The sequence below is a fragment of the Crassostrea angulata genome, chromosome 2, assembly GCF_025612915.1.
Source record: "Crassostrea angulata isolate pt1a10 chromosome 2, ASM2561291v2, whole genome shotgun sequence".
Lineage (NCBI taxonomy): Eukaryota > Metazoa > Mollusca > Bivalvia > Ostreida > Ostreidae > Magallana > Magallana angulata.
The window spans coordinates 58,404,512-58,529,612 of NC_069112.1; the positions used below are offsets into that span (position 1 = coordinate 58,404,512).

Below are 125,101 nucleotides of genomic sequence, written 5' to 3' on the forward strand. Positions count from 1 at the left end.
TATCCACTCTGTTCCACAAATGTTCATAAGCCCTTGACATTGATAGTAATAATCGTGATTCTCCTTTAAGGATAATTTTCCATTTCTATACTGCAAACAAAATGACCTTATTTTGTCTGCAGCTTCAAAAAGATTTAAAGGCTTATTATGAACGAGGTTCTTTATCTCTATAAGGCCCTTCTTTCCATCAGAGGTATACACAAAACCATCAGGACTTGCTGCTAGGAAGTTGTTGTTATGATCAATTACCAATCCTGAGTCCTTCACTATCACATTCTCATTCTCTTCAGCTTTTCTGAGTTTGTATTCCTCTATAGTAGATCTTTCCTGTAGAAGTCCATTTCTAGTATGTCTATTTCCTTTAAAATTAGAATACAGAAGAGATTTCACCAAGTTTTTAACTGGGATAGATGGTCTACGCCGATAAACTTTTCCAAAATTAGAGGCAGTTAATCGTATTCTTCTCTCAGAATGCCACAGACCTGATGAAGATTGTTTGGAAGTGGAACTCTGGATCTTTGCTATCTGGGTTGAAGAGACGCATACATGTTTGTTAAGGAATTCTTGCTTTTTTGCTTCTAAGTCTGATGCCGATATATCTTCAGTAACCTCAGTGGCATCCTCTCCATATGCTCTTTTAGCTTTTGTGGTTGTACTTTGCTTTAGATTCCTTAATTTCTTCATAAATCTGTTTTTCTTTGTTTGCGGCTTCATTTGATGTTTCTTGCTTTGGGCCAGCTTCACTTCCTGTCTTGGGAAAACTTTAGTAAAAAAAGATCCTGCATGTGTAGCTGTGGATTCTTTCCAAACATTTGGAGACCACTGTGGTCCATAGTTCATACGCAAAGCACCACCATAACACCGAGCATGCCACGACCCTCTGTTGCATAGATTGTGAATCTTTCCACCATCAAACTTGCACCTTATGTGCATCCAAGACTCTGCAATGTTTGTTGTGGTGTTGCCAATCAGACGTTCAGCCTTCTCTGCTATTTTCATTAAAAGAATGGAAACATCCTGAATGATAAATTTTTCTACATCATGAAAGTCAAAGCTACAATAACGAGAATTCTCTAACTCTTCTGCACTTGCACCTTCTTCCCAGAATGTAATCTGCTCTTCAAAGATATTCTCAAAGTTTGCGCCATCATCAGCAATACCTTCATTTTGTTCGATTTGAATTTGTAAATTATCAGCAGTTGAGGTTGAAGTTGACACCTTACAAAAGTCTGAACAATTTGAATGGTTACCAAAAACATGATGTACAGAATTCAGAATATCATGTTTAAGGTGAGCAACTGCAGCTGATGTGGTAAGTTCTTTGTTCTCCCTCTGTTTTGCTCTGACACGTACTGCACATCTTACTGCAGAAACTAGCTGTACTCTAACTTTTTTTGTAAGATTATGCCTTCCTTTGTAAAGGGGGTTATTCATTACGAGCTTCTCAAGGTTGGATCTGTAACACTTACAAACATGATTTGCACACTCTTCTTTCTGAACATCCCTGCCCCACTCGGGTACTTCCTCTCTAATTTTGGCATATACAGACGAGTCCCCATCACCAACTATACGCATGTACCGTAAACCATGTTTAGTCTCTGCTTCTTTAAACCCTTCCACAATAATGTCACTTTCCATGGATTGACTATCTGAATCCCAGTTCTTGAAACAATCGTGTTCTTGTGGTTCCACCATCTTATTCTTGGCTGTTTGGCACACATAACAGTATTTATTTAGAACCCCTATATGCAGCAGTTTTCCTGTCTCTTTACCAATGACAATGGCTACACCTCCAAGAGCATTATAGCTGTGTTTGTGTGTGCGTTTTGACCATCCACCATCTGTAATAACAGTTATTGCAGGAACCTCATGATGGTAATCACCCCTTTCTACTGCCAAAGCTCTCTCTTCTGCCCCTGCTTCCAATATGTTACTCTCAAGAGCAGAAAGCCACCATTCTCCAACCTCCTTCTCTATAGCTGTAAACGATGTAGAAGACAGGCCTGGGGAGTTCATAGTACCAAGAATTTCATTTAGGTGGGATGGCCCATTTCCCGTTGTCATGCTTCCCCACACTGCACGTACATTTATGTCAAATCTAAAATCATAATTTATAGGAGTTTGCAAGGCACAAGAAGAGAATAATTAAATAAAACAAATGGCCTACGGGCCACATCGCTTACTAAACAACAGTGTTTTGTATCTTTAAAACATTTTCCCTATTTATTTTTTTGTTAAACTTTAAAGCCCTCTTGCGGCCAAAGTATTAATTCGGGATCACATTTTTAACACAAGATGTAACAAGATGTAAATATAATCGGGGCGATTATAGAGTCTTCCAAAGGAACGAGGCCATCATTGGGAGTAAGGATGACCCACATGGGTCAAACTTTACAGACAAAAAGATATAGAACTTGATTACTTTTATTTCCGAAGTTACATGATGTTCCCCAGGGGTCCTTTACTATACATTAGGTGAACCAACAAGACCCATGGAACAAGAATAATTATGGTTAAGGGGTTTGGATCTTAACCGTTTTCAAGATATTCGGGCACTTCCTGTTTGAGGGGGGTCAGGACCACCCCCAGGGCCCATGACCTATATACCATTTGATGCCCCTAACACATGGAACAAGAATATATATATGGTTTAGGGATCAGGATACTAACAGTTTCTGAGATATATGGTCATTTCCAATATCCTGGGGGTTGGGATGACCCCAGGGGTCAGATCTAATAAACCCTATATATTGCCTGTAACAGTCAATATATGATTATGAAAACCGTATATAATCATCTTTGTCCATTTTCAAGTTATTACCATTTACAATAGAGTCTACGATTTTCCCCATAAGGTTCAGTGTTACACCCCACACCCTTTTGACCCCCCATAAAAGTGGTTGGCCAACCCAAAATGAGAAAAATCAAACCAGGGTGCACAACTAGATACAGTCATTTCATGCATATCTTTTACAATTTTATGCTATGCTATGGTATGCGATTTTAATGATATGCTATGAGATTTGTATGCTATGCTATGAGAAATTGAAATAAAGGGGTTAGTGATATGGTATGCTATGCTATTGTATGCTATGAGATTTAAATAAAAACGCCTCCATACACAGAAGAGTTCCACACATTTCAAAGTAAAATAATAAGAAGCCAAAGTTTACCACAAATCTATTATGTAAACATTTATTTTTTCAAATTAAAACAATTAAAACCGAGTTAAAGGAATGTTAATTGTATGCTATGCTATGGTATGATATGACGAATGCGATTCTATGAGATTGTATGCTTTGGTATGAGATTCCAATGCTATGCTATGAGATTTCAATGCTATGCTATGGGATTTCAATGCTATGCTATGCTATCGTGTATGTTGTAAAAGATATGCTTGAACCGACTGTATGCAGACCTAACGTATCCTAGAGTTTTGTATAATTCTGTTCAGACATCTCTGAGAAATGCAACAGATAAATTCAGAGCAGCAAAGAAGAAGAAGAATAAGAGGAAGAACCGTACAAAAACTATAAGTCTCCAAACTTCGTTTGGTAGACTTAATTAAATAGAGAATCCTTAGTGCTGTGTCTACTCCTTGGTTTAATGTTTATGAACCAAACAATATTATTTTTTTTTTATAATCAACACTTGGTTTTCAAAAACTCTAATCATAAACATGCTCCTTAATACTGTGATAATTTATCTCTAAAAAATTAAAATATTAGTTTATAAGCATTTGTAACAATATCATATATGGAAATATTTTTGAAGTTTATGACTAAATGACCTTTGACAACAACAGTTGATCTTATATAAAATCAGAGGGAATTAATATCACATAACATTTTATTGCAAATGCACATAGACTTTTAGAAATGCTATTTGTAAATTATTGTTTAGCTTTTCTAAATCACCCCTTTTAATAGGAATAGATTCATGTTTATAAAGTACATGTCTTTTGACATACACTATCAAGAACATTTTAAGGCAACCTCTAGCAATTCAAAATCATCTATATATCTCTTTGAAAGAAATATTGTCCTCCATTTGAACAAATCTTATCCCCTTTTCTACAGTACCAATGTAAAACAATAAATAACAACATGGAGAGGTGATATAGCAAAAACTGTGCTGTGTTACAGCAGACCTAAATTATATATCATTTTTATTGAGCGTAAGCAATATCTATTATCATTATTGGTACATGTATGGGACATTAATACAATAAAGGATGGGTGTATATCTTCTTTTTTTAGATTATTCATAAGATATTCATAACTTCCTAGAAAGTAAATTTAACAAACAATATTAATTCAAATTTCAACATGATCAAATACATTATCATATAATTCACTAAACCTGACTATGTTTTCAAATAGTGATTGAAATTCAGTTTATTTGAAATACTACTGTAATCAAAATCTAATGAAAAAAACCTCATTGAAAATTCAGTCATATATACTTTGTGATTTGTACCTCTTTCTTTCACTTTTTCAATATTCTGAGCTTACACTATCATGTTTTGTGAAAAGTTTACAATTTCAACAAAATCGGACAGCAGAGATAGCAGGTGCATGATGTTAAAAGAAATACTTATTTTACCTAATGCAATTAAATCATTAAAAGTTATTGTTGATAAAGACAACCCCTAACAATTATGAGTTGCCTAATAGAAATCTGATATTGGATTGTTTTAATGAAAATGAATTTTTTTTTACACACTTAGAAACTTGTATATTTTAAAATCACGATTACTTAGAACAGTTGATCATTTTCAAATGTAGATTATAATAGTAAAGAATAAAATTGAACATGTTCAAAGTTTTAGAGTCAAATGCATTTCTAAATTGGCCGTCCGAAACTCAAAAAACAAAAATAAAATTAATGTGCTATATATATATATATATATATATATATATATATATATATATATATATATGACACATTGATCATGTTTCAAAACATTTTGTTCTGCTAAAGAGTAGATAATCATTCCTTTTACAAATTCACAGAGACAGCATCCTATGAGTGGTAGCTTATTGCCATTCTCATTGAGCATGAATATTTTAATGAGCATTTATGTTGATGTGAAACATGGTAAAGAACTTATTCTGCGTGATATGAGACCAATTGATTTTGGACCTTGTTTAATTAAACATTTTCTTATAAAAGACCCTTTATAAATACTGGTAGCTAATGAATGCATGTCATTGAGCATCTATTGTTTCTCAGGGCCTAAACTCATGTTTTGATTTTCATTTTTACACAATCCAAAAATAAATAATCATAATAATGAGAGATAATTACAAATTTATAAATAAAATTGTAAAATAAATCTTTTTTGAATATAATCAAAGCCAGTGTATATACCTCCGTGATCCTGGAATGCGAGGACTTGTTTCAAATTTAAAATGTTTTTTACACCCATTGCACTGAACAGCAAATACACTGGCTAAACCAAGGTTTCTTGTCTCTGTCAATGCAGTTATCGGTGGTTTTCCAGTGGATGCAAGGGCAATGGCATCAACACATTGGCATGCATGCAAAGTCATTTCATTTACATGGCTTTGTAAAGTAGTAAGATTAATTATTCTGTATCCTTCTGGACACACCTGTTTCACTTTCTTAATGGAAAGTCTAATAGAGTGATTGTCATTTAATATAGTAGAAATATATGACACTTTTCTACCAGTACCAATAGAATGTTTTTTCCACAGCTTCTTGATTTTGATTTTAATATGTTTGCCACTTGGTCGGCTTCTTTTTAAGATGCAATGTGGTCTTCCATGGTGTTTCTCTTTTCTACGCTTTTGGTGTACACCTTTTCCTTTACCAAACACACGCGAGGTTTTCTATTTGCTACCCATGCTTATACATGTAACAAGTGTACAGTAGACTACACTTTTCCCTTCCGGTATTCCATATATTTACTTTTGTAATTTTGATAATTAAATAAATTTCATTTTACATGACAGTTGTATGTGCACACATTTCATACCCATACATATAGCTAACTGTTAAAAAAAATAAACTTTACTAGCTTTAATGAGCCAAATGTTGTGGCCCAAAACACGGTCCTTAGCCAAGAGAGAGCATGTGGGGATCAGATGAAATGTGTACGATTCTTGGTATTAATTTATTTCTGATTTCTGAAAAAAACGTACTAAAAGTTCCATTTTCAAAATATGCAACAATGAAAAAAAGCAAATACCTTTTGCAGTCGCTCTAAGTCTCGAAATGTGCAAAGTTTACATCCATGTGATGAAAGATCAACCACTTTTTCTTTAACCGGAAGTCTTTTCTCTAGAAAAAGTTATTTTCGTATTTTTTCGTACAGCAAAATTAATTCTTAAAACAGACTGTACATGGTTTAAATAAGAATGTTAAATTTATAATATGCATTTTAAACGAAAATAACATGTGTGTACGCACAGCAGGCTTTGATTTTATCAGCGGATGAATTTCATCTACTTTCACTTTTGAAAAACATGCGAGACGAGAAGAACACGTTGTAAGTTTGAAGTGAAAATTTCAGCTATGTAAAGCTTACATTACATGATCATTATTACATGCACGTTTTAAAAGCCTTAGAGAACCTCGATATGGGCAATTTTACAATCAGCATTTTGTTGATCATCCATAAAGTTAGTCATAGCCGAAGTTTATTTTTGGTTAAAAATGGCGGTTAATTCTGAAGGGTTGGTGGTTTATTTTTTTACTATATCTTTCCCATGAGACCGTTTGCACTAAAAAGAAACCCTACTTGCTCTCATATAAGATCTACCGTAAATAATGACAGATACACAAATATATATTTAACGACAAGAAAACTTCTTTATTTTTTCTAAATTTCTTGTTTAAATTCTTCACAAATGTGTTTTTTATCTGTATCTAACGACAAGTCATGCATTAGTAACAACACACGTAGCAAAATGAGGGTTTATTCAAATGATATTAATAGTTTTACATTCCAGTGCAGGGTCTTTCAGTTATAAAACCTCAACATCTCATTTACATGATTTTCATGTTTGACAAAACCTTATAATCCCCTTACGGCATCACAACCGCCAGTTTCAACATAGATTTTATAGTGAACTTTTCTACAACTACAAATGACACCAGTACAATATAGTCAGGAAGTGATATACCTGTAATCTCTATCTCTCTCCCTCTCAGTATACAAAAACATTGTGTAGAGTAGGGCATTTTATATCTTATTTCTAAAGCATTTAAAAGTAAATCATATTTTAAGAAAACTGTACAGCTACGCATATTACAACATGTTACAACCTTCCTTGATTTCAATCCTTCCTTTTATTTCTTGCTGAAATTAATGATACTGTTAATTACTGCTTAATATATCACTGATTATGTTTAAAATTTATAATGTATTTTGCAGTTGGTGTTATTTTGTAAAATTAAAACCCGACATTTGCAATGTATTTTTAAATGTTTTAATCAAAAGAAATCAATTAACAAATGAGCTAGAAACTCGCACGCTATCTTCAAAATGTACCTGTGTAGTCAAGCGGGCAGTCATGATAAATGGACATGTGTACACAGAACACAAGCAAATATATATTTTGTGAATTCTGTTCATGTGTTTAATTGACTGTGTTTAGTGCCTGAAACACAGCTCGTAAGACACAGAGAATTAACAATCCGATCATTTGTCATATATCATAAATAAGAAATGATTAATTTGTAACCTTGCTGGTTGGGGGGGGGGGGGGGTTAATTTTCCAATGACTGGCAGAATAAACATAATGGCATGCACTTTTTAAATAATCAGATTCAACATGCAAAATTCAAAACTTTCACCTTGTAGCAAAAATTTATCATAATTTTGTAATCGTAACATTCAATAACACATTAAGACATTAATAAATAAGGCCACACCAATTTGATTTCTTGGTCTTCGGATTTTAGTCAAAAAAATATTGGGGCGAGCGAGCGATTTAATAATTTTAAAATTAAAATACTGAAATTTGAAAATTTAGGAGCGACATAAAAAAAATAGAGGCGAGCGATTACATTTTATTTTAAAATATCATTATTTTCTTAGAAATACATGTAAAAATCATTATTTCACTGTACTAAAACCACTGTGCAATGTCTTAGATTATGACTATGTCTCAGATTATACTTTCACACCCTATTAGTCAGAACTGGAATTATATAACAATAATGGTGCAAATTATGTATTTTGGGCACATGTATACAATATGAACAGCTTTTACCTTCGGACAAAATAATGAAACCAATTGTTAGCAAAGAATGCACACTGTTCTATTTGTTACAATTTCACTTCATCATGAACAACATTCAACAGTTTATCTTCTGCACCTCTTGGGCAGAAATTTTTCCCCCATGTTCTTGCATCTTTGCCATTATTTTTACAAATCTGGCATATGGGTCTAACAATATAATATTGCTCAAATAAGCCAGAAATGTAAGGGTCTGTATCATCTAAAAGACTGTCAACACTTCCGCAGTGAACAAAAACTGGAGGTAAGTAGTGGTTTAAGGAGGTTTAAGGTGATGCAGTGATAAAAAGCTTACCCGTGAACAAGTAAATTATTACACTATATATTTATATAAAACTAAAAACCACGAGAACGCCTTAATATCGTCATTCACGAGATTTTAACCAGACCAGTTCGAGACTCTTGCAAATCGAGAGAGGAGTTTAGATCGGAAAAGTAATTAAAAGTTTATGTTTATTCAAGCGGCAAGCTTTTAATATTATTCAAGTTGCAGAACAATTGTTTATTAATGTGAAATCGAAGTTTGGGGTGATTAGCATTATCTCCTTAAACATTGTTCAGCATGAAACCGCATGAACAGCAGTTTTCGATTTTGTCAACAATCTGAAACGTGATAGGGGGTAGTCATGTATCGGTAAGAACATACTCACAATGTTAAACTAGGTAAATACCTTTTTAAAAACCTGCAGTGCAATATTACATGTAACTCCACTGCATGTGTTACCAAAATGTAAATAAATAATGGTTGTTGTGAAATGTGTCTTGAAAGACATGTTTTAATAATCTTTAATATCAACTTAAATTTAGCGTACTACAGTTAAAAACTGCAGGTACTGAAGGCCTCTTAAGCTTGCTAAACGAGACAGTGAAGCCACCAATAACATACAATACTAATAACTTACTTGTTCACGGGTAAGCTTTTTATCACTGTAGACACATCTTGGTTTTGAGCACTCTCCACATACAATAAATTTATAACATCACGAACCTTTTGGGTCTTAAATGTATCTCGGTTACGACTGTGGTTGGCAGTGGCAGGATCATCCTGTACTTGAGCACTCGGCCTGTATGTATCGCCTGTTACTTGTCCATACACCTAATAAATTTGATAGTTTTAGAATCATATATTATAACCCATAAACAAAGTACATGAAATTAATTCAATGCCTTATTAACATGAACGATTTTAATGTTCTTTGTCATTTTATCAGATCTTGATATGTTTCGGAATCCTTTGAATGCAAAATTATGCCAACCTCGTCAAAGGCTTGATAATGGCCATCTCCTTCAGGAACAGGGTCCGGCAGAAAATGCAAACTCTGGAATTCAGCAACAGGAAGCCTTGGGGGTTAATAACTGTGCAATAGGCACAGTTATTGCACTTTTTAAACTGGAACATGTAGTGACTACTCTTTCCATGGTCTGCCAAGAAGGTCTGAAATTATAATGCAGGTGTTACTGGTATATAATAATTTATCTCTATAAAAACTGTGTTGCAAAAAATATGATGATATTAGTGTTAAACTTCTCCGTGGATTTTTTCTCTACTCATTGATAGCTATTTTTCAAATATCAAAGTACTATAAAGAATTCCATGGTAATGGTTTTGAAATTGTTCTTAATATATTACTAAATGGCGAAAATTGAAATTGTTCTTAATATATTACTAAGATGGCGAAAAACCATCTTTAAGCAAGTCCTTAAAGGTGGCTTAAAGGTGACTTAAAGGAGCTTAAAGGCTATACAACCTTTAAGCCGCCTTTAAGTCACCTTTAAGCAAGTGCTTATAGGTCCTTAATGTCCAAACTTCTTTAAGCCACCTTTAAGCCATCTTTAAGTGGCATTTACGCTCTCTTTACACTGCCTTTACACTGTCTTTAAGTGGCCTTTAAGTCAATATTGATCAAGCTGAACAATAAAAACATATATTAAATGCAAAAGCTCTTTTATAGAGATGGGAGGGGGTCATCCGAGTGATAATATAATTTCCAAGGAAGGGGGGGGGGGGGTGTTCCAGGCGGTTTTAATCGTCGCTCCATTAAACACAGATCGCTATCATCAGCACCGCTCCGATGGACACAGATTGCCGTTATAAAATTCTTTATAATTTTTTGGGGGTTTCAAAATTATTGTAGGGATGAGCGCAGTCTCTGTATCTTAATATGTGCATAAAACTAATTAAAGTATGTTTGTTTCCTATTATAAATTAATTGGTGAAAAAAATTTCTCTCTCTCTCTCTCTCTCTCTCTCTCTCTCTCTCTGTTCCTCCGGTTATTAAACAAAATAAAGATAATGAACCAAAAATGCATGATTTAATTTGATAATCGGTTTAAGGTTTGTATTTTTTTTTTTCAATTTTCATTATTTCTAACTCTAGATCTGCTAGATACATGTTAAAGATGAAAAGACTCTCAACTGCCTTTGTTATATCGGGCAGGATATTACTGCTTTGTTTGTCTAGACATAGTTTTGTTCGTTTGTGTATATCTAATAAGAGTCTATTGTTTGTCCAACTTAAGAAAACCCCTGGAACTAACACAGAATATACAAGATATACACAACAGTTGTGTCGTGTGCCCAGGTGCATGTTTGTGTATATCTAATTAAAGTCTATTGTTTGCACAGAATATACAAGATATACACAACAGGTGTGTCGTGTGCCCAGGTGCACGTCAGGGTTTCTAAAGGCGTTGAATCTTAGTATGTACGAATATAAAGTCTAGTGAATAAAAATTAATTTACATTTGTAATTCATTTTCAAAGTATTATTTCCGAGCTCTGGGTTTAAAAGATGTTACGTCTACAAATTAACGATCCATGTATGTAAGAGTAAAATCTTGAGGCTAATTAATTAATGTACCGGTGATCATAAATAGGTGTTGATTTTTTAAATATATGTATAAGGGTAAATATGTCAAATATACCCGGCCTGGCACATCATACAATTGTATATACAAGTCATTTGCAATTGCCACATGCAGTAAATACGTCACCGGTAATTGGTAATTTTGTTTGTTATAGAATTGATAGTTTAAAAATCATGTACATACAATTACATGTAAATATTTAAACATATTGGAACGGCGCCGCGATCATGAAAACCGGGAGATTGCGGGAAATTGAACAAATACCCTAATAGTATCAATGCATTTCATAAAAGAAATGATTTCATTTTCTTTCTTACATTTTTATAGCTATAAATTAGATGAACGTATATCTACTCGGTTTAAATTTATTAACTAAGAAAGCCTACTATAGTGAACCTAACGGTTTCCATTTAGGTATAATATATTTTTGTTCACTGAAGACCAAGTTCCGTATTTCATTCTAAATACACGCATGCATGTAATTTATAAATTAGATATAATTGATTGTTACAAACTGAATGGTTTGTCAAAATCTTTTCAAGTAAACACATTCAATACAGTGATTCAATATCCACTGATATATAGGATATGAAAACGCTCATAAATATGTAAGTTGCCGTGGCGCAGAGGAAGATTGGTGATGCTAGTAAACTAAGGGTCCCGGGTTCAAATCTTGCCGTGGCCGGTTTTTTTTTGTGTTTTTTTTTTCATTTTTCTTTCTATAACAAAAACCGTTTTTTCATAAAGTTAATACATTTTGTTGGAAATTAAGCACAATATTGAAATAAAATTTTTTAAATGGCTTAAAGGTGGCTTAAAGGTGGCTTAAAGAAGTTTGGACATTAAGGACCTATAAGTTGTCCTTAAAGGTGGCTTAAAGGTGGCTAAAAGATAGTCTTTAAGCTGCCTTTAAGCCATCTTTACGCTTTCTTTAAGCCATCTTTAAGCAACACATATAGCTTAAAGGTAGCTTAAAGGTGGCTTAAAGATCGTCTTTAAGCTACCTTTAAGCATCTTTAAGCTATCTTTAAGGAGAACTTAAAGATGGTCATTCATCCTGTGAATGACCCCCAGGTGTTGTCTTTAACCCCCCCCCCCCCCCCCCCCCCGCTTTTATAAAATAGGAAATGATATGATACACTGTATATTTTGTTAACTTCTGAGATCTGAGATCTTCATACCTAAACCATATAATTATTTTTGCTCTTTAATTGTGTCATTGCGCGTAAAATTGTATATAGATTATGCCCTCTTTGAGACACCCTGACATTTTAGAACTAGAAATAATAATGTATTTTATCTTATTCATATGTTATACAGTAGTGTTTGATCCATGTGGGTAATTCCTAGCCTAATGATGTCACTGCTTTGTTTAGGAGACTTTACAATTGCGAATACACATGACAGTGATGCATATAACATTTTGTTTACAAATCTTAAAAATTGAATTAAGCAATTTCCAAAATGTTAATGTGAATCACGAGAGAAAAAGCAATCAAGAAATGATTTGAAATTTGCTACTCATCTGTACACATGTAAGAATGTATTAAGAAGACTGAATCTTTATAACAAGGTTAGATGGGGGGGGGGGGTGAATGTGGAGTATAAACATTTATAATTTGAATCATTTATTGTTATTAATTTTAACTTGTCAATGAATACTACTTATTGATCCCAAGGTAGAAATATGACATCTGATCATATCTCAATAGATCATTTGTCAATTATGCAAGGTGTACATGTAATGTAATTTTTTTCAAGAATAACATTTTTTACCAGTTTATAAAAGTTTTTAGACACCCACATTATATTTTGATTTTAATAGATCATTCGACAAGGGAGGGGGGGGGCTGTTTATATTTGAGTTTATTTGGGAGTGGGGGTTCCAAGTCATATATTTGACAATTTTTTTATGTAATTTAAATTAAGACTAAGTCATACTACAGCCATGAACATGAATAGTATAGAACAAAACACAAACTGATACATGTACATGTATATATACATAGGAAGTATTACAAAACAGATGATTGATCTATATCTGGGTTCTTAAATTGAATCATATATCATGTACATATTATATTATTGTTTCTTTGTTCAAGGCATTTAAGATGGTATGTAGGTCATGATCCCAAGTGCTCTTCCTGAAATTATCAAATATCATACAAATCATTGAGATCCTCACCTTCATCCAAAGATATTATTCCTCCTTAGGACATGCAGGCGCATCAGATCATTATAACATGTAAGTCATGACCCTAAGGGGTCATCCTGACCCCATTAGAATCAGAAATTGTCAATTATCTTTAAATTATTGATGTTTGATCATCCTATCTCTATTTAATCTTTATTATTAAGTCTCCCGAATGCAATTTGAAGACTTATTGTTTTTGTACGGTTCTTAATACATGTATATATTCTTCATCTTCTCTTTCTTCTTTCCCGCTCTGAACTTGTTTCTCAGAGATGGCTGAACATAATTGTACAAAACTCTAGGATATGATAGGCCTGCAAATCTAGTTGTGCACCCTGGTTTTATTTTTCTAATTTTGGGTTAGACAACCAATTTATGGGGGGGGGGGGTGTCAAAAGGATTGAACCTTGTAGGAAGAATCATAGACTCTATTGTAAATGGTAACTTGAAAACGGACAAAGATAATAATATAGGGTTTTCATAATCATTTATTGGCTGTTACTGGCAATATATAGGGTTTATTAGATTTGACCCCTGGGGTCATCCCCACCCCCCAGGAATTTGAAATTACCATATATCTCAGAAACTGTTATAATCATGACCCCTAAACCATATATATTCATGTTTCTGATGTCAAGGAGCATCAAATGTTATGTAGGTCATGGGCCCTGTGGGTGATCCTGACCCCCTCAAACAGCAAGTCCCTTAATATCTTCAAAAAAGATGAGATCCCCACCCTTAAACCATATATATTCGTGTTCCTTGTGTCAAGGGACATCAAACGGTATGTAGGTCATGGGCCCCGGGGGTGGTCATAACCCCTTTTGAACAGGAAGTGCACGAATATCTCGAAAACGGTTGAGATCCCCACCCTTTAACCATATATATTCTTGATCCTTAAAGGGCATCAAAAGGTATGTACCGGTAGGTAATGGGCCCCAGGGTTAAATTTTATTTTTCAAAACCATAATGCACAACTATGGAACAGTTCCTATCATATCCCAAGATATGATGTGTCTATCCATTAAATCATAAAAGGAGTTCTAGGATCTATGATTTTTTGAAGTGATAAACGTCAATTTTCTGCTACTTTTTGACTCCCTGGATGAAATTTAAATTTTTAAAACCTTATTGCACATCTTTAGGACAGCCCCAATTATATCCCAAGAGATGACGTAGCTACTCTAAAAGTTGTAAGAGGAGTTCTGGGAACCATACTTTTTTTGCAAAAAAAACGTCATTTTTTGTTGCCCACTGATCACCTTAATAAAAAAAAACTCTGGAACCTGATCACACCTCAATATGCCACCCCAAATCATATTCTAGAAGAGCATTTGGCTACTGCGTCATTTTTCAGCCATTAAATGACCCCCAGGACAAAATCAAAAATTCCGAAACCTTATTGCGCATCTATAGGATACCCTAAAATATATTCCAAAAGATGATTTGTCTACCGTTGAAAATGTAGGAGGAGTTCGAGGAAGAAGTTTTTTGTGAAAAAACGTCATTTTTTACCAATTATTTGACCCCCAGGACTATCAGAGAGTTTTTGAAACCTTTTTACAAAACAACATGATACCCCAAATCAAACTCCAAGAGTTCAGTTTGCTGGTTTATAAGATGTAAGAGCAGTTTGAGAAAGTAAAACGTGACAGACGGACGGACGGACGGACAGACGGAACAGAGTAACAACAAAATACCCGAACTTTCTTTAGAAAGTGCGGGTATAATGAAGATAATGTATAAACTACAGGACATTATTTACATACGAGTTGAATGTTTATGTAATCCAATTCCCTTATGTACGATTTGATTTTGCGGGATTGAGGTAATTTTGATACCTTGTTACATAGAATTTCGATTTTACAAATCCAATATTTTCATTATTTACATTAAATAATTGATTAATTTCTATTTATTCTAAATTTTAAAGCGTTTAAATAAATTGTATTTCAAAATGTTTACACAATGCACCAGATAGGAATGCGAATCGTATTTTCGTTGTAAAGGAAAACGTTGGGAATAATCGTTTAGTTTAAAACGGGAAATGGGTAAGCTTGACCGCTTTCATTTAACGTGTCGCTCTTGCTAATATGATAAAAATTATTTGTCAAGACACAGTGGATGCTTGATATAGGCTGATTATAAAATTATGCAAAACTAACTCGACCAAATAAAGGATTGAATGAGCTGTGGAAATACTTAATAAATGTATCTAACGACGAAAGATAGAATGAATGTTAAGATCCGTCAACGTTCCTCTATAAAGAAAGTTTAAAATTCACATTGTTTCACAAAAATTACTTGTCCTTGTTTTAAAAATAAATCCTAACATTCCGTAAAAAAAAGTTGCATAACGAAAAAACCGCACGATCACGCACCAACACGCACGTTAAAAAACGCAAATTTATTTTCCTGATACACGCACGATCCCGCACGTTACACGAAGATTACCAACGTTACACGAACTATTTAACACGATTGGCTTGTCAACAATAACGTTGTTACCACTGTAGTAAAATTAATGGAACTAGATACGATCTCGTTACGAGTAACGAGTAGGTCTTCCGTTCCACTTTTTTTAAACGATACGATTAAAATATCAATAAAATTTCAGAATTCCCCACAACCACTCCCTTTCAGATAATGTTTACGATTGTCAATATCCTTTCAAATGCTAAACAAAGTGATTTGCTTTTTTTATTACGTAATTAGGGATTTTTAGGGGCCATGGTACTTAAACTTTGACGCAATATATTTAGAGAAGGAGACATATTTTGTTAGACGTTATAGAAGAGAAAATGTTTGCATTATTGATTTAAATCGATTCCATTAATCAAAACACCAATGTCTGTTCCCATTAGGGATCTAGAGGGCTGGCACCTAAAATGTTCAATCATTTGTATCATAAAAATGAACAATAATTTTAGATTGGTGTAGGAACTAAAATGTTAGTATTATTCAGACATTTTCAAAGAAATCAAGAAAAGGTTGCTGGCCCCTTTATTCAGGGACCAAGTCACTCGTACACAAATAACTTAAAAACGATACAGTTTTTGGAATGCATGACAGAAGCAAACTTATTGATCGTAACAAAATCAGTTTGTAAAATCATTGCCATGCCCATTTATTACGTACTTCGGCATTTTTAGGGGCCAAGGTACTTAAAATTTGACGCACTATACATATATCTAGAAAAGAAGACATATTTTGTTCGGCAATTTAGAAGAGGAAATGTTTGCACTGATGATTCCAATCGATTCAATAAATCAAAGCACCAATGTCTGTGCCCATTAAGGCTCTAGAGGGCTGGCCCCTAAAATATTTAATCATTTGTATCTGAAAAAAGAACACCAGTTTAGATGGTTGTAAGAACAAAAATGTTAGATTTCGTAAGCTTTTTGAATTAACTCAAGAAAAAAGGGCTGACCCCTTAAATTAGGGGCCAAGACACAAGTTACGTTTCTTACACATACCTTAAAAACGATAAAGATTTTGTAATGCATTATTGAAGAAAAGTTGTTGATCGTAACAATATCAGTTTGTCAAACTCATTGCCACACCCATCGATGACGTAATTAGAAATTTGAGGGGACTAGAATCTTAAACCTTTTAATGTGCTGTATGTGAAAATGCAAAACATTTTCTAAAGCATTTGAAAGAATATTGACAATCGTATACATTATCTGATAGGGAGGGGTTGAGTGGAAATTCTGAAATTTCATTCATATTTTAATGGTATCGTTTTTAATAATTGAACGGAAGACCTACTCGTAACGAGATCGTACCTTATTGTTTTCGTACTGTTTCTTCTTATATTTTTACACAAATTCTGTGTACCCGATTTCTCAGAAACTATCAGCCAATTTGAGCATTTTTCAACAGATGATTGCCAGAGGTCATATTTCTAGACTTTTTTTTAAATTTTAAAATCGTCACTTCCGGTACCGAGTTACGGCCTATTTTGTGCAGAGCTTGTCTCAGAAACTATTAAAGGTATGAATACGAACTGTTCAGGATAGGTAGTCTATAGTTCGAAGTTGTGCACTTTTATGTTGATTAACGCCAGAGGCGCCATTTCTTGAAGATAGCATAGGCACTAAAATTGGTTACGAATTTTGCATCAAAATATTCATACGTTTTGATCTGTATTTTCTTATCAGTTGTTATTTTGTTACAACATATCTAACAAAAGTGGTAGAGACGTAAATGTTCTTTCCAATAAAATCAAGAAAAGGGTCTGGACCCCTATTGCGGGACCAAGACACTCGTAAACTCTATTACGAATAACTTGAACAAGATAAAGATTTTGTAATGCATTATAGAAGTAAAGTTGTTGATGCTTACAATATCTATCAGCAAAAATCATTACCACGCCCATTTATTACGTAATTAGGGATTTTTAAGGGCCAAAGTATTTAAATTTGACGCAATATATCCAACGAAGGAGACATTTTTTGTTAGGCAATTTAGAAAAGAAAATGTTTGCATTGATGATTCTGATCGCTTTCACTAATCAAAACACCAATGTCTGTCCCCATGGAGGATCTATAGGGCTGGCCTCTAAATATTCAATCCTTTTATCTAAAAAAATGAACAACAATTTTAAAAAGGTGTAAGAACAAAAAAATGTTAGTATTCCCAAGAGCTTATCAGTGAAATCAAGAAAAAAAGGAGGGCCCCTTTTATTTAGACTCGTAAACTCCATTAGAAATAACTTGAAAATGATAGAGATTTTGTTATTCATTATAGAAGTTGTTAATCCTAACAATATCTATGAAGTAAAATCATTGCAAAGGCATTTTTTTTTTACGTTATTAGGGATTTTAGGGGCTAAAGTACCTTAACTTTGACGCAATATATCTAGAGAAGGAGACATATCTTGTTAAACTTTATAGAAGATAATGTCTGTATTGATGATTTTAATCGATTCCACTAATCCAAATAATAGCACTGGATGAAAAATCAAGTTTCAGCAAAACTGAAACTATATGGAAACCTTGCTGAAACTTGAAGTTGAAGTTTCATGTATAGTTTCCGCAATGCGGAAACCATTATATCGATTCAGCAAGTATCCGTTAGGTTTCAGTCAGCAGAAACTTTAGTCTAAGATTCCTGATGGTTTCCGCAATGCGGAAACTAAATTTGAATCGTGTGAATAGTTGTGTAAATTATTATGGAAATATCAATCAGTTTCAGAACATTTCCGCTAGGTTTCAGTATGCTGAAACTTTAAGTTAAGATTCCTGATGGTTTCCGCAATGCGGAAACTAAATTTGAATCATGTGAAAAGTTGTGTAAATTATTATGGAAATATCAATCAGTTTCAGAACATTTCCGCTAGGTTTCAGTATGCTGAAACTTTAAGTTAAGATTCCAAATGGTTTACGCATTGCTGAAACTATTACTAAAACTGATTTGAGTTTAATAGTGATATCATTTATTTTTAACAGGTTTAAGTTTAATTCTAGCCTAATGATAATGAATCCGTACATACTAAAATGTATAGTAAGGTTTCAGCGTGACTGAAACTATATGTATACATGTAACTATCTTCAAATGTGGCAAATAAGGCGATTAAGAACCTTACTAAGTAATTAATTGAATTTGAAAAGAAAAACTGATGTCTGATCTTATTTAATGCATATGATGAAATCATTAATCTTAGGTACTCGGGCACGTGCATACATGTGTATACATTCTTTGGCCAGGTGACCTTCTCTGTGATTTTCCTATATATTCTGTGTGGATTGCAGGGTTTTTTCTGTCAGGAGTGAACAAAAGACTGTTACATAACATATACACAGTACGAAGCGTGAGTTTATAACTGGAGCCCGGCGGGAATTTTTTTTCTATTTGTGTGTACCTGAGTTAGTAAAACTGATAAGTAAATTATAATTATTTAGTAAAATAAATTAATATACCTGTTTTGTAAGACTCCCTCTTAAATCATTTAGTTATCATTTGAATGAACCTTGAGGTACAGCAACAAATTAAGCAAACAAATTACGGTAAATTCGTTGTAAATTTTTACAAATCGTACCAAATATTCGTACAACCTGAAGTTTAGAGCTAATTCATTTCTTTTTTAATACCACGCCAACACATGTACACAGGAATTTTTTTTTTAATTCTACAGTTGATAAAGACAAGTAAAACCCACTTGGAGTTTGAGTCTAATATAATAATTGTTTAATTATTTACATGCATTTCATACTTTACTGCATGTATGACTGTATCATGATTCACTGGCGTCGGAAGCAAATTGAAAGTGGGGGGGGGGGGGGGGGCTAGACTAATCCTCAGAAATATTGAGGAAAAACCCTAAAAAACCCTAATTCCCAAAATCATGAAAATCCTAATCCGTGGGGGGGGGGGGGGGGGGGGGGGGAGGGGGGGTATACCTTTACTATATACTTCCGAAAATAAATTTCCCTAATTTTTTTCCCCAAAATCATGAAATTCCTAATCCGTGTCGGGGGGGGGGGGGGGGCGCTAGGGGGGCTAGTATGCCTATTACTCCAACTTCTCAATCTTTCAAGGTAAATTTAGGAACAATTACATTTCCGGCGAGAAAAAGTGTTGGGGGGGGGGGGGGGGCTATATGCCTATTGGTTAAGTCTAACTTTGCACTAAGCCCCCCCCCCCCCCCCCCCCCCCCCCCCCCCCCCCCCCCCCCCGGTTCGACGCCTATGTGATTCGTGCATTTCTATACTTTGTATTTACTTTCTGTACTGTAAACACAGATATTGATACATGTTTATGAAACATGCACATGTTTCTGTTATAAGATATAATAAGCATAATTTATAATTTTACTGAAGTTATACGTTTTTTTACAAAATCAGTTTAAAATCCAGCACTAACCATGTGGTGCACGTGATTTTAATCCCATTTTTAAAATTTGATTACACATTCGTATACATTTGATGCTGAAAGTATACCAAATAATTAAAATTTTATTTTGTTTATATATCAGTCCGACGTGTACGTATTACTTCCTGGCTTGTTTAACGCGTTTGTATTTTAATCTCATACAAGTAAGTATTCTTAACGTACTGTTCATCGCATGACCAATCAGTGCACATGTGTAACTGTAAAATAGTTGCCATCAATTCATCGTAGTTGTAAATTCACCGTACGGGTGAACGCTGTTAACCGGACCCCGTTAATTAATCGGCATCTAATTATATTTGTGATTTCTGTGTGTTCATGCAGAACCTGCTCTGTGATGAACATAATATTTTCACACCTCTATATTTTGAATAAGAATATGACCGTGCTTAGGATCGCGGTGAAAATTGGACAAGTCAAGACTAGCTTGTCAGTAAACTATATATGGCTCTATAATATTTAGTTTGGCAAAATCATCAGTACATGTAAATAAAATATAGTTAAAGACAAAATCTGATACATATGTCTCATTAAAACTTGTTTAATTTCATTAGACATTTGTAAACAAACGGTCGGCCATTTTTTTTTGGTTAATCACGTGTTACAAATACAATTGTAACAAACACACGCCAATATACTTTGTCGTATTTAAACAGGAAATACTGACTCCGACAGTTCTTATTTAAGATAAATATACATGTAAAAAGTATACTATTCGGTAAAAAATGATAATTTTGATTAAACATTATTCATTTTAAACTATCCCAAGATGCACTTTTCAAAGATTTAGCGGGTTCTGATTGGTCGGTATTGGCGCACTTTATGATTCCGAGCGAAGGTTAAAATGGACAAGAAGGTGCTGTTGTAAAATGGAGAATTGAGAAGCATTAATAGCCTCTACAACAAGGAGATTATGCAGGAACGAAGAACTCATGTCAAGGTAACTTAATTCACAATATAGATACTCCCAATAACATTTTCAAGGCTCTAATTTATCTCTCAATTGTAAACGAGATCTCGCGCCATCAAATCAAGATGGCGTCATTTTTTCAAACTTGGTTCGGCGTTTTAATTTTTATTACCGTATCTCTTTTAAATATACGTTTTGACCAAGTAAACCAACTTTATATGCATGATAATCAAGATTATCCAGGGTATACACATATATAATTATATAAACGTCCCTAATATATGAATGCTTGGTTGGTAAACAAGACGAACAATGAACCTTTCGCACATTATACAATTTACAAACTCTAAATGTAACGAAAATAATTTATTAATTAAATCCGGAAAATGAAATCTTTCACGTTTTTCTTTTTCAGCATTGACTGCATACAAAGTAAATGTTTCCGGTGATTAGTTGCATCCTCTGTTCGGTGATTCGGGTGAATGTTTTGACCAGCTGGACGATGTGAACGCAAGGTATTGCTTTGAAATTGATTATTTTCACCATTAACTTATACATGTGTTGGATGTTTATAATTTACTGTAGTAATTTTTGGGAAATCCAGGTCTAAGTTCTTGAAAAGGAGGTTGATGGGGGGGGGGGGGGGGGTGAAACACACTTATTGTTGATAAGTTTTTCCATTGTTCAACAAACAATAATTGAATCAAAATGAAAATAACATAGCTTCAAACATAAAATGAAACATTTTAGACCAGATACTACTGTAGTCATTATATGACATAGTTTAAACAGCAACTGGCAACTGCATAGTAGCTTCTGTATTCAGAATTTTATTCAGAATGCTTTTATTACATGTTAGGCTGAATGACTTATGTTTATTGTTTAAAAAACTAAATGAAACTTTTTTATTCATGTTGAAGATAAATAGAACAGACATAAAGTACAGCCCAGTGAAAGTAACAAGTTCATCGCAAGAAGAAGAATTTTAATGCTACCACTGTCCAGAACTACTAAGTCTGCTGTAGCCATGATGTGATCATATGAGTGCTTCACCGGTCTGGACAATCCTAGAAAGTTCCCCAAAAAGGCCTATTTCCATAAACTACGACTCGGGTTACATCAACAACAGCCAAGGACACTCCTTATTGATTCGAATGGACACATCTCTACGACCCGACTAAACCTCTGCAGAACAAGACTTTTTAACTGTAAAGTATTCTCATTTAAAAAAACCTATAAACTATAAAAGTACTTTTTTTATATGATCAAATACCAGTATATTACAGTGTCTGTCTGTAGTAATTTGTTATATTTGCAAATATTGCATAAAATATTAGACTCCATGTAACATATATCCTCACACCTCCAAGTTGATAAGTGTTTACTACTTTTTTTTTCCATTTTCTTTGTTTAAACATTTATTGATAACTTAGTTTTTATTTGCAGCAATATATGAAAAATTAAGAAACCAATCTTAAATGTAAAAACACTGCATTAGGAGATGAATGCATGGGTCATAGAAATGATAAAATACACCAAACAATACTCAATTATGTCGTATATGAAAATATATAAAGACAACATATACCCCATGTATTACAATTTTTAAATAACAAAATTACTTGGATGGAAAGTTGTTTCCATGTGGATTTTATTTTAATCTGTGTTATGTAACTAATATAGAATTGGAATTAGCTTTTATATCATAAGTAAAATGCTGGTATTGATGAGAATTGTAAGGTGAATGATCTGTGTGATACTTTGTATTTTATACATTCATGCTACAAAAAGCAAGTACATGTACATGTAGTAATACTTGTCATATATAAACAATGTATATTTTACTTCATGTCTTGGATTTAAAAATATTATTGTAGGTAAAGTAGTGAAATGTAGGAAGGTAAACCGTGTGTAAAGAAGAATATTCATCAGGAATGAAGTGTGTTGCAATCAGCAAAATTAATTAAATGTGTACATCATATTTTTGCACTTGATTTGACAGACTGCTCCATTGTTAGCTTTTTATTGGTCAAAAAGCTTTTCATATCTCCCTCTGGGTCATGTATTAAATACTGACAGGCTTTAATATTTAAAATCTGATCAGTTGGTACATCATGGGTGGAAATGAAAATGTCACTTTGGACTTAATGGATTATCAAAAAAATGATATTAAATCCTGTTCTATTGTAAAACATTAGATTATATTACTAACAAAGAAAGGTTTATCCCAACTTGTAAGTGGGTCACTTTGACCTCATTTTGGAATTTATTGACATATTCAAATCAAATCTGGGTCATACCTCTATAGTCAACTACTATCTTGTAGTGTATTTTTTTTTTTAAAGATGGATACTTAAGACTTTTCAAAAATATTTGATGGTGTACATATTCATTGTAGTTCAAAACAAATTGAGACATTGTTAAGTGTATCATGTTCATGTAACAGTGAAGTTTTTTTGTTTATTCATGTACGTGCAGTTATTTTGTAAATTGCATTCATATTTTAATAAACGTAAGATCTTTGTTGCATTTTTAAAGGGAGATTTGATAGGCATTTAATCGAGATAAAAAAAAATACAAATGTAAAGATTTCTATGGGAGTTTTTTTCTTGTGCAATTTTATCATTTTTTAAATAAAAGTCCTTAATAAGGGAATTGCCATATGGATGTTTCTCCATTATTGTATCTTGGCTGTATTTTATTTATTATTGGAAACAATTTCAGATTTTTGAACAAAATAAATTTGGAACTGTTTGAAATTGTTTTGTTTTTACATAAAGTAGAAACCTTGCTCAGCTTTTGTGAAAGCAAAAATATAAAAAGTTTCAGTAAGTTTCAGTTGCGGAAACCCTATGTTTCCCAATTGTATATGGAGGTTGAAACTATGCAGAAACTTCAAGTTTCAGTAAGTTTCCGTCGCGGAAACCATTTGTAAACAATATGTATCCCAAACGTATATGGAGATTGAAACTATGCAGAAACTTCAGGTTTCAGTAAGTTTCCGTTGCGGAAACCATTTGGATTCATGGACAGCCTAAGTTTCAGCACTGCGGAAACTTAATGAAACTTGAAGTTTCCATGCTGAAACCTGTCGGAAACTTAAAGTAACCTTAAGTTCCGCAGAGTTTCCAAAGGGTTTCCGCAGCGCTGAAACCAAATATTTCATCCAGTGTAGTGTTTATCCCATGGAGGATCTAGAGGACTGCCCCTAAAATATTCAATCATTTGTATCTAAAAAAATAAACAACAATTTTAGATACGTGTAAGAATAAAAAATGTTAGTATTCGTGAGACCTTTAGAATGAACTCAAGAAAAAGGGACTGACCCCTTAAGTAAGGGGCCAAGATACTCGTTAAGTCTTTTACACATACCTAAAAAACGATCAAGATTTTGTAATGCATTATAGAAACAAAGTGGTTGATCGTAACAAAATGAGTTTGTTAAACTCATTGCAACACCCATTGATGACGTAATTATGGATTTTAGGAAACTATAATTTTGAATCTTTAATATGCTGTATGTGAAAAAGCAAAACACTATGTTAAGCATTTTAAGGGATATTGACAATCGTATACCTGAAATTGAAATTGAGGAAATGTGTAATTTGGTGTCATATTTGAGTTGATTATGGACATGCACTTATTATCATTTTGTTTTATTGTAGCTTTTTACCGAATTCAGGAATAAGTCATTGATGAGCTATCTGTCTTCTTGAGGCAGAATAGTGACATCGTGCAATACAAATAAGTTATTATTTCGGAGTTAATCTAACTGTTTTTATGTAAAAATTTCACTGAAATAAACTATAAAATATTTTTTTTATCCATCATTAATTTTTCTTAGAGCTTAATTACTTCATTTAATGGAAATACTGATCAGAATACTTGCACAATTAAGTTGTTGACATACACGAAATTGCGAATGCTAGGTAGTTTGAATTGACTCGAACGAGAAATAATTGAGAAATAATTGCTGAGTGTTAACTCAACACAAGTTAATTTTTCCATTTTTAGCATTTTAGAGTTACAATTTTTATTTCAAAATCATTTAAATTTTACTTATTTTAAATGCTTTGTTTTTTTTTTCTCACTGTTAAAAGTTAAACTTTATTTCTTAATCGAGGAAATTTATTGGTAGCGTTTTACTTTTTAATTGTATAACCATGGCATCTAAACAATTTGACACTTTTCTGGAAATTATTTAGTTACGACAGATTGTCGGACAATAAGTTAATTTGTTAAATAAACTGACAAATTCCTCGTTCAGGCAAACCTTTGAAGATAAATTCTTTGTGTTATCAGAGCGACACTTTAGCGACTCCCGAAGATTATTCTATTTTCATTACGTCAGAAAACTTATTTACTCGTTTCGGCTTTACTTAATCTTCTCTTTGTTAACATACGTACATCGAAATTCATCTAATTGACTTTATCACCTTTTTGGCCTTTAGTAATCAGTGTCAGCTCGTAGAAGAAATTCTGTGAAATTAGCCCGCTAGCGTTTAAATCAAGTATCCTGATTGGTCAATGAGAGCAATTCCAAATTGAGCCTGATGGTTAGTGAATTTACTTAATTCACTTTCCATCCGACGTTTAAGGAATAAAGAACTTGTTTTAATTTTACGGAATTGTTTCTCTTTTCCATTAGGTAAGCTTGAATGAAATGTTATCTATTTTCAGTAATTTAGGTTTACATTACAGTATTTTATTATATTTTTTCTGTTGCTAATTGAGATAAATTTTGGTTTGTTTTGTTTAAAATACTTAAGAACAATGATTAACTATATATTTCTTATCATTCGGCGGTACTATGAATTTGTCATTTCAGAATTTTAGTTTTCATTTCTATAAAAGATATTTCGCGTCATTGTTTATTATGCCATGATTAATAATTTTGCTTCATTTCGTTTAAATGTGATTTTTATTATTGAATTGCTATGTTGTTAAATGCTGTTTTTTTATAAAGTTTGAATTCGCCGCGTAATTATTGTAAACCTGTAGTGAACTCTTCAGTGCGAGAAGGTGAATTTAAGAATCGGTAGAAATTCGTCAGCTAAGTAATATTTGTAAGTTATTTCCTCTTTAATTATTTAACGACAACAGTTTATATTTTGTTTTCTAGTTTTCTTGCATTTTATAAGCGTTATGCATTTTCATACTTATGCGGAATTATCGATCCTTAGATTATAAGCGTAAAAACGATCTCGCATTGCTGTGTTTTACTACCGGGTGTTTCGAAATATGTTTTTGTATTAATTTACTTTTCATCCGACGTTTAAAGAATAAAGAACTTATTTTAATTTTACGGAATTGTTTCTCTTTTCCATTAGCAACCAGTAGAAAGCCGAATGGCATCCTACCAAGCTATTCTCCCAACTTAATTTTATTCACAAACAGAGAAAGTCTCTGTGTGAAATATTTATGTTGAAAGTACTAGCAAATCTTCGAAAATAGGTCACTGAAGCGTTGATGGGAGGGGCTGTGTCTAGCTGCAGGTCTGAAGCTTCCGGTCTGAAAAAAAATCGGATGGACAACCTGGGGACTACAGTGCCACTGACTGAAAAACTGTATACTTAATGCGAACGTAAACGTGCGCTAGTATTGGAACACAATTAGTACCATTAAATTCGCCATGCAATTTTCTACTGATATCGTCTCTTTTAAAGCATCATTACCAGCCCCGTAAAGAGAAGTGGTGCAGTTTGTTTACATGTAACAATGGTGACTCTCGATCTCGCTGAAAATTTAACATTCTTAATTTTCCGAAGTCGGTATAGCGTTCTCCGAAGAAAGTCTGAGGCAATTAAGGAGACGATATCAGTAATAAATTGCATGCACAATTAAATGATATTAGTTGTTTTCACAGAAGTTGCGTATTAATAAGAGCGCAGGACAGTTAAGGCAACAATTTGCTTTCAAACAGCAGTAAAAGGAGGTCGTTTATTTAAGCTTTATTTTTTCTGCATGATATATTTTTTTAAACTATTTTTTGACTGATTTTGCAAAGAGATGGGTCACTTTAACTTGACCATGTCTAAATTTTACTGTCACGTGACTTTTCAGTGTCACGTGGGCATCTTTTAGACAAGAAACGTCAATGCTAATTTGTGACAAAAAAGACAAGGGCAAGACAAACAAAGTTTGGAGTAAGTAATACGCCTACTTATTCAAAATTATATATACATCATAGAAATCAATGCTCATTCAGTTGTAAAATTCGTTTATTATGCAAATTCCTAGGAAATCTGGTTACTTGTTGCAAAAATAGCGCGTTTTTGTCTCTCGAATCAATATACATTTCAAACGCACAAATGATCCCAAAAGGGGAGATAACTCTTCTAATAAGAAACCATTTGCCTACAAAAAACTGTAATTCTAGTGAAAGCAACCTCTGATAATGTAGATTAAAATTTTGTTTATTTTTTTAAGTATCAAATATTTGAAACTAAGTTTATATATATTAAAATACAGTGTTGTAATTAACAGTATCTGTGGCTAAATCGGTAGTCTGTCGGACTGACAATCTCGGGGTCATGAGTTCGATCCCCATGGTGGGTGTGCACTATTTTGGCAAAAAATGCTTATGCTATATAAATCCTTGTTTTCCTTATGAAATGAATCTGTGCACTATTTTGGCATAGTATGCTTATGCTATATAAATCCTTTGAACACTATGCAAAAATAGTTGGGTATTGATTATAAAGACAAACTGACAGGAAGCATAATAATATGTTGTAGATGAATATTCAGACTATGACTCGGATCCATTTGATGTTGAAAGTGCAGATAAGGTATGTTTCTTTATATTTGATGGGCTTGTAATCAGATTAGATTTATTTAATGTATTGGAATGATGTGTAAGAATTCCTTTCATCCCTGCTGATTGAGAATTTTCTTCATTCCAGGACAGTGATCTTCATGTTGACAATAATGCGGAGAAAAGTGATCCACAAACTGAATTACCGTTAAAGAAGACTGCCCATAAAGTATGTAACTTGATATTTTTTGTTCTTGTTATCAGGTTACAGATTTAATGTGTTAGAATGCTGATTAAGAGTTGTTTTTGTTCAATATTTGATATCGAACATTAAGTATAAATAAAGAGATATATTTGTGTTTTTATTATGCACAGGTGAATCAAATACCAAAAGAAGAAAGAGTGTACCAAGGTAAGAGCATGAAATGATATGTGCCAAAAGAAAATAGATCGCTGTACGAGTTATCAAATTCTTTACTTCCTGTGATAAATCGAAAGTAGAGAACATGGCGACAGCGTGTTGTGAGTACTAAGCTGCAATGATTACTGATGTCTTGCACCAGTAATTTTACCGGAAAACGTTAAAAGTAAAGATATAATCTTAAAAAGGATAAATGTTTCTTTTTTGGTTTTATTTTTTTTAATTCTTTAGAATTAGTTATGCTGAAACAATGCCAATAAAGAAAGGCAATGTTTCATTTTGATGCTTTTTCCCAAGTTGAATGATCACTGCTGCCAGACTCATGGGTAAAAAAAAATACACAGACTCAAAAAAGTAGGAATTTTTTAATGAGGTTACATACATGTATATCTAATTTTTTTCTCAAAAATAAAGTATACTATAACTTTTCTTAGGGTCATTGTTTTTATGCTTTCACGTTTTTAATATATAAAACAAGCAATCTTCATAGTAAAGTATTATAAGGTTCATATACTAACTGTTATTTAAATGTAAAATTGACCAGATTCGGAAGTTCAAAATGAAAAACAAGTATCCAGTGGGGTTATATGTGATGTATTTAATAATGTATTCTGAATTAGACACGTACTAAGAATACTGTTCATTGAGTTTTATCTAGTGGGTTATATTTTGCTTAATCAGTGGTAAGAAAAAATTTGTTAACTTCTGTTCTCATGATCTTGAACTTAATTACTATTAGAACATTGACAAGGTGCAATAAATATTGAATGGCTGTAACAATAAGCAGAAGCATGACACAGAGTCCAAATATCAAACAATGAATTCAAATCCAACAAATATTTAGGATAAAAAAGTTACACTAAAACTTAAATATACTTATTTTGACAATGTGCCTTTGGAAAAAGATTTTAATCGATTTCCTTGAATTTCAGGTGATTCTGTAGCTGTTCTCCTGGATGGGGGTGTTTGGTGGATTGCTTGTTCCTTGACGGAAAAAAAAGTCAAGTTTTGGTCGGATGAAAAAGTGTATGTAATAGTATTTGTGCTTTTTTTCTTTCTTAGAAACATCTTAATGCATGTTATCTTCTGGTGAAAAGCATATAATTTTGCTGTCTAAATTTGGGAGAAATGGATTCCTGTATTAAATTTCTGAATATTTCAGTGTGAATGCATACAAAGGAAAAATTTTGCCATTGCATGTGGCAGAATCTAAAGGGCTAATTAAACGGAGTGAAGGTGTTTTTAAAATTTGACATTCTGTTACAAACGTTGAATTAGAGTTGACGGTAGAAAAGGTGAGATGATCTACTCTGAAAAATCTGACTACACATTTTCATATCTGTTAAACCCATTAAGTGTTATTTTAATTGGATTGGGGTGACTTAGACACATTGGGTTGTGCTCATGTGCATGAATAACATTTTGTATCCAAGAGGTGTTAGACAGATGTCTTGGGACATATTGGGTTGTTGTTAACGTTTCATTGTAAATCCATGTAGACTTGGAAAAGTGTTCTAAACATGTTAGGCCCTTTTTAAACTTGTGTTTTATAAATCTAAGATATGTTGGAAAGGAAACATAAACATATTGGGTTTTATAAGATGTACGAGGAATGTACAAAAAGTTCCTGAACACATGTAATTTTATTCAATATAACGGCACCATGATAAAGAAAGTATTATGATATTTTAATATAGAGTACAATAATGTATATAGATAAAAATCAGAGCAATGTACATTCTTGTGTTGGAGTTATCATTGTTAATACAATGCCTATTCAGGCCACACGGCCCATTCTGACGCCGAGTTATTACGACGTTTCTATAACATGGTAGTCCTGAGTTTACCTTATAGTAATATGCCGCATTCACCGTTTGGTCAGAGGATAAAATCGCATACCCCATCAAATTATCGCCAGTGCCACTTATGGATAAGTAAACTCGAACTGTTGTGATGTTTTTCCTCATCTATCGTTTGTTTTGTTCCTATCGGTGTTTTACCTCAGTCTACATAATTTTTTATGATGGCGCGTTTATCTGTGCGGTTAGCTGAGGTTGTTTTTCAGGCGTTTTTATAGACATGTTTTTGTCGTAATATCTTTTAGAAAGTTAGAAAATAGCTTCAAATGACATATGAAAATGCCGTACACTAAACAGACTACCCGGTACATCATTATAGAAGATTATGAAGTTTTCAAATGTTTTGTAAAAACTAAATAATCATATCAAAAAACTCAGTTGCAAAGTTTGGACAATTTTTACGCTGGACCGTGTGTACTTTCCGCGACCCTTTCATACATTAAAATTTTATTAAAGTGCATTGAGTGAAGTACCTTACTAAACCAATTTTAGAAATAATTTGTTAAATATGCTTTAGCTAGTGTGTGTTAAGGTATGAGAATATTGCAATGATCATCGATATGTTTTTAAAAGATATATTCCATAATTGAAGTTGTTTTTGGTTTTATCAAATACTATAATCAAACACGGAGGAAAGTTTTGAAATTGTTTACCTATGAGTCTAAGGAGAGAAGACTGCAGTATTAATAAATTTGTTGATTGTAGTTGATTGACATGTTATTTTTTTAAAATACAATTTGCATTAAAAAAATGTGCACCTAAACATTAAGTATCAACATTGAACTTGCGTGTTTAAGGAGTCTACACATGCAATCACAAAGTGATACAAGCTATCAAACGTGCATCATACTTAGTAGATGACGTCTACTAATATTCAAATACAAACAGAATAGCAGTAGCGAATATTGGAATATAGATTGTATTTATTCGTTTCAGCTCTACTTTAATCAAATTTGAATTTTGATATCGGGTATTGTTAACAACATAATTTAGTTTTAAGCCCCCATTTGAAGAAGGGAGGGCAAATTGCTTTGCTACTGTCCTTCTGTCTCTCTGTGTAAGTCAGTCCACTAACAGTTTCCGTTCATTTTCTTCGCAGAGGTTGCATTTACTGAAATGAAGTTTGGTATTCAGATTTATTTTCAACCATATCACCTTTTCTGCCAAAGCACTCTATTTTTGTAATTTCTGATTGTATTCTATTTAGTACTTTATGATCATTTTGTATGGTCTATGGGTTTCTGGAGTTAATTACTTACATTTTCTGAATGTTTTTATATTGAGTAATACATGTACTAACAACGTATCAGTGTAAGATAATTCATATTATGCTGCACAGTTATGATTATTTGAAGTAAGATATAGTGCAGTTGTTTGGGAAGGGGGGGGGGGGGCTTAGGATGAAGAAAAGGGGGATATAGTTATTACCATGGTTTGTACGTTATTCTGCCTCCTCTTTGTTTTCCAGAATAAGAAATGCACCAGTTTTATCATTAATATTTTTTTGCCTTCAATCAAGACCACAATTAAAAAAAAATATTCTAGTCAAAGAACATTTTTTTGGGTGTTCAAACAAAACCATTTGGGGGTACAATTCAGCTTTCAAACATTTAACAGAAACATTGTTGTCTTGTTTGTATCAATCATGATTTTTTTTTTTTAAAGAATGCAATTAAGAAAACAAAAATATTGCAAATAGGATAATGTTAATGTATCACCTAATCAAGTACACTAAATATTTAACTGATCAGAAAAACATTTTTTACATATTATTTATCTAAAAATTAGAAATTTTATTATTAGTTTACATTATGTCCATCAAAAGGATCAAGGCATGCCATAAAGTGTTTGGTTTGTATGAGATTGTATTCTTTTTCGCAGTCATAAAAGAATTTTAAGCTGTCTGCTAGTGCCATTTAATAGGAAAAAACAGACGATAAGTCCAAGAATTAAATTTAACCACATATATCTGTTTGCTTTCAGTAAAAGTGGCCAAAAAATTTCCAACATTGATCCATGATTATAGACACGATCTTGCGGAAGCAAGAAAAAAGCTCAACAAACTCAGCCCACCTGCTCCTAGTGAGAAGGAACACGGCACACCTGCTCCTAGTGTGAAGGAACACGGCACACCTGCTCCTAGTGTGAAGGAACACATCACACCTGTTCCTAGTGTGAAGGAACACGGCACACCTGCTCCTAGTGTGAAGGAACACGGCACACCTGCTCCTAGTGTGAAGGAACACGGCCCACCTGCCCCTAGTGTGAAGGAACGCGGAGCACCTACCCCTAGTGTGAAGGAACGCGGCACACCTGCTCCTAGTGTGAAGGAACGTGACTCACCTGTTCCTAGTGTGAAGGAACACATCACACCTGCTCCTAGTGTGAAGGAACACGGCACACCTGCTCCTAGTGTGAAGGAACACGGCCCACCTGCTCCTAGTGTGAAGGAACACGGCACATCTGCTCCTAGTGTGAAGGAACACGGCACACCTGCTCCTAGTGTGAAGGAACATGGCACACCTGCCCCTAGTGTGAAGGAACGCGGCACACCTGCTCCTAGTGTGAAGGAACACGGCACACCTGCCCCTAGTGTGAAGGAACGCATCACACCTGGTCATAGTGTGAAGGAACACGGCACACCTGCTCCTAGTGTGAAGGAAAACGGCACACCTGCTCCTAGTGTGAAGGAACACGGCACACCTGCTCCTAGTGTGAAGGAACACGGCACACCTGCTCCTAGTGTGAAGGAACACATCACATCTGTTCCTAGTGTGAAGGAACACGGCACACCTGCTCCTAGTGTGAAGAAACACGGCACACCTGCTCCTAGTGTGAAGGAACACGGCCCACCTGCCCCTAGTGTGAAGGAACGCGGCACACCTACCCCTAGTGTGAAGGAACGCGGCACACCTGCTCCTAGTGTGAAGGAACGTGACTCACCTGTTCCTAGTGTGAAGAAACGCGACACACCTGCTCCTAGTGTGAAGGAACGTGACTCACCTGCTCCTAGTGTGAAGGAACACGGCACACCTGCTCCTAGTGTTAAGGAACATGGCACACCTGCTCCTAGTGTGAAGGAACACGGCACACCTGCTCCTAGTGTGAAGGAACACGGCACACCTGCTCCTAGTGTGAAGGAACATGGCACATCTGCTCCTAGTGTGAAGGAACACGGCACACCTGCTCCTAGTGTGAAGGAACGTGGCACACCTGCCCCCAATGTGAAGGAACGCGGCACACCTGATCCTAGTGTGAAGGAACGCAACACACCTGCTCCTAGTGTGAAGGAACACGGCACATCTGCTCCTAGTGTGAAGGAACATGGCACACCTGCCCCTAGTGTGAAGGAACACGGCACACCTGCTCCTAGTGTGAAGGAACACGGCACACCTGCTCCTAGTGTGAAGGAACACGTCATACCTGCCCCTAGTGTGAAGGAACACGGCACACCTGCTCCTAGTGTGAAGGAACACGGCACACCTGCTCCTAGTGTGAAGGACACGGCACACCTGCCCCTACTGTGAAGGAACACATCACACCTGCCCCTAGTGTGAAGGAACACATCACACCTGCTCCTAGTGTGAAGGAACACGGCACACCTGCTCCTAGTGTGAAGGAACACAGCCCACCTGCTCCTAGTGTGAAGGAACACGGCACACCTGCTTTCATTGATAATGAAGATGGAATATCTGCTTTTAAAACACATACTCTTAGTGTCAAGGAATGTTGTACTCCTGCTTTTAGTGAAAAGGAACTCAGCACACTTGCTGCCAGTGAAAAGGAACTCAGCACACCTGCTCCTAGTGAAAAGGAACTTAGCACACCTGCTCTCTGCAACAAGAAATTGTGCACATCTGCTTCCAATGGCAAGAAACATAGCCAATGTGCTTCTTGTGACGAGGATGAGGGTGGTGGTGACTTAGAACTTGGCCAACATACTTCAGACCAAAAAGATCTAAATGATGAAGTTCATCAGAATCATCCTTTGCTTAATGAGCAGAATGGTAGTGCTCTCGAACAGGAAGTCAGTAATTCTTTTATTATTGAGGAGCTGAATAACAAGGAGGATTTAGAACTCATCAATTCAATTTTGGCTCTTGACGATATTAGTTCTTGCAGCTCAGTATCTGGTGATCCTTCTTACATCCCATGCGAAGATGAATATGATACAGATCATTCTAACAAAATATTGACAGTCAGACAGAAAAAAAGAAAACGATCCTTGGCATTTAACCAGAAGGAAAACTGGTGCAACAATTTAGATGAGGATAGTGGTCATGACCCTTTTGTCTCATCAGGAGATCACAATGAATCAGACGTTTGGATTCCTAAAAAAAAAACAGAGGAATAGCCCAAACAAAAGAAAAGGACAAAAATCCAGAGTAATTGCAAAGAAAAGAAAAGTTATTATTGAGGAGGTCGTAAGTGACAGCAAGTCTTCGGAAGGTGAGGATGCAATGGGTGATGTCTATCCATGTTTGAGTATGCCTAACACAGATGGAGGAACACTTGACTCCAAACTTGTTAAGAATTTCAATAGACGAAAAGAAGTCTCCTGTAATGAGGAAGGTGATGAGAAGTCAGACATGTCTTCTGAAGAGAATCAATGTGCAGAAGATGATGATGACATTTATGTCAGAGAGTTGTCCAAAACAAACATTTATGACCAAGTACATGCTTGTGCATACTGCAGCAAAGTACTAACAAATATCTCCAAGCACTACCAACAGATACACAAAAATGAACCTCAAGTGAGAGAAATAATGGATTTCAGTGGAACTAAAAAGGAAAAACAGGTTCTTTGGAATATTCTACGTAACCGTGGGGACCACAATCACAACGAACAGGTTATTGCAGAAGGTAAAGGGGAGCTAATTTTGTGGAGAAGACAGCAAAAACAAGTAAAACTAGAAGACTATGGACCATGTCCTGGCTGTTTCCAATGGCTTAAACTATCAGAGAGTATGTCCAGCGAAAAATGACAATGAAAGAACTAGTAGTAAAGGAAAATTGCGGGTTCAGAGTTTGTATCTTTGTGGAAAGCATCAAAGCAAAGCCAGCAAAGCCTTAATAAACGAAGTCTTTCCCATAATGACTAATGACATTATTTCTAAAACTGCTCAACAAGATCCTCTTATTATATGCCTTGGAAATACGTGGATGTGCAGAAACATTGAAAATAAATTAAAAAGAAAATATTATACTTCCTCTAGGATGAGAGAAGCTCCAAGACTGTTGTTAAACGCCAGAGACCTGTTGGACTCTAATTTATCTATGTCTGACTTGTTGCGCCCAGAAAATTTTGACAATGTTGCAAAGGGAGCATTGATAACTGCCTCACCTGGTTTTGATGATGAAGAAGACTTGCAAGCCCCCTTAACAGCTATAAGGCTAGGCTACGAGATAAAACGGATGTTAAGTGTAAAATGGGCAGAGGGAATCAAAAGCAAAGATAAAACAGCAGCTAAAGACAGTAAGAGCTTCCTCAAGTTCATGAAATTCGAATGGTCCACGAAAGTCACAAAATTAGCAACAGTCACACTTCAAGTTCGTAGCTTCAACAAAGAAAAAAGTATCCCTGAGCCAGAGGACATTATCAAAATTCGGGAAAAGATCCTTAATGACATCAAGAACTTCGATGAAAAGAGCACAACGCCACAGAACTTCAGATTTGCTGCAGAAGTATCTCAGGCTAGATTGTTGCTGTATAACAAACGTCGATCTGGCGAAATAGAGGGTATCAGGTATATTCAACTTTTCTTTCTTTTTTAATCATTTTGATATGGATCACCCCATGTTTCTTTTGAATTTCATGATAAAACATTGAACAAAATAAAATGCTTTATTTGTTGAGCTTGATATTAATATATTTATTTTTCTGTTTTTCAAATAGGGTGAAGGACTATGTGAGAAGGCAGCAAAGTGAGGTCATTCAAAAAAAATTCTTAATGGTCTCCCATTGTCTTTTCCATAATACTTCTGCGGCCTTTTTGTTGCTTTCAATAAGTCGTAGGCACATTTTCATACCAGGTAATGTTTTGGATTTGTAACAGTCAGAAAGACATTCCTTGACTTCTTTTTCTTCCTGTTTGGACCATTTTACTCTTGTTGCTATATAAAATATATACAGGTAATATAAAAACATGTATACATTGGCATTAAAGCAAAGTCCTATAAAATGGCTATGGAGTATCATTTTTGTGCTAGAGCCAATACTTGCAATGTCAAAAGTGATCTGATAACAACTTTTTCCTGTACTTAATGGCTTAAACAGGTTGGGAACAATTACCTTATAGCGATATAGTCTCGTTTAAGTGCGAATATTCTTTTTTACAGTAATAGGAAAAAATCCTATAAACGAGGGGTTTAATACAATGTGTCTGTAAAACTCCGCCCTATTGTAAACTTCGTGGGGAAATCTGCTTCTTTCAACTGACCTTCCTGACAAGAAATACCACTCCTTGTGAGAACAAAATGGTTTCTAACTCACGGAATTCAGACTCAACTGCATTGAACAATTTTTCAATATAAAACATTGTTTCTAAATATAGTTTGCTATATTTGTAAATTTGAAATATCCACATTCATTATAACCACCACATTTGTTAGAAATTTTACAAAGGAATCAACATAAAACTAGATGCTGTCATTAGACAGTAATACCCGCACCATGTGTTTGCCCCTAAATAACACTGTTTTGTACCAGTTTAATTAAAAATGAAGACTATATGCAAGCTCTGGTAATACAATTAAAATTTATGCCCCCACCCCGTGGCGGTTGCCGGTTTTAGATTTGCTGCTGTGTGCCTACATGAACATCATCGTGTGCACAGATTTAGAGAAGGGGTGGGAGTGAGGGGTCCAGACCCCCCCCCCCCTCCACATGAAAATTCATTTATATCAATTGTAAAATTACCAAAATACACCTTGGACCCCAATGCTCTTACAGACATGTAAATACTCTACCCATTGCGCTTCAATGTTAGGTAACATTATTGGGGGGGTAAATATTTAATCAATATTTAATATACGTTATTGTTTATCTCAATAGAAAGTATACATGTACATCACAATATGCAGGTGTTCTGCACCACCTTAAAGCTGTTATTTTCCTAATAAAATAGTGAAAGTGGATTTGAAGAATAGGTCATAAAAATACATGCATGTTACAAATGAATGATCTTTGTCTGAAGTTACGTACACAACACAGGTCTGCATGTCTCATTAGCGGGTACTAGTTTTACCCAGCTCTTCGATTAGATGGGTTCACGTGTATACATACATGGGTGTTGCTAAAACGCGGAACGGAAAACGGAACGGAGAGCGGAACGGAAGGGAAAACGGAAAATCTTATCTAATGTTATTTACCTCATAGATTTGTTAATCATGCTAAAACGATATACTTTATGTACCTTTTTAATTTGTTTTGAAAGATATCAGATTATTTATTCAAGAATATTTATTTCCTCAAAATTAACAGTACATGCATTGACCACTATATTCTGTCCCAAAATATCCTCGATTCACTTTTTGCTGTATATTTCTATATACCTCAGGGTTCACGCGATTCTCTTTTAGAAGCATTAAACATTCTCATTATTCGTTCTTTAAAACGTCCTCTCTAGCTGGTATAAATACACGGCTAAAAATAAAGAAGTCTACGGGGTTTTGCATTTCAACAGACCCGGATAATAGTGTTGAAAAATTGTGCAAGGTCTTCTGAGTGACTTTCAAATGGAGAAAAGATGTCAACATTTTCGATTATAAATCGTCCAAATGTGCTGCAGGAATATTTTGGATCGACAGACTATAGGCCAAATATATAATTGGAAAATCAAACCAGGCAACGTCTAGAGCTCTCTATTCGGATCATATGTATATAGCTGCTGGGATAAACAACTGCTTAGTAATGCAAACGTAAACAAAATTGCATTGCTAAAAATACTAGTTTCACAAATTACTAGTTTCACAAATTACCGGGTATTTTAATGTTTACTGTATTTTAATTTTTAATGTCGTCAGTCCTACGTTTTTTTTTTCTTCCATCTCAATGATACTGTATCGTCTGTATGATAAAAGATCGTCTAGAACACCGAAAATTCAATTTTGATGTAAGAATATATGTGCATTATATTTGAAATATAAAAATACTCAAAACACGTATAAAACGCTTTCACTAACTGCATACGTAACGCTGATATGCCAGCAATACCATATAAGAAAAATAAGTAAAAAGTTATAGCTAATTTAATTTTAAATCATGATAATGTTTCACAATTCGTATATATACATTTGATTTTTCCGTTTCGTACTCAACTAAAGCCGAATGAATACAATGCTATAATTGATAGACATTCATATGAATATTAATAAGATAACAACATGTTGATAATCATTCATTAGATATAAATAAAAGATACAAAGTAAATCGTTTCTGGCCAGACTATACCCTTTTTAAGCGATAAACGTGATGATATTTTCCATTCCGTTCCGCTTTCCGTTCCGTTTTCCGTGCCACGTTTTAGCAACACCCATACATACATGTCTGTGTTTTCCGTATGCAGAAAAGGATTAATATATTAGTTAAGATCAGCTAAAGGAATTCATTATTGTGTTTTAATTGGATTATCATTATGATGCTGACCAATATAGGTATGCATAATACATGTAGTAGCAGTAGCACAATATAATGAGATGCCAGCATACATAAGTTCTACTTTCACTTTCTAAATGTGATCTCCCTTTGACAGCATACTGTATCATCATCTTCTAATATTTAAATAAGCTTATCATCGTTACCTATCCTATCGCATTTGTAAAGTTTCTATCATTTTAGTTGCAAAAGTTTTTTTTTTTGTCAAACTGCATGCACTATTGAGTTGACCCCATATTGACCCTGTATAAACAATTTCTTATTAAATTTGTGTATTACATGTAAGTAGGTGTAGACACTTATCATTTTTATATGAGTTATAATAGGAAGGAAGGAGTATTTCTTTCTTAATGTATTATAATGCATCAAATACAATGTAGGTCATGACCTTATGGAACTGTTCTAGCTGACCCCATGAAACAGGAAAATACAAAATATCTTCTAATGTCATTATGATGCATCAAATGGTGTAAAGTACATTAATGACCCCCAGGTCTTGTCTTTAACCCCCCCCCCCCCCCCGCCCCGCCTTTATGAAATAGGAAATGATATGATGCACTGTTTATTTTGTTAACTTCTGAGATCCTCATCCCTAAACTATAGTCATTAATTGTGCATAAAATTGTATATAGATTATGCCCCCTTGGAGACACCCTGACATTTTAGAACTAGAAATAATAATGTATTTTATCTTAATTCATATGTTATACAGTAGTGTTTGATCCATGTGGGTAATTCCTAGCCTAATGATGTCACTGCTTTGTTTAGGAGACTTTACAATTGCCCCAAATAGGCGAATACACATGGAAGTGATGCATATAACATTTTGTTTATGAATCTTAAAAATTGAATTAAGCAATTTCCAAATGTTAATGTGAATCACGAGAGAAAAAGCAATCAAGAAATGATTTAAAATTTGCTACCGTACACATGTAAGAATGTATTAAGAAGACTGAATCATTATAACCAGGTTAGATAATTTGGGGGGGGGGGTGAATGTGGAGTATAAACATTTATAATTTGAATCATTTATTGTTATTAATTTTAACTTGTCAATGAATACTACTTATTGATCCAAAGGTAGAAATATGACCTCTGATCATATCTCAATAGATCATTTGTCAATTATGCAAGGTGAAATATAATTTTTTTTAAGAATAACATTTTTTACCAGTTTATAAAAGTTTTTAGACACCCAAATTATATTTTGATTTTAATAGATCATTCGACAAGGGAGGGGGGGGAGATCAGTTTATATTTGAGTTTGTTTGGGAGTGGGGGTTTCAAGTCATATATTTGACAATTTTTTAATGTAATTTAAAATAAGACTAAGCCATACTACAGTCATGAACATTAATATTATAGAACAAAACACAAACTAATACATGTACAAGTATATATACATACTAGGAAGTATTACAAAACAGATGATTGATCTATATCTGGCCGGGTTCTTAAATTGAATCATATATCATGTACATATTATATTATTGTTCAAGGCATTTAAGATGGTATGTAGGTAATGATCCCAAGTGCTCTTCCAGAAATTATTAAATATCATAAAAACCATTGAGATCCCCACCTTAATCAAATTGAAAGATATTATTCCTCATTAGGTCATGCAGGCGCATCAGATCATTATGGCATGTAAGTCATGACCCTAAGGGGTCATCCTGACCCCGTTAGAATCAGAAATTGTCAATTATCTTTAAATTATTGATGTTTGATGATCCTATCTATATTTAATCTTTATTATTAAGTCTCACGAATGAAATTTGGAGACTTATTGTTTTTGTACGGTTCTTAATACATGTATTATTATTCTTCATCTTCTTTTTCTTCTTTCCTGCTCTGAACTTGTTTCTCAGAGATGGCAACAGAATTGTACAAAACTCTAGGATATGATAGGCCTGCATAACTAGTTGTGCACCCTGGTTTGATTTTTCTCATTTTGGGTTAGACAATCACTTTTCGGGGGAGGGGGGGGGGGGAGGGGGGTGTCAAAAGGGTGTGGGGTCTAACATTGAACCTTGTAGGAAGAATCGTAGACTCTATTGTAAATGGTAACTTGAAAACGGACAAAGATAATAATATAGGGTTTTCATAATCATATATTGGCTGTTACTGGCAATATATAGGGTTTATTAGATCTGACCCCTGGGGTCATCCCCACCCCCCAGGAATTTGAAATTACTATATATCTTAGAAACTGTTATAATCACGACCCCTAAACCTTATATATTCATGTTTCTGATGTCAAGGGGCATCAAATGTTATGTAGGTCATGGGCCCTGTGGGTGGTCCTGACCCCCTCAAATAGCAAGTCCCTTAATCTCTTCAAAACAGTTGAGATCCCCACCCTTAAACCATATATATTCTTGTTCCTTGTGTCAAGGGGCATCAAACGGTATGTAGGTCATGGGCCCCGGGGGTGGTCATGACCCCCCCCCCCCTTGAACAGGAAGTGCACGAATATCTCGAAAACGGTTGAGATCCCCACCCCTTAACCATATATATCCTTGATCCTTAAAGGGCATCAAAAGGTATGTACCGGTAGGTAGTGGGCCTCAGGGTTAAATTTAATTTTTCAAAACCGTAATGCACATCTATGGAACAGTTCCTATCATATCCCAAGATATGATGTGTCTATCCATTAAATCATAAAAGGAGTTCTAGGATCTATGTTTTTTTTTAAGTGATAAACGTCAATTTTCTGCTACTTTTTGACTCCCTGGATGAAATTTTAATTTTTAAAACCTTACTGCACATATATAGAACAGTCCCTATCATATATCAGGATATGATTGTCTATCCATTAAATCATAAGAGGAGCTCTTGGATCAATGTTTTTTTTTTAGTGATAAACGTCAATTTTCTGCTACTATTTGACTCCCTGGATGAAATTTAAATTTTTAAAACCTTATTGCACATCTATAGGACAGCCCCAATTATATCCCAAGAGATGACGTAGCTACTCCAAAAGTTGTAAGAGGAGTTCTGGGAACCACATTTTTTTTTGCAAAAAAACGTCATTTTTTGTTGCCCACTGATCCCTTTACTAAAAAAAAATTCTGGAACCTGATCACGCCTCAATATGACACCCCCAATCATATTCTAGAAGATCATTTGGCTACTGCCAAAAAAAATGACGTTTTTGAAACCAGTTTTTTGTAAAAAAAACGTCATTTTTCAGCCATTAAATGACCCCCAGGACAAAATTGAAAATTCCGAAACCTTATTGCGCATCTATAGGATACCCTAAAACATATTCCAAAAGATGATTTGTCTACTGTTGAAAATGTAGGAGGAGTTCGAGGAAGAAGGTTTTTTTGTGAAAAAACGTCATTTTTTACCAATTATTTGACCCCCAGGACTAACAGAGAATTTTTGAAACCTTTTTACAAAACAACATGATACCCCAAATCAAGCTCCAAGAGTTCAGTTTGCTGGTTTATAAGATGTAAGAGCAGTTTGAGAAAGTAAAACGTGACAGACGGACGGACGGATGGACAGACGGACGGACGGAACAGGGTAGCAACAATATACCCGAACTTTCTTTAGAAAGTGCGGGTATAATAAACTAAATACCACCGCTATACCTGGGATATTTCTATATCCATATTCGCACTATACAAGTTTTTATTATTATACTTCCATGTTAGATACTGAAATCTGATTGATTTAGACGGAGTTGATAATCATTTCTATTACCTTCAGCGTTAGCAACACGCTTGGCAACGGACCGACAGTACGAATTGTTACATGCGCGTACGGTTCGCCGTTATAATCATGTCATTTCTATATAAAAGCAGTAAAAAAAATTCTAAAATTAAGACATTCAGTACAATAAAATAAATAGAGCCTGTTGGGGAGGGTAACAGTTGAAATTGACATCACTAAAAAACAATTGTCAACCGACGCGAAGCGGAGGTTGACAATGATTTTCTCGGGGTGTGAATTTCAACTGTTACCCTCCCAAACAGGCACTATTTATATATTGTACAAGTATTATTTCAAAGACAACATTTATTCAAACAAGAGTGAAAAGGAATACTGCGCAAACTTTTAAGAGAAAAGCGTAAGTATTAATGATCGCAGGACCCGGCTGCCGACCAGTTGAACACTATGCACATTTCTGCTTTGAAAATAATATTAAAGAAATTATTCTTCTGGATACTTCGGAAAAACCCCTGTATTGTGCAGGTAAAAAAATCTTGTCTTTCTTTCACTACTTCCTTCCTTTCAACTCCACGTTGCTAAACACGGTTTATCACCTGTGTGAATAATTGTTCTTTCTATCCTTTTCTTTCTTTCTCAAAAGTATGCGGTATCGTTGGGAAAACTCCGCCTCCTGTCACTCTTGACCAATCCTAGACCTGTAAAGATACTGGTGACCATCAAGAAATTTGCACGCAGCCTTGACTTACATAATATTCTGCTGACCATGTACAATTTACAAAAAAAAATCAATCATGTCCTGTCACTTCGTGGGAGAAGAGGTGATTTGCTCTGGTATATAATTGCATTTTTTGTATCATTACTTGTAATTATTATATGCAAAGTATGGTTAGTTTCAAGTTTTGAACTTTATTTGTATTTTTATGTTAACGTACAGAGCCGGAAAAAATTACAAGGGGGGGGGGGGGGGGGGGGGCAGGCGGAAGCAAACCTATTCCTCCTTTCTATATTTGAAAAAAACATGTTAATGTATAATCAATCTTGTGCGAATATTTACGGTTTTAATGCATTTTTGAGAATGGATTTGAATTTTTTTTCAGACCAAACAACGATCACAATGACTGACACGTTGTCTATGCGTGAGTTTTATATATTACTGTAATAATTTTTATATTTTTGTTGTTCGTTTATTTTGTTTGTTAATTATTTAGTTTTACTTGGGGAAGGAATTGGGTCGATCTCTTTTCTTGTTCGTTTTTATGTTGTTGTTGATTCTTTTTTATTATTATTTATTTAGATACCAGTCCTCCATCTATCAGCGCGTCGGTAACAACTGACAGCAAGCGAACATCCGCCGGTGTTCTCATTGATACTCACACTCATCGTACATTGTCCACTGTTACTCACACACAGGTCCAAAGTTCATCTCGTGCCACTCGCTCACACACCTAAACTTCCACCCCCGTTGCTCACACACATGATCATACATCCACCGGTTCTACTCTCACACACACACCCACGCATATCCACCCCCGTTATTAGTACACAGGATCAAACACCTATCGGATCTACTCTCACACACCCGCACACATCCACCCCCGAAATTAGCACACAGAATCAAACATCTATCGATTCTACTCTCACACACCCCAGCACATCCACCCCCGTAATCAGTACACAGGATCTAACATCCATCACTCCTACATCTACTTCCACAGTCAACATTTCCACAGTCATTACATCCACCTACATTAATTCATTTCTTAAATTATAAATTAAGTAGAGTGGCCCCAGGTGGAGTTTAAATATAAAGTATGCTATTTTGTTCATGTACAACGTATTTATAATTAATTTTTTTGTGTTTAATTTTATTACAGTCCAAGATGCCTATGGCCTGGCAGTCTCTGCTGTGGTTATGGTGCTCCTCCTCCTCCTGGGAGGGATCCTACGATCCATCTTAAGCCATTTTGGCATTAAATGCCGCGTCCCAGTGAGGAGGGGGGAGGGAGGCGGAGTGATGTCGAAAACCCCCAGCCACGGGACGAGGAAACCCGCCCCAAAGAGCGTGTATGTACAGAAGTTAACCTAATTGATCGTAACAATAAAAAAAGACCTCTTAAAAGCCTTTTCATATATAGATATATATATATAGAATAACATTTTAAATATATTTTGTTTAACAGCTGGAAATGATGGAATCGACTGCCACGGGAAAAACGGATCAAGACAGACCGCTGTCAATTGGGGCAAAGGGTGGCCGACCCCGCACGATGCCCCCCAAAAAGTCTCTCCTGTTAACTCCGCCGTCTTACTACCTCAGATCGTAAGTCAAATGTTTTATTTCAGATTTCTCTATACTATACATTTAAAGGATTTTTCTTTGATTTTTAGCTCCAAAAAGTTAAGGACAGAAAGACAAAAAGGACAGTGCGCTATAGTCAGATAGACTGTGCAACCTATTTACATGTTGAAAACAATTTTGATTAAATTTTATTGGATTACTATCATTGTTTGTTTAAATGAATTAACTGAAATGACAACAATGGAGCTATTGTTCTGGGCGCGTGCGGCTGTAGAGAGGGGGAAAACAATGGGCTATTGTCTGACCACCGGTAGGTGTAAAACAATGGATCAATGTGAAATTGATACCCGTGATCAAGAACAATCAATGTGAAATTGATACCCGTGATCAAGAACAATCAATGTGAAATTGATACCCGTGATCAAGAACGGAAAATCAATGGTCTATTGTTCATTGGATTTTCTAGATGTTAACGTCATGAAATTTTCTATGACGTAGTCTTTTCGTATTTAATCTTGTTTTCAATCAAAATAAAACTTCATTCTAAACTCGCCATTTTACAAGAAAAGGTTGTATAATTAAATGTCGTTTATTTAAAGTAATCACCATCAGTTTTACATCTACCGGTGGTCAGACAATAGCCCATTGTTTTCCCCCTCTCTACAGCCGCACGCGTCCAGGACAATAGCCCCATTCAGTTGAGAACAATAGCGCACATTGATTTTCCCCTCTGTACAGCCACTTATACTACTTGTATAATAAATGTAATATATATGTTATACGTATTTTAAATAATCATTAAGAATAAAATTTTCAATGATTTACAAAAGTAAACGTTGAAGCTTGTATTTACATTACAATAGATCGGTACGTTTTACTGAGTTCACCTTAGATTCATTTAGAGCTTGCTGCAACACAGTGGGAAAACAGGACATCTTTACCCCTCAAAGAAATGTTTACATTCTTATTCTGAAATGTTCAAGACGCCCGCACATCCCTCTTCAAAATTTGTGGAAACATCAAAATGTATTTTAGGGGTTCGAAATTACTTCGCCCGTGTCCTAGACTCTTCTCAATTTTTTCCTGGTTTATCTCTTGTGTCTCGGAGACGAGGTGAGCCTCGTCGAGTCTTTTTTGTTCTTATTTGATGAGTGAATTTTCAATCAATGATTAATTAAAATGTTCATTTACGTATATGAATGGCATGATCGTGACACATTGTACTTAAAACATTACTCAAGTATTATTCAAGTTCATTAAGTATGTTTTTATTAATTGTAATTTTTAATAAAAGCAAGAATTATATGTAAGTTGTACTCAGAGGTATACATGTAGAATTTGTGTTCCTTTTTTAAACGTGTGCAAAGTGATATTATTTAAAGAAATTGAAATGATACACACTAATGGTTGTTTAATGAAATCAACTATTTGAATTGTTGCAAGAAACTTTTTTACTTGATAACATTTAAATGATTATTAAATGGCAAATCTATATGACTGTATATATACATAATTTGTGTAATCTGATTGCAACTTTGTAAATGTTATTTTTATGATTATTTTCGCTCGATTGATGTTATTTTCGGTCAGTTAAATACTCAGTACCCAAGTAAGTAATCAACTCACAATTCTAGTATGTATACATTACGTAATATAGTAAATTGAAAGGCGTCATTTTATAGTTGAAAATTGCAGATGTTGCCTTTTCAGGGAAACGTACTCAAAAGAAGTATGTCTCTCTTATGATGAGTTCTCATCATCTTGGACCTTAACCTGGACGTCAACTGCCAAATCATTTGTATTCATCATGTTTATTTTTCTCTCAGATTGTCCATCTGTGTTATTTCTATATTGTGAAGATTCGCACAGGCGGTTACTATCAAGCACGCTCTGTATGGCATAATTCGAAAGTCAAAGTTGAAGGTATAGGACCTCTTTTTCAGAATCCCACTTTGCAATGACATCCAACACTTTAAACTGAGGATCACATGCCATCTAAAGTTTTTTTGTAAAATTAGCAACTTCTTTGCATCTACCCGCTTATCAAACGCATCTGCCACAAGACTTCCCAAAATATGGCGATGTTGATCGCTTGGGCGATTGCGTAAAAGGTCAACTAGTGTTTTCTCTGATAATACTGTTAATTTTAAAGTTCTGATCAAATCATTATGAATTATAGTTTCTTCAAGTTTAATCTGAAAGAACATGAAAATACACATAAAATGTTATATAATTCAAATAGATATTATATATTTTTTTTAATTTAAATTACTTTAATATTCAGAAAATTTGTGAATTACTTTCTAAAATGATAAAATATATTTATATAAATGAACTGAAAATCATTTAATTGTCACAACCGTCACACATTGTCATTACCATGACGAGAACGTTTCGAAAAATGGGCACGGTAAAGACAACTATTATGTTAATGACCTACAGGGCCAAATCGTGTCATCATGGCTGCTGATAGCGTCTGAATTGGTAATAAAATTAATCAAGTTTATCGACGACCTTTCATGTTTTCGTTTAGGCTGAGGTGTTTTTAGTTTTTGTTTGTTTTTTTTTTTTTTGCATACGGTAATGACACACAATAAACATTATTTTAGGTTGTTTAATGTTAAAACCGAGTTTTAGCTATTTCCTTCTTTTTCCAAACTTCCACCCTGCATCATCTACAACAATTTTCCCGGTTATAATCAGCCACGTGATATTTATAAAAACATTTCAATCTTTGTTTGATGAAAAAAAGCGATTGTTTAAATTATTTCAATTTCTTGCGAAATCTTGATACACATGCTGAGCACTTTTGGGGCATTTGTGTGTAGAATGCCCCGAACATGAAAATAATTTCAGAGAATTTCGGTTTGACCTTGACCTATGACTTTGACATTTTCCAGCTGGCATAGAACTTCAAATTCAATCTCATTTAATGTCATTTTTATTCAAACTGAGCAAATTAATCAAATGGGAAATAATCTATGGTCTAAAACTGATTATGAAGAGATCTGCTTTAACCTTTAATTGTCTTAAGGTCACTGCACGCCATTTACCAAAAAGCCCTGTTTAAGAAAAGTATCAGCCTAAATGGGCTAACTGGAGAATATATATATATATATGCTCTTAAAGGGACATGGTCACGATTTTGGTCAAAAATTATTTTTCTGATTTTAATGTTTACAATGCGTAAGTAAGGCATTTTTAATATGCAACCAAAATCTGAGTGTCATTCGTTGAGTTATAAGCGAGTTACAGAGCTCACAGTTCCTTACTATGTAAACAGTGCCTTTTTTTTACATTTTGAATGTTGAAATGAAAAGTCCTATTTTAGATCTTAAATAAAAGTGTGAACGTTATGTATTGTTTATTTATGCTTAAAATAAATAAAGAAGATAGAAAAATTAGTTTGAAAAAGATTTTTTACTGGTATATTGAACCTATGTAAACAAAAACAGGACACGAGCCTTGTTTATATAACAAAGAATTGTGAGCTCTGTATCTTGCTTATAAACTAATGACTGACTATCAAATTTCACTTGATCAATAAAAATGCATATCTAAAGGATTAAAAATGCATATCTAAAGCATTGTAAATAATAAAAACAGAAAAATAGAATTTGATGAAAATCGTGACCATGCTCCTTTAAGAAAGGATTTTTGTTTGATCTAATTTGACCTTGACGTATGATCTACAGACATCATTTAAAGTCACTGCATACCCTTTGACCTAAAGCACCATGTGGATGAAGCTTGAGCCTGTTTGGAGCAAAGGGAATGAAGATCTACTCAAGACAAAGATTTCTCATATAATTCTGCTGCGACCTTCACATTTGACCTTGAAAATTGGTTCAAGGGCACTACACACGCGTTATTCATAAGCTCTGTGTATGTGAAGTATCAACAAAAAGGCTAAGTGGAAAGTATACATGCTCTGAAAAAAGTATTATTGCATGGTCCGATATGACCATGACCTATAAAAATCTTCATTCAAGGTCTCTGCGCACCCTTTGACCGTAGACACTTTGTGAGTGAAATATGAGGTAGATTGGACTAAGGTAAGAGAAACTATGCTTCGGACAAGGATTTTATTTATAATTCTGTTAAGAGCTAGAAACATACCGGTAGTTAAGGTGGAATAACACATCATTACAAAATGGTTGACCGCTGATCGAAGTACGAGTACATTTGATTTTCAGTAGTATAGAAATAAATAACAAGCACTTTAATGTTGTTGCCATTAATATTTGTGGTGACCAGGTAAAGGAATTTGTAATGCGTTTATATTGGATTAACACTACAATGTTATCAATACAGGTGTATGTACATTACTATTTTATGTAACCTCATCAGCACACACACACAAAGACTTTAAGCTTCAAAATGTCTTTATTTTGCAATCTAAACGACACAATCAAAAAAAAAAAGAATTATATAGAAATTTCTCTCTACTGTTCTGTTTAAAAGATACACAAAAACAGCTTATTTTTTTTAAATTAAGGTGGTATGGGACACCTCAATGTCGTGTTTATTGAAATTAATAATGAAATGAAGTGTAATTATATAAGTAGTGTCTTTCGTAATATTGTCACCTAACAGCGTAGTGTAGTTGATAAGATGGTTAAATACGAATCTGTAAATCATGAGTTCGAATCCCGCTGTGGGTTTTAGATATTTTACCTCTGTTATTTACCTCTAATATTTTTAAAGGCTATTTATTGATTAAATATTGTAAAATTTGAAAATTCTAAACCGGTAAAAGTTTTTTAATTATAATATACTTTAATCTACAATAATATCAACAGATGTCCGATACCACCTTAATGACTGCATAGTTATAAAACAAAATGTTATTGCAGATATGCTACATGCCAATTAGAATGGGGTTTTTTTTTTCTCAAACGCTGTATAAAATATAAAGGTACACAGTTAAAATATATACTGCATGAACTATTAGAAATGAAAAAAAAAAAAACAAAGGAAAAGAAGTTCAATGAGCAACTTTAAAAAAATTGTCAATATGAGTAAGACTCGGCACAATTAGAACAAATTAATCTGACGCGATGAGAACAGCCGCATTTAATGGTGCAAATATAGAGATATACGGTAACATAAGTATACGGTTTCACACTGATAGTCGACCTATCAAAATGAACTTAGACAATAGTAAAGTCATATATACTTCAGAATTACTTTCTTACTTGACTGAATTTTTAGATCTTACTTTACCCGATTTAAAAAAAAATGTTTTCCCTTGGACTGAAATGTCACACTTTCATTGGTTTTAACATTGCACGTGATTGCCTCATATATCTCTATATTTTTTCTGTGAGAAATAATATTAGGCAGTATGGCCGTCATTGGCCGATGCTTCACTTACTCATTTCGACATTTCATAGTATTTAATACATAAACCGCATGCCGTACGTTCTTAAAGTATTTGGAGTAGTTGCCCTTTGGAATTCTTTAAAACTAGAGTAGTTGCCCTTAGAATATTGAGGTTACATTGTTTTGTCTGGAGCAGAACAAAATGGCAGCGTCGAAATTTGCTCAAATCTCTGCAGAGGAAAGGGAGAAAACATTTAAAATTGAATAGCAACAAAACATTGTAGGTAAACATGGGTGAAGCAAAGATTTGCAAAGAATATTTGAAAGGTAAGATTGAAAATTTTGAAAAGTTTAAATGTGTTAAAGTGGACGAGATGTTGGGCATCTTGTACATGGCGTTGCGTAGATCATCGCTATTTGTGAATAAATATGTCGCTTGATAGTCCTCGGGAAAACAAAACACTTATTAGGTTACAGTGCTGCTATAGTGAAAGTTGACAAAACTATCCTATCCTATCCTATATCCTGCATCCTATCCTTCAAATAAGCTCTATCCTATCCTATCCCATACCTTCAAAATATAGGAATGCAAGTTAAATGAAACGAAATTTAAGAATAAAATGATTTTATCAATTAATGTAGAACTCAAAATGAATAATTAAATCTTAAAAACCGAATTCTCTTCGAGCGGGATGATTTACTTACCTGTGCTACGGTAGAATCAAATCGTACTTGGGATGGACACAATAACGTAAACAAACAGGTAAGCGATTCGATTTTTGATTTTGTTATATTTACGCATAAAAACAGATAAATAACTTCGATGCACTTATTGAGGAACTGTTAAATCACATATTTTTATCAAATTAATTTCTTATCACATATCACCGAGCGTAATTTTCATTATTCGAGCGATTCGTTCGGCAATAAATGTAAACACGATCTGGAAATAAATAATTCCATTAGTAAGTTTATATCGTTTATAGTTAAACAACTCGGAGTTATTTTTAAAGTATAAATTCTTAAACATTTATAGCTAGCTACCATTTATAAATTGGTTCAGGTTAATATCGGACAGAAATATGCGTCCCTGTTATTGGGCATCGAAGAAATGATATGGAACGGGAAGCAATGTCTGTTTCTTGTATACATGTTTATCTTTTAAAATGCAGAGTTGATCGTTTATAAATTCAAGCTTTTATTACTTTGCAGACTTTAAATGAAGTAAATACAGAAATCTATTTCTGACGTTGTCAAATGTTGCATCGAATTTTCGCAGTAGCTCCGTACTTGCGTACGAATTGACAAAGATGTAGCGCTGACATTTTAGCGCACATCAATATTATGCACCGCGTTCTTGATATAATAATCATTCTTAAATGGTTTAACTTGTAAAATGTATTAAATTGACATTGAAAATACATTGTTAAGCCAATTTTCGTTTCGCAAAATAACTCTGAAATTTATACTCGAATCTGATTGGCTACAGGATGCAGGATAGGATAGGATAGAACTTAACTTTGATATTTCTATCATGTATCGTGCATCCTGCATCCTATCCTATCCTATCCTTGTCAACTTTCAGGATAGCAGCACTGCAGTTACTGACTCACTTCGGAAATATATTGGGTTGATAAATCTCATAGACGGCTCGGCTTTGCCTCGCCATCTATGACATTGATCAACCCAGTAACCTTGTCGTACCTCTGAAAAGGATGTTTTTGTATTTTGTTAAATTATCATTTCCATAGGGAATGCTTCTTTTAACGCAGGAAAACAGCTTTATTGGGAGTGTGACGTCTGTTTACACACACACACACACACACACACACACGAAAAAGACTTCGTTTTGAGGTTTTTAGTCAGATATTTTGAGAAAGTGCCTCTATAGTGTTACATGTATATAGTGAAAACAATTACAGATGTGTACCTTGAAACATAATTATGATAGTTATACGGATACGCCGAACACGTCAACTTCACAAAGAGTGAGATACTCAGTTATCTTGGAGATCTTTACGAATCTCCCCTGTGGTGACGTCGGACAGTCGATGACGACCAGCTGTGACGCAGTACCGGGGCCAGGAAAGAAACCACAGGGAGTGTTGACGTCTGATTCAGTCAGCCCTACAGTGACGGTGACACCTCTTAGCCGGTTTGACAAATCTAGAATAGTGAAAAAACATTATAAAAATAAATAACAGAAAAACATTTCAAGAAATGCATTTTTCAAATTTTAATAATTTATTTTCTCATTATATTACTCTTATGCATGTTATATTAGAATATAAATGACTTTACAACGAACACGTTTGAAACACATTAAACTTGATAAGTAATAAAATTCCTGCAAAGAAAACAAGAAACTAAATGACAACCTTTACATATGTACGCTATAGATTCAATGATTTTGTCAAAATGATAGACCATTACTGCAAAACTAGAAAATCCACATTGTATCCATACATTATATTTCTATTTTGCTGTGCTGATACTTTGTACGCTTACCTCCATTATGGTCTATTCCTCTGTTGAGTATTCTGACAGATTTGATGGAATAAACAGTCAGTAGATCCACCCTCCACCAAGGATTGGTGTCGCCCTCCCATGTGTGTGTACACTTGTCTTGGTAAATGTCTGTACCTCTGTTGCCGTCCACTGCATATTCAGCCCCAAAGGGCGACATTGTTGACGACTGTTTCGTATGTTTGCCCAATGCAAGACCTAGCAGAGCTTTCAACGATATTACAGATGAGTGGGCGTAGAGCGGATGATTTTTAAACGTTATATGAATCAACACTATACATTCAACCCCACCCCTCAAAAAAACACATTCAAAACACAAACCCCTTTGTACATGAAATATACAATTTTGGTAGTAAGCTTCCTGGTCTACATAATTATGATTTAAGTAATTATGAATTCTTGGAAGTAAAGAAGACGTTTATTATCAATTATTTGCATTCACATAGGTGACCATTTTGACCCAACATTACAGTCAACACCCATATCCGGAGGAACATGAAATATTTAACTTTATAGAGCTCTTTCTGGTCAACATATTTATGAATTCAGTTTTTAAGGCGTGGAGATAATACTCGGCAGTCTACTCGCAATCATCTGGATTGGCCATCGTCAGATTTTTCTTCTTTACCGCCTTCTTAATGCGCATAAGAAATGAGTTCTTTTAAGTGTTAAAAGTATTACATGTTTGTTCCATTTATTCAGCTGAATTGTGTACACAAATCGAACTTTGCCTTCCTGGTTATAGACAACTTATTGTATAAGTATCAATTTGCTTAATCAAGAAATGGTGGTTGAATACAATAAGGTATAACAATTCGCTAAATATTATTTTAATGTATCGCTTAAATTTTAATTGGAGACCGTGCCCGATCGAAAGGAAATTTAATATGTAAATGTATTTGTTATCGGGCACGATCTCCAAAAAATGTAAGCGATAAAGATATCTAAGGATGAATGACCATCTTTAAGTCCTCCTTAAAGATAGCTTAAAGACGATCTTTAAGCCACCTTTAAGCTATATGTGCTAAGGTGGCTTTAAGAAAGCGTAAAGATGGCTTAAAGGTAGCTTAAAGGCTATCTTTAAGCCACCTTTAACTTATAAATCCTTAATGTCCAAACTTCTTTAAGACACCTTTTAGCTACCTTTAAGCCACCTTTAAGCCATTAAAAAAAAATTAATTCAATTTTATCCTTAATATACCAACAAAATGTATTAACTATATGGGCTAAAGGTATTATGGTTTTTATTTTTGAAAATAAAATGAAAAAAAAATAAATAAAAAACGCCTAAGGCGAGAATCAAACCCGGGACCCTTTGTTCACTAGCATCTCCTCACATCCTCTGTGCGACGGTAACTTACATATCATAGGTGGTTTTATATCCTATATATCAGTGGCTAATGAATCAGTGTGTTTAGTGTGTATATATTAGTCGATATTGAATATATGTATTGAATGTGTATTTTTAACTTGAAAACATTTTGACAAACCATTCAGTTTGTAACAATCAATTATATCTAATTTATAAATTACATTGTAAATTGCATGTATTTAGATTGAAATACGGAACTTGGTTTTCAGTGAAAACAATATATTTATATCTCAAAGGAAACCGTTAGGCTCACTAGCAGGCCTTCTTAATGAATTTAAACCGAGTAGATAGACGGCCATCTAAATCATAGCTATAAAAATGCAAGAGAGAAAATGAAATCATTTCTTTTATTAAATGCAACTATTAGGGTATTAGTTCTAAGCAATTTCCCGGTTTTCATGATCACGGCACCGTTTCCAGTCTGGGCGGACTCCGAAAACGGAGTAAACGGAAGTGATTTCTCAAAAGTAAAAATACTCCGAAAAAGGAGTTTAACGCATGCGCAGTTAATCAAAATATCACATTTTTACGTGAAACAGGGCACTCTGGAAAATTGATCGTGCAAAGCGGATTATTCATATGCAGGTCTGAAAATACGTTTAAATGCTTTATAAGACATGTTTCAACAGAATGTATCTAGCAAAAATATACGTTCGTTGGGCAAATCAAATTGTATTTGCTGTCAAACACAGGGCGAAAAACCATCTTTAAGCAAGTCCTTAAAGGTGGCTTAAAGGTGACTTAAAGGAGCTTAAAGGCTATACAACCTTTAAGCCGCCTTTAAGTCACCTTTAAGCAAGTGCTTATAGGTCCTTAATGTCCAAACTTCTTTAAGCTACCTTTAAGCCACCTTTAAGCCACCTTTAAGCATCTTTAAGTGGCATTTACGCTCTCTTTACACTGCCTTTACGCTGTCTTTAAGTGGCCTTTAAGTCAATATTGATCAAGCTGCACAATAAAAACATATATTAAATGCAAAAGCTCTTTTATAGAGATGGAAGGGGGTCATCCGAGTGATAATATAATTTCCAAGGAAGGGGGGGGGGGGGTGTTCCAGGCGGTTTTAATCGCGTCGCTCCATTAAACACAGATCGCTATCATCAGCACCGCTCTGATGGACACAGATTGCCGTTATAAAATTCTTTATAATTTTTGGGGGTTTCAAAATTATTGTAGGTATGAGCGCAGTCTCTGTATCTTAATATGTGCATAAAACTAATTAAAGTATGTTTGTTTCCTATTATAAATTAATCGGTGAAAAAAATCTCTCTCTCTCTCTCTCTCTCTCTCTCTCTCTCAGTTCATCCGGTTATTAAACAAAATAAAGATAATGAACCAAAAATGCATGATTTAATTTGTTAATCGGTTTAAGGTTTGTATTTTTTTTTCAATTTTCATTATTTCTAACTCTTGATCTGCTAGATACATGTTAAAGATGAAAAGACTCTCAACTGCCTTTGTTATATCGGGCAGGATATTACTGCTTTGTTTGTCTAGACAAAGTTTTGTTCGTTTGTGTATATCTAATTAGAGTCTATTGTTTGTCCAACTTAAGAAAACCCCTGGAACTAACACAGAATATACAAGATATACACAGCAGTTGTGTCGTGTGCCCAGGTGCATGTTTGTGTATATCTAATTAAAGTCTATTGTTTTTCCAACTTAAGAAAACCCCTGGAACTAACACAGAATATACAAGATATACACAACAGGTGTGTCGTGTGCCCAGGTGCACGTCAGGGTTTCTAAAGGCGTTGAATCTTAGTATGTACGAGTATACGATAAGTCTAGTGAATAAAAGTTAATTTACATTTGTAATTCATTTTCAAAGTATTATTTCCTAGCTCTGGGTTTCAAAGATGTTACGTCTACAAATTAACGATACATGTATGTAAGAGTAAAATCTTGAGGCTAATTAATTAATGTACCGGTGGTCATAAATAGGGGTTGATTATTTAAATATATGTATAAGGGTAAATATGTCAAATATACCCGGCCTGGCACATCATTCAATTGTATGTACAAGTCATTTGCAATTGTCACATGCAGTAAATACGTCACCGGTAATTGGTAATTTTGTTTGTTATAGAATTGATAGTTTAAAAATCATGTACATGTACATACAATTACATGTAAATATTTAAACATATTGGAACGGCGCCGCGATCATGAAAACCGGGAAATTGCGGGAAATTGAACAAATACCCTAATAGTATCAATGCATTTAATAAAAGAAATGATTTCATTTTCTTTCTTACATTTTTATAGTTATGAATTAGATGAACGTATATCTACTCGGTTTAAATTTATTAACTAAGAAAGCCTACTATAGTGAACCTAACGGTTTCCATTTAGGTATAATATATTTTTGTTCACTGAAGACCAAGTTCCGTATTTCATTCTAAATACATGCATGCATGTAATTTATAAATTAGATATAATTGATTGTTACAAACTGAATGGTTAAAGTAAACACATTCAATACAGTGATTCAATATCCACTGATATATAGGATATAAAAACGCTTATTTATATGTAAGTTACCGTGGCGCAGAGGATGTGTGGAGATGCTAGTAAACTAAGGGTCCCGGGTTCAATTCTCGCCGTGGCCGGGTTTTTTTTGTGGTTTTTTTTTTTCATTTTTCTTTCTAGAACAAAAACCGTTTTAATACCTTTTCTTTCATAAAGTTAATACATTTTGTTGGAAATTAAGCACAATATTGAATTAAATTTTTTTTAATGGCTTAAAGGTGGCTTAAAGGTGGCTTAAAGGTGGCTTAAAGAAGTTTGGACATTAAGGACCTATAAGTTGTCCTTGAAGGTGGCTTAAAGGTGGCTTAAAGATAGTCTTTAAGCTGCCTTTAAGCCATCTTTACGCTTTCTTTAAGCCACCTTTAAGCAGTACTTATAGCTTAAAGGTAACTTAAAGGTGGCTTAAAGATCGTCTTTAAGCTACCTTTAAACACCTTTAAGCTATCTTTAAGGAGGAATTAAAGATGGTCATTCATCCTGTGAAAGTTGGTCAATTCTGTTTCGGATGAAGAAGTCAATAAAGTGAATATATTAATGTTTTTTCCATGGTTTCACTATTATTAAAGATGATTTATGTGCTAGGGTTTGAAAAAAAACTATTACTGTGAGGTTTTCTTATCCCGTTTTTAGTCATTACACCGTTCTTTTGATCACGCGATGACTCGCCCAGTCGGCACTTCTAAAAACCTTGTATACATCGTAATTAGTCGTATTTAAAAAAAAAAAACCATCACCTTTATTAAAGGCTTAAATGCTTACATGAGTGCAACATTTAAATTTCAATCTCCATACTTCAAAGTTTTAATTTGAAGTCTGATTTTCTTGTCTTATAAGTCCTGGTCGACCACGTGTGAGTTTTAATATTTGTATGTATTTTTCCCGTTGTTTACCGAAACATTTCCACATTTCTTTTGAGGTATAATTTTAAAATTAACCATTTCTGAGTCGTTTCAATTTTTTTTCGCGCTTCTGAAGGATTTTATTCTATTTTTGTCCTCCGCCGCAACGCGGTGCGGGGACATAGAAATGCCGGGCGTCCGTCCGTCCGTGGGTCCGTTGGTCCATGGGTCCGTGTGTCTGTGGGTCCGTGCGTCCGTCCGTCACACTTTTTTGTAAGCGCTCTCATGCCTACAAATTTTGACGGATTTTAATTAAATTTATACCAAATTATACCCTGCTGGTCAAGCAGTATACTAGTATCGAGTCTATCGACCAAGGCTGATTTAGGAACTTGACCGAAGTATTAGTGGTATAAACATTTGGTATAAATTTAATAAAAATCCGTCAAAATTTGTAGGCATGAGAGCGCTTACAAGGTCAATTTTTGGATAAAACAGTCATTATTGTGGTCAAAGTCCCAGAACTCCAACAAAAAGTATCGACCAATGCTGATTTTCAAACTTGACCAAGGTAATAGTGGTGTAAACATTTGGTATAAATTTAATGAAAAATTTGTAGGCATAAGAGCGCTTACAAAAAAGTGTGACGGACGGACACTTGGACGCCCGGCATTTCTATGTCCCCGCTCCGCGTAGCGGCGGGGGACAACAAAGCAGTAATATCATGCCCGGTATAACAAAGGCAGTTGAGAGTCTTTTCATCTTTAACATGTACCTAGCAGATCTAGAATTAGACCTAGAAATAATTAAAATTTTAAAAAAATACAAGCCGTAAACCGATTATTAAATCAAATCAAGCATTTTGGATTCATTATTTTCATTTTGTTTAATAACCGGATGAACTAAGAGAGAGAGAGAGAGAGAGAGAGAGAGAGAGAGAGAGAGAGAGAGAGAGAGAGAGAGTTCACCAATTAATTTATAATAGGAAACAAACATACTTTATTTAGTTTCATGCACAGATTAAGATACAGAGACTGTGCTCACCCCTACAATAATTTTGAAACAACAAAAAAAGATGAATAATTTTATAACGGCAATCTGTGTCCATCAGAGCGGTGTTGATGATAGCGATCTGTGTTTAATGGAGCGACAATTAAAACCGCCTGGAACACGACCCCCCCTCCTCCCCCTCTTCCATGGAAATTATATTATCACTCAGATCACCCCCTCCCATCCCTATAAAAGAGCTTTTGCATTTAATTGTTCAGCTTGATCAAACTTGACTTAAAGGGAACTTAAGAGGGTTTAAAGACAACTTAAAGGGAGCGTAAATGCCACTTAACGATGCTTAAAGGTGGCTTAAAGATGGCTTAACGGTGACTTAAAGAAGTTTGGACATTAAGGGCATATAAGCTCAGCTTAAAGGTGGCTTAAAGATTGTAAATCCTTTAAGCCACCTTTAAGGACTTGCTTAAAGATTGTTTTTCGCCCTGTGTATGTAGTGATTTTATTTCAATAAGAAAACATAAATATGCAGCTGGTTAGGTCGATCATTATCGATAGCACGTGGTGTGGATTTGTATGTAAACTAGTGTTTCAGAATCGGACAGAAAATACTATCGATTATCGAATTGAATCGGAAACACCATTTCGATTCATAATCGAAATTAATCGGAGATGTTCATGTTCCTGAATTTAGTTATCGCATGTACTTATTATATTCAAGCTAATAAAACTAACATAGGCATTTGCAAAATAAACTTTAATAAATTCTTGCCACAAATGTACTTGTGTTTTAAACTTCTATTATCATTTATATCAATTCAAAAACAAAGAAGTTATCCTTCAGCTTGATAGATTTTTTTTCTAGATAAATAACACAATTAGTCAATACAAGTATGTAATTTAATATAGACATTCAGCTTTTACACCATAACTGTTACATAACAGTGTTATTACTATTCAGTACATGTAGTAACTAGTAAGTTATGAACATTATGTTCAATTATTTATCAAATATGTATTGAATAAAATATACAGAACATGTACCAGATATTTAACACCACTTTTCAGTTTTCCCTTTTTCACCAATCACCAGTATAAATCCATGTTCATTTTTAAAAACACTATTGTGTTCACTTGTGATGGTCTCATTCTAGACCTCTTTTTTGTAATTAGATTTCCACACAGGCTAAATACCCTTTCACTGGGCACAGAGGAGGCAGGAATAGCCAAGTATTTTCTTGCAAGAGTAGCTAATCTAGGAAAAATAAATTCATTTTTCTGCCACCACTGTAATAATGTGGTGTCTCGATCTTCAACACATTTAGTACTTCCCAAAAATGAAGTAACCTCTTTCTCCACAGCCACTGACAATGAAACTCTATCTTCATGAACAATAAAAACATCATCGAACCAATCTTCCAAGTCTGAACATTTCATTTTTTTAGCTGAAGACACCCCATCATCTAACATTTCATCATCTGCACAGGCAACATTACCTTGCTGAACTACACATTCACTATCCAAACTAGGAAGCTTGGGAAGAACATCAGATGAAGTCCCACTATGGCCATCTGCAACTGTTTCTATATTTTCTTTTTTGATATTAAGATTTACATTTGAAACAGCCAAAGCTTTTTGAAGAAGAAGTTGATGTGCAGAAATTCTTTCTGCCTCTGACAAAAAACTGAGGTGCTTAGTATCAGGACTGAGCATGGCAGCCATAAGTGGGATTTCCTCATCCGTTATTCTTTTACATATCTCCACCTTCATTTTAGAAACAACCTTCTGAATAACACTACTAAAATTTGGATTATCAAGAATTTTCTTGATTTTCTCAAAGGTCACTAGAACCTTGCACATTGTTGGGTTAAGTTCAGCACATAAAATGCATGTGGCTTTTTGAAATGGTTCAAGTATCTGAACTAAATCTTCAACTACTGTCAATTCTTCAAAACTCAAACAACAAGCTTTTACATTGTCTAACATGTTTTTGTTAATCTTTTTATCATTAGCTACAGCCATGATGGCAGGGGTTTGTTCTAATACACGCTTCAACATGTCCAAAGAACTGTTCCACCGAGTGGGACAGTCAACAATCAGTTTGTGCCCAATCAGTTTCTCATTGTCTGAAAAAACGCTTGCCTGTTTCTCAATCAAACAATCATTCAAACTAGTTGATTTGTGAAAATGTCCAACTAATTTTCTACATTTAGATAATATTTTGTGTACTTCAGGAACTTCAAGGGCATGCTTTACAATCAAATTAATGCGATGTCCATAACAGCCTGAGCGTTCCCATCCAAGAATTTCGACAGCTTTTTTTTCATTCGCTGCATTATCTGTGACACATGTTGGGTCTGGTAGGTTCCATGTTGAAACGGTTTCTGAAAAAGAAAGAAATTTTAATCATGCGTTAAATCTAAAATCATTTTCCCTCCCCACATTTTTTAATCTTAAACAATTAACATTTTAAGATTTAAAAAAATACCTTTAAGTCCATCCGCAATCTTTTCACTGGTATGGGATCCCTGAACTTGATGTGTATGCAGGACAACTGATCGCAGCTCCCAGGCACTTGTAATGAAATGTGCAGTCACTGTGCTATAACTTTCTGTTGCACAACTACTCCAGCCATCGTGCGTTATTGCAATAGATCCACTTTTTGGTGGAAGATCCCTAGCAACTTTTTCTGCCATTTTGATTTTCTTTTCATTCATTAACTTTAAAATTCCATGTTTAGTTGGGGGTGTATATCTAGAAGAAAATTGACAATAGTTTATTTCTCCTTTTAAAACAGCAACAACATTCCATAATTTTACTGTTTTATCATTTATTATGAAATGAAAAATAATACTTTACCTGGGGTCCAATTCTTTTGCCAATGTGATGAAATGCGTATTGTAAACTGTGCTTATAGGAAGCACTTTTCCTATCATCAGTTTCAGTGTCAAATCGTCCAACTTCTTTTTTCTATCAGCATTTAAACCAATTTTAGGGATAGCACTCTGAACTCCAGTAATCTGGGGCTGAATTAATTTTTTCTCAGCTGTTTGACTTTTATTTTTGTCTGCTGAATTTAATTCGTGACCATGGTGCTTGTCAAGATGAAACTGAAGGTTGGTCGTATTTCCTGTGCAAAGGTAGACATCATATTATAAATAATCGTCTTATTGGTATTTTTTTTAATTGTCGTAAAAGCTGCTAAACAGGGGTCTTAATTTAAAGATAGAACTGCAAAGCTTCACTGACCGCGCAAAACAACAAAATATGTATAAAATGCCCACGTGCGATTCGTGGCGCGAAACTGTCATTTTTCTGTTTACCTTTATTGGCATACGATTTTTTGCAGAGTTTGCAAATGACGACAGCCATATCCAAATTTTGTTTACTTGGCGGGCCTTCCTTTTTCTTCCTAAAGCCAAAATACTTCCATACAACCGAGCGGGTTGCCCCGGGATACGGGTAAATCTGAGATTCTGTCACTGTGCCTTCCTCAACGCGTTCAGCCATTTTTACTATTAAGAGTTATCGTTCTTTTCGGAAATAAAAAAACCGTTTAAAACCGGCTCAAAACGGATTAGTTTAGTGCGAGTTAAATTTTTTGTCAACCATTCACCGACTATCGATTTTAGCTTTCAGCTATCGATTGTCGGCATCGGCAGTAGTCTAACGACGATTTTTCGATCGTCGGCGACTATCGCTGAATCACTAATGTAAACAAAAACACCATAGATAATCTTGTTCAAAGGGAATTGGATTTGATAAAATTATGTTTTATTATTATAATAAGGGACACACTGTAAATGTGCTGTATCTTCATTTTCAAATTATGAACCTGTGAAAATTGCCTAAAGACTGTATAAAGCAGAAAGAAAATAACTTGAAATTTCTTTGATTTTTGTTACCATGATGGATTATTGTATTATTAATGCATCACTTCGTATCTTACAGGAAATATACTGAGTTATGTAGATGCATGTAGTATCGAATAAGGTTTCTTATTAATCAACGATTGACCGCTAAAATATTTAGTAAATATGTTTAACTGAAGGAAAACCTTTCAATCTGTGTCAAACAGAGTTAAGTGAAAATGATGGGTTCACTTTGATGACCATATTTTTCATAAACCTCAATGGAATTTGCAATATGTGGCATGCATTTTCTCAAAATTGCAAAAGTATTTTAATTCTAAGACAAAATGTCTTTTCAGTGTAAGTTAAAAGAAGGCAAAGGTCAGTTTCAGAAAAAGTACCCGGTCAATATTTTTGTAAAATTGAGAGTTGCTGTTCTGGAAGGCTTATAAGTGTTGCAAAAATTAATGAAATTATTTCTAATACATGTAATAAATAAATGATTCTTGTTTAAATTGATATGCAATATGTAGGCCCCTAATGTTAAGAGGTTAAAGCTGACATGAATTCATAAATACGCATTATTTCCCTTTTATATCCGCCATATTAGTTGTCGATTTCTATTGTTCTGCTCATCGCTACATTCAGGAATTTCATACACCCGAACACGTCACCTTGGACAAAAAGACTTGTAAAAACACTGTCTGTGCAAAATAATACAGATACCTTGGACATCCTTTTAAAGAATAAACATTTTACTACATTTTACTACAATGTGTAGTTCATGCATTTAGAAGTCCGTGCAACGCGAATGCCTCGATCGAAACTAATATGGCGACCAAATGCTTTGATGAATTCATGTCAGCTTTAAATGGCTACACAGTAAAATTGCAAGTTAAAGACGGGAGATGAAATAACACGAAAAGTAGGTGGACATAGTAAACTATACACCGGTAAGTTTCTGACATGTGATGGTGCAACATGCACATGTTACAGAAGATCAACTCTTTGCAGGGAATAAGCTACAGGAGGTCTTTAAAGCTGAAAAATCATGAGAAAATGGACAAAATAGGAAATGTTGAAAATCTCAGAAAAACCACTATGTAGAAAATTTTACTCATCCTGACTAGGAATTTGCCTCAGAAATTGGTGATTAGCGTGATAAGGAGTGAATTAAAGGCATTTGTTCTTTTTCATCCTGCAATACCTACTTAGCTAGTTTTAAATGATTCTAAATTGGTAAATATCCCTTCATTTTACATTGAATACCATCAAAAAGCTATATAATTGTGATATAAATATAATGTAATGGTATAAAACTAGCCAGCCTACCTCGAATACAGTGAACTTTCTTACTGGACAGCGTCACACACAGATCGTCAGTAGAGCAAGATAGGCATTCATTTGGAATATGGCCAGTCTACAAGAGAACGAGGGTGTATGATTTTTGGAGGAAAGATAAGAGAGGTACCTTGTTCAGATAAGCAGGCACACTAAATCTATCGAAAAGATATGCGAGCGCTCTCGAACTCTTGCTCATCTGAGCTAGCCTCAGGTGTACATCATATACATGGCATTGATGGCTATTTGTTTATGGGAGGGTCGGATCAAGGATTTGAAGTTAGTACAATAACATGTTTTACTTATTAGTGTTGGACTTTGTGAAGTGTTCAATTAAGACTGAGTATATATGGTATATATCACTAATTTTCGAAAACACAATGAATTCAGTGAGCATCCTCGAAGTAGAGTTGTAATCTCTAATTTGTTCACTTGTTACGGGGCCCATAAGCGCACTCGTTCTTTATTTTGAATAAATTTAAGAGTTTATGAATCGGTTATAGCACTTACATATGTATTTTACTAATTTACAGGTTACCGCCTACACGCCAGAACAGGAAGCCATCACAGCTGCGGTTGTTGAATACACCAACCACAGAGTGTACATTGGGGCGTTAGAGGAGGACAAACTCACTTACTGCAAAACGCCATTGGGAAAGATTGAGAAAAACTTAAATATTACGAAAATAAATGCAAATTCTATAACGTTGAATAAGAAAGACATTCAAACATTTGGCAAAAATGAAAAACAGTTTCTTGCTTTGCCCTTCTTGTGCCCAATAAAGGACTTAAAATTAATTATTGACGATAAAAAATGTCAACTCATCATTAAGAAAGTTTTGGAGTATTGAAGGAAATCTTTACTTCTATCTTTTTCACCAAGCAGTTGTTAAAAACTTTTAAATTCAGTTTTGGGAAGACTTGCAAACTTTAAACTTGATTCATTGCTTAATTTTTACCAACCAGTTGTTAAGCCCAACCAATTTTATACTAATTTTAAACTTTTTTCTATGTCATTAACAACAAGACAAAGAATTTGATCAAATGGAACTGATCAAGTAAAAATGGAATGTGTTTTAGGACTTTTGTTAATTTATATAATCTAATATGACAATTAGCATTTCTGTATCTATTTCATTATTTGTCATTATCTCTATTTTATAAATTGTTGGTAAAAAAAAAATTTTTCTTGCTAGCGCTCTTGAGCGCTAGCAACTACGTTAGTCATTTTCACTGGAATTTGCATGCTCGACTCCATAGAAGGGGATTCTGGGTATACTGTACCACTGTAGATAAACTGTACCATTTGAATTTTGTTTTATCATCTTCACATGAAGTTTTTTGTTTTATTGTAAATGGGTGCGTTCACAATTCTTCCAATGGTACAAATATTGATTTTGCCATTGGCTGTCTTTGGTAACATTGTAAACCAATGGTGCCATTGGTTACTTCAAAACTGTGAACAGCATATTGGTAAACTAATAGCAAAATAAAAGCCAATGGCTACCAACAGTTACCAAAAGTGACCTTTGGTACCATTGGTTAATAATGATTACAAATTTAACAAAAGGTTACCAATGGCAAATATTTAGTTTTCGCCATTTTCTATAATGAATAGCTCAACAGTAGGCCTTATTGTTGCACTATTAAGGCAAAATGAAACTAGCTTGATAGCTTTGAATGATCAATTGTCATCTTTTGATATTCTTTTGCTTAAAAAGCGTTCACATGTTCCACGTGTACAACACTATGTAGAGGTTACTGTTCCACATTACACTTTAGATGACTTTAAAAGTCATTTTCGAATGTCAAGGAGTACCTACCAGACAACATGCTTGCGTTTACAACCACTACCTGAATATAATCAGACCACTGGACCAATTCCAAATGTTGAAAAAGATGTTCTGATGTTTCTATGGTTCATAGGTTTGTAACATTAAATAATTATCCTTTGCTTTACAAATTTTGTCACATAAATAAAATTGTTTATTTTTTAACAATGAATTTTTGCCTGGTGTTATCAAATGCTAACAATATTAGCATTGCAGACATGATTTTATCATTGCAGGTAACCTTGAGAGTATAAGGTCCATGTCAGACCGATTTAATGTGTCAAAGAGTACTTTTCACAAATCCATGAAAAGAACAGGATCTGCTTTAGTCAAATTAATGCCAGATATTATCAGATGGCCAAGCAATGCAGCTACAATTGATGACACAGCAAGAATGTTTAGTGAACGGTCACAGTTCCAAAATGTATTGGGTGCCATTGATGGAAGCCATATTCATATCACTGCTCCAAAACACTTCCATCAGGCTTATTTCAATCGTAAAGGGTTTTATTCGATTGTTCTGCTTGCTTCCTGTGACTCTAATTTGTCATTCAACTATGTCTGGACAGGGAATCCTGGGAGTACACATGATGCAACTGTATTAAGAAGTTCTGATTTGTTTTCAAATTGCAATGAAAAAATACCACAAGGTTATTATCTCATGGGAGATTCAGCATTTCCTCTTTTAAGGTGGCTAGTTACACCCTTTAGAGACCATGGAAATCTCAGCCGTCAACAAAAATTATTCAACAAAACTCACAGCAAATGCCGTGAAGTTATCGAACGTGCATTTGGTTTGCTAAAGTGTAGATTTAGAAGACTCTTTAGATTTGAAGTATCAGATATGACAGTTCTAGTGAACAGTGTTCTGGCAGCTTGTGTATTTCACAACATATGTTTAACTGAACATGATGAATGCAACTTAGAGGAGCCCCAAGACACTGAAAATATGCCTGTTGACAATGAAACCTTTGCAAGAGATGGACACGAGTTACCAGGAGTTCAGATGAGGCAGCAGTTAATGCAGCAGTTGCTTAAAGCTGCTTGGTCCGATTTTTTTGTTTTTACAGTATCAAAATTTTTTCCATACAAATCATTTATCTTAGAAAGTTATGGACTTTCTCCTATTTACACCAGCAGAATCAGTATCCTTTCAAAGTTAGAAATATTCAAAGTAAATAAAAATAATTTCTCTTTGGGCAAACGAAAAAACAAACCAAAATGCATCACGGGAATGTTTAGAAAAGGAAACCGCTTGGTTTCGTTCCCCGAATGATTGGGGTTATTCAACCCGCATGCTATGCATCGATTGTAAAGAAAGCAGACTTCAGAAATATTAGCGAACAAAACGTACACATGCTTATTTGTAATTTGTCTGATCATTTCGACCTTTATTTAAAGCGATGTCAAATTCGTAATACAACCATACCCGTCTCGTCGTCAGGGGTGAAATTTAACATGAGACGAAATAACGCGGTACCTTTTAATGTCGTTTGTTTTGTTAGCAAATTTTGTACGTATTTTTCTTCATTGAAATTTGGCATAATTGACGGGTAAAACTACTGCAATGTCTATTATTATACATATACTAAGCATAGCCATCGTTTAAAAGCGTGCATAAAATTTGATATAATATCGGACCAAGCAGCTTTAACATTCAATAAAATCATAAATACAAATTTGCATTTGTTAATTTATTTTAACATTTTACAAAAAAACATAACTAAACATATTAATTCAAATAATGGAAACTTAAAAAAAAACCAATATCTTTGTAATTTAAAAATAAATATATTGCTCATTTTACAACCAACAAAAAAGGGAGCACCATTGAATATCCTCAATCGAAATGCTGGACAAAAAAAAAGGGCATCAACATGTAAAATAAATTCTCCATCTTCCTATACAATTAATGTTTACAAATATACCCCTTTAACAAAAACGTAAACCATCAAAGTCCAATGTTTATCTCAGACTATCATACTAAATGACAAACAGTAAGTACAAAGGTACTGACACATTTTTCTACAGTTTCTCAATTAGTTTTTCCATGATTTTATTTTGGTTCTCATGCATTTCCTTAAATGCATTCAGGAACTTCTCATCCCTTTCCTTCAGATATTCTGTGAGCTCGTTACTACATTTCCTCTTCTTTGGGGGATCTTTCTCAGTGCATGAATTTTCTTCACTGTTATTTGTTTCCACTGTCCCTAGAGAACTCATTAGCAAAGGTGGATTAAAGCCAGGATCGTCATGTAAGAGATCATACATTTCTGACTCGTGGAGAAATGGTTTTATTCTTTTGTTTCCGGTCTTTTTTTTCTCTGCAATATAATTTCTATATGATCTTCTCAGAGAATAAAACTTCTCTCTACATTGTTCAGGACTAGGAATTTTTTTGGATTTCAGTGCTTCTTTTAATTCCTTTGCAACTCCGTTCCACATGTTCTTTGTAAAATTTTCCTTCCTTTCCTTCCGAGCTTTTAAAACTGTTAGCAGTTCTTTCGTGTCAGAAAATCTCCATTCATATCTGGATTTTTCAGTTTCACTACTATCTTCCAAATCAAAATTGGCTGGCGTGGTATCCTCCGTGTTATTTTCTTCCACTGTTTCAGGATTTTCTTCAAGTTCTATCCTCGGGTGTGTCTGGTCCTTTGAATTCAAATTGCGCAAAACAACTTCTGGAATATGTACTTTTCCATTAACAAAACAGATATAAACTGGATCTTCAGGTAAGTCACCAGGTAGCATTGACGTTAGATCTTGAGTCACCTCTTTTAGATCTGTAATTATTTAAATAAACCTTTGAGTAATAAACGCACGCAGAGTCCTATAACCATATAACACGTAGGCCTATAACTTGACTATAACATGTGCAAACAACGAGTAAGTCAAAATTTAGAGTTTCTAAAGACTTTTAAAAGCTATTTTACCTCTTTCAGCTAACATCCTCTATGAAATCATAACTCAATTGCGTTTCTTCGAACATTTCCACAATTTCAGAGTTAACATTTTAAATATCTTCACAATAAACTTCATTTTCGATTAGAAATGTATGTTATAACGTTACAGTAGGCCTATAACAGAGATGACAGATTTGCATCAATGAAATGTACGGAATTACATCTTTTACTATACTTACGATCAGATAGATATTTCACGTCCTTTCCTCTTATTAGAAATTTTGCAATTTTCTCTCTAATTTTCATTTGGAGTGGAATAATTTGCGACGAAATGTCGCACACGCTACTAGGCACGTTCGTCGCCATTTTTATCGGTGACACTAATTAACGAAAATCCCGCGTTGGTAAATCTACCGCGAATGTGGTTGGCCTGCAGAATCGGTTACCAATAAAAATTACCATTGACATACTTTGGTACCAATGTTTTGCCAATGGTAGATTTTTCTACCAATATCAACCAATGGAAGAATTGTGAACGCACCCCATGTCAAAAAGTAACAGTAGCTTAAGTCTCATAATGAAAGTTATTTTTACTATTATAATAAATAGTTAGCTTTAGGCTATATGATACAACTAAAGTACAATCAGTGGATATGGAGCATTAAGTCATAAATCATGGTAGGTGCCAGCACGATAAAGAACCCTTAGTTGTCATTGTTCCTAACTACCGAACCTATTGACCTTTTTCCGGCTTCAAGTGACATAAGAAACTTGATATTTCCTTTCTAATGTTTTTTAAGTACGTTAAGCATCTAGCCTTTAAAATATTTTTAGTTAATATGTAAACAAGAAATCACATTGACGCAAGCGTCAAATGGGCCGCAAAAATATAATTGTTGTATAAATCATAACTATACTCTGTTCCGAGTTTTTGCTTCCACCACTTTTTGCATGATATTTCAATAATAGTAAATATCTTAAATTTCTTCAAGCTCGGAAAACTACTTTGGATATGTTTTCCGAGCTTGACGGAAAGGCCTGAGAAGATACGATTTCTACAAAACAGTACCAATGGTTCTTGACAATTTTCACCTCAAAATTGAAATTACAGTAGATGCATAATGATTAAGGCACAGTCAATGATCTATGCCATTGCTGATATGATTCAGACCCACTCCAGCACAATGCCGGTTCACCACTGTGCATTCGATCCTATTTTTAATTCATCGCTTCAGAAATTTAAACCTACGTTTTAGAAATCTGTTTCTGTGTTTTACGATGGCTTCAGCGCTAGCTCACCACTTTCATTACGTGGATTCAAGAACAAGCTAGCTTTTCTCAACTAAGAAAAGTTTGGTTAAGTCGTGCATATATTAGTCGGTCAGTTAAGAACATGTGAATGTCAATTAAACAGGTTACAAATCAGATGATACCATGAACGAGAAGCCTTTTCAACAAATGAGCACTAGTAAGTATTTCATTAAATACATGTAGATCACTTAATCGTTAAGTTTTTTTTTTTTGGATTCGCCACCCAATACTAAGATTGACAGCTATATATGACGTAACAAACACACGAGAACATAAAAAGGTATCTAATGAATTTTTTCAGTAAATGTACAGATTTTCATTAAAAAAATGTTTTAAAGAGTTAAATTGTTCTGTCTGACATCGCCATTAACTCTTAAATGTCGTTGTAACGTCGATACGAATATGGTCGATGGATTCGGCGGATATTGAGTTCAATCGTTTCTGCGAATTTCAAGGACAATTTCAAATTCATCAAACTAAAATAATATTATCAATGACCGTAATTGCAAAACCAACAGTCTTCTTTAAAAAAAAGTATAAAAAAAAACGACTTAAGATATTTAAATACAAATCAAACACATAAAGTAACTCCATCAGACATAAATGTAAAACGAACATATATCAACATGAAACAAGCTGAGGCACAAGTAAACGCAAGATGGCGTTTTATTGGGGGGAAGCAATATGCGTCATCGGTTATTCAGTTCTACGTACGAAAGCGCAAAAGCCTCGGATTAGCCGATCATTTTGTTAAGTATATCACAGATGCATACTAATTTCTAAGGTTAAATGATGAAAATAAATTAGGCCAAGATGATGGACAACATAGGTCTACTCGTATATACTCCTAGGTCTACTCGTATATACTCCGGACTGACTGGACGTCCGTCACGGACCATCTTTTATCACTGTTAGGTATGTAGTATATTACATATGTTTGAATTGAAAGCAATGCTTAAATGTTTGATTTATTTGGTTATTTGAAAATTAATGGCATACGTTTTTTTTTTAGTTTTGTTAAATTAACCTGTTTTTATTCTGTACAAATTCATATTATACAGGTAAATGTTACTCCCTACTTTGGCCGCGTCCTACATGTCTCGTACCAGAACCCATAGGTTTTTTTTTGTAATGGCCCTTTTAGAGTCTACTTTTCTGATTTCTAGTTTTTTGAACTTGCCTCCTTCATTCTTTCGTCGCCGGACGTCACGGCGCAACAAAAAGTACAAACAGAATGGAGTTAACTCAGGAAAAAGCCGACACAAGCTGTGAAAATGCTCAGTGGTACCCAAAAAAGTCAACAATTATTTGCAAGTTTGCGTTAAACTGTAATAAATTTTGTGGGAGTGGTGGTAATTGTATTTTAAATAAAATCAGTCCGAAAAAGAGTAGAATATCTGTAAATATTTGGTCTTGGGGGAGCTCTATGATGAGTCAAGTTTTTTTTATGTAGGTTTAAGAAAAAATGTCCACTGCAAAAAGGGGGATGAACTGAAGTTACAATCACTTTAAATAAGGAGATACAGTGCAATGAATATGGTCATAAAATAAGTATTCTCAAACGACGTTCAGGGTTATCTTTACTGTAAACTTAGAGATACACGGTTAGAAAATAAAAACTTTGAAGATCTAACTAATGATTCTCGAACAAATGTGTGCAAATAAGATGTTATGTGGTTCAGTACCATTTTAAATTGTAAGAAGAAAGGCACAAGAGACTAAGCGTGATATAAACTGTGTGTGTTTGATCTTGACGTCATTTTTGGAATGTAACCGTGCGCCGTCGTGACAAAACATGTTATTTTTAAAAGGGGGTAACAAAAATACCGTTTCATGAAATGGACTAAAACTTTGCATATCAATAACATAAGTGTTGGTGCACAAATTAATCTGTTTAGTTTGACTTAGATGAAAAATATATGATAGACAGCCACATTGACTTCGTATTTTTTGATTGACCCTCGTATATATGTAAAGTGCACACAAAACATAGTCCTTTGATGGGGGTTATTCTTTATCTTCCGTTTTCGCAGTAACCATGGACGCATGTTGTTTAATTACTGTGTACGGCTGTGGATTGTACGGAGTTGATAATTTATCCGTTTTCTGTTGTTTGACCAGGACTTGATCTCCTATCTTTATTTTATGTTGTGTTGCCTTTCGTTTTCCATCAGCATATTGTTTCATTTGTTCTTTTCGTTTCCAGTCATTGTCTTGGATTACTGTCTTATTCACTGCTGGCGGGGTGATCTCTGGAACACGAGTTTTTAATTTTCGTCCTAGCAGCAATTCTGTTGGAGTCGCATTGGTAGTCGAATGAGGCGTGGCTCTATAATTTCCAAGGAAGTTGTAAAGTTCTTGTTTGCAGCTCCGATGTTCGCTATGTGCTGCTCTTATTGCCTTTCCTATGGTCTTCATAAATCTCTCTGCTTCTCCGTTCGCTTGAGGCCACAGTGGGGTTATTTTTCGATGTTTGAATCCTAAATGGTTAGCAAATTCTCTAAATTCGGATCCATTGAACGGTGGGTCGTTGTCGGTTTTAACGACGTCTGGGATTCCAAAAAAGCAAATACGCTATCGAATTTTGATAACACTGCTTTTGCCGAGATTTTCGACAGAATTTCTATGACAGAATATCTTGAGTAATCGTCGATCACAACCATCAGGTACGATCCATTCGGAAATGGTCCACAGAAGTCCATACTCACTTCTGACCATGGTCGTGTTGGTAGCGGTGACATTTTCAGTGGCTCGCAATGCCTTCCAGGAACAGATGCTTAGCACGGGATACATCGCTTACAAAATTCTTCAACCTTTTTGTCTATGTTGACAAACCAAACCTTTTCGCGGCGGAGTTGTTTTGTTCTCACGATTCCCTGTTGACCGTCATGCGCTAATTGTATTACGGAATGTTGCTATGTTTCTGGGATGATGATCCTGTTTTCGACCAGTAGGACACAATCGTTCCAATCTTGATAAATGGTTATCTCGTTTTTTCTGCGTATTAAAGTGTCAATTACTTTGTCTTTTAATAAACATGGTGACATTTGTTCTTTTAATTTTTGATCGCATCAATAACATGTTGAAGTGCCGAATCCTTACGTGTTTCTTCGCCGATTTTCTCTAAAGTGAGTGCTTTTGGGACTACATTTTCTGTAACGTAGTTTACATACTCTTCTGCAATGCTTGATAGTTCTGGTGTCGATCATTTACATGGATATCTCTACATGTAATCTGCTGCATTTGATTTCCCCGGTTTATACTGAACTGTAAAGCTGTAGACAAGCTGAAACTTCCTAACTACTATTTTCTCAAAAGAAACATTTTTGGGGCTGACGGTTTTAGTACTCAAACTTTAATATATCAAAAAATTAAAAACGTGATAAAAAGCCTTTAATCAACATTATCAGAAAAGTAACAACAAGGGCACCGCAAAGCAGAGCATCTCCTTGCGACACGACTTGTTGTAAAGGAAAATGCATTATTTAGGAAAATACATGTAAATTTATCAAATCAAAATAAATGACAAGTATTTCTTAAAACCACTTTGAATTCATAAGATCTATTTTATTCCAATTTCCAAGCTTCGTGGTGTATATTGGGGGGGGGGGGGGGGGGGGGGGGTTACATTCACGTGGATGCACAGTTTTCTTATTCCTAGCAGAAACTCAGCACATATGCTTTAAAGTTTGATAATTTAGTTTCAGTTTCTGATTTAATGACATTCATTTGTATATAAGCATACATAAACGAACGATCCGTTTACATTATGAAACGTAGCCGAAGAGCAAGCGATCTTTACAGCTGCTGTAGTCTGCTCTGATGGACAATTCTAGTTGCTTGTCGTATGTCAACCCATAGTAGTAGATATGCAACTATTAATAATATGAACCAATTTTCGCGTGTTAAATGTGCAATATCTGTCAAAGTCTTCTCTGAATTTTGGACTAGTTATACTGTAGTTACTCTGAAAGCAGAGTCCTGGCTGTAGGCAGGCAAATCCCCAATGTTACTATAAATAGCACAACTTCAAAAGTAAACAAAAAACCAAACAAAGTCAAAGCTTCCGCTTTACCAAATAGTTACACAAAGAGCCCCGTTTTGTCAAAAGAGTTTGCATTTTGTTTCTTTTTTTATAATTTCGAGAGCATTGTCTATCTTTTTTAGTTTTCTATAATAATAACGTGTTTTAAAAACAAGACTATGCATTTTGGACACATACAAAGCACATGAATTTCCATAAACTACTTTCCTGTGCGTTAAAGAAATGGGGATTGAATATATAACGGTTGTTGCAAAATTCAAGGCAGAAAATGTTGAACTTTTTTCTACTAGACATACATATTTTTGTTTTTAGCCGCTAACAAAAATTGATCGCTCTCTGATGCTTTTTTAAAAGGCATAAAACATATTTCTATATGCAAATTTACTTTAAGTTCATAAAGAAAGGCATATTATAAATTCTGTTAAAAAAAAACCTATCACGCAGAAACGTAGTGACAATATTTAAGTGTATATCAAATAACGGACCGCCTTCTGGCGGCCCGTAATAAAAGCATCTTCACTTTGGCATAGATAAGTGGCATTCTCCAAAAGTGAAAGTTTTTCTCTACATTGGACTGCCAATGCTTTTAGAGACTTTGGACCTCTCTTAGCTCAAGGAAGGTCAATGAGTTGCCTTCTGGCGGCCCGTAATAAAAGCATCTTCACTTTGGCATAGATAAGTGACATTCTCCAAAAGTGAAAGTTTTTCTCTACATTGGACTGCCAATGCTTTTAGAGACTTTGGACCTCTATTAGCTCAAGGAAGGTCAATGAGCATCGGAATCACAAAAGTGTGTTGCATCAAAGCTGTCATTTTCCACTTCCTCTTCCTCAAGTGCCTCGGATGGAATAGGTATCGGAATGCCAATCACATGGGAGTCAATGTTAAAATATGGGGAGGATAGGTACTCAAGTGGTAAATCTTCCCATGAAAATTCTGTGTGCTGTATGACAGCAAAACCGTGCTTGCAGGGGAGTAATGTCCACATCCATGCATGACAACCACAGCTTGGCATCCCATTTCCATTGTCCATTTTGACCTGGTAACCTGTTCTTTGTCCAGGCTCAGATTGACTTTTTATCTTTCATAATTAAATTATTTTCCTTAAACTGGAAAGTACAATCTTCCTTCTTCAATTTTTATGTTAAAACAAGATATTTTAAAGTTTTGCACGGAACTGAACACATGAGGGTTATACATAGTAAGAAATCTTTCATTTACATGTGTATATATTCAACAAATACAAACGTGCTATACCTGCTAAATTTATAAAATTATATTAACTTTAAATTAGCAATAAAATCTATTTTGCTAGCAAAATTGTTATAACCACACCTGTTTTATGATTTCTGCTACTAATTTCAGTAATTAACAACATGCTTGAATGTCTATATAGAGTTTACACTGCAATGCACATTTCTGTAAATATGGGTTTACTGGAGTTAACTTGTATGTTCTGTTGTCCCGAGATTTGCACTGATGGTGTCTGCTAATTCCATTTTTGACATGCGGTGTTTTACGAAGCTTGGAGGTCTGTTCTTCAAAAACTCTGTACATCTGTTACGTAGGATCATCCAAACGTATCTGTAGCTGTGGCATTATCCTTATATACCTAAATAAAATATATTCACAACACATTTTTATTTAAGTTCGTAATATGAGCTGTATTATTTAGAATTTGATGTTGCTGCAAAAACCTGCTAATATGATAAGTCTGCATATAACTTACACTTTCACGTTAAATAAGATTTGATAAAAACATTATTTTTTGTCAAAAGAAATATTTCTCTTCTAAGAAATAAATAGCAAATCGATTTTTGTACAGGACAACAATAATTCAATTTTGCTCTAAATAAGGCTTCTTATCGGCATTTTCCACAACAATATGGATAACAGAAATTTAAAAACCATTATATTTTTGTCATTTTAGTAGAAAATACATTTTAGCAACAACAACAAAACACAGAAACCCTGAAAAATGCAGCTCACATTGCTTTAAAAAATAAGATATTTCAATGTTTGGTCTTTTGAATTACATGTTTATTTCTGAATAATTTCCACGCAAAATATTTTCATTTCGCGAGGGGATGCTCCGCTTTGCGGTGCCCTTGTATTTAGCATCAATTGATGCGTTGCTCTCACTGCATGGCAACAGTACAGGAGCTGTGTCGTCACGGACGCTTGGGGCAGCAGGTAAAGACAATCCAAATTGATCAGCATATCTATTTATGAACAATACAACAGCTTCGACAACACAAAATTGGTGACCGTGATAAAAACGGACCGGTGACAGCTGTCACTAAAGCTTCCAGTGGTCCGTTTCGGTCTTCGTAGAATTGGCATTGTCAAACAAAAGTGAACTGTAATTCTTTTAATTTCCTCGTCTTCCTTGTTCTTGTTTGCTGGTTCTTGTCTTTTACTGAGACATTCCTCTGATACTTGTGCAGTTTCCACTAATGCATTATTCTCATTGTTGATGTAGTTCGTTGGTTGTCAGAAGTGTTCCGAATAAATTTTTGCAAGACTGTTTTTCCTTAAAGTAGTCCGAGTATCGCACCACGTCATAATACGGATTTTACAATATTGGTTCGACTTTTATACAGCGTTTTTGATACCCGGTATTGATTTTGCTCTACATCGCTGTTGTAAACAATGGCAATAATAAGCAATTAGAACGGTAATATATGCATTCTATGAGAGATAGAAATGATTAATGTTGAGAAACTCGATTCTGTTAAAGTAAAGTGAAAAACGAAGTTTCTGATTAACCAGGATCTCAGGTATGCTCTATCTTCTTTGTTTTGACCCCCCCCCCCCCCCCGAATTTTTCTTTTACTAAAACCGGTTTAAATTTAGAGACAGAAGCTATTTCGAATTTAATCAATCGTCAATTAATTAATGTTTAAATGATATCAAACATTGTTGACAGATCTAGGCAGAAAACTGTAGCAAAATGTGACTTTTACGGATTTTTTCGTCAGGGTCTACTTGGTTTAGAGCTTATAGCGTGAAAAGTAATCCGTCAACATATAATTTATTTTACCAAATCTTTTTTCTAAGATGTCAATTTATAGAATAAACACCATGAATTTAAGTTTCAGTCCATAAAATAGTAAAAAATTATCAAACGCGACACTAGCATTGCATTTTTTGTATTCTATTTTGATACATCAGGTCCATAAAGCGTACTTACTTACAAAAATTTGCGCAAAATTATTGATGAGTTATGGCTTAAATAAATATTTATACTCTATTTTGTATCTTCAGTTCTTATTTTCCCAAAATTGGTAATTTTTTTTATGAAAAACGGACGTCAGGCAAATTTAATAATTGTCAATTATTTTCGCAAGGGGGTACACCCGTCTGAGAGGTGATGACAAACAAACTAGCATGTAAACATACATATTTTCTTTTGTATATGTATTGCTAGAATGTATATTTATCATTTAAAGCTAAGCTTTTAATGATTGAGCCCATTTAGTGCCGAGTATACGACTACCTTAAGTGCTAACACTTTCCAAGTTAAATCCTGCATCTGATTTTTCCTCTCCTGCTGTTCCTTTTTTCAGGCATTTTTTTCAATATCAAATTCAGAGTACCTGTGTGTGCAATCAGAATGGTATTTAACAACTTCAAATGACAAGGAAAGCATTTTTATGAGTTTCATTTTTATTGAAAGAACACCGGCAGAACATATCAAAAAGCCTAGATTTTAATTTGTAATAAAAGAATTGTTGTATAAAGCGTTGAAATAAATCGTACGTATAATATTATTCAATTTGGTAAGATTTTTATACCTCAAAGTTTTTGGGAGTGACTGTAATCAACTCTCCTATGCATTTACTTGGGCAAACCGAAAGTGAAACAGCACAAATCAACACCGCTGACAACTTTTAGTTCTAATCAATAAATTCGATGTAATGAGGTCTGAAGCATTGTTCTTCAAGGAAACTCATCTATAGATACCTTGTAAATGGTCAGATTTTAAATGGTACGAACATTTGGATATTTTTGGAAGTCGTACACTTTATGAATTCCTGCGCCAGAGTTCAATATAGTCTTGTTCAACAAGACGCTCGGCTGTCTCCGTAAATCTCCGACAAGCATAGGGTCTCTCTTGCTTGTCGCAGATTAACGAATACAGCTGAGAATCATGTTGAACGAGAGTAGAGTTCAATTTTACTGGGATCCATACAATTTCTCATAACTATTTCGATTACTAATAAATAGTTTGATGGAATAAGTCTTTTACTATTACACAACCTGATTGATATTGGGTTTTCACGAAATTCCTGTAGGATTCAGGGTAAAAAAAATGTGCCTATTTCAAATACCTATAGGAATTTACTTGCCACGCAAAATAACATATTGTTGATTTTAAAATAAATAGCAATCGATAAAATCAACTCCCGTCAGTACTTTGATTAATAATTCATTTGACTTTTTTAGTATCCACATCTGCCTCAAACCGCTTCTGGGGTATATTTTTGTACAGTAATCATGAAGTTTCTCATTCACTAATGTAAACTCTTCGTAAGGTGTAAAGAGAGAAGTTTGGTGGACATTTTCTGAAACCTGTTGTATAAATATGAATCAAGTACAAATAAGGTAAATCAAATTCATTTTTGAAGAAAACAACCGAGTTTAAGGGTTTTTGTCAGACAGAAAAGAAACTTGGATTTCCACCCCCTCCTATATTCTTACTACATACATGTAGGTGGATGGTAGGAGCGGATTTTTGGCAGATGTCACTTTCAAGAAATGAAAGAATGGTTCATGATTATTCATTAATGAATAAAAATAAAATAATAATAATAAATAATTAAATTAACTTTTTTACACTGACACTTTTTTTTTGCATAAGAAGATACATGTAGGTGAATAAGGCTTGTAAAATGCCCATATGAGGAATGATGTAGTAGAACTCGCTGTTGTTGAACATTGTATGGACAAAAGGTGGTGCTTGACATAAAGTTCTTCCACGTTCAACTTCGGCTGGCCTGCGTAGTTGTGTTCACTCACTTCTTGAATTTCTTGCTCATTTTCTTTATTGTATTCCGTAGAAAGGAACAATTTCTTGCCATTTTTTCTGGTAGACAATGAAGAAGTATGTTTTATTTTGGTGTCCTTTGCTGTAACTTATTTCAGTTTCTCTTTCTATCGATTGGTGCCCGTCCACATAAGGCTGTTGAAATCTCTTTAAAGTACGAGTGTCTACTTCACTAGTATGAGGAACATCTGATGAACAATCTGATTGTACTTCATTACACTCTTGAATCATCACGTCTTCTTTTTCTTGGTGCAGAGTATCTTCATCCACTTCTAGATTCAGGATATATTCATCGTCTTCATCATTTTCTAGATTCAGGGTATATTCTTCATTCATATAGTTTTCGTTCCGAGACTGAACTTGGTCCATTGTTTCTAGGTGAATAGGGATTGTCTAAACATTCTTCAAAGTCATTTTTATTTTCGTCACAAGTATCTGAATATAGATCATTGGTAACAGAAACAAATACTGGATCTTTATAATGACGGCAATAAGCCGTTTTTAATTTTGAGTTAATGCATATTTTCTTCCAAAAGTTCTTCCACAGGTTGTTACAGGGTATTGATGATGGAATCTTCCATGTCCATGAATTTCACAGTTATGACGATAAAGATTTTTTCTATGTTTAAATTTCCTATTACTTATTATTATTGAATCGGAATAAAGAAAATTAGAATAAATAATTTCAAAGTTATGTTTTAACACTAACTTTGTTCAATATAGTTATTAATTTCAACATTAAAGTAAATTTTGAACATATTTTGTATTGTGTAACTATATATTCCAACTCTTACTGTTTGTCATTGTGTACATCTGCCATGCTGACGTATTTAACTGCAGAGAGTATTTTTAAAAAGTGCAAAACTGATGGAAAGGGCAAAACGGAAAACAGAAAAAGGTAAGAAGACGAAGCCAGACATCGTGCTTTCCACAAACATTGGCAAATGGGTAGATCATGGCTCAAATGCGATGAGAGTGAAAAAATATGTGGTGCGAGGTTTGTCGAGAATTCTACAAAAACCCAAAAGGGACAATACATCCTGGATCACTGTCATAGCACATCAAATTCGAGAATTGATGCTATTAAAACTCACGGAACTTCCGTCATGCATATTCTTTAGAAGAGTTAAGATGGATTGTAGAAATGCAGAAGAAAAGCAGCATCAACAGTTTGTTGAAACAGAGGTAACAAGATGAAACAACAAGGCAGCATGAGAAAGAATGCATTGTGGAAGAACAAAGATAAGAGAGAGAAAAAGAACAGGAGAGATATGGTATTAAGACAGATCAGATGCAAGACCAGGGAATGGGATACACTGAGATAGAGAGAGAAGAGGAAGAAAAAGAAGAAGAGTTATATGAAAGTATTGAATCTGACTTTTAGCAAGATTACACTGAAAATGATAAAAAAAAAATTGCTGAATACGAGAGTGAATATGAATGTTGATAAAAAAACTTCACTTGGACAATCCCATTTTTTTATAGGTCTATCCCAAATCTAAGTGGGATAGTCCTGTTGGCTATTTCCTGCATTTTGTTAATTTCACACACTGCTACATCTCCAGCTTTCCCATAGACAAAAGGTGAGATTTGTCAATTGTAGTTCATCACTGGTGTAGTAACTTTGAGAACACTTCATTCCATTTTGTGGATTATATTTGTTCTCATTTAGAATAAGAATTAAAATTTTCAGTTAAATTTCAAATAAGATAATGTAGTTAAATTTCAATATTAAACTTGCAAAGATTTAAATGAAACCTGTTACTCCTGATTCTTTGCAGCACCATGATGCATGTGAACTGTCAAATTTAAAATACTTTGCTTACATGTTTTGTGATAAAAGATGACTCCCTCCTTTTTAAGATGTTAAGTGTTAAGATAGAAGAGAAAACTGTGCACAACAAGATGGAAAGTGGGTTTTTTTCCAAGTTCATCAATACACTGTAATAAATAAAGTTGTTTGAAAGATATCTAAGAAATGCTCCTAGCACCAGTATCTGGTAATTTTAAAATAATGTTTGCTGAATGTTTACTGACAGATGTTGTATTTTAGGCACATCTTCAAAAGGTGCCACACCACAGCAGAAAGAAAAAGAATGATGGTTAAAGTGACATAAATGTCATTAAAATGTCAATATTGACTGACATATTGCTAGAATAACGGTGTATAAATGTAAATGGAAATGTTCTACTCTCTTTTATAAAAAGGAACTTCGTAGATTTAATCAAAATAAACTTATGAAATGCATTGTTTGAATTTGATTTGAGTGAATTTGAAAGGGAATTAAAGAACTTTTAGGAGGAGCAAAGCAAAATATTCCCTTTGTGATGACATGTCCAGTGGCTGAGTGCCCAAACCGTACCTTCTTCAGGAGATGTGGACAACTTCTTGACCACTAGATAAATGTCAACATGGAAAAGATAAAGCTATCTAAATGTTAATCCTACAAGAACTGTTTTAAAACAAAAGCATAATAAAGAAAACATGTTAGTGCCAGTCATCGTAAGAATCATGTGGACGGTTTATTGGTGGTACATGTAATTGGTTATAGTTGTAAACAACAGTTCTTATATGTTTCCTGGGAACACACCCCTTCCAAGGAAAATGTCTCAGATAGATGAAAGGGCAAGAACGAAATAGAGGAGGAAAAAGAAAAAGGCAAACTCCTTTTTGATGAAGAAAGAGTTACCAGAACCAATGCGACAGTGAATTGTGATGAGGTGATGGTTTTCGATGAGAATGGCAATGCTAAACGATTGAGGGTGTCCTTAAAAAAGAAATAAGAACATTTATTGTCATTATGATGAATCGCGCATTGATTGCATTTTAATGTTTTATGGGTGTTTTTTTTTTGTGTTTTTTTGCAAAATAAATATATTTTTGTCTTACGAGGGGAAGAATGTGATCAAACTCATCCTATATCATATGTTTATTATATCATAAATTGCATAAACAATTAAAATTGTTAGGGATAGTTCATTATTAGATACTTGGCTATTTCACACTAACATTAGGTTTAAAGTGCTATTTTGTTTATACCGGTCAGCCACATTGTTCCTTAATTCAACACTTTTTATACTAGAGGTTACCTGATAGGTTTATCACCTGTAATTTTATTCAATAAGGTGTATTGTAACTTTTCGTGGTTGGCTGATAGTTTTTTTTTTGTACTCGCACTATATAGAGGCGTGTTACGAGTAGTTCGGCGGACTGCTCCCCTTGCGTTCACTGCTTATAGCAGCTTAATTCTCGGGTAAGCTCATATTCCCGTCTAATGCACATTATACCGACTTCGGAATTAATTTTGATAAGATTCTGTTCAATAAAACTTTTTTTTCTCAGAAGTTTAATTTTTTTTTCAATTTTCTCTTATTCAACTCTTTATCTTTTGCAAATAAATTTATTATCAATTTAAAACTTTGATCTTTGTTCATTTATTTTTGCTGACTTCACTTTACAGCAACTACAGACAAGTAGTATTCACCCCTTACCCGACTGTCCCAGGAGCAGGATTTATCCCCCTCTCGGGGTAGCAGTCTCATTACAGTCCTACCTCGAGATGTACTTTTCCTCGGAGCTGACCTTGTGCGAGCCTTCTCTTGTGTTATTGCCAATGAAGTGAACAGAAAATAGAAACTTATCATTTTATTAATAAATCAAATTCATTGGCGTCAAAGTAGGGTTTTTAGCTCACCTGAGCTGAAAGCTCAACTGAGCTTTTCTGATCACATTTTGTATGTCGTCCGTCTGTCTGTTTGTCCGTCAACTTTTCTCACTTTCAACATCTTCTTAAGAACTACTGGGCCAATTTCAACTTTGCACAAACATCCTTAGGCAAAGGGGATTCAAATTTGTGAAAATTAAGGCCCACACCCATTTTCAAGGGGAGATAATAAGATATAATTATGAAAATTTTTGAGAAATTTTCAAAAATTTCAAAAATCTTCTTCTCAAGAGCCATTAAGCCAGGAAAGCTGACACTTGTGTGGAAGTATTCGCAGGTAGTGTAGATTCAAAGTTGGGAATATCATGACCCCCGGGGGAAGGGTTGGGCCACAATGGGGGGTCGAAGTGTTACATAGGAATGCGACGTTTTTTCCTTAAGCCCCCCCCCCCCCCCCCCCCGATTCAACGCTAAGGGATCTCCTTGCTCCAGCGTCACAAACTTTTGTGGGTTCTGTGTTTTACTTTAAGAACCAGTAGATCTTAGTAAATCTATTGAAGACGAACACAAGTTTCTATTGAATCAAGTGTATTATACGAACAAGTTGTAATTGTACATCCAAATGACTCTCTCTCCTTCTTCCGTCTGGCTCCGGCTTTCCCCTCACATTCTCTCTCCCCTTTTTATACTCTGCCCAGAGACCTAACGATGCTAAGGCATTGGGGCAGCAGGCTCCGGTACTGAGGCCTGCTACACCATTAGGGCACCTGTTAGGACAACAGGCTCCAGTATTAGGGCCTACTGCACTATCAGGGCACTCAAATTGGGGCATCAATTATAAAACATTTGGCAAAAGTGATCTATAGCTGATAACTGCATGGTCCAGTAATTCAAAAATTAAAACAAATACTTTACACACTATGATATCACATTGTTCAATGTAATAAAAAAAAACATCCACACACACACAATAACAAAACCACAGACTAGAAATCTACACAATACAAAAAAAAAAATAACTGGACTATACCAAAATAAAAAAAAACTAGACACGATCTCGTTGCGAGCAACGAGGGGGTCTTCCGTCTGATTTTAGAATTTGAGATATATGTTCGATCTTGATTTTGCTATTTAACAGCTAAACATGATTTAGAATAGAAAAACGGGGTCTACATTCTAAGGGCCAGATACTATTTTGTTTCAGGGAAAAGAGCATTGTTTATAACAAGTGTTTAGAAATTCGTCACCGTTCTTGAGATATCTGAGAAAAAAAGTTTTAGGGGCCAGTTCCTTACCTCCTTATTGGAGCCACTGAACCAAATTTTAAAGGTTGCAAAGTACATCATTTTGAGCATCTTTTGTTCTACACTGCATTTCAAAATATTTTCCTTTTTGAGATATAGGTGGTCATAGTTTTTGGACTCTTGACCCCTAAAAAATCCTTATTCTAATACACTTGAATAAATCATTACATTACCTGGATATAGAACTGTAAGATAAACATATTTGCTGCTATAGCCTTTCATTTTATTTCCCTCAGTCAAGAGCTACAAATGAAAATTTTAGAGCCCATTAGTTCCTTAATTTGAGGGGCCAGCCCCTTTTTGATATCAAATAAAAGGTCATTAAAATCTCAACACATTTTGTTTACCAACTGTTTAGAAATTCGTTACCGTTCTTGAGATATATGGGAAAGAAGGTTTAAGGGGCTGATTCCTAAACTTCTTATAGGGGCTGTTTAACAAAATTTTGAAATTTGCATATTATTTAGTACATCATTCTGAGTATCTTTTCTTCTTTACTGCATTTCAAAATATTTTTCCTTTCTGAGATATTGGTGATCAAAGTTCTATAATGTTGGCCCCTAGAAACCCCTTATTATGTAACACATGATAAAATCATTACATTGATTAGATACATAACTGTAAAATAAACATATTTGCTTCTATAACTGTACACAAAATATCCCTCAGTAAAGGGCTACAGATAAAAGACTTTAGAGCCCTTTCGTCCCCTTATTTGAGGGGCCAGCCCCTTTTTCTTGATATCAAATAAAAGGTCATTTAATTCTGAACACATTTTGTTCAACAAGTGTTTAAAAATTCGTTACCGCTTTGGAGATATATAAAAAAGTAGGTTTTAGGGGCCGATCCCTTATCTCCTTTTAAGGGCTGTTTAACGAAATTTTGACGGTTGCATATTGTTAAGAACATCATTTTGAACAGCTTTTCTTCTGTATTGCATTACAAAATATTTTTCCTTTCTGAGATATGGGTGATCGAAATTTTGGACTTTTGGCCCCTAAAACCCCTAAGTTACATAACACATAACAAAAATCATTACAATGCTTGGATGCATAACTGTGAGATAAGCATATTTGCTTCTATAACATTTCACAAAATATCTCTCAGTAAAGGGCTCCAGATTAAAGACTTTAGAGCCCTTTGGTCCCCTAATTTGAGGGGCCAGCCCCTTTTTCTTGATATCAAATGAAAGGTCTTGTAAATTTAAACTTTTTTTGCATTACATGTGTTAACAAAATATTTTTCAGAAAAGAGATAAACTAAGAAATCCATGAAAAATTACGACGTTTTTTTAGTCTCGATTTTCGGGACCAGGCGAGCTTTAACGCCGTTTGAGCATGACAAATATGAATGCCAAATAGCACATCTGCAGTCTCTTGTCTACAATCCCTGAAAGTTTGAACTCAATATTGTTTACCGTTTAGGAGGAGATCCCTGGACAAGCCGACCCTCTGAAAATCGCTAAAACGTCATTATCTCAAGAACGGAAGTGACGTCATCATAATAAAAAAAATATGTTTTTAGTTCAAATAAATATCTATCGGATCTGAAAGTTTTATGAAAATCGATTGAGCCATCTCCGAGAAATCGCCTGCACAAAAATGCGTAAGAAAAAAAAACAAGAATAATAATAGGGAAAAAGAAACAAAGCAATAACAATAAGGTCTTCCGTTGGAAACGGAAGACCTTAATAAACCATTCACATATATCAAAAGTCAAAGTCATTTTACAAAACATATCTACAGTCTGGATACAGTTAGTCCACAGATTAACATCTACAAGTATTCCGCCTCCTGGTCTTCTCTTTCGTGCCTGGCCCGAGCGTGTTCCACAAACTAATCCTTGAGGTACTGAAAGAACCTTGTCCAATCGATCTCGCAGGACAGTTAAAGCAACATTTTGCTTTTAAACAGCAGTAAAAGGAGGTCGTTTTGCTTTTGTCTATTCATTTCTGCATAATGAATAGTTCTAAACTATTTTGGGTGTTATTGTAAAGACATGGGTCTCCTTTACTTGACCATGTCTAAATTTGTCGGTCACGTGACTTTTTAGAGTCACGTGGGCGTCTTTTAGACAAAAATCGTCAATGCTAAAATGAGACAAAAAGTTCAAGGGCAAGGCAAAGAAATTTAAGAGTAAGTAATATGGCAACATATTTAAAATTATCAATACATCATAGAAATCAATGCTCATTCAGTTGTAAAGTTTACTTGTTATGTAAATTTCTTTAAAAACTGGCTACTTGTTCCTAAAATAGTGCATTTTTGTATATTTTCATTACAATTACAAAGTAAACATTCATCTCTCAACAAATGAGCATCAGTTTTTATAAAGAACTCGTGAAAGGGAAGAAAATCATACCAAGTTTAATAATATCTATATCCGTCTTGCACTTGAACTTTTGCATTTAAGTTCTCAATCTAGAAGTCCTCTCAAATCAATACACATTTCAAACGCACAAGTGAACCCAAAAGGGGAGGTAACTCTTTGAGCGATAACTCTTTTGATATAGGCGCGATGTCATTTTATCACATAATCCGAATTAATTTTAGGATATGTTTCAACAGTACATTATGTAAATGGTTATTTAAACATAGTGCTTCTGTTTTATTTATTTTAAAAGAGACATGATGGTTACGATGAATCGTCCGCATTTCCTCTGTTGTATCATGGATGTAAACAAAAAACCGTTGTGTATCAGTTCTCTTGGTTAACCGCATTTGCGGAGTTATTGGTTTCTTAATATTCTTTTAGTAATGGGAGAAAAATATGTAAGAGCTAATTGTACACAATTATTTGAGGGATTAGATGTCAACAGAGACAAATAAAGCCCCTTGATATTAAAAAACTATATAACTAAATTGTTCTCATAATATATATTAAAAAATAAGATATGGAGTATTTTTTTCATTATTTATGTGCAGCCTTTGCCCAATGACTGCATATTCTATAGCACTGCTTGGGTCTGTTAATATTATTCTGGGGAGGGGGTTCAAAGGGGTAACTTTATTCTGTTTGCCAGGGGCCAGGTACCATGGTGTTTTACTATGTAAATTGTGAATTAAATTAGAATTTGCCACGGGGACTATACATGTAGATCTGCCCATGTACATGTATGAGGCCTTTTCCCATCCCCCATAAGCAATCAACAGTATTCACCTTTGTATTACACATGCTACACTTGTAATTTAAACACTCATTAAAATTGACTTTTATTTTTATTCAACACATGCAGAATGATTAAGATTAAGGAGAGGGGGGAGGGTTAGCATATCTATTCATTCACAAAATAAATTCTAAACGCTCATTTCTCATTACCGAGAAAGGAAAGAGAGTGTGTAAATCCTGCAACAAGGCGATCAAAAGCCATTTTTGGTTCACATCAATATATTGAATATAAATAAGTCTGAATTCTCCTATCTGAGAGACTCTCTCTCCCGCCATCCCCTTTCCACTTCTCAAACAAAATTTTATATATATAGAAACAATTATATTTGGTTCATTTGTTTTATTAATTCAAGAAGATAAAGGGACTTTCTGAAAAAAAATTCTGTGTCAACATTTAAACCTGACATATGCATGCAAACTCAAAATTGCAATTTCTTTTTATGATGTCAATGTGTTTATTGTATGAGTATGACTTCTTAGTTCTGGTCCTCTTCTCTCTTCAAAAACACAGTCTTCCTGTTTCTACAGTTCAGGTTTTTCTTTCCATCATTTCATCTTGTATATGACACCAAGCTAAGGGTGCGGGTAAATGATCACCGATAAGAACATATCATTGATGTAAATCTCCAGACAAAGTAGGTACCAGCTAAAATGAAAATTATATATATTTCAGTAAGTTTAACTTGTTATCAAAATGGCTGAAAGACTGAAATGGAGGATTTTCTACAATTTGATAGTCAATGGAATTTATCTATCTTAATAAACATTTCATTATGTTTAGATGTGCATTTAATTTTGCACAAATTCAAATACAGCTTTTCAGTTTGATCGATTTGAAATTATTCGCACCCTCACCCCTGATATGTGCATAATATTAGTTTAATTGCACCCCTTTATTTTACCCGGCCTGACCTTAAAAATCCACCTCTCTCTCTCTCTCTCTCTCTCTCTCTCTCTCTCTCTCTCTCTCTCACACACACAACTGATTTGATTGATTGATATTATATAATGCTGGTGCAGTCAATGTGAATTAAAACATACCATGTATTGTTGATTTGTTGATGAGCAATATTCAAAATTGTAGATTTATAAATAACATAGGCTTATATCAATCATTTTAAAACATTAAATGAAACCATTCGTACTTGAAAATACTTTTTCTAATTGAATTGTCTCATAGAATAATCAGATTGGTCATTATTTCAATGATAAATTATTGAACTTATACATGTATACGTATGTTATTTACTTACATTTTCTTCCGGCCTTTTTTTTTCAAATCAGTGTGACACTTTTCAAATTACTCTGCAAATAACAAAATATAATTATGAGAAGTCATACAATTTAATTTACATGCATATAAGGACATGTCAACAGTAATTTGAACATTTTTGTGAAAGGTCTACATATATTATGCATGGATGGGTAAAATGACCAACACTTCAAATTTTATTTGAAAGTTACATATGCACATTCTACACAAACAATACCATATATGACCATGAATGTAGATTCCTCATTTAGAGAAAATCAGATAGAGACATGCAGTCATTTGTTTATTATTATTTGGTTTTTTTTATTACCAATAATACAGCATCATAAGTATAAACCCAGGTGACAAGATTTCAAACAGTGTTATGGTAGTAATATACTGAGTTCTAAAAACAAACTAGTAATAATTAAGAATTAATGTGCATAAACATCTTAACAATCAACTGGATGAATGTGTGAACAATATAAATGAACTGTCATGGAAGAATTTTGAACACAGTAGAAAGGTGTTATTGATCAGCTGTTCATCAATTTCCAGAAAATGAAATCAGCATCTTTTAGCCTGCACTGTACTGATTTTCAGAAAATCAAATCAGCTGTTTTCACACAGTCTTTGTATTGTTTACTTACAAATTGAAATGTGTAAAACTAAATATTGTCAGTACAAGTACTATGAACTGATTCGTGTCGATTGGTGAAAATGATCAACAATTTAACGGACTGGCAATAAAGCTACAGACCCTGAAACGTGCTACTACACCTCTAAAACGAACCGTACCGTTCCGTGCAAGAAACGAACCGTACCGTTCACAAAACGAAACGTACCGATCACAAAGCGTACCGTACCGTTCACAAAGCGAACCGTACCGTGCAAAAAGCGTGCAAGATAATTTATGCAAGACCCGCCTCTAGACGGACAAAAAAGCGTACCGTACCGTACCGTGCAATAAGCGTGCAACTTCCATATACGGCTTATTGACCTCATGTCTTTAGATGAGTACGGACGGAGATTATCGCTGACCAGATAAGTTCAATATTTTGCTAGATTTTTTTATACGGGTTAGATAACACATACTAAGATTTAAAACTGTTATTCTTATTAAAACAGTTACAAAAATATTTCCTTTCTTTAGACCGTAATCATTTCTTTGTTTTTCGACAAAACTTGCATCGCCGATTTCTTAAACATTGTAAACTATTAACGTTCACACAATTATATTTATTAAATAATTTTATTAAATGCAAGCATTGAACGGGAAAAAGTACACGCATTCCATAAAATAACTTTCAACTTTATTTCCCGCATAGCTGGTAATGGCGTCGTGATTTCACATGAACAAAAATCACTCGCGCGAAACACGAGTACAGAAGCTGATCTTTGGTTCTATACACAACAGGTGTTTTTGTCTTTCTTTGTTTTTTAGCAGTTATTGTACTTTACAACTCACTCTGTATATTTGGACGCTTAAACAGGTGTACACGAGATGCCGGTATTCACACCTTTCCACGGACACCTGTTAGGTAACTCATCACAATCTGTCGTGTGTATAGTCTAAATATAACTTACTTATAATTTGTTAGTTTCATGGCTTTTCTTTATCTCTAGAAAACAAAAGAACTGTCTGTAAAAATGAACACAAACAACTACACGTAAGACTATCGGCGCGTGGATCCGTAGAACAATTCAGCGACTCTGTACATGCGGGATTTTCACATATTAACTTGCGATAAAATATCATTTACCGGGTACATTAATGTATCAAAAAATGGTTAATGACATCATAAATAGTTGAATGAGATAATAAAGACATGTAAGCACAAACACAGCTCTTTTTAAATTTATTTTCAATCTAATATCTGTGATGTGAAATAGCGTCGAAATTTTAACCGTCGAGATCAATCTATATGTACATCGTCTACTGTACAAACTTTTAGGCATTGTGTTAAAATCGTTGTGAAAACCATGAGTCTAAAATAAATGAATTAAATTCATACAAATAAAAATCTAATAATTCAAAATTGTTTGCACACAATCACATACACCCTCAAAGAGAAAGAAAGAGAGAGAGAGAGAGAGAGAGATAGAGAGAGAACTTGTGTGTTGATTATAATACTTAATTTAAGTTTTATTACTGAACTTTATTATTTCGCTTTAAGTTTCTATAGTTGGTCATTTGAGCGGGATTTTATCTCAGGACTCCACGTGCTTCGCCTGTCAATCAGTTTAAGTATAACAGTACAGATCACGCCATGCGCCGCGTGCTACTTGGCTCCTCCTATAGGGCTAGAAGGAAATTATCGAATGAAACATTTTTGTTTTATGTTTTGTTAAATCCCTATTGAAAAGAGTGTTCGTATTTGAAATTATTCAACAATAATTTCTTTCCGATTTCATGATTATAATTCAGGTACTGGCGATCAGAGTCGTTTTCCCTCGCTGTCGTATTATTTTGTTACTTGATAAATTCTTATATATTTATCACTTTTAACATTCATTTGTTGATTACCGGGTATTTTTCGTGTCCTATTTACAACAAGTTTGTGTGTAAAAAGGTAAATAAAATATAAACAGGTTAGTCAGCATTTGTAAAACGTCAGCTAAATCGCATGCATACAGTAAAGAGCGGACACTTGTTCAACAGAATGATAAATATCGCCATTACATATATAAAAGTTATTGACTTGTTGTGTATATCCAGTTGTGTACATATCGTAAGAATATGTTACATGTACATGTATAGTTTAACGGAAAAACAAAAACTAATTGTCATATTTTGACTATACACGCGATCTTAGTTCAGATAAGAGAAGCGATGACGGGTTACATGTAGGTATCATCTGTGTATACGAACAATTGCAGAAAATCATAGAATCAATATTTAAGTGAATAAAATTCGTGTCAAAAAACTATATACATGTAACATTTTAATTCAAGATTTCTTACCTGAAATTCATTGTTTATCTTATCATTAATTTTACATCGTCTATTCACTAAGGCAATCGGCGATCGGCAGTAGTACTACAGTAGTACGCAATAAAGAATGATCATACGAATTATGAATAATAACAACTAGCCGAGAATCAAGACAACGATAAAGGAAACTAAAGAAATATCGGAATAAAGTCGGGGCAATTTTTTGTAGAAATTTTTAATGGATTAGAAATATTTAATGACTTCAACTCAAGTACATGTATAGAAATAAAAACTTAAGACGATTTGTAAAAATATCGACAGCTCGCTGAATTAACAAAAATATATCGGATTAAAGTCAAACAGTTCTTGTCATCTATCTTAATGATTACGTTTATCTATATTAGATACTAATAATAACAGATTGATCAAAATTAAAATTACCCCCGCTTCCCGGTTGTCACTGAGTACACGTTTCGCGCAACGTATCAAAAACGGGGGAACGGATGGAAGTCCTGATTTTAAATAGATCGATTGAAATACTTTTGTAATATATCATATAAATAAAGAAAAATTCTTGTCATAATTACCACCATGCTGAAGTAGATCGGGCAAAAACTAAACAAAATTATATCGAGAAAAATCAAAGCGTGCAGGCCACGCCTACCTCATTAATAAAGCGCGCAAACCGTTCACAAAGCGTGCAGCTATTTTTAGCAAAGCGTACCGTGCAAGAAGCGAACCGTTCCGTTCACAAAGCGTACCGTACCGTTCACAAAGCGAACCGTACCGTTCACAAAACGAACCGTACCGTTCACAAAGCGAACCGTACCGTTCAAAAAGCGTAACGAACCGAACCGTGCAACTGGTGTAGTAGCACGTTTCAGGGTCTGTACATGTACAATGTACATTGTATAGGCCTAAATGTAAACAATGCAGTCTCTCCTCATGTTTTGAACGAAACAACACAGTAAGTCGATCAGAAATGCATCAACAGTATAAAATCACAATAAAATAGTTATTGAGCTATCTGGTATATTACAAATACACAGTATATCTAATCTACATACCTGATAAATCATCAAAAGATCGCCATCATCGGGAATACCAGCTACACGTGTTTGCATCGTCTGATGAGCGCTTTTGGGACGCAGATTCACACCCATACGACAGATGCGTTATGGAAATTCTTCGTATATTCTGATTGTTGTAAACTTATAAAAACACACATGAGTGATTCGTAGTTATATTTTGCTTATGAAGTATTAAATCAGCCGTATTTTATGCTTAAACTGCTGTTTTGGTATATACTCTTTATATGGTAATACAGAGGCGGGGCGTATATTATGACGTCATAACTCATTAGCCCTTCATTAGCATATCAAAACGATATGTTGCCTTATCTGTCCTGCGCTCTTCCGGTTTGTACGTACATGTAGTGCATAGATGTTAATATATTACGCTCCCTTTTTACACGTCACTCCGTTTATAGTTCTTTGTGTCGTTACTAGATTCAGCGCAATTGTCTCTATGGGTTCTATAATGTGAGGCTCTTGCGGTTGAGACTTCTCCATTTCGGCCACACAAGGTTCTTCATCTTCATAGTTTTCTGATATTCATCTACAAAGTCTAGATTGAAATCACAGTCGATGGTATTCTGTTCATTTTAATTTATACTAATTTCAAGAGGATTTTCTAACTTTTCTTCACAGTTCTTGATTTCTGTTGTGAATGTAAAGAATTTTGTCCTATTATAAATCAATGTTAATAATGGAATAACCCGACACCCCTTTCCAGTGGACTCTCCCATGTGTGTATAAGTGAGAGAAGCTGAGAGTCGGTGTCATTCCTGTTTGAGCAGTGGAAGGAGAATGTAATAGAAACACTATATTAAACTTCTGGACCTACACAATTAGATAAGTGGCCCGAATAGAGCCGAAGTTGTTCTGTTGTGTGGTAGTGTATATTAAGGGTGTTTGTAAAACACATTACTGACAGTTTGTCAGGGAAGATAGCAAGTGCCAGGGTTAGGGGCCCGAATAGAGCCGACATGTCCTTGATACTTGTCTATCTATAATATTAGCAGAAGTTAGGTTTTCCTCCTTCATTGCCAACCATTTGTTAATCTTGATTCATTCTTGATTTACCCAAAGTAGGGACATTTGATATTAAATATAAATCTAATTAGTGATTGAGAAAAATTGTATGCCTTTTAATTTTGCATTGACAAGCAAAGAAGCGACTGGACTCGTTTACCCATTACATGTTCTTTTGTTTCTGTTCATTCTTCCTGCTGTTAATTTCTAAGCGTTTCCTCACCTCTACAGGAGTTTTTCTGGCTGTTATTTTTGCTTCCTCTAGAGTTTTCCCATGCGATATGTGCAAGTGTGAAGCAAGATACTCCATTCTGAACGAAAATACCTCGCAGCCTCCGATAGGACATTTGTTCATATTCACGTCATCTTTGTGTTTCTGGTTCTGGTGTCTTTTCAGATTCCTTAAGTTAGCGAAAGTCACTGGACACTCGGTACAACGTACCATCCCTTTTTTTATAACGTTATCAATGTAGTAATCTTCTTAACTTCTTGGTTTGTTTACTGATCTTCCCGTCCTCGAAATCTGATACTTTTTGCTAGTTGAGCCCGATCTTATTTTTGCGTCCTTGCCCGATTGAAATTCGGCGTTCGTGCCCGACTCTAATTTGGCGCCTGCGCCGGATCCTAATTCAGTGTCGGTGGCTGGTTTAGGTTTCTCTGCTCTAATTTATTATTCTGTTGTTTTTCACTTTTTTCTATTTCTATTTTCAAAATTTGTTTTTGGTGCTACTTCTGAATCTTTGTTTTGGAAATCATTTAAATGAGGGAATTCTACCTGCTCTTAATTTTCTTTTTCTGGATAAAACCAATTTACTTTATTTTCCCCTCTATATGGTTTTAGATTATCTGCATGTACGACAATAGATGTCAAACTTTTCTTGTGCTGGATTTTGTAAAGTATACTGCTTAATTTTTTTAGTCATAATCCACGGACCATTCCAATTTCTACTTTTTTTTCTGTTTTCTTCATAAATCATTTATTTTCTGGTTTCTCCATACCATGTCTCCCACTTGATAATTTTTCTCTTTGACATTTAGATCATACTGTTGGTTTTGTCTTTCAGAAGATTTGTGTAGGCATTTACAAAATCATGTGTATCAATTAGCCTGTTTTTTAAATTTTTAGCATAATCTGTTCTAAGCTCGAACTTTTCTGTAATGTTTTCAGACAAAATCTGTAAGGGTAACTTCATTTCTCTGCCAAACACCATTTAGTGCGGTGTCACTCAAGTACTTAATGGAGTGTCGCGTTGCATGCCATGGTGATATAGTCTAAATGAAGGTACCAGTCTCGCTGATTTGTTTTTATGCATTTAGACAGCATGTGTAAAATTGTTTTATTCATTCGTTCAACCATGCCATCAGATTGTGGGTGGAACAGTGTTGTCCTAGTTTTGTTTATCTGTAAAGTTTGCATACTTCTGTGAAAAGCTCGCTTTCATATTGTCGTCCTTGATCAGAATGTATCACACTCGGTCAACAATAGCGTTTAATCCAAGCTCTAAATAATATATCAGCTACGATCTCCGCAAGCATGTTTTCCATCGGGTAAGCTTCGTGAAGTAATCGCCGATTACTAAAATGTACCGATGCTTCCTGTCTGTCGTGGGAAAGGGTCCAGCAATATCTGTTGCGATTCTTTCAAACGGGCCCCCCACATTGCATTTCTTCAATAAATGGCGCTTTCTGTGGGAGGGGTTTTTGCGCTCCTCACATATTTCGCATTTTTGTACATATTCTTTGGCATCATGTATCATTCCCCACCAGAAGAATGGACATAATTTTGATTTTTCGATATTGTTTTAATACCGAGATGACCAGATATTTTTGAGACATGCAGGTGCCACATTATGGTTTTTACAACTGATTTAGGGGCACAGATTCTCCATCTGCATGTATTGTCTTCCCATAAAATGCAAAGGAAACCATTTTTAATTTCCAGAATTTCCCATCTTGCAATCCATGGGAAGTAAACCGTTCAGCTCCATTAAGAGACTCTTAATTGTCTTCTATTTTTGTCAGGGGATATGCGTCCTTAGTTGTTTGTTCATTAAGTTTAAGAAAATCAACGCACATTCTCCATGAGCGTGCTTCTGAACGATGACTATCTGAGAAGACCTTCTCTAGATTTTTAACTTCTTTTAAAGACTGTCTTTTATGCAAAGGAATTCGTCTCGGTGGTTCTTTTATTGGTTTCTCGTTATGTAGGTTGATTTTATGGTGTCCAAGGTTAGTTCTCCCAACTTCTCCGTGTATGGCGAAACAGTGTTTTTTTCTGAGAATAAATTCTCTCAACTTTTTTATTTGTTCTGCATCAAGATTTTCACAACCTTTTTCATAAACATCTTGTAAATGTTCCGGCATTTCTTCTGTTGAATTATGTTTTACCCCAACTTCATTAACAGCGTTTTTGATGTCACTCATCTTGATCGTTGGTCCGACTTTATATATTGGGGTAAATAAAGCCATGCGAGTAGGCCGGTAAACCATCCTATCTTGTGTTCCTGAATTGATCAGTCTTGTGTAGATGACGGCATTCTTAGCATCTACTAATGTCCTGGCAATCGCTAGTCCATTGTGTTCCATTAAAAGGTCTCTCGGGCTCCAAGAAGATTTCTAAGGTTTTTGTTTCGCCCTACGAGTCCAGAATGAACTAAAACTTCGCGACCTGCTGGGACAAGGGTTGTTTCTAAAGAAACAACACGTGCATGTTCTGCACCTTCTCCTACTACCAGTGGAATTTTCACTTCTTTTAATTAGGAAGCTGACGCGGCTATGTTAAGGCTGTCCGAAGCTAAATGTATATCGAAAAATGATGCTATATAATTATCGAAAAATACTTCAACCGCGCGAGTTTCTTTAAACTTTTATTACATAAATTAACACTATATTTGATGTATTTTTGTGACGTCATATATTTCTCCTTAGCACGTGACGGGTGTATTCTAACACGGTAAATAATCTATAATCAAAGGCCTGAAGGGCCATAATGGCTTACGGGTTTGATATGACTATATTTACATGGATCGAGTATGATTCCCTCTATTTCTTACGGAAACTCTAGTTTATTTATAGCTCTATAAAAAGTAACTAGCTACATGTAATTCATAGATCTATAGAAACTAACAGGACCGATATCAACATGCCCCATTTGTTGATTGGTCGAACCTTAGTGACCGAAACAGACAGGATTGAAATCTATATGCCTCTTTTATCAATTGGTTGAAACCACCATTGCTTTTAGGAAAATCATAGACTGCATAAAATAATAATGATGATGTCAGACTCAAACTCCACTTTGAAACAATTTGTTTCTTTCTTTTATCCAACGACTGAAGTACATTAACTGTAAATTCATTCAACTTTATATAGGACACAAAAACACTTAAAACCAACATGCTCTCAAATATCAGTATACCTTGTATTCCTACGCACTATGAACTTGCGCGAGAGTTGGTGCACGGTGCAACGTAACAGCGCCACAGCCAGCGCGAAATCACTGCGCGTAAAAATAATATAACCAAATGATGAAATGTACTGCATGTTATGTACTATAATTAATGAATTCTCATGAAATCTACACCAACAAGTATGTCGCAGTTGTCATATAAAAGTTTCATACTTTGCATATTTATATTTGGCGCGCATTGCCAATGGAGCGTGTATGAGAGATGAATGAGTGAACGTATGAATGAGTTTTGGGTTAGTCACGTGAGGATTTTGTTTACAGGTGTATGTTGACCATGTGTTTATTCTTTACTACTAAATTACAGCTGACCAATAGAAATTTACGACTGAATTCATTAATATGCATGACATTACTAACTCACTATATATAGCAAAAATCCCGCCAATTCCTCAACCCCCACGACTTTTACCTTCATGGTAGACACAGTGAAGTGTATCTTTACCTTACCTGTACAAGATATTTCATATATTTTGTTAACTCATAGTTCTGGATACCCGGTAAGCTTCCGTTTACCTTGTAATTGAAATATATTAATTGTAAATTACTTTTAATTCATTTTATTCAAATATTCTAAATTACCGTGCGATGTTGCGTATGAATTGTGAGTGTGAGTGTGTTTGTACTTATAGGTTTTATTTGATAATATACAATCCTCGAAATAAAGAACCAGTGAATACATGTAGCTGAAATCAGTACCAGCGTTATTTATTCATACAAGACCCTGCGACAAGTATTATTCCATTTTATTTGTATTTCATAAATGTATAATTGTTCATATTTTTCTAGATTTTTCTTTACTTTTTTAAGAGGCTGACCTTCACAAGCTTTTATAAGAAATATAGATTCACAAGGCAGTTCTAACACCTTCTGTTTTATTTTTTTTCCCTTTGTACAGAGATAAACTCTTTGGAAGGGGGGGGGAGAAACAGGCAGAACTTTGCAATTACAGCAAACTTGTTTTGACACCAAATTTAATTAAAATTAATTACTGCACTATAACTAAAATTTGCAGTCAGTCTCTCCTCACATGACATGTATACACAGTCATTTTCAGAGGCATACTATACGATGTCTCTATGTTATAGTAATGTGACATCGCTTCCGTATATGACTTGCAATCAAGCTTAACTGTATATTGTTTTCTTATTTCAGTACATTTGGTCTCAAGTTTCCAATATTTTTACGACAAATAAACACTTCAATCATAGCACAACCAAGGTAACACCATTGAGGGAACATTGTGCTATTTTTAGATCTTGGAAAATCCCCAACATTCGATAATGGCGGAGGTGTCGAAGAAGGCACATTATATTAAAACAAGTAGTAATTGCCCCTCTATTTATGCATTTATTACCGATTTATACTTTCCCCCATGCTGAGATCGATGTCGATCGAAGTTAGCGACGCTCTCTGCGGGTGCAAACGTTTTTATGAAGATTGAACGAAATAACAACTTTACATTTACTTATCACTGTTAGGATCTGAAATAATTGGGAAAAGATTGTTTGCTTATAATACATGTAAGTATGCATAGCGGAAAGCATGGCGACACTGTGTGATGCATGGCGGGGGCCTATACCTCTATGCAAAAACGGCCTAGGGAAAACACTGCAGTTAATATTCATTCGCGTTAGATTTCGAGTTTATTTAAATAAAGTCAATATTGGTTACAATAAAATAAGTGATAATAACATATGGAAAGTATAATCTTGCTTAAAGATATTTATTATGAATAACAAACAGTTAACTTTGCAACATTCGAATAGAACTATTTTTTGTCGCGCATGTTCAGATAACTGAACTCTTTGCCGTAAAGATTATCCGGCAACTAGATGGCCGTAAGCCATAAAAATGGCATCGGCACAAGTGAACAATGACATTAAGGATTACGTTTACTCAGGGTTTGATATTTAAAGTTCAATATCTGAAGTCCAAAGGTGGTTTAAAAACACAAAATGACAATGTTATTAACAAATATCGATATTGATGTCCATGATTTGTTTATTTGATGAAGATAAGCCCCGACAAAGATAGATTAAAACTGAAACAGAGAAAATTCGAACTAATTTTTCATTTTCTTATTATCTCTTAAAAACTTTCTGTTGCAGTGTATTTGCAAAAGTTAAGTTTCTATGTGTTTTTTCATATCATTTTACATATTTCATAGTCGTAAATACTCGTCTATAAATGTATATCACTGGCTGGCACGCGATTTGAAAAATCTTTATAATGCATAAAAATCGATTGAAGATAAAATATCTCGAAATTTTGATCATTGATGTTAATGTCAAAATAATACAGACAATAAAAACAGTTTTAGGCAATCAATGGTTTGGAGCTCCTATTAGTCAGTTTTTTGTAAATCTCGATCAAAAAGGGGTACAATTTTGGAAATTGATAGAGGAAATTAGGACTAAATTAAATTTAAAATATGAGCTTTTAACGATTTATTCAAATATAAAATTAGTAAAGCTATTCGTATTGTATCATTTCCCAACCTGCAAATTGTTTTATTATTTTTAATATTTCTAAGAAGGACTTTATAGCATTTTCCTCCACTATATCTGGGTTTAAAGATAGGCCCTTCGGTATATATCTTCGATAGCTGTCCAAATTCTCGCAATGACTCACCAGGTAGTCTCCTCCTAAGTTTGGCATCGGCAAGGTATCTCTTTTTCATGGCAGAATGCCCAAACCTTTGGTTCAGTTTTTTCTTCAGTTTCTCACACTCCTTCTGTATAGCAATTGGCACTCCGTATGCGTAACTTTTCGACGCTCTTGCAAAGTACTAAGCAACACTCTATGGGATCTCTCAGGTTAACTCTGCAATATTTTAAAAGTACTGCAGGAACTCGTCCCACACATCATTATGTGCCCCTGAGAATGTCCTTCTTACAGGATATTCATTAGTACGTTGAACAACTCGTAAAGCTGAACAGTTTACATAAATAGGCATTGCCTCACGGTCAGCAGTGACACTTTTAAAAAAAAGTTTAATTCATAGAACAAGAAGCCAGCAAGTGAAATTGATATTTGAAAAAAAAAAATCCAACCATCCGCCCCATATTGATCTTTGATATTTTACGTGACTTGAACTGTTATCATGTCCTGACTTTAGCTTTGGTCATATAGGCCAGTTTAATGTCATTATAATGAAAAGAAGCATCCATTATCTTATAGTTAAGAAATACTTGAGTTGAATGAGGAAATTGTGTCGCCCTTTGGGGTTTATTTCACAGGAACTGGTAATATTTCTTTTTCCCCATCGACGTGACGTGAATAGTTGTTCAATGGCATCTGTAAAGGCTGTTAAAATTTGCATATTACGAGGGTCAATCAAAAAATACGAAGACAATATGGCTGTCTATCGTATATTTTTCATGAAAGTCATACCTAACAGATTAATCGTGCACCAATACTTATGTTATTGATATGCGAAGGTTTAGTCCATTTGATTAAACGGTATTTTTTTACCCCTTTTTAAAAACATGTTTTGTCATCACGGCGCACGGTAACGTTTAAAACATGACGTCAAGATTAAATACGCACAGTTTATAGATTTCCCCCATCTTTATATCACGCTTAGTCTCTTGTGCCTTTTCCTTACAATTTAAAATGGCACTTAACCACTTCACATCTCATTTGCACACATTTGTTCGAGAATCAGAAGTTAGTTCTTCAAAGTTTTCATTTTCTAACCGTGTATCTCTTAGTTTACAGTTAGGAAAATCCTGAACGCCGGTTGACGTTACTTATATTTACGGATATTCTTTTCCCTTTTGGATTGATTGATATTCAAAATACAATTACCCCCACAAAATGTATTACATTTAAACACAAAGTTGCAAATAATTGTTGACCTTTCCCTGAGTTAAATCCATTTTGTTTGTACTTCTTGTTGTGCCGTGACGTCTGGCGACGTCGATGTTTTTTGTCAATTCTAAAGAGGACTATCTGTTTTTAGTTACTAATACATGTTCGACAGAACAGTATATCCCGTCATTATTTGGAACACAAAATACCACGACTATACTTAATTTAAGGTTTCAATATTATTTAGTTTTAAGCCCAAGTTATAGAGGCATTACTTTCAACATTATATAGTTTATTGCTGACATAACCCAATTTTTTTACCGTGAGTCGTGACCTCATTTTTGCAGGATTAGATTCTAAATAATTTTTAGAAGTAAAGGAATTTATTAACTTTTTCCTTGCAAATTTTTGAAACTATTGCTAGATAATGTCTACCAAATTTAGTAATGATGTGACGTTAAGTAACATAACTATGACAAAAGTCTTCGTATTTTTTATTGACCCTCGTACAGTACTGATCAGACACAACCTATCAGAAAGAAATCCCCAACTAAACCCTGGGTTTACTTTATAGGTTTACTTCGGGTTTACTAGAGTGGACCCAGAGTAGACACAGAGAGTTAACCCAGTTAGAAGCATACCCCTTAAACAGACGGTAACTGTGTATTGGGAATATACAAGGGGCAGAAATTACAGGCAGTATGATGGAAAGATAAAGAAGGGTCTGCTTCACACTTCAGTGGGTACTCACAAGCAGTATCCAAGTAAACCCAAAAAGTTAACCCGTGGTTTAGTTGGGGATTACTCTGGTGTTAGGTTGGGTCTGATCGGTAATGTATTTCTGCTGTTCTTCATTAGAAGTTTAACAACCCCAGCATGGGTGTACAGGTCGTCTGCAATATCCTTATAAATTTTATATTCAGTCGCCTGTAGGTGTAAATGTTTTGTATGCCAAAAATCTGACCAACATGGTTCTCTTCTTTTTCAATGTCTCCTTCGAAAGAAGAAATGTCTGAAAGAGGCTGGATGAACTAACATTTAGTGTAATTAGTTTAATAAGGAGCTGTATTTAGTGAGGCTAATTTTTTTTAGCAATAAATATTTCTGCTTATACTAGAGTTTCATAAGTATTTTGCGCTTCTTTTGAAGGATTTCAGTTAACTTCTTGAGCATATTCAAATTGCTCTGTAGTTCTTTAAATCATATTTTATCTCTAAAATAGAACATTCATGGAAATCATGTGATTTGTTAGAATGTAATTACTTTATAATTCCTAAAAAATCTAATTTTAATCCCACACGAGTTGTAGATGCAATCAGAACACATATTTTACATAATATTAACCATTAGGTGCTGATTATATTCTGATCTGTGTTTCTTTATTTCTGCTAACCCGATTTTTGGCGCCAGGCAATTTTCTTTCTAAGCATTTCCTTATCTTTAAAGATTGGATCGTTTTTTCTTTAGTCTCGATATGTAATTGTTTTATATTACTAGGATATTTATGTAATGTAGATTAATTATTTAAATGATATAAAAAATTAAATTACCATCTAAAATGCATGAGGATTATCAACATTATCACACATAATAATTTAGAAATCAATTAAATGTTCAAGTTCTAAGCTATTCTTTTAAAATACCTTTTAGCTCTTTGTCTGGGCTTGTCGAGGAGACTCATATATGCATTTAATTAAGTTCATTCTGGAGATTAAAAAATAATATTGTAATGACGACCACCTTCCTGCCAAAATCTTTCAAAAAGGACTATGAAACCTATAATTTTAGCGAAAAATATATAATAGAGAGCATGACCTGATATTGAAATTGTACAAGAAAATAGACGAAAATAATTTCCCATATTTGTTAACTATTCAGATAGGTGTTTTGAGTACATGTTTTCATAGATAAACTAAAACAAGGTGGCTACAATACAACCTCCCATCCCCCATCACAAGGGGCAGACAAAAACTCTCCCTGTGAGCATTTAAATAAAAAAAACATAAAAGAGAAAAGCTATATAACATTAAACCGTAATGTTTCTCTTCACTTTTGTCCCATCTTCTGATTGTTCATCTTATATTTTCTGCAGCATAGAAACTTTAAACAATTATATCTTTTGATCTTATGAAAGGCAATGACCTGGGCTACACAGTTTTTGTAAACTCTGCACAACGCTAATTACACCATGATATCTGATTTCGTAAGATTTTTTGTGCAGATAATCATTCATTTTCATAGTCTTTTATACATATCTCTGTGTAAACAGCTGACATTTAATGGACATTTAATGTACTTTAAGGTTGATAAGGGGCGTTGGTGCATATGGATTTTCTAGTCACATTTGTACAATTGAACAAAAGTTTTAAATATTCTCTTTGTCCTAATCTTCATTTTTCAAATCAATTAAGTATAAATCCTCGGCACATTTATTACAGACTGTCGCCAAGGTTCAGTGCAAAGGATAGTATGAATTATGTTTGCGTATTGTTATCAGATTCGGAAATTAATTTAAAACCATGTAGGAGCCTAAACTGGAGGCTTTCACGGCATCTTCTAGACTTGATCATGTTGCTTTTTGTAGCGGTGAGAAGCGAGCGCATTGTCCACTACAACTTGGACACCAACATACCAAAATCACTATGCATGTATTTAAACTTAAGTAAATTTAATCATCATAAAAAGCAACAGACTTATAGTTCAACCTTACCAGTTTCAGCCACATCGAGGACCAGAACAACCCCTGTCATCGTCTTCAAGTAAGAGCGACTCTGAGCGAGATCCTGACATCGACGCTGTTGCGACTGATGAATGGTATGTATTGTTTCTTATTTATTCGGCAATGAAACTTTTGAATAATAATACATTTAATAAAAATCTTTCATTGACTAAGCAAAAAAAAAATCGGTTAAATGAATCAATGTAAAGGAGCTATTCTAAATCCCATTTTTGCTCAACATTGCGCAAAAATTCCCATTTGAAAGTTGAATTTAATTTCAAAGTGCAATCAAAGATCAAAGATCTATTTAATAAGTCCATGGTTGTATTTGTTTTGACAGTAATAAAACTGATAGTTTACATGCTCAAGCTAGTTAATTACTTTAATTATACCAACCATGTGCGTAAGATAGATACGCCGATTGTATAATTATGGACTAATTATATTTGAGAAAGAAAAACGGGCGGAGAAATGAGCAGTTGGAAATAAAATTATTACATACCGCCATTATTGTTTGTATGTGTTTTGAATATTGTCAATTGTTTTTAGTTATGAATTAGTTGCAAAATTTGTCAGAAAAAATAATTACCGAACTTTAATAACTGTAACGCAAAGTCACACTAACTCATACAAATTGTTTAAAGAACATTGCACATTTGTTTAAAAAATTATAACATTTTGTGTAACCATTTTACTGTTTTCTTAATTTTTTTTTTACAATTCTTATTTTCAGGTGCACCTGTAATAACTGCGTTGCTATGCCTACTGCAACAGAGAGAAGATGCTGCCAGAGCTTTGCAGTTTGCCAGCCAAAACTAGATGAAGCCAGGATAACCTGCATCGCAATGCATGAAGCCTTTTAAGTCAACTGCTTGAACCACCACGTCCTTGAGCTCTCCTTCTACGAGTACCTAGATTACAATGGGCCTATTGGAGATGAAGAACCAGTCCATGAGTAAGTTTGATATTTACTGATTGTCAGTATACAAGATATCTCGGTATAGTTAATTGGTAAATGATAAGTAATATTTCCAAGAAAAATGTTCTATAATGATTTTACAACAAGAATCTATATTTGTTAAACTTATTCAATGTCATTGTGTTTTTTCAGACTCTATCGGTACATCGCTTATCGCAGATACACCAGATGGTTGTGGCATCGCCTGGGGAAAAAGACTAGGAAGGTTATTCCCTCATGTGTAGTAAGTGCCATTCGCACCAGATTTCCATCTGACGAGTACACAGGATTTATGTATCTTAGAGACTACTGAGAAAAAAGAATTCATCGTAAAATACCACGAACGAAGAAATGTGACATGTCTCAATGGATTTATTTTGTTCTGAACAATATTAACTATTGACTACAATATGTTTGTGCATAAAAGTATAAAAGTAGATCAAGACATTCAAAATGTCTATATGCATCAGTTGTTAATTTAAATAAATATAAAAACCATCAATCTTGTTGTAGTTTTATACATGTAAATACATAATATTGATTTATATATAAACATATATAGACAATTAAAGGAAAAATACCCGGTACTGCATCTTATTGAACCAGATGGCATTTATAGACATATACAATGTATGACATACATGTACAAGTTTGCAAACAGGTCAATGGTTTATAAAACTGCAGATGTTTACATCACTTAAGTATCACTCGTCAATGTTTTCACTTTTTCTGATGTCAGCGGTTGAAACGTGTCCGGTATATCCTCACTGCTTCACCTTTGTCCACTCGATTCCCAAAAGCAGCCATAGGTGGTGGGCATTCCTGACGGAAGGTCTCTTGTGCAACTTCATATGAAGGATATCTTCTCCTAAATCCAAAGATTTCCTCCATCAATCTGTCCACATGCTCTTAAAAAACATAAATAAATTACAGAAAATATTTATTACGCAAAACTTATTTCATCTTTTTGTCAAAGATTACCTTTTCAGTGTCTATGTGAGAATGACATGGAATTTTTTTATATGAATGATTTTTTTTTCATAATGAAACAACTATTACTACAATTCAATGCAACAATAATTACCATATGAGCAGGTATCCATCACAGCTTTTAGGGTGTGGTCCCCTTCTTTGCCTTTGGATAAGCCACCTTCCAACGTAGATCACCACCTTTTGTAATTGCCTGCCTTCTTTCGGTGTTTTCATTTTGATGAATAGCAGCCAGTAGTACTATAAAAATAATATAAGTTAAGATTGAGGATACAGAACACTTTACTTCTGGAAAATAGAGTATAGACTAAGATATGAGATAATGTGTAATGGTTCAACTTACAATAACTAAGAGCAGCTTTGTAATTTTTATAAGAATATAGATGGAAGAAATTTACCTTGCAACAGGACAACCGATTATCACTGTATTTTCCAAAAGATATACAATCTGAACCCCAAGAAACATATATAATATATTTATTTTATGCCTATATTTATATTTATTTTGAAAATGATAGTTGGTCATTGGACGAAAGCAGTTCCTTCTAGCATGGTTGGGATGATGGCATTGATGGATGTCCCTCGCTATGCCGGAGAATGGCCGCAGATAGGCCAGATACTATCATATCAGGGAGAGGAGGACACCATCCACTGGTATGGCGGGAGCAAAACGTCTTCGTGGATTCCTTGCAAAAGAAGCGTGCCAGGAGAGTGAGAAAGAACAGACTTGGTAGAAAAATGTTTAACGTCGCAAATAATATCTACATATAAGCTTACAGGGTCTGGAAGAATTCCAAAAAATATCAAAGAAATTGTTGAAAACTATCATAATTAAATTAAATATAAGAATTTCAGCTATATGTTTGGCCCTTCCGTTCAGTCCCGGTATTATTTATGATGAATTTTGTTATTATATTACATGTTATTGATTCTAAACCATTGTAACCGGAGTGTTATCAACTGGATGCGGTAATTTGGTCGCTTCAATCCCAATATATGTATTGATTAATTAATTCCATAACATTATAATATTACATGTATTTTAGACGTATTATGACTTCATCAAATGAAATTGGTTTTTTATGCATCGGGGGCGATAATCTGGTCGCTCCACTGCTGTTCACTCATCATTTAACTTTTAATATGCAATTAAATCTTTAAATGCTAATGTTACTAAACCAAAACAGTTTTAAATGTGTGTTTTATATTTTGAAGAGTAATGGTATAACAATTAATAATAAAGCGTTGCATCATCATCAATTTTTTTTTCAAATTTAATTGTTTTGATTTTATCCACGTGAGAGATTAATGAAAGTACTTCATGCTTCATACTTCATAATTGCTGAGTATGGTGATGGGTGGCCATCCTGCACCAAATAAATCAAAACAAAAACCTTCCATATCGATCACAGAGAATAAAATATTATTTTTAACCTAGAAATATTTGATAGAGAGGGGGAAAGAAAAAAGGGTAGAGAGAAAAGGAGAGAAATAGATAATACTAGACCAAGTATTTGCATACATTGTAACTTCTCAGTAGGCGCCGCTTAATGTGTCAAAACCATGCTTTAAGTGAAAGAGGTAGGCCTAGAAGCTTTTTAGAGGCATTAACTCCAGAAAAGTTTCAACGTATTATGTTTTGACTTACATTTGTCCAATCAGATCGCAGTAAGGCGGAGTTATGACATTTTCGCTTTCGATTTTTACTTAATATGTGTAATTTTACACAATATATATTTCCAGAGGTAAAAGAAACTCGTATAAACTATATGCAATCGCTATACATGTAAATATAAAATCTATTCCTAAATACAATAATGTACATACAATAATGTACGATATAATGTCTTTTCATAAAATACAAGGATGTTGATAATAAATCTTTTCCTAAAATAGATAATAGAATATAAATTGTTTTGACACAATCGTAGCTAAACTAAGATTATGCGAGAAATTCAGGCCAAGAAACTTAATTAACCGATTATCTGATTAAAGGGTCTGAAAGATGGGGACCGGTTATAAAAAACATTAATTGGTTTTGTCGTATGAAAAGAAAAATTCAGTAGCACAAGCTAGAACCCCCAGTGTCCATAGTGCTTGGATTAGCTGGTTAGTGACCCATACACAAAAGCACAAAAGCGCACACCATGCAGTTATGTTACAAAGCATACTACAGAGGGTGTTTAAGGATCAGAGGGTGCATATACTACAGAAAAGTGAGCTGAAGATAAACAGATTAAGAAAAATTTAACTCAAAATGGAAATGTTGGAGTTTTGTGAAGTGCGTGTAATATACAGTATCTATAGGAGTGACATATAGAAGGCACATTTAGCGTAGTTATATAATAAAGGCATAAATTATTACACTGAAAACATCCATTTAAACCATTATACATGAACATGTAATAGTGTGTAATGGTGCATGGTATAGATAAATATTGTGCATATATTATGCATGCTACAAGTTATAATTACAAACATGTAAAATTTATTCACATTGTAACAGTTTGAAAGTGACCTATAGGTCAGTTGGGCCGGGTGTATTGATGTTATATTTGTAAAATGAATTTTGTAATCATGCTATATACACATGTCACTATAATAAATTATTTACTTATTTACTTACTTACAATCAAGTACAAACGCAATCTAAATACACAACATCATTCTGTTATACACATCATTCTGTTATACAAAATTACTCTCTCTCTCCTTTTCTCTCTCTCTTACACACATGACATGTGATATGCTGAATATTAATCTTAGGTTTAAGCCTCATGACGTAATAGCGAGCGCAGCTCGCCGGCGCGAAGCGAGCTCTTCCGGCAAAGCGTGTGTGAATAGAAAATTCCGACTAGTTGCACATATTCCACGGATTTTTTTGGAGGCAGTGCATATTAAAGTATTGGTTCCTCATCTGCTCCGGTAACAAACTGCAATATACTGTTCAATGTTACATTGCGTAAAGGATCACCTGAAAATAAAGCTGTAATGCATCATGACTGCAATTTCTGAAAAGCAAAAACATTTTTAAAATGGATAAAAAGTGAGCAAACTCAAATGCAAAATAAAAACAAGAGGCCCATGTGATAATAATCCTGCCAAGAAGACATTATTATTGTTGGTGGAAAAATGTAGACGCTTGAAAAGAAATGATTATCTGATTCTGAATCACAATAACAATCTCTGCCTTTTTTCGGGCAGAGTTTATTATTTGGACGCTTGAAATTTGAAACGTTTTAATGAGGTAGAGTGGAAGAGATTATTTCATGCGTGACTGTAAACAAGCGTTTGGTTGAGAGGAAATTCACGTGACCCTAGTTTCGCTTTACCTTAAGGCTTGAGTATTCAGAACTGAATAGGCACCGAAGGCATATGGTAATGGTCTGATGGTAGAAAGATTGCGATCGGTCGGAGAAGCTTCTGAGAAGGTATGTTAGTGATTTTAAAGCTATACACGCTATAATTTGCGTCAATTTTGAATAAAGGGGAAAATATATGTGTTTGATTACTAATAAAAGTTACCTTTATGCTGTTAATTATAATGCTCAATTCGATCACGTTACAAATATATCAAATATTAAACAATAAAAAATATTTATTTTCCTGCCAGGAAAGTAATGGTCAACATCTTCATAATTGTGATAGTTTCACAAAGGAAAGGATATTTTCAGTAAAGCATAAATTTGTCCGATATACGGGTACAAACAAAAGAAAAAATTACAAGCCCTTGAGTAGATATAAATACTGCCTTGAAAAAATGACGTAAACCTGTGTTTTTCCCCTTTGTGCTATTTATAGATACTATAAGTGTTTATGCAGAAGTAAGGGTATCGTGAATGACAAACGTATTTTACTCATTATACATGTATGTATTTCAAATTAACAACTGTTAAGCATATTAAAAATCAAGTTGGATATTTAATTAGGCAAACAATAACTACTACCTAGTTCTCCGCGGACATGCGCAATGAGGTCGGTTTGCTTTTCCTTTATCAATATTCATGAAAAGTTATATTTTCCTGGCAGGAAAATAAACAATTAAAAATCTATATCTTTGTAACGAGATGGAATTCACCATTGTAATTTACAGATTAAGGATAACTTTTATAAGTAGACAAACACATGCGTTTTCACTGTCATTCAAAATTGACGTAAATTATAGCGTGTATAGCTTTAAACTAAATGAAACTAAACGAATGGAGCAGTTTTTAAACACTGTTTTTTTAGTAATTAATATGTTTTACGAATTACGGTGCTACCATTGAGGCGAGGGAAGCTTATGACGAAATATGTACAGATGTACATGTATGACTGTACGTATCACTGTATTAAATCAATAAAACATACATTGGGCCCCTGAATGTCCACAAAAGCAGGATCCAGCCAAAAAAGAGCAAGATCCACAAAAGCAGGATTCAGCTAAAAAAAAACAAAGACAAAGATACGTGCTATATTTGTCATAACCTGGGACACTGGGCTTCTAAATGCACTGACAAAGAAAATAATCCACCAGGCGGTAACAAGAAAAAAACCATCAAACCCCAAGAAACAGAGTCTGAAAAGAGAAAATATCATCCCAAACAACAGTGAACCTCCTAAACAAAAGGCAAAGCTGACTCTCCCCAAGAAAAAGTGACTGTAATATGACATTATTTGTGCCATTGAACTGATTCAGTGTTATTTCATACTTATTTTTCATGCGTTTCTCAATAAATTAATGTTCATTGTTTATTCTCTTTTTTTATTATTTCATCACAATTCCTAGCCTCATAATTCTCGGTGACTTCATAGAGATCGGACGTGTTTTTACCAGAAGAATAGATTGCTCAATAAAAACTGCCATGAAATTATGCTTACTATAGCTTAGCATTATTAGCTTACTATAGCAAGACTTGACATCAGATACTTATATTCTTGATATATAAAATATATAGGATATAAAATTGAATTTAGTGAAATTCCATATCAGACAAGGGTTAAACCCACAGTTGCTTGTAAGCGTGATTCAGAAATAATTGACGATCTCATTCTTTCCTTCGAGAAGACGGACATAATTCGCAAAATTAACCATTGTGATGATGAATTTATATCTACGGTTTTCACGGTACCAAAATCCAACGGATTCTTTAGACTTATTTTAAATCTTAAATATCTCAATGAATTTGTTGTGTACAAACATTTCAAAATGGAATATTTACAGTCTGTTTTAAATATTATTTTGTCGATATATATTTAATTATTGTATTTGTGTTGTTTCTTGTATTTTAGATTACTTAGATAGAACACAGGTGTTTAGAAAGAATGTTTCTCAATTGTTAATTTCAACTCGAAAGCCGTATAAAGCGGTATCTACCGATACTTTAGCTAGGTGGCTTAAGTTGTGTTTATAGAACGCCAAGATAGATACCGATTTATATAAGGCGCACAACACTCGGGCGGCATCTTCGAGTGCGGCGAAATCATCAGGTGTTCCGATTACTACGATCATGGACAGTGTTGTTTGGACATCTGCTCAGACTTTTGCGAAATATTATGACAAAACCATTGAAAGTGATGTTTGTTTTTCTTCAGGAATTTTGTCAAAAATGAAGAAATAGTGACATTGTACAAATAAATATTGTAATTGTCTTGGAAGTACGTTTTTTTTTTACATTATCCTTTACTCATGTATCAATCGACTTTAAAGTCTCACATGACACCATGTGACTGGATGCCGAAGGAGAATTGATAAATTAAAGGAGACCTACTTGTAAGGCGAACTTTGATTGAAATTCTCCGAGGCATTCAGGAACGTGGGGGCAGGTGCCCGACCCCGTCCCACCCTTATATAAGTCTAATTATTAATTTGCAATTTATTCAAATTATTATTCAGCTTTCGATTGATCACATGATTCTTTAAATACTGATCTGGGAACTAGCAAGCATATCTCACCTGCCCCCACGTTCCTGCCTCGGAGAATTTCAATCAAAGTTCGCCTTACAAGTAAGTCTCCTTTAATTTATCAATTAACATGCAAGATTTTATATGTTTTCTGATAATCATAATGCTATTTTTTTTAATTAAGAGATTTATTAACCTTAAATGCAAATTTATACATGCAAATTAGAATATACATGTACAATATAAATATACATTCCATTTTTTCTCACCTTTATCATCGTTATTTTGGGAACAGTTTTTGCAGGTCTCAGTTTCACTCTTTTTTTTCTGCATATGATCAGCAACTATGAGTGGTGCAAAAAAGCATTCTATATACAATGTAAAGTTCCATTGCATCATATGCATCATACATTACATGCGATTACAGCTTGGCATATTTCATTAAATCATAAGACTAATTTGTAGCATAACATTAGAATGTGTGTAGATTACAAACATTGTTTAATATTAAATTATCTTTAAATACAAAAAAAACACATTAATTACAGGAATAAATGTCTCCATATATCAATTAATGGCTTTTAATTTATAGTGTACCCTGCCTCTTTTAGAAATATCCCTCTATAAAACATCAATTGATATGTAAATCCTTGAATTTTCAAATCCGTCTGCTAATAGCACCCATCAAAAGTGCGTCATCATTGGGCGGAAGTGACGTAGTGTATGCAAAACAACTCGATGATAATCCAAAATAATTCCGGATTAAAAATAAGTTAATCATTTACAGTTGGTTTAACTATTATATACACCTGGGAAATTGAATCAAATAGCTTTTAAAGCAGACATAGAACTGTCAGAAACTAGTTATCTTTTAATAGTACTCAAGTTGTTACTAGTCAATTTTACCCCTCCCCAATTTTTTGTTTAACTTCTTTTTGGGAGTTGATTTTTAATCAACTCTCCTATGCAGTCACTCGGAAAAACCGAAAGTGAAACAGTGTTTGGACCTCAGCACAAATCATTGCTCCTGACAAGACATAGTTCTTGAAAATAATTGATGAATTCGATGTAATGTATGCTTAAGCATTGTTTTTCAAGGAAACTTATTTACAAATACCTTTAAAATAGTCAGATTTTAAATAAAACGAACAATTTAAATATTTTTTGTAGTCGTATGTATTCCTACGCCAGAATTCAATATAGTTTCGTTCAACTCGACGCTCGGCTGTGTCCGTAAACCCTTGTCGGAGATTTACGGTGTCAGCCGAGCGTTTGGTTGAACGAGACGAGAGTTCAATATTGCTTGGATCCATACAATTTTCGAGAAATATTTCTACCACTGATATATAGTTTGATTGAATTAATTTTATATTTAAATATAATTTAACATGATTCATATGGAGGTTTCTCGACATTCTAGTCGAACAAGTTTTAAAATTCATATTATAAAAATATGCGTAATTCAAATTAGAAACTGCGTATACATGTACTTGTCATGCAAAATCACATATCATTGATTTTAAAATAAATAAACATCGACAAAATCAACTCCCGTCAGTTCTTCAGTTCTTTGATTAATTCATTTAGGTAACATTGAAAACAAAAGGTTTGCATCCTAGTTAGGACTAAGTTACAAAGAGGAGCTTTAATAGTATAACTGTCAATAAAACAGTTTGTAGCTCTGATTGGTTTGTACAGAAGCAACTTCTGAAATGTTTGAACTAACTAAATTAGTAAAATTATGACACACAATGATACGTGAATTCACACATTTTTAGCGCCATTTGAAATAATCTGTTAAGTTTTTTTGTTCTATTTAAATGAAATATTGGTGAAATTCAATTCTATCCTGAAAAATGCATCAGTTTGGAATGCCGGTATTCAATTGCAGACATATTTAAGTATTTAAATGGCATTAAATGTTATATTAAAAAATGATCAGCATCAAAATTCTAACAGATTTTAAACAATTGTTTCAGACAAAAAATTACATTAGGATTATGGTATTAATGCTTAAAATAGAGTATTTCAGCAATATTTAGAATAGTTCAGACTGTTTCAGCAATATTCAGAACAGTTCAGACTGTTTCAGCAATATTCAGAATAGTTCAGACTGTTTTAGCACTATACAGATAGAGTTTCAGACTTTTTCAGCAATTTTCAAAGCAGTTCAGATTTTTCAGACAAATTCAGTACAATTCAGATTTTTCAGACAGTTCAGCAATATTGCTGAAATGTGTTCAGAACTGGTTCAGAGTCACAAAGTGGTAGTAAGATATTTTTCAGATATGATTCAGATATATTTCAGTGAATTGAAGGACATTTTCAGAAAATTTCTTTCATGAGGGACGTTGACCATAAAATCCTCGAAGAGGTTTCTGATGCGTTCTCTCTGAGATGCTATAGAAAATGCGGATCTCTCTTAAAGAATGTTGGCTCTGTATGGTTCTGCTCTTCTTCCTCTCTGGGGTCTCGCGGTGGGAGGCGATGTAGCATGTCTTCTCCGGGGAGCTGCTCCCTGAGGAGGAGATGGCGGGTTAGTAGGCCACACGGCTCCCGTCATCCCAATGGACGGGTCCCTCTGGGTTGGCAAGTTCGCTGTAGGACATTCTGGTAGCGCAAACTGCTGGTCCTGAAGAGGAATTTTGATGGGGCCTTGACACCGGACCCTGGATGGTGATACATCCGGCGGAGATGGAGTCGTCCTCTTGGTAGGACTGTCTATAGGAGAGCTCCCTGACGAGGACGGGTCGGGACTGGCTTGCGAATCCACCACGAATTGTTTTTGGTGGCTCCTCTTCTCCTGAAATTTGGTGGCGGAGGTCAGGCTGGGGCCATCATCCTTCTCCTAACTAGATCAGATAATTCGTCCACCATAACAGGGCGAGGAGGTAATAAGTTTAAGCCATTCAAACTATCCATTGGGTTTCCCTCTGGCTCCATAATTTGTAAAGCTCGAAATGAAACCCTGTCATAGCTCTGCTGGACGGGACTCCACTTGTACTCCCATAACTCTATGACTTGTCTTGTAAAAAGTTTGGGATGCACGACAGGTACTGTAACAAAACTCATCTCTGGTTGATTGTAGAAATCTAGCCGATGAATGAGGTGCGGGGAGAGAGAACCCCAGATTTATGACAAGAAGGAGGAGCGAAAGAAAACGGGGAGGAGTAAAACCAAAATCCCTGCGAAAGTACCAACAAGGGTGGCAGTTACCTAGCTACCCAGAGTTCATGTACCTAGACTCGACACCCCAAGTCTTTCAGCGCTTGCTCTGATTCTTTGCCTAACTCTTTATGTCCTCAATATTGACCTGTCTCTTGTCTTTCATTTATGAAATAACAAATTAGATATTCAGACAATGAAACAATTTTTTTTACAAGAGTAAAAATCATTTTAAGACAAATAATTATACAACTTTGAACGTCTTTTTAAAATAGGTTCAATTAGGCACCCAGTCTTTTGAATCCGTCGCACAAATTGACTCCGATCTACTACAGCAGTCATCAATTCACTTGTCCAATCTTCGGGTTACATCTTACACGCTGGTCTCTTGGCTTAAGGTGACTCCCGGTTTCTCCAGATTTTTTATCAGTTTCATGAACGCAAATTCCAACAAGGCAATCTTCATGTTGTCGATCTGATTCATTATGTGAAAACACTCTCTCCCTTTTCGGCTGAACATTCTCCTCAAACAATCCCGAATTCTTTTAATGGAACTCCGGTCATTTCCTCCAGTAAGTGAAGTTTGGCTCCCTCTCCAACCCAATAAATCGTGAGTAGTCTTCCGGGAGTGGGTCTTTCGGCTAATGTACCAGTATTTTCTGAAGAGCTTCCAGACTCTCGATTCTTGAAGTCACGTCTGTAATCTCTAATAATTTCCTCTGTTTCTCCTAGTCTATCGTTGTGTTCCATCTACCCAAGAAGAAGACAAATTACACATCATTGTTTTAATTTCTAAATGAACAAAACACTCTATCCCATACCCCTATGATTACATCACTTTTTTTTATTATTCTTAGAAATGTCAGTCAGACTAGGAGGTAGCGATGTTTACAATGATTCAATAGGTTTCAGCACCTGACACCTGCAGGTACTACGCAATGACCCCAGCTACATTTTGTCATCACTCCTAGAGAGTATATTTATCAATCAAAAAATCATGGACTAAGAATCATGGACTACGATTTACTCTCTTGACACAAACACAGGATCCCATAGCCTTAGAAATGGCAACATTCAGAGACGATTCCTCGCCTATGAGCAAGGAAGACTACGGAATTATTACTTCCACTCAAGACGGAATCATGAATACCCTGCAAATCGTGAGCAATGAAATTGCTAACCATACAGATATCACTCTGAAGAAAAATACAGACCTTCAAACTCCACAACGTGACAAAGATAAAAAAGACTAGCACATGAGTGGAGCAAACTTAGTGAGGAAGGTCAACTCGCTTACAGTTCTGACCCGAGATGGTACACAGAGCGAAGTAAGAGAATTACTGCTTCCAACTTTGGACTCATAATGAGAAGGAAAACGGACAATAATGAAACTTTCATGAAAAATACCTTTCAAAAAAAGTTTTCATCCTCATCTACATCCTATGGGAAAGCTAATGAAATTGTTGCAAAGCAAATGTACATCAGAAATACAGGAAATCTTCATGAAGTTGGTTTGATAGTCAACCCTGATTTGCATTTTCTCGGTGCAACACCTGATTGCATAATGTTTGAAAAATCAACTGAACAACGGCTATTATTGAAATCAAATGTCCATTCTCTGTCAGAGTCATGTCCATACTCTGTCAGAGTCATGTCCATTTGTGAAGCTTGCGAAACAAGAAATGGTGATTTGTTTTTTTTAAAAAACAGTCATACACACTGGTATCAAATCCGGGGTCAACTTCTTGTATTTGGGGCCCCTTTTTGTGATTTTATTACATACACCAAGCAAGACTTCTATGTGGAACGAATTTATCCCCACAGGCCCACTATGGATGCCTTGGTCAGAATACTATCCGAGTTCTATGTACATCACTTTAAGCCATTTGTGCAAAATAATGATGCTAACTGACTTACTGAATTTGTTGCAATTCTGTACAAAACTAAATCAGTATGTCTGGATGCAAATAAAATAACTTTAATCTTACTTGAACAAGTTTTTTGTTTTTAAAACAAAGTGACATAAGTAAAATATGAAAAACTCTGCTGTTTAAATAAACAATTAAGTTTAGATGGGGATATTACCTGAACTGTCAAAACGCGTAACAAAAGGAGTTGGACAACACTAAGGTTGAGCTGGAGGTTCTAAAGGTCCTGGCATGGCACTGGATCCAGCATTCATATTCTGGTTTTTCCTTTAAGTTGAAACAATGAAATTTATTACAATTACTTTGAAATGAAAAGCAATAAAATGCTATTTCTATGCACATTAAATATATATGTAGTACTTTTTTAGTAGCTTACTCAATAGCAGAAGTATCTGCAAGAATTTGTCGCTTTGATGAATATGTACTTTCACAAGAAGCATTTCTAGTAACTGTACATGCATGCACTCTTTTGGTGGGTGGTTTTCGGGCTGGGGTCACTGAGTCATAGCTGGTAGCAACTGCAGATATTTGATCTGAATACCTGTCAGTTGGTGTTCCATCAGTGAAATGCTAAAGTAAAAGGACAATTTTCTTTTTAACACAAACTTAACTGGAAGTAACATATGAAATAAATTCACTTTCTATCAACATCAATAATAAAAGGTATAGTTATGTAGCACTATATAATGATGAGATTAAATTAAAATCTTTGTGCTAGCATGTACAGTGTTTGGCCATGGACTTTTTATTGTGTAATTGAACATGGAGGAAATGCGATCTAATATTATCGCGATATGAGACCAGTAAAAAGCTACAATGATATGATCAAAACTAGCGAAACGCAGAACAATTACTTTGCCTGACTGGTGACTGATGTTCGAACACTATCCTACCTTGTTCAGTTGAATCCTATGCCGATTTCTGTCCACGCCGGTTGTAAACGAGTTAAATTCCGAGATATATCACTGAAGTCCACATGTTTATTCTGATCACAGCTGAAAGCGCCGATGTGACGTAGTCAGCCTCGAAACGTCATCAGACGACTTAGGAATTTCATGATTTCGCGAGATATAAAGAAAAGTTTATGATTTTATTTCAGTACACCTTTCTTGAACCATTCACACCCAATAATTAATCATATTCATTTTGGTAGATGTTTGTTAATTACCGAAATACCCATATCTCTTAAAATCTCATGAATAAGGGGCGGGGCTTATGCACATTTTTCTAAATGACACGTGGAAGAATTCATAGACCTTCCTTAACAGAGCTGAGAGGACAGAGCTCACTTTTTCTTGTATTTCATTAGACGATCTCTTGTACTTTCTAACTGCTTTTTCGGAACGCTGGCCTGTACGCGACACTAGTTTGTTCATTCCGGAGAAATACATCTGTGTTGCGCATGTTCTTTTCCCCGAGTGATTTGTGAAGTTGCCCTTTAAGCCTCCGGCTGCACACATCTCCATTATCAATTATCATTGACTGCAATTTTAAATTAAAAATAATGTAAAAAATAAATTTACTTCATTTGTAAAGCTCTTTTTTCAGGCAGTGTGCAGGTTAGCGATTTGGCTCACAGGCCTCTTGTTGGTGAGGCAGTAAACTTTATAAAGAGTCTAAGTAAGATGGTTTTGACAGTGACGGAATCATTTGTATTCGTTTGCCATCTATAATCATCAGAGTTTTGTAGCTGCCATTTTGAAGATAGTTTAAAGGAAATTAGACAAAACATTTTTTCTTACGGATGTGTAGTAAATGTTGATAGCTTTCCAGATCATTTTAAAATAAAAAGGTAAATGTTTACGACTCTATTTTGTTCGCGTATTGTTTATTAGTTTATGGTACTACTTTAAACCTGCAATATAAGTAGTACCATGTTAATACTCTTCTTTATGTACAACTAACCAAATTATTACTTTCTGTTTACTTATTCCACAATTTGTCCGAGCTGTAAGATACAGTGTTAATTTTTACTTATGAACTTTTTAAAAGTATCCCTTCACTCCTTAAAAGGGGAAAGTTGTAAATAATGATATATGTAAACAATAATAAAAGTTTTCCGTTTCCAACGGAAGACGATGTTGTTATTGCTCTCAGCAGCTTCGTTTCTTCTCTTCTATAATTATTTTTTTTTTGGTCACATTTTCTATAGTTGATTTTAAAGAAACTTTAAGAATTTACTCTAATCATAATATTTTGGAATATAATCAATCATGTTTGCAACATACTGTAATATTATTATCTAAAATATCAATTCGGAACTATAATTGTTGTACGTATATGATTTTGTCTACTTTCGTTTTATACATGTAATACCAGTTTTAGGTACCAGTTTATTTAAATGTCGAACAAGCACACACGTGTCGTTCAACTTGTTGCCATATTTCAGCAATCATCAGATTATTGTCTGTCATACGTCCGTCATAACACTACATGGTGTCAGATGGAACACTTAAGACCGCCACCGGAGCTCGATTTCTCATCATCGGATGGAAATCTACACGAAAAAAGAAGGAAATGGGAACAGACCATTCGACTGTCTTTGAACATCGCCATGCATGAACGGGATGAAAAGGACAAATGAAGTGCATTTCTCAATATAATCGGACAGGATGGACGTGAAATCTTCAACACGATGACTATTTCACAGGATGATAAGGACAAAATTGAACCCTTGTTCAAGAAATTCAAGGATTACTGTGCACCACGTGAAAATATCATGGTGTGGCGTCATAAATTCTATACGCGACAGCAAGGTAAGACTGAAACGATCTAGATCAGTATGTGACCGATTTGCGTGTAATTGCTAAAAACTGTAAATTCGGGGCACTGGAAAATGATATGTTGCGTGATCGCATTGTGTGCGGAGTAAATTCGGAAAAGGTAATTGTTTTGACTTCTTCCCGTCTGCTAATTCACGCAACAGTCTTAACTTTTTTACCTCTTTCACAAAAGAGCACGTTCATAGGCAAGTAAATTATAAGTGTTGTCATGGAGATTCGCATGTAGATAGAGTAAATCAAAATCCTAAGTCTTACGAGCAAAATACTTCGAACACCCTTCCAAGTCAAAGCACTCTTCAAATTTCATCTGACTATGTGCATTCTACCCTTAACAAATCTTTTGTACAGTTTCCCTCTCAAAACTCTGAGGGTGTAAGCAATAACTATGCAAATTTCCCACCTAGCATGCATAATTTCTACCACAATTCTAATTTCTGTCAGAACATGGTAACAAATATGCAGCATGGTCATAATATTCTATCACTTGCTCAAACCTTGTCAAGCACCAATACCTTTCAGACTAATCTGAATGCTCAAAGTTTATCTGTTCTACCTATCTCCTCAAATCCATCTCTTGTTCCACCCATTTCCTTAAATCCACCTCCTGTTTCCCCCGTCTCTTCAGACCTTTCTTTTTCTAATTCGAACCTTGCCTTAGCAGCACTCCTACTTCAATAACTTCACAGTCTCATTCTTTCTTTGACCAATTTATCAGTTCTGCTATCTCATACTCAATGTGCATTGAGGAAAGCACTACTCAATGTCAGCGATGTGAGGCAAATAAAGTTACTATCAGAGACTTGAGAATGGAGATTGCTTCTTTAAAATATCAGCTTGAAGGTATTCGTACATCTTAATCGTAATATATATACATATATATATATACACACACGCATGTAATTCGTCTTTGATTTTTGTTTGGATTTAAAAGATTAGTAGTTATATCATGATCATATTTTCTTATTGCTTTTATTCTTTGAAAAATATTGTATTAAAGATTTACATGTATCTCAAAAATAGGTTACATGTATGTTTTAAAATTTACTACCGGTACTTTGAATTATTTATTAAACATCACTTCAGCCAATTTAAAATATACACGTACTGGTCATGTATGTATTAAACTTATTTCATGGCATGGGTTTTTTTTATTCAGGTCTCCATTCAAACTGTAACACTCCAGAGGTGGGTGCGGATAAAGAAGAACAAGAACGGGATTATTACCCCAAAACAAGGCCCCGAATGCAGCTGGCAAAATATATAAGTGAATTAATTCTTCTTTTTATGGTCAAAACTTTTTGTTCATATTTTCACTATTCATTTCATAAACTAAGAATAGTATTGCAATATCACTAGAAGGAAATCAGCATAGAGAGAAACTGACACCAATAATATTTTTTATACATTGTTTGTAGTACATTACCGACCCAGTTAACCCTAGCATTAAGGAAGGGTACAAACAGATGGCTCCTGGGGCCCCAGTAGTGGTAGATGCCCTTTGTCTCCATGGAGCACTGTCTTCAGTACATGGAAGGACAGGGGTGAACAATTTACTTGAAAAGTCTTCTCACCATTTTCAACCTTCAAAATGACTGTATTCTCTATATTACTATATACTGGGAAATTTTTGCATCCGTTTTATTTTCACCCCTGGCCCATGTCGGTAGTGGTCAAATTTTAAACTGGGCGAAATAAAAGCAAACGGTATTCTATCTTAAACAAAACTGTTTCTGGGTGAATTTAAAATGGAGCAAATTTAAATGTTTGCAATTGTAAAAGGGCAAAAATATAAACTCGGAATACATGGCTACTTCAAATTCTCTTTCGGAGGAAATTCCGGCGAAGTTACCGATCAAAATTCGATTTTTTCATTCAAAGTCGCCCCTTTGTTTGATCCATGTTGACACAATTATAAATTAATAAACAATGAAAACAGAGGGAAATGCACTTTCGTACGTTGTTAATGCATCAGATTTTATCATTTTCGCAGGTAAACAATCAACTGCCTATTTACCGAAGTTTATGTTCCAAATACAATGCGATTGTTTCCCAAGTTAAAAAGCAAAATGAAACGAAAAATTCAAAACAAGCTATAACCACCCTCACAAGTGAAAATGACAACGCGTTGAAATATTTAACCTCAATTTACTTCACAATAATCGGCACCAATGTTATTTCCATGTTTCATAGATTATATTCGCACGTGAACTGTTGCACAACAAACTGCCAGCTTCAAACAAAGAACCTCGTTTTTGAGATGCGGTAGACTGGCGATGCCTGTCATAAGACCAGTCTATCGCAATGAATTGCCAGTTTACGATATATGGAGTAACGAGCCATTCTTCATTAGTATTTTCGCAATTATCTCAAATTTGGAACAGAATTCGCCTATAATTTTTGCAATTTATATTTTCCTTTCCCTAAGGATGATTTATGCTAAATTATGTTAAGATTAACTCAGTAGTTCTTGAGAAGAAGATTTTTTAAAATGCACCCCCCCCCTCTTTTTTTTTTTTACAGTTTCGAGGTTTTTACAGTTTCGAGGTTTTCTCCGCTTTGAATACAATCTGGCCTTTTATTTTTGCAAAATTATATTCACCCACTTCAAAGGATGATTTGTGCCAAATTTGGTTAAATTTGGCCAAGTGGTTTTAGAGAAGAAGATCAAAATGTAAAAAGTTTACAGACGGACAAACAGCCGGACGACGGACAACGGGTGATCAGAAAAGCTCACTTGAGCTTTCAGCTCAGGTGAGCTAAAAACTGTTAAGACAGAGTTTGGCTAAACAGCGTAAAACTGCATTTTTCCGTATTCCAAATCTATGCCCTCATTTTATTTATATTAACGAATGTATTCGCGTTTCGACTCCTCATTGTCACAGTCGGACGGAAATCTAGAATCCAGAAGCAAAATCAACACTTGGAGAGAGCCGTGATAGAAACTTTTCCAAAAATACTGGCCGAGGCATCCCCGTCTGTCCGCCTGTGGGGGATCGGGCTCGGACTTCAAGATAAACCCCAAATCAACGCAATACCTGGAGAGGGAGAACAGGCTGGAATATTTATTCGTTAAAAATGAAATAATGAGTGAAAGCGTCGTGTTTAACCAGTGAAGAAAAAATGACTGAAGTAAAACGAAATAGACACAAACATGCTGAATATTGATTTGTGACTGTTAAGAAGGAATTGTTTAGAACTGATATATTTTAATTAATTTTCCCTGCGTGTTTGATTAACTATGAATAAAGACTTTGTTTTTATTATATTTTTGTTATGCTATTTATAATCATATTTATTCGAACAGGCAAATTTAAATGTCTACGCTTGAATTGAGCGGGATTCAGAATAAGATCTGCCATTTTTCTTTAAGTCAATTACGAAAAGAACCCATGTTGAAATTTGCGAGCTTTTGTCAAAAATCGATCCGGTGAAAGATACAATGACAATCTAGGAATTTTCTGCTGTTCAGCTGTACATAAGGGTCATTGCTTGACAAACATAAACACAATGACTAAAACCTTGTATGATACTTGGTGTAAGCATCTCAATAGTCAAGCTAATGCACAAGAATGTCCTCCATACAACAATCACCAGGGTTTGATTTTAAATGAAGAACTACTCGAGTTAGAAAAATGTTTTAAAGTTTGTGTCAACTTGTTAAGTTATGTGAAGTAGGATCGGCACAACCCGAGAGGCGCAGCGTGTGTAGTTTCAAAGACCAAATGAATCTGAACATTTATGAAAGTCATCTGTCCTACATAACAAATTTAAAGGCTTATTCTAGAAGTACCAGTGTCAAATGTGCGAGACATTTTTTCCGACCGCTTGGCGATGCTTAAAACATGAACGAATTTGTCAAAACAAAACCAAGTTTATTTTCCCGGGAGGATTTTTTATTACAGAAAGGAGACCATTTTCGAACTGTTAAAAGAATTCAATTGTGTTGTTCCTGCACAGGACTGTGTTTACGAATGGTTTGTAGTGTTTGACTTTGAAGCAATCTTGCGGGCTGAAGAGAACAGTCCTCTCGACCGGAAATTACAGTGGCAAGCTGGAGCATTTCACGGAACCGATGTGTTTTGTTGATGAAGACCCGGATCAATTGATATGGTTACCTATATGAAGGACAAAGCAGCAAACTGCAAATCCCTGGCGCAAAACAAATGGGGTGGGGTGATACAGAATTTAGAACGTCAACACTGGACGGCGAAAAAAGAAATAGAGGAGAGCCACGCCCCAGATTTAATGACAAATGCGTTAAGTAAGTGGCTTGGCAAATTTAACTTCTACTGCCAACAAGTGCCCGTTTTGCGATTCAACTCTACGCGCTACGACTTGAACCTTATATAGAAGCACATCGCAAAATATATCTGTCTCCATAAATCTCAAGGAGTAATAATTAAGAAAAACAACACGTACACTTGCCTAAGCAATGATTTATTACGATTTCTGGATATCACCAATTTCCAGGCTCCTGGCGCGTCGTACAGTCAATTTCTTAAAAAAATACGGGATACCGGAAGCAAAGGGTTTTTTCCCTTATGAATATCTGGACGACTTTTCACGTTAAGAGGAAGGCGCTCTTCCACCACACAGAGCATTTTACAGCTCTTTGTAACACAAGAACATTACTGAAGAGGAATACAGATTCTGTAAGGACGTCTGGGAGCGAGAGAAAATGACCTGTCTGTGAGACTTTGTAATATGGTTTAATAATTTAGATGTCTCACTGTTCGTCTCTGCAGTGACAAAATTACGAAACTTCTATTTTCATTAAAAAATCGACATCTTCAAATCAGCTATGTCAGTGCCGGGATTTGCTAGGCAAATGTTGTTCAATGCAAGCGCAAGAACCGTAACTTCGTTTTCCTTGTTCGAAGAAGAGGACAAGGACTTGTCCTATAGTGTAAAAAACAACAACATTGGTGGGCCCTCCATAAGCGCAAGAACCGTAACTTCGTTTTCCTTGTTCGAAGAAGAGGACAAGGACTTGTTCCATAATGTAAAAAACAACAACATTGATGGACCCTCCATAATTTTTCACCGACATGCTACTGCAGAGAAAACGTTCACCAGAAACAATCCCGAGAAACCTTGCATAAAAGTTGTTGGATATGACGTCAATACACTCTACTTGTGAATAAACAAAGGATTTCGCGCCCGGAATAACGCTGTATATACATATCAGCAAGAACGTTTTGATTTCTCGTACTTTTTTCTGCAAAAGAGAAATGCAAGCTAATGGTGTCGACACAAAAGTGCTAGATATTGAACTGTGTCCGGAAAGGAAAGAATCTCTTGATGTTAGCAATGAACAAACTTTACTAGAACTTATGGACGATTAGTTTTGTCCCCATAGTTGTACGAAGTCTGTTAGGTAAATTACAGACATGCTGTTTTATTGTCGCTCATTTATGATATGGATTAAAAAAAAATACATGAAATATTACGTAAATAAACTTGCTATTTTTTTTATTCGTTCATTTAAACATTGTGTACATATTAAAGCCTTCATAAAATTACATTTATACATATCTCTTTTATTTCATAGAAAGTTGAGATTATCTTTGACAGAAGTTTTAACAAACCGTTCCACTGCCACTCATCTATATAAATTCCTCGATTTGTTGGTTTGTTATTAACAAAATGCCGAATGTCAATCCTAATATGCCTGTTTAACAAGCACACAGCAATAACAATGCTCCTTGATAACGGAAACAGCTTTAAAAAGGAGCACAGAGTTGTGTTGGGCACGTTGGTAAGAGTCTTGTTGACCGCTGCAGTTACCACAATATTTGGTTCTGTTGTCGACGAAGAGATGCAGGTTAATATAATGCACAGCGTAAGCATAGAAACAAGGGACACTGCGAGAGTGGCTCTTCCTCTGATTGAAAGTTTAGTAGGTCCGTCAAATGTTGCATCAATCTCGATAGTTCAGAAGCTCATTAATGATTACTTGTTGGAATGTACAGTATATTTTATATCCAACTTTTTGGTTACAACGTCAAACACATGTTCGTCGTTTTGACACCTTTCTACAATATTGCGCAAGGCATGTCCTCGACTGCGCAAGTAGCAATAATATATACAATACATTGCGCAAATATTCGAGCGCTCACTTTGGAGTTGTGTGCGAATGTATTTGTAGGGTTTATTCTGTACAGCAAGATAATCTTGGAAATACGCGTGATAAAACTCTAGAGAATGACCCATCGAGTCAAAAAACTCTGATACC

The 125,101-nt window shown here is 34.6% G+C and overlaps 5 protein-coding genes and 3 pseudogenes across 6 annotated transcripts in view; 2 read left to right on the plus strand and 6 right to left on the minus strand.

Annotated features, from left to right (window-relative positions):
• LOC128173691 (uncharacterized) overlaps nt 1-7,039 on the minus strand; it is an 8,326-nt gene extending 1,287 nt beyond the window's left edge. The window contains exon 1 of one of the 2 annotated variants that reach the window (XR_008242542.1): nt 6,215-7,039. Coding sequence is in view for 1 of the 2 variants with exons in the window: in XM_052839365.1 (XP_052695325.1) it covers nt 1-684 (684 nt within the window). In the remaining variant the exon portion in view is untranslated. Of the gene's footprint in view, nt 688-6,214 lie in introns of those variants that run through there. The other variant, XM_052839365.1, reaches the window with a different exon arrangement.
• Nucleotides 7,040-9,168: 2,129 nt separating this feature from the next.
• LOC128174569 (uncharacterized) lies at nt 9,169-9,866 on the minus strand (annotated as a pseudogene).
• A 22,186-nt stretch (nt 9,867-32,052) lies between these two features.
• LOC128174570 (uncharacterized) lies at nt 32,053-44,468 on the plus strand (annotated as a pseudogene).
• Nucleotides 44,469-52,085: 7,617 nt separating this feature from the next.
• On the minus strand, nt 52,086-53,267 carry LOC128174571 (fucolectin-like). The gene is made up of 3 exons (XM_052840090.1): nt 53,249-53,267; nt 52,643-52,933; nt 52,086-52,300 (listed from the first exon to the last, which is right to left on the minus strand). Exons 1-3 carry the CDS (start codon nt 53,265-53,267, stop codon nt 52,086-52,088), a joined length of 525 nt encoding a protein of 174 aa, XP_052696050.1.
• Nucleotides 53,268-59,141: 5,874 nt separating this feature from the next.
• On the minus strand, nt 59,142-62,083 carry LOC128173681 (E3 SUMO-protein ligase ZBED1-like). Its single transcript, XM_052839353.1, has 4 exons — nt 61,732-62,083; nt 61,268-61,538; nt 60,897-61,162; nt 59,142-60,792 (listed from the first exon to the last, which is right to left on the minus strand). The coding sequence occupies exons 1-4, from the start codon at nt 61,916-61,918 to the stop codon at nt 59,495-59,497; spliced, it is 2,022 nt and encodes a 673-aa protein (XP_052695313.1). The 5' UTR covers nt 61,919-62,083; the 3' UTR covers nt 59,142-59,494.
• Nucleotides 62,084-67,117: 5,034 nt separating this feature from the next.
• On the minus strand, nt 67,118-68,881 carry LOC128173694 (uncharacterized). The gene is made up of 2 exons (XM_052839367.1): nt 68,575-68,881; nt 67,118-68,215 (listed from the first exon to the last, which is right to left on the minus strand). The coding sequence occupies exons 1-2, from the start codon at nt 68,699-68,701 to the stop codon at nt 67,458-67,460; spliced, it is 885 nt and encodes a 294-aa protein (XP_052695327.1). The 5' UTR covers nt 68,702-68,881; the 3' UTR covers nt 67,118-67,457.
• A 2,772-nt stretch (nt 68,882-71,653) lies between these two features.
• LOC128174572 (uncharacterized protein K02A2.6-like) lies at nt 71,654-72,439 on the minus strand. Its single transcript, XM_052840091.1, has 2 exons — nt 72,355-72,439; nt 71,654-72,195 (listed from the first exon to the last, which is right to left on the minus strand). Exons 1-2 carry the CDS (start codon nt 72,437-72,439, stop codon nt 71,654-71,656), a joined length of 627 nt encoding a protein of 208 aa, XP_052696051.1.
• A 31,465-nt stretch (nt 72,440-103,904) lies between these two features.
• On the plus strand, nt 103,905-104,824 carry LOC128173713 (uncharacterized; annotated as a pseudogene).
• The last annotated feature ends 20,277 nt before the right edge of the window (nt 104,825-125,101 follow it).

What these genes read in the sequence shown, in the direction of transcription:
- LOC128174571 (XM_052840090.1), bottom strand. An exon ending in AGGAATAGACCATAATGGAG is followed by an intron (nt 52,301 to 52,642) that starts GTAAGCGTACAA and finishes TCACTATTCTAG; the next exon opens with ATTTGTCAAACCGGCTAAGA.
- LOC128173681 (XM_052839353.1), bottom strand. Translation starts at nt 61,918, where the DNA reads ATGGCTGAACGCGTTGAGGAAGGCACAGTGACAGAATCTCAGATTTAC. An exon ending in GCAAAAGAATTGGACCCCAG is followed by an intron (nt 61,163 to 61,267) that starts GTAAAGTATTAT and finishes ATTTTCTTCTAG; the next exon opens with ATATACACCCCCAACTAAAC. An exon ending in GATTGCGGATGGACTTAAAG is followed by an intron (nt 60,793 to 60,896) that starts GTATTTTTTTAA and finishes TTTCTTTTTCAG; the next exon opens with AAACCGTTTCAACATGGAAC.
- LOC128173694 (XM_052839367.1), bottom strand. Translation starts at nt 68,701, where the DNA reads ATGGCGACGAACGTGCCTAGTAGCGTGTGCGACATTTCGTCGCAAATT. An exon ending in CGTGAAATATCTATCTGATC is followed by an intron (nt 68,216 to 68,574) that starts GTAAGTATAGTA and finishes AAATAATTACAG; the next exon opens with ATCTAAAAGAGGTGACTCAA.
- LOC128174572 (XM_052840091.1), bottom strand. Translation starts at nt 72,439, where the DNA reads ATGTATCCCGTGCTAAGCATCTGTTCCTGGAAGGCATTGCGAGCCACT. An exon ending in CAACACGACCATGGTCAGAA is followed by an intron (nt 72,196 to 72,354) that starts GTGAGTATGGAC and finishes TTGGAATCCCAG; the next exon opens with ACGTCGTTAAAACCGACAAC.